Source organism: Syzygium oleosum, unplaced genomic scaffold (genome assembly GCF_021117445.2).
Source record: "Syzygium oleosum isolate NSW1041296 unplaced genomic scaffold, Sole_v2.1 Sole_v2.07, whole genome shotgun sequence".
Classification (NCBI taxonomy): Eukaryota; Viridiplantae; Streptophyta; class Magnoliopsida; order Myrtales; family Myrtaceae; genus Syzygium; species Syzygium oleosum.
In genome coordinates, this window is record NW_026607491.1 from 34,700 (window position 1) to 170,400 (window position 135,701).

The window sequence follows — 135,701 nt, forward strand, 5'->3', positions numbered from 1 at the left end:
AAGGACTACGAGTGGAAAAAGATGATGGGAAATGCAACGAGATTAAAATATGCAAACGAAGTAAAATGGGAGACTTTGGTATACTCAATATAATGAGTAGTTGCACAAGATATACACGGATAACGATTTACAAATGAGGTGATTTATCTGAGGCAACTACAGTCTGTCTATATGGTTCTCTTTGTTTACAAAAATCATTTGCCAGTAAAAGTGAATTTTTCCCAATATGATGTATATAATCTTCCAAATCAAATGACTATCTATCTGCTATCTTAGCGCATAATCAAGGCAAGAAATTATAGTTCTCTGTAAATATTTCGGACACAACGCTTTTTCATATTATTGTTGGATTAATGAAAGATGCAATTGTTTTTTTTTTCTTTTAAAGTAAAGAGAACTTCCTTCTCTTAAGGAAATCGCAATTCCTTTTGCCTCCGCCAAAATACCCTCAATTAGTGATTTTATAAATAAATAAATAAAAAGAAACTCCATTAATATCGCAATTGCCTCAATTACTTATTATATTTTATCACTCACATATTTCAATTTGAATATTTTCTACCTTATAATGAACCTTATTAAAAAATTTCAAATCTTAAATCCACATAGATGGTTCCAATTTGCTCATATTATGCCCATTACTGAAAATCGTAAGAAGGCGATTACAAAAAAATAATTATATGTCAATTCCATTGTATACATGCAATGAGCGCGTGGTTTTGTTAGTTATTGTTATGTGAACTATACGTGTATGCGATTATCGTTTTCTTGAAAAGGGAGGAAATTATAAATAAATAAAAAAGTTGGAATTTTCCGTCACGCGATGATTGATGGTGGCATTGTCCACAATATCATAGTGTGTAACAAAAATCATGGGAGCTAGCTGCAGGAGAAGTCAAATCAATTTAGGTCTTCGATATCTTGAAAATGTTCCATGTAACTGGTCCTGGAGCCATCGGTAGCGCGTTTCGGTATATGGGTTGATGGTTCCTATGAGGGGGGTAGATCAGATGAGGCATTGGAGTTCGAATGGTGTGCATCCCCATCTTGCCGCTTGTACTATTCTCATTGGTGGTCTTCTAAATGCAAAGGAAGTCGGACGAGGGTTATGCAGATCAGGTGTTTTCGCGGGTTATTTGGGTTTTACCGGTTCTGGGGTGATATCCTTGGTTTTTCAGTTCAGGGGCTGTTAAGTTGAGTCTCACTTGAGGGGCCATTACCAAAGCTTCCGACATTTGAATGAGATAATTTAAAACTACGACTCCGGTTCAACAAGCATCCAATTATCTCATGTCCCAATAAGTCCTGCTTGTCAAATCAAAGGTGAGGATTTGGATGTTGATGCTAACTCAATGAAAGTTGGGAGGCCCAATTTCCTAAAAAAACCTCAATTTTAATCTGTCCCAATTATATTTCAAATTTTTTTTGTCTCATAAAAAACCCCAAACTTTTACTTTTGTCTCAAATCTATCCCGTTAACTTTTCATCTAATTTTTTAATATTATTTTTTCGAATTTTTTTATTTTTTATTTTTCCTTTCCTTTTCTTTTTTTGTTTCACCTTCAACCTCTGGCTGGCGAGGTCGACCCCGCCGGCTATTGGCGAGGCTGAGCCTCGCCAGCCACGGCGAGGACAGTCTGACGAGGGCTCGGCCCGGCGGCAACTGGCGAGGTCGGCCTCGCCCAGCAACGGCAAGGTTGGCCGAGGCTAAACCTCGCCGTTGCTGGGCGAGGCCGAGCCTCGCCAGCGACCGGCGTGGCCAAGCCCTCGCCAGAGCATGGCGAGGCTCGGCCCCGCCGGTTATTGGCGAGGTCGGCCTCGCCCAACGTCGGAGAGGCCGAGACTCGCCAGCGGCCGACGTGGCCGAGCCCTCGCTAGATGCGGCGAGGCTCGGCCCCGCCGGCAGCCGGGCGAGGTCGGCCTCGCCCGAAGCTACGGCGAGGTTCAGCCTCGGCCAACCTCGCCAGTTGCCGGCGGGGCCGAGCCCTCGCCAGACTGTCCTCGCCGTGGCTGGTGAGGCTCGGCCCCGCCGGCTATTGGCAAGGTCAGCCTCGCCCAACGCCGGCAAGGCCGAGCCTCACCAGCGGCTGGCAAGGCCAACCTTGCCGGCCAGAGGTTGAAGGTGAAACAAAAAAAAAAAAGGAAAGGAAAAAGAAAAAATAAAAAAATTCAAAAAAATAATATTAAAAAATTGGATGAAAAGTTAACGGGGTAGATTTGGGACAAAAGTAAAAGTTTGGGATTTTTTATGAGACAAAAAAAAGTTTGGGATATAATTGGGACAAAAGCTAAAGTTGAGGGTTTTTTAGGGATTTGGGCCAAAGTTGGGATGGTACATTCACCGCACCATGTGAAGAGCCAGTTTGGCAGCCCATTGCAGGCTCTTCATACCATGGAAGGCAACAATTGCCTATAAAACATCTGAAGCAGAAAATATTGGATACACCATTTCCTCGTTCTCCAGAATGTTGATGCCAAATTCTGGATGTTACAACTAGGCATCTATACATGAAGTTGAGAGAAATCATGTTCAAACGTCTTATTTTACCGCACTGCATAAATAAAGCAAATGGCTAGTTGATGATTCTACAAAACTCTCTAGCCTTTGATCATGCAGAGGAAAAGAGAAATTAGTGGAGAGTGCAACATCATTGCTGAGAGGAGTCGCCTTCATTACTCATAATGATCACGTATCTATGTACAGCAAGACCATAGTGAACACAATTATGTAACATCAAATTTGTGCCTTTGAAAGTGTAGGAGTCAACTTTAATGATATATCACCATAGGCTTCATCTTGTTGCACATCAATGAGTCCATAACTCTTCAAAACCTGTCCACATCATATGAGCAGTCATCGACTGAGAAAACGATCCAGAAAATCAAGAGTGCTTTAGATATGGCTTCAGTTTAGTACATCTAAAGGTGTAAAACTCGTATTATATACTCAAATACCAAAAGCTTGCCAGAAAGGAAATTGCATTAAGCAAACATCCTTACATTCAAGTCCCGCAGATAATGAAAAAATATTAGCTTAGTATGAAGAATGATAAATCAAAGAAAAATGTCAATCATTATTTAGCTATATTTAGAGTAGTGGCATCCACTTTCCTAACGGAAGTAGGACAAGATTCTCGCATTTATACAGAATATTATATCATGTAGGTTTCCAGGAAGCTGGTATCAGATGCAAATTTGCAACATCAATGCGTGTAAAAATGCAAAACGGGCAGTGTCCTAGGTGAACAGCAAAGCATCCGTATGAATTCTTCTCTATGTCCTGATTTTGTTGTAAATGGCTCCCTAAATCACTCACTCAACAGGAAGTTTCTATTGGTCCACAAGATGCTCTGTTCCCTTATATGGCACATAGGACAATTTATGACTCAACAGAAGAATCTGGTATGACAGGAACAAAATATACAATCTTCATTCATTGAACTTTAAATCTTGCCAAACATCTCTGCTACCATTATGGCACGAGAGTCAACACAAGCAAGAACTAGAGCATGGGCAGCACTGATCAAGACCTAGAAGAAAGTGCAAACGTTGATGCTCTTTTATGGGGACTGTAAATGGGTTCTGTGGAGTGGATGAAAGAGATTAAATTCTTATGCAATATATCTACCACAAAATTTCAACTACCATAGAAATTCCAAGGAACGTACTAGTGTCTCAAAAAACATTCTTGCGCATAGTCTTCTGTTCTTTCCTTCTAAAATGTTGGTCAGGCTAAGACCTGACTCTTCTTCTTGTCCTGGGGCAGTGGGAGAACGTCTTTGTAAGAACTGAGCGACTGCCCTGCAATAGTCCCAAGCAGTAAATTACAGTAAGCACAAGTGAATCACTTACAATCCAAGAGTTAAACCTAACTATTAAGCATTTAAAAATAGGGGATTCTATTTAAAATAAGGACACAAGATCAAACCTTGTTCTAATAGACAAAGGGTCAATTTCTTGTGATCTGCAGGATCCTGCTATCAAGCATTCTTGGTCAGCTATAAATGTCTCACCCATTAAGCCTTACAAAACACAGTAAAAGTAGTAGCGCAAATTATGTATTGCATCGTACCCGCCAGTGAAGTATCCTCTGCTTCCAGAAAATAAAGTTCCTGCATATACATTGGCAACAGAATCAAAAACTTTTGTCAAAGCTCTCCACTACCACAAACTTACTAGGGAAAAAGAATCAATACATATATGTGTGTTTCTCTTGATCTTCATTAAACAACAAGGAAGCATTATGCAATAGGCAATGCGTCAAAGACTCCAAGGTAGTAATGCCAAGTAGATAAGGCAAAAGAAAGAAGACCGCAAGGAGAGAAACTCTAAGCCAAGGATAAGGAACTGAGATTGGTGATGCAAAATAAGATGAAGAATGTGCCAAAACGAACTACTTATGCATGAACGCCAGCTACTTTGAGGTATAGAAATTTAGGCATGTCGAAATTCAAAATTAGGGTCAGGAAAATCGCAATACAATATTTAGAAGGTGAAACCATAACTACGAGTGTTGGCCTTTTGTCACACTGAAAACGGTCATATCAGCATTTATATAAGGACCAAGTGAAACAAGATCAATTTGAATTACACATTCACAAGAAATGCCAGGTATCAAATAATTAATGAGATATTCTATCGAAGTAAATCAGCCAGTTGGCAAAGGAATTAAAAAGAATTGAAGAATACACAAAAAATTAAGCGAAGACCTACTTCTGCAGCAGTCATCTCTGGAATATCTGAAAGGCAAGTGTTCTCTTCAACTTGATTTTCCTCTATAAATGTCAGTGGTGTTTCTGTATCAGACCTAAAAGGAACAGTGGACATGGAAGCATCAGGTGTTGGCAGAACTCCAGTTCCAAAAGTACTTCCCTCAGGAAGCTCCGTTGCCAATCCCAAACTAACTGATATAGGGGTAAAGGTATCTCTTCCGAGAGAGGAGTCGATGCCTCTTATCGGAAGTGAAACAAAATCCAGGAAGTTGCCGCCAGTCTGGTCTTTATCATGCCGAAGATGTTCAATTTCCATGTCAAAAGCAGTAGCATTATCAGGAGATTGAGAAATCCCAAGACCAGGCAAAACTTCGGCTGTAGGACCTGGAGTCTCTGAATCCACAGGCTCTGGAATAACATCATCTTGGCCAAAAAGATGTGGGTTTATTGATACGTAATCCTTCCTAAATACATTCTGAAGATCAGTGCACATGCCTGCAGCAACGCATATAGTGTCATCCTCCAGTGAAAATTTCTCCACCTAGAACACGCAAAAAGCAGTAGAAAAGTTTTAGTGGGACAAATACCATTGAAGAGGGGTTCCTGAAAACTGCACTCCTTCCTGAGGCATTTATTTAACTTCCATAAACCAAAAGCAGAGCTAGGAATATTCCTCCTTTTGCGCAGTAAATCATTGGGATTATGAAGAGCCTTCTTCATAAAGCTGCACATAAACATTTTTGAGTTACTAAAAGGCAACAACATATAAGTCTGCCCTTGTGTCTAGACTAATAAGATTACCTATTTTTCAACACTACACATTCATCAAAAAATTGCTTTCTCTTCCTTTTCCTTGCTGGTGGCTGCTGGACAGGTGGGCTTGATCGAATCTCCAATTCAGGTGATGCATGCTCTGAGATATCGAAAAACACATGTAAAGAACACTGGCTATGGCAAATCTGAAAAGGCATAAACTCAGTTCATGAACATAACAAAGCTTGCGTGGAAAGTGGTAGAAGGTCGCACCAAACAAAACGTGCTCATCTGGAAACACGGCAGCATTCTGCAGATCTGCTGAAGCAGCTGTTTCTGGATGCTGTTGATAAGGTAGTGATGACCCTCCAGAAGCCAAGGCATCTGGCACAGGAGGGGTGACAGTTCCCTTCTCCGTCATGATTTGCTCAGATCTTGTCAGAGAGTTTCTATCATCTACATGATCTGTCATGGGAGGAAAGTTCTCAAATCCAACATCATGAACTGTATCACGCATAACTTCTATTTCTGGCAAATCTGGCATAGGAATGTCACGATCAATCTTTCCCCTTGATCCAAGAGGAGAATCCTGGAAGCTCTCCCTATGTACTTCTGGGTGACTACGACTAGGACCTTCAGAACGCCTGTTTAGACACGCATAGAAATCACCTTATCATTGTACGATAAAAAGACTAAGTATTTTTCTGTAAACTGCATAACATAGGGAAAAAAAAAACATCTTGTAAGGACACTTACTCCTCCTCCATTAAACTAACCACAGAAACAGGTACCAGCGCATGTTGTGACGATTCCAGAATATCCTATAACACAAGCCATTCTTGTTAGGTATCAGAAAAATTTCTAGCTGTTAAAGGACAAAGCAATGATAAGTCACCCGAATGAAAAGATGATCAAGTGTGAGATTATAACCTCATCAAAAGATATAACAATATAAGGATCTCTTCCGGTTGGGATTTGCTCTAAGAACCAAAGCAAGAAAAGTACACAAATTCATGTGTTAAGTACGCAAACTTCAAACAAAATGATTCGAAAACACTAGACTTGTTAAATTAAAAACTAGTCACCTATCAAAGTAATCTCCTCGCGGCTCCGTAGATGGTCATCCTGGATCCTGAAATAAGATCCACTATTCATAACATTTCAAAAAGTGGAACCATAGAAAGGCAAGAGACTAGTCACAATCATACCCGTCTTCATATGTGTCATCCAAATCCATGGCATCAAGTTCAAATGTGTTGGGCAAAGTGATAGATTGTACCGGTGCCTGTCTTGTATCCTCTGGCAAATTAAGCTCTACTGGAGCAAAAACTTTGCTCAATCCAGTGAGTATAATATTGCACTCGTGGAAAAGATAATCCACTTTTTTGGAATATATCCGAACAACGCCCAACAGAAGATGGCCAGACATCCTCAAAGCAATTGGCACTTCAGGAAACATAATATAATCTACAGAATACCAAAAAGAATTACTCAAATTTGAGAATCTTGGTGAGTTGCATATCCAAACAATTACAGAATAACACCAGACGCTAAGAGTACGGATAAGCACTTGAAAGCAAACAGATAATTTAGCGTCAAGGAATCAGAGGAAACTTCCAATCAAAGTTCTTATTATTATGCTACAGTGAGAAATACACTCCCCCCTGTGCAAGTTTGGGAAGCATAACTTAATTGGATCGCCCAAGAGGCATCTTCCTTCAATATTCAGATTTATCCCTTCCAAGAAACTTAATGTCAATCGCTCTCCCTTCTCACCACACTACTACCCATTGACTTAACAAACATAAGGGCCTTATCGTGATCGAATAACGTAAGAGCCATATGATTGCTTTGTACAGCAACTGCACAAGCACCTTCAACCACACTGGCATTTATACAAGCGTCTGCACAGAAAATTGGGAGGATTTCGAAGACTAGTGATCAATAAGGGACTATTACAGTTTATTAAGTCAGGGCAATAGGAGGAATGAACCCTCAAAGTTCAGCCGAATCAACATGACATGAGCGATCACTGGATAAAAGTAAACGCGACTGGACTGAAGAGAATATTTCTGCCGCCAAAAGCGGAAATTAAATGGACTCAAGAATGATAATTTCCAAGCTAAAAATTCCTGGGTCTACAGACAAACTGGTTGACAAAACAATGAATCCTTGCAAAGTATTTTGACTTGTAAGATTCTTCCGTTTCTTCGAACCCATTAATTAACTCGCAGTAGCTCGTTCGAATGCAATCGCAAAGGAAAACCATGCAGACAAAACCAGCCCCAGAAGTGAAGATGGAGGGAGAAAAAGAAGAGTCTTGGCGGCGTCAAAGCAAAGAAAGGAAGAAACTTTCGGGCAGAGTGAAGTCTGGCCGCATCAAATCTCCACCTTTGCGACGGGTGAACCGAACAAAGGCAGGGGGGCAAAAGAAATGATAAAATCGGGAAAGAAGGGAAAACTCGAGAATGAAGCACAACAAGAGTGGGAGGGATGAGAATACGAACCGACGGTTTTGAGGATATCGGTGGAGGTGTAATGAGATTTCTTGAGGCGATGTTGCAAATGAGCGGCGCACCAGACGGTGCCGAGGGGACCTTTCCGACCCAGAAATGTCTGGGAGTAAAACATGTCGCCGCCGGAGATGGAGGAGGAGATAACGACAACACCGTTAGCATAAACACAAACTGAAGTCTGAAGAACGAACCCACCCACCCACCCACCCCTGCGATGCGATGCGATGCGATTGTTGATTGTTGATTCGGAAGAGAGAGGAAATGGGAAGAGGGGAAGGGGGTGAATTTTGGGGTGGCCGTGGGGGGGGGGGAGCGCGCGGGAAACCCAGTGAGTGGCGCCAGCTTTGTTTTTGTTTTTGTGTTTCTCCCCCGCGCTTTTTCTTTTCTTTTCTTTTCTTCTCTCTCTCAAAAGGGAGAAATAAGGGCGTCCGATTAATTACAGCCCCGCTCAAAACAATATATTCTTGTAAAAACTCAACACCAAATAATTCGAAACGGTTATGTTATATTTGGTAAAAATGGGTTGGGGGTAAGGAAAATCTCGACATTTCTAACCTTTTTTTTCTTTTGGTAATCGACTTTTCCAAAATATTCGATCTAATATCGACATCATAAAATATTCTCTTAATAAAATTATAATCTTATACATCCGATCGAGGGAACAAATCTCTTATGCCACTACGTTCACACTACCGTTGAGAATGGACCCAAAAAAAAAACACAGTAGAAAATGATGGGGAAATACCAATAAACGTGAAATAAAAAGTTGTAAATGAAAAGCTTGCAATGAACTACCCACTAGTAGCCATCCAAAAAAAAAAAAACCTACCCACTAATAGTAAAAGTTAAAAACTAATCCAATACTTCTATAAGAAAAATGTGGCGCACGTAGCGTTTTGTTTTAGTGACCCTTCGGAACAAATAAAATCTGTTCCCATATCTGGAAAGACGATTTTCTTATTCAAAAATAGGATTGAAGAGATTTGGTTATATATGTGTGTTCGAAATGATCAATCACAAGAAAAGAGGGCGACTGCTCATTTGCTTTAATAATTTGAGTCTCCTGTGTGCAATGCACCGATAGACTCATCTTTCCCGTCAATTAAAATACCATAGAAGATAGATACAAAAGGGTATAATTTAGGACTTTTAATGATGCCGCAGTGGATGTTTGGAATCCACTCCATACGATGCCTTCCACCTAAAGTGAAAAGATCATCAAAATATGTTCACATGCATTCATCTGCCGTTATATATTAAAAGTTGAATAACTTGAAAATTTTCGAGTGCCTTGAGTTATAAACGTTAATTTCGCACATTCAAAAGATAAAAAGAAAAAATACCAATCCTTCCGAGCAAGTCCATTTACCCTCACTCTCAACCCACAGCTCACTACTCCACTTCCCCTCCTCTTCTCTTCCCCGCGATGGCCCTCAATATGGCAAAACTTTTTCATACTCAAAGCCTCATTTTTCATACTCTCGCACGGTCTGTGCATTATACACTCTGCCATTGCAAAAATTAGAACATGTTCTTTCAAGTTTTGAATGTATCAAAGAAATGTCCATTTCCCAAGCAACGAAAATAAGCTTCTCCTGCCAATAAATCTTCCAGAGGTATTAGGTTCCATTTTGTAAGCTTATCTGCTTCTGGAAAGACCTGGCTGGCCGGTTCCTGAGCCCCAAGTAAATGACCCGCATCAGAGCAGACATGAATAGCACTGAAGAGTATCAATACAGTCTTGGGGTCATCACTAAAGCAGCATGATCAATCTCAGGATGAAACTTACGATATGCAACCGAGCTTCAAAACTATCTCCTTCATCCCCTACCCTTTTCAGGTATATAAATAGAACCAAAACACTCCAAAATTGCAAAAAGCTGATATCTCCGGAGGATACATAAATGATGTACATATCTGAAAAGCCAAAGCTCTCTCTTACTGCTACGCCTTGTTCACACGAATTCGTTGTCCTTCCATAAGCTGCAAAGCAAGATGCAGAACAGTCGATGAGCTAGAAAACCACAACTACTGATCCAGACAGAGAAGAGAACATTTCTAAGGGTCATACAACTAAGTTTTATATCAAGAAGACTAGAAAAAAGCGAGCAACAGCAAAACCTAGAAGCAAAGATTGAACAAAGATCATGCAGATATAGCTTAAGCCTCAAGATAAATAACGCATAAGCTAGCAACTCAGGCTGTAGCAGCACACATGGCAACCTGACATGTGTGTGCCAATATGAAGCTTACGCCAACAAGGCCACATAATTGCATAAACTATCGACGGTGATCAATCCACTTACAGCATTGTTAAAAGATGCGATAGCAGCTTCCACATCCTCATCCGAGGAAAAGGTAACAAAACCAAACCCACTGGATTTTGATGTTCCCGGAACCCGTGAGACCTTTGCACTTAGTACCTGTCCCTTCTCAGAGAAAAATTGCTTCAGCGTGTCTGTAGTTACTGACTTAGAAAGATTTCCCACATATACTTTGTGTGGGCTGTCAACAAACTGGGATTCCTCAGCTTGAAAAGGGGACAAATCCACCGACGACAAAGGTTTTTCAGTGATGTTCACTTTGATCTCCCGGCCTCCTATTTGCTGCCATGGAATAGATAGAGCTAATCATTCCCGGTAATCTACTGTCTACAAATGTAACTCCCTCAATTTTCATACATGAGTCACTTACAGAGCCATTCAGTTTCTCTACTACGGCGTTGGCATCCTCGACCGTTTTCATCGTAACAAATGCAAATCGGCGGCTTCTGCCAGAGTACTTGTCGTACATCACCTAACAGCAGACAAAAAAAAAGAAAAAGAAGAGCCTCAAGTTCAGACATTAATTCATTAGTTTTTCTTTTTTAAAGAATCAAACCCGCTCATGTAGCCACTCAATTTGTGATTTGGACATACATTCATAATGGGCTTCGGTAAAAAGCCACGAGTGAGATGCAATCTACAATCTGAACAGCATGATGCGGACCAAGCATAATCATTAACCAGGGGACTGGACCCGACAGACAAAGAGGATGGACAATGAAGAGAATCCCTAATCAGGACTGAAAGACGTGCATTGGATTGGGAGTAGTACCTCAGCTGCTTCAACGGCGCCGTGTTCCTCAACGATTTGGGCGAGCTGGGCGTTGTCGACGTCTCTGGGGATGTTGCCGATGTAGAGCCTCCTGGCGGCGGCGCCCTCCGAAGAAGGAGAAGAAGCGACGGCGGCTTCTTCCGCGACGGCGCACACACGAACTCTCTTCAAGGACAGTCCACGCGGGGTGAAGGGGGAGGAGGGGGAGGCGGCGGTAGGTTTGAGAGGAAAAGGGAAGGCGAGGAGGGGCTTGAAGTCGAGGATCGGGACAGAGAGCTGCTTTGCATTGGACGACGACGACGACGAACGGAAGGAGTGGGAGCGACGGGAGAGCCTGTGAGGCGGCACCGAGGAGAGCAGCAAAGATAATGTTGCTGATAATGATGCCATGGGAGGAGGGAAGAGAGGAAGGAAGCACAGCAAAACCAGCCAAAAAATGAAGGAGGAGGAGGAGGAGGATTGTCGGAGGTGGAGGGAGTGGCGGTGCGTAGGAGGAGTTTCGTTCTATCTTCCCCTGCAAAGATTATCCATTTCCTTTCCCCCCCCATCCCCCCCCAACACAACACATCTACTGAGCAATGTAAATGGGCCGAGCCCACTGAGCAAAACTCAAAGCCCATCGGCCACATTGACCGTCCCTCTAGGGTTTCTTTCCGGGGACCAGAAGAAGAACTGCAGAACTAGATTTATATGCCCCTCCGGTCGCGCCGACCTGAGCGAGCGAGTCGTCTTCTTTCTTTTCAATTTTTCTGAGGGGGCACAGAGAGGGAGGAAGAGCAGAGGAGATCCCAACATTAACAATGGCGCCCAAGAGTGCGAAGAAGGTGAGCAGGAACCCGGAGCTGATCCGAGGGATAGGCAAGTACTCGAGGTCTCGGATGTACCACAAGCGTGGTCTCTGGGCCATCAAGGCCAAGAACGGCGGCGCCTTCCCCCGCCACGCCCCCGCCCCCAAGCCTTCCCTTCCCATCACCAAGTCCCCCAAGTTCTATCCCGCCGACGACGTCAAGAAGCCCCTCCTCAATAAGCGCAACCCCAGGCCCACCAAGCTCCGCTCATCCATCTCCCCCGGCACCGTCCTCATCATCCTCGCCGGCCGCTTCAAGGGTAAGCGGGTTGTCTTCCTCAAGCAGCTCCCCTCCGGTTTGCTCCTCATCACTGGTGAGTTCATCCTTCTCCATCTCTCTCTCTCTCTCTCTCGACATCCACCATTTGCTAATTGGATGTCCTTGCATACGCCGGAGCTGCCTAAGTCTGAATTTTGATGGCGCGATTTCCTCTTAAGTTGCGTCTTTAGTCAATCCAGATTGGGTTACCCTCTGCAGAATTTGTGAGCATGGGGAGCAAACTTTGATGCTTCAGTACAATACATTCTGTTGTAGGTGAAAAATTCATATGCATGTGTCCTGTACTATGTTAAAGTTACGTACTTGGGCATCGATTGACTCGGGAAGTTCCCTCCCTTTGTTAGGTGCTTTTATCTCGGTGCGTATTTACTGTGGCGTTTTGTGTTTGGCTTAGCATGTTCGAACTTGATTTTACTTCACATGAATTCGATGTGGTTATACGGTGCCTATATTAATTGTTGTTGTGGAGTTAGGATGTATTGATAGTTAAGAGTAACTGTATGATACAACATTTAGAACCGAGTGTCGTATAAACAACCCCCGACTTCTTGTTGGGAGCTAAGATTTACTCGCTTGAGCTTCCACGTTTTTACTTTTGAAATCCTGCCAAGCATTCTGCTGGAGCAGTTGTCCCCTTTTAGAAGCAGAAACAACTTTGTGAAAGCATCCAGATTTTACATTTCCCATCTTCCCACGGTTCTACGTCTGTACATTGCAAATATCTGGTTCATGATGAGTTATCTTTTTCAGCGCTGCAACATCAGTCGCCTCTGCAATCTACTTCATGCGTTCGATTCACTAATTTATGTTCTCTAGCATGAAAAATCGACTGACTAAAGTTACATTCCTTAATAAGTAAGGGAGGGCGTAGCTACTTTTTTTCAGCTTAGTCACGTGGCTGTAGTGTATTACTTTATGCCAGGCATGGCTTATACAGAGGTCACAAAGAACATAAGTTTGTAATTGTTTTTCCCTACAACCACTCCTGTATTGTCATTAATCTATTTTTATCCTCTAAATTCAGGTCCGTTCAAGATTTATGGTGTTCCTCTAAGAAGGGTTAATCAATCTTATTTGATTGCAACATCCACTAAGGTTGACATATCTGTTGTTAATTTTGAGAAATTTGATGACAAGTATTTTGCAAAGAAAGTTGAGAAGAAGAAGAAGAAAGGAGAGGGCGAGTTCTTTGAGGCCGAGAAGGAGGTCAGTTCCATGAAATAGTTTTGTCATCTTCTCAACAGGGGAGTAGGATTCCTCTGCCAGCATTGCAACATTTAACTTTTCTTGCTCTTTTTCTTTTCGAAATGTAGGAGAAGAATGTGCTTCCACAGGAGAAAAAAGATGACCAGAAGTCAGTGGATACTCCATTGATAAAATCCATTGAAGGTGTGCCGGATTTGAAGACCTATTTGGCTGCCAGGTTCTCCCTCAAGGCAGGCATGAAACCTCATGAACTCGTCTTCTAGAGGATGAAGTATAGTGCTAGGATTTCTCAGTTTTTGCTACTTTGAGCATTGTTATCTCATCATGTGTACTTTTTATTCTCACATTGCTATAGACATCTAAACGTTGTCATTTTCAGAGGCAATACATACTTTGTGAGGCAATTTTCTTTTCTCTGAATTCAGCAATCCTGACATTCTGTTGACTTTCGGTACTTACAATTATGTTGTGGGATTAGTTCATCATTTTTGTTTTCTGTGAAGGTTGTTAAATGTTGATTTAACATCTGAGCGTAGTAAAGGGCTTTGCCTCTTTGATTGTCAGGCCATGTCCCTCCCTGCATTTTTTGGCATGCGCTTTGATGTCAGTCTCGATAGTAAAAGGCTTTTTCCTTTGAATAATAGTCCATGCCTCTCCCTTATGGTTAAGGTTTATGTGAAATTTGACTGCATTCTCCGTCTTTATTGGGATACTGGACTTGGTCATCTCCCGTCAATTTATTTGGGTTATATGTAAAAGGCGGCGGGGTTATATGTGAAAGGACTTTATACTAATACATCCAGTGGCCTATATCGCATGACTGAACAAATCTTGTTTTGTAGTCCTGTGGAACTTGTTCTCAGCCGTTGCCATCTAAATTACGTTTATATCGAGTAATCTAATCTTAAGGCAGATCGTTGTTATGGATTGTGCCTGGGATTAATCAGAACTTCATCTTTTGGGAGCTGATTCTGCCATGCAATCGATTTTGTTTAGCTATTCTCTCTTGCAGCTCTGAGAATGATTTGCCAGTTAAAGCTGTTAATCTAAGAGTGCTTGTTGTGTTTTTGACATGGTATTAGCGTGCTAAAGATGTCTGGCATTGCTGCTTTGTGATTTAGAAATCGGAAAGATCAAAAGGGCATACATTGTGGGATATCTAATGGATACAGGTACAATTATCTTCAACGTTGGACATAAACATTGCGATACCAGCTTAACTTCATCACCCAAATGGAGTACACAATACCCTTATATTACACAAAGCAGTGTGTCAGAACATAGATTGGATGCATCTAATATGAAACAGCAGGCAAACCAGAAGTACGGCGATTGTTTCGTCACAGTAAACCATCCGTGCGAGCAGGCAATCTCTTGAAAAAATTGCTTGGGACTAAAGGGAGTTTGCTCCGGAAACGGGGATGCCGCAAGTAATACAGTCCTGTCACTAGGGCCACTACTTTGACAGGAGTGACATAAAGCACCACGGCTGCACAAAGACAAAACATGATGAAAAGGCCTGTTGCTCTTGGGTCTCTCCAAATGAGTAGGGATTGCAATCTCTCTCCTTGTGTTGCTATGTCGCCCACGACAGTTTGAATCCTACCTGCAACACTCCTAAGTCTGTCATACCTCATTCGGACAATATCGTGCGGCCTAGAAGTAGGGAAAGTATCAAATTCTTCATCCAACTCATCTGGGTACACAGCCTCTGCCCATGAAAGCTTTGGATCCATGTGAGGTGGGTGCCTTGGACGAAACCTATAGTTCCATAGTCCGATGAGGAACATGTACAGAAATAGAGTTGGTAGTATCAACTCTGGATACCATATTAGTATCAGAAACAAGATGTGAACCAACACTGATGTCATGGGGTTCTTCCAGTTACAGACATCCCCAAACCACCTGCCCATATTAATCATTCCTGAAAGGAGTGACATTATGCGAAAGAAGTTGGCTTTACTCCTCCTCATGCTCCAAAAGTGTGAGTCCACATCTAGCATATACTCCACCACCTCTTTTCTGAGAGGAGGTTCAGCTCTCCCAAGCCTCACCGCCACAATATTCGTTGCTTGGTATCTGAGATTGTCTACTTGATTAACAGTAAAAGGATGCAAGTAATGCATTTTTGGTAGCAAAGGGTGTCCGTAGACATAGATCATGTTGGCGAGAGAAAGGGTAGTGAACCGAAATGCAAGTTGTAACTCACCCATTTTCTTTACACCTTGTGGTTGCAGAACCAGAAGTGGGTAAGAATGTGTGTAGATACGGTGAGCTTCTAGTGTCGAGAGGCGAATTCGTACCTTGCCAATTTGTGAATCTCTTGCTGCACTGCCCGCAGCTGACTTCTCACCTCCACCCAAATGGCAATTGTCGAAGACTCCTAATGTCATCACAGTGCAAGGATCATAGACCTCCCATGTGTATTGTTCATTCCACTTAGGATTCATCGTATCAAGAATCGTCCTTGTCCGAACCCATTTCTGGCCGTACTTTGCTACACAATATCCATCTGTGGTCCCTCGACCGTCCTTCATCTTCATTGGGAGGAGCCCTTGTGCACTTAGAATACCCACCTCCAATATGCCCACTGGCGGCTTCCAAAGCTGCCTTGATGTGGGCCGCTGATCACTTATGTACATGGTTGATTCATCCAAGACATGGTATCCACCTTCGAGGCAGACTCTCAGGTGAATCCTGCTGGAAAACTTCAGCTCCTTTCTCCTGTCCGCTTCCAGGGCTCCAAAGCCATACTTTTCAAGATTGAACCATCGAGAATGAACTGGCCTGTGGTCAAGCCGCTTCTCAAATGTGTCGAGCGGGAGAATTATTTTCCCTAGCATTTCCTCTTTCGAAGGGTGAACTCGATCTTCGACTGTAATGACCAGAAGCTCTTCAAAAGGCTCAGCTGCGACAAAAACTAGATCCTCATTCCAAAGTGGATTGCTTGTGCGAGTTGGACATATCTTCGTCCTTAGTACTTGACTGCCAACTTGAGCTTTGACAAATAAATCTGGCAATCGGCTTCTGTCACTGGGAAGCGCGTCTTGAGCTTCAATGACATTCACTCTGAGATACCAGAGCTTTGGTGACACATAAACCTTTGATCGAACATTAAATACACCTTCCCCATAGACAGAGGAAGCATCAGAATGCCATGCCTCAGGAAAGGCTTCATCAGCTTGAGTACCCATCCAAACTGCCAGCATTATCTCTCCCCTCACTTTCCCCCCTCCCCTCCTGTCCTCCAATCTATACCACTGTGGCGCCAATGGGCTGTCAGGAGGAACCCTAGTAGGAATTTCATTCAGGTCGAAAACCACTCTGCCAACATAATCATCTCTTCCCACCATTTCCTTATCCTTCACAAAAACCTCAAGTGCCGACGATTGGATTCTGTCCTTTGAGAAAGCAAAAACTTGCTTCCACTCTGGGTTCATTTTCTTCTCAAAATGCCTCGTTCTTCCTTTATAGTTCCCCAACTTGACCTCCACATAAGGGTCACAGCTCCCAGTTATGGAGCTTGGAGGAAGATCTTTAGCTTTTACGACTCGAACGTATAAATAGAACATCTGTTCTACAAGGTCGTATGTGCTTGTGAATCTCTCGCTGCTCATCCACCCTCTGCCGCCATATGATCCACTGTTTAGCCACCGTTCACCAAGCTCAGGATTGGCTTCTTTGACCTTATAATCATCTGGATCAGGTGCTTGGGTTTGGGGAGCAGCTGAGTGCATGGTGAATGGACCAGCTTGACTTGCTAGGTGTTTTCCAAAATAATGTGTGCTAGCTTAACAGCACTACTTGGTTCTGCATGATGAGTTACCTCAATTGAGATTCTGATGAACAACCAGAGCAAACATATTCAGCATATTTAGAATTTAATATTACCTGATGCTTTAGCTCTAGAAGAATGTAGGCTTCAAGTTCAACTACCTCTGTCCTGAATCTGCCAAAGCAAGAGGGTGTTTAGAGAAACATGGGAAGTGGCATAACCTTCTCAGCATGTTTGCTTGGCTGGAATCTCGTTCTCCAAGAGTCGCAGTGAAAGAAGAGCAAATTATTGGGGACTATGGCAAGACAAACATTTTTTACCAATCTCACCTTTGACAAGTTGGAAGAACGACGAAGTGTAACTCTTTGATACGCTTCCTTGCCTTCCTTGCAATCTTCTAGCAAGGATTACAGCCCTTCAAGAAGTTTAGGCTGGGAAATCAAACGTCCCAAGTTATTCTTCTGAGAAAACTTGAATGGCTTGAAATGCAGGTTTTGATCTCAACAATATTGGGAAGGAGTTTCTTTTGACAAATGGGATTGAGGTTGTCATTAGTTGTTTTCTCGGGGTAGCTACAGGTGATATATGGATCCTAGCTTCATGGTCCCTTTCGTAATTATTCTTCTGATATAAGAGGATACCAAAAGTGGGGCAGAAGCCCACAAGAAAGCTTAGACTCAATTTGGAAGCAAGGAAGTCCCAACAAAGAAGGCAGCTAACGAGTATGAGAAAGTTCAGATTCTTCCCTTTTGAAGCACAGTGGCTAGAGGGTGAGTTTGTTTACGAGAAGAAAGGAATGCTTTGATGAAGAAGCCTGCTGAGGAAGGAATAGTGAAAGTGCAGAGAAAGCATGAAATTCTTATTGATATGCTTGGAGAAAATGACTAGGACCAGGACAGAAATGGACCTTTTCTCGAACAACTGATTGCAGAGTTGATCTAGCCAATTTTCCTTCTCTTATGAAAATGAGAAACATCACATGAAAATGCAATCAGTAATACATCATAGAACAAACATCATTTTCCATGTTCTCTTTTTCAATACAAAGTAATTTGCTGTTGCTGCTATGATCTTCTCTATTTCGATTTTGGACGCTTCGCGGATTCATCTTCTTCTCATTGTTTTCTGTAATGAAGCTTGGCACCTCACCTTCTAGCATGAATTCTATTCGTTTGAGTTGGCCTCCAGCTTATTCGTTAATCGGAGATTACTTGAAGCTTTGTTAAAGGAATCCTGAAGTGATCAAATCCGGCGCTTTTCTACCAATTTAAATGATGGATTAAGGATCATGTTGTGTTTGAAGTGAATAAACAAGGGACGGCAGTAAGTTAATAGGACACAATCGACGTACTATTTGAACATCATTAACCATGTGCTCAAATTTTTTATTCCTCTTGAGGAAACTTATTTTCATGAATCAATTAGGTTTACAAGAAAATTGAGAATAAACAATAAAATACATGTTTTACAATTTAATTTTTACTGAAATTGGGATGGGTCCAAATAGTTGTTAAAGGATTGGGGATGGAGCGCATATACTGAATTGTGAAAAAAAAAACTTAACTACGTCTGGATCGTGTGCACTCGGCTCACATAAACTAGTGGTTGCGTGGGATCCGTGAGCCGCATCTAATCCAACGGTGCATGTGAATTGGGCTCACATGCATGGGAAGTAGGCAACACCTGCTATTGAATCGAACTTGGAAAAAGTAAAAGAGTGGGTGGAATCTTAGAACCCGATTTGTTTTAGAAATGATTGCCATTTTCAATTATTTAACAAAGAGCTTTGTTCTGAATTAAAGGCGATTAAAATGCTTATATGCCGCCAAAATCATGAAAGAGAGCTTTTCAAATAGTTGTTTTAGCCCCGTGTTTTTGTCATTTGATATGAAAAATAATGTGAACATCACACAAATCCATTTTGATTTTTATGACTAGAATTTTGAAAACAATTACCGTTGTTTTCAATTCGAAAAAGCTATTTGAACTAAAAAAAAAGCGTTAGTTATTCTTTGTGATTGTGGTCTGTGAGTTAATTTACAATATGTTTTTGAGGAAGCACAACATCATTACGAAGTTCACGTGGTTCTATGATGAACAAATGTGAAAGTGAACACCAACCCATATTTGAGTGAGTTACCAACATTTATTTGCTAGTTTCGAAATTACTAGTAGTTTTAATAAAGTCACTTTCGAAGTTCACTGACTTGTCAAATTTACTATTTCTTATAGAAAATTACCAGGTCTTATTTACCAATGCTTGTTGGATTGTTCGAAATTGCCAACCGTTTCAATACTTTACCAAAATTTATTTGTTAAAGTTACCAAGATTTTAATTTATTACATCTTATAGACTTTTCTTTGAGTCACCACTGATATTTGTTTGATTGTTGCGAAATTACCAACTCTTCTAATAATTACCACTTTTTTTTTTGGTAAAAACTTACCTACGTTTACTTAACTTTTCTAAGAAATTACCAACATTTACTACATTTTTTTGGAAATTACCGACCATTCCTCTAATTCACCCAGTTTGTTGAAATTACCAACAAGTTACTACCTCTTCTACTGAATTACAGCTATTTTCAAAAGTACCAACTACTCCAATAATTTGCAAACAATTATTTCCACAGCTTACTTTATCAACTCTTACTTTGAGTTGCCAATTGATGTTTGATTTAGTTACCAGCATTTATTTGATTGTTTCAAAATTACCTATTGTTCCAATAATTTACTAACATTTATGGTAATTTATCAACCCCAAAAAAGGTAATAACTCCTATAAGAAAATATCGGCTCTTATTTGAGTTTGCTACCATCTTTTCTTTGATTGTAATGCACAAAATGTTTCAATAGTTTATTAATGTTAATTTGGAGAGCCTACTGACAAGTTAAATTACTATTATTATATGAAATTGCCAACTTTTTTTCAAAATTATCAACTACATTCACGTAATTTATCAACATTTTTTTGCAGAACTTAAGTTACCAACTCTTCATGAAATTTCCAACTCTTATTTAAGTAACTTACTGGCTTTATATGATTGTTTTAAAAGTATCAACTGTTCCAATAATTTACCACATTTGTTTGGGGAGATTTCCAACTTGTTAAAGATACGATCGAATAAACATTAGAAAAGGGACTCAAAGTAATTTCAAAATAATTAAATAAACGTTGGTAACTAAAGGTAAATGATTGTTAATAAAGCTAATACTAGGTAGTGACTTTGTCCGTGAAGGGTTGGTAAATCACTCAGACTAAATTGGGACTTTATTATAAGACTTAGTAACTTTTACTCAATGACAACTTTAGTAAATAAATATTGGTAAGGCCTAGAGGGGGGTTGCTACCGCTAGTTGCCAAGAGAGTGTAACTTTAGCAAAGGATCGCAAACCTTCGAGTCATAAGTGGTGCGGAATAGTTATGCATCAATCCGAACATTTCACAGTAGGTGGAGACCTTTATGGTAACGACTAGTTGCTCCTCCCTGTGCTTTTATGGTAAGAGTTGGTAATTTTCTACGAAAGCTTGTAACTATATGCATTGGAAAGCTACACAAGTTAATAGTGATATTTTATAGTAATAATAGATAATTCAAAAGTTAATTAAATATCGATACCATAACTATTGGTAACTAAACAACACGTAACTAGTTAAATAACTCTTTGTATTTCTATAATAATTGTTGGTAAACTAACATGTTATCGATTGAAGAAGTTGCCCGTCAGTCTATAGAAATCTTTTCAACTCGTAACATTGGTGAAGCCAATGCACCGCTAACCTTTAGAGCCCAATGCGAGCGGTTGCGCCATCCTAGTGTAAAGACAGACGTCTGGCCAAATTATCACCTTTACTAACAAGACTCAAACTTTTGGGTGGCTTCCCCCGTCAAGTTGTTCCTCTTTGCGGTTGTTTGCTCCGCCGTTGCTTCTTAGCGGAGAAAGAAGAATAAAGTGCGTGTCCAGATTGATTAGTGTACGATGATGTCCACAGGAGGAAAAGTTCTTCCCTCCAGCGGCAAGGCATGTACCAAAAGGTTCTAGCAAGGTAAAAAGATTCATACAGGAAGGACGAGCGTCCAGTCCCAGCAGAACCAAAGGTGCCAGCAACAAGTGAAGCTTAATCAACAAAGGATTCGGATTCTTAACTGAAGAGACACTTCAGTGGCTTCACTCTCTGCGCGGTGGTCCAAAACCATTGAAAATTCAATCCTCTAGAGACTCCAGATGAAACCCATCTGCTACCACGAGAGATCAGCAGGGACTAAGGGCAGCATAGAATGCCATGGTTCACTCAAATTTCTATTACGACTTCTAAAATTCGTTTACAAGTTGTCTCGTACAATACATTGAAATGCAAAAACTCCTTTTAGATGCCTTGACAACATCGGCAATACAATAGCCAACAAAATTTCGTAACGATGATAACAAAAATAATGACAAGATTATTCTGACTATAACTTCCTCAGAACCCGACGGCATGCGAGCTGAATCTTGCATAGCAAAAAAAATTGCCGAATTGAGAAGCATAAGCGTACTGATGGGTACTATCAGTAAATTGCCGCGGTGCTTTGAATTTTTGAAAACATCATAGCACAGCTGTAATCTGACCTTTAGAGAAAACTCCTTTGCCCAAATGGTCTGCCCTCTGAACTTAATCAGCAACTTTCGGCTTTGCCTTCTGCTTTTTTGTTTCAAGAGATCCCAGGCCTCGGCCCAATCCAACTGGCGGCTGAACTTCTACAGACGGTACTTGGTCATTCTTATCTTCAGAGCCATTTTGAGAATGGCCATTGACTTCCTTCTTCGACCCATCAGTTTCCTCACTATTGACAACTTCAGGGGTCATTCCTGAATTGATGATATTGAGAAGCTGCGTAAGGGGTTGCAAAGCTTGGACAGGAACACCATGTGGACGTATCAAGAGACCCCTAGCCGCAGCCTTTTTCCTTACTTCAGCTGCTGCTCGTGCTGCCCTTTCATCAACCCCTCTTCCTCGTGGAAGAGTTTCGCCAATAATGGCAGCATTAATTGACTGATTAACAGACGTACTGGAACTTGCAGATCCCCCAGATGCAGCAGCAGCTTGAAATGCATGCATCAAGTCTGGATGAGCCTGTTGAGCAAAAAGAGAACCATTACACACACACAGATGGTTGATTGAATCACAAAATTCATAAAAGGAGCCAAATATTGCAGGGAGGCAGAACATCATTGTCCAAATGGGACCTCGACAACCTTTTAGCAAGACAGATGGACCTTTGCCTTTCAGCAAACCAGCATGGCTAATGTTTTATCTACAAAGCTCTGGCGGAGAGTATAAGTCGCATGAAATGTAACTTTTGGTGGATATGTTCAAAGATATTGCCTTTTCCAAATTCTTTATCCTTCATATGTTCGAGATTATGCCACTACCATTAACATATCTCATAGCTTGAAACAATCTAGCCAAGCACAAACTGAAAAGTCATCGAAAAGTACCTTCAAAATATTAATAGCCTTTTGAGCAGAAGCTGCATTCACAGCTTGGCCCTTCTGCTTTTGTGCATTCATCTGCCCACATAGCATTGACAGAGAAAAGTGATGAGTTTACTAGAACAGAAAAATAAGAATGAACTGTCCAAAAGTAAATACTATGTCAACCAACTATATCATCTGTTTACCTGAAGTTCACGCATTTTGAATGTCTTCATCCAGTTCTGCGAGTCACGGGTCCGTGAATCGTCCTCACCAAGTTGCTTAACAAGTATGTCATAAGTTTTCTTCTCATGCTGGCATAATAAGGCAACATTAGTCATCTGTTATAGCACATCATTGACGGACTAATTGCTTGAAGCGCATACACACCTGATGAGAGAGCTTAAAGGCACCCATACAATTGAATGCAATTGCAAGTGCATGATAGCACACGGCAGTTTGAATATGCTCCTCCCCCAGAAGCCTCTCATTCTTTTTCAATGCCTCCTGCAGATAACGAAGAGCTGTATCCATCTTTCCCATATCCTGGTACATCATTGCAACATTTATGAATGTTGCAGCAACATCTGGATGATCAGGGCCTGATGACAAACTAAGTAGGAGTAATGCCCGTGCCATATGCTTTAGAGCAAGTTCTGTTTGATTAAGTCCATGGTAGAAAAGAGCCATATTTCCATAGCTGCAACCAGGAATTATTGCAAAGATTTATACCCACAATAACAACAGCGAGAGAACCGGGGGAGGGTGGATTTTGAAAATCAGCATAAATCAAGTAAAAATCAACATGCATAAACTTTCAAACATCCAAGGAAAGAAGGCCTACACCCTACACCAACAATTGACAAGATAGACTTGATAATCATATCCAAGCACCAATTTATTTATGAAACAGAAGGAAGAGGCCGGGGGAGGGGGAAAAGAACAGTGCCTGTGGGCAGTGTCAGGATGATCCAAACCCAGGCATCGTTCGTTTATAATCAATTCCTTGTGCTGCTGCATTATGGCCCCTGCCATGTCTCCTGCATGATACAAAACCATCGCAAGGTACCTGGAAAGTCGAATTAATAAAGTTACACACATTACTTGCTTTATAACCAGAAAATAGAGACAAATACAAAGTCATTGCAGTCAAGAATTAAAGCTCCAGCTTATATCCGACATTACAGCAAAAATTGTTAGTTCCCACGTGGTTCATGGCAATAAAGTAATCAAAATTATAACTGCAACTTCATGAGAGGTTCAAGTTATGATATGTACCTACAGCAATTAGCTACCTCTCGATGCATTGGACCTGTTACCTGCAATACATTAATTGAAAGATGTAACAACGATGATGAACAACATCCACAAGGCAATTTTAATGGACGGAAACAATATGTACCTGCTGAAGCATTGAAAATGCCTCCGAAAACAATGTGTATGCTTCACTAAGCATTCCCTGAAACAGAAGGGCCACAGGACTTAATAGAGTCTTAGACATATGGGAAGGAAAAATTGATCAAGGGATTAAATTTTATTGTTTTCAAAAGTAGGCAAAGTAAATAAAGAAAAGTCGGCAAACCCGGACAATTGGTTACGCATACTTACAGATGGAAAAAGGTATATGTATCTGATCTACCTGATTTATTTCATTTCTAATTAAGCAGAAATTCACTAACCAATACCACAAACTCTCTACAGAATAAAACCTACCACCATATCACTTTTACATGAACTTTTAAAACCCCAAATTCGAAAAAACAGAAAATTGAACAAACACATAAAGAGCTATTACTTCTGCCAGTTGGACTTTCCCGAGTTCCACAAGATCCTTTGCTTCTGTACACACGGGAATTGAATGCTTCACTACAGGTTGGATATCCAAGATATCAGATGTTTGGAATGGTAGTGGAGCACCGAAATCATACTTGCGAGCAGCAATAGATATGCCGACCTATTGTGAAGACATACAAAAAAGTGTCATGATACATTAAACAAATTCACCTTGGCATCCCATAAATATTAAATATCACCACAAGATATATGACAATTTTCCCTGTCCAACAACCTTCACAATCCAGAAAATATCTAATCAAACACAGATTCACGTCATGGAAACTCAAATAAATAAAACAAAATGCAAATTCAACTAAACCTTATGGCAGAAGTTGCGCAAAACTGCAACTTTCTTCACACGTTGTCTTGCATCCTCCGGCAACTCAAACTATAAAACAGAGACACATGGTAGGACAAGTTGGTGGATAAGAGCACAAAAGTCAAGAACATGAAAATTTTCTGGCATAGCACCACTAGGCCAATTCGTTGTTCCTTGGAGAAAATGCAAACTTATAGGGGATGAGAAACAGATCTAAGTTGTAAACTATGTTTAGCTTAGGCTTGTTCAGGTCCTGAGGATTCTATGCACTTTCAACATCATATCATCACACAAATGGTTACTACCAGGCTAAAGCATTTCAGCATTAAAAGTTTTTTTTTATTTATTTTTTTTATGTAGCTTGATTCAGCGAAGATAAGATCAACCAACTGGTGGTTTAGTCTTACACATGCCTGCAGCTTTATGCACCGCATCCAGATTAATTCCTGAAGCTCTACCTTTGGGGGTTCACTCAAGGACGTAGAACTTACCTGATATTTGAGCTTCGCGAATTCTTTAATGTCAGACCATAGGGTGTCTGAACTAATATTCATACATGAAGATTGAATCTTCTTCAGAGAAGCTCTGCTTTTCCATCTAGCTTGCCCTCTTGAAGACTTGCCCGAAGATTGGTGGCCACCTTGGTCCTGATGACAATCGACAGTATATATATAATGACCTGATTTCCCTGGATGCTAAACTAAGCTATTGCTTTAGACGTGACTAGCTTAAACTTCTCAAGCAAAAATATCCAGCAATTTCTCTGTTAAGAAGACGCTTCCCCTTTCCTAACATACTATTACACTAACACAGCTAACTGCCTGCAATATCACCACTAATGAAAGAATGGCAAACTATCGAGAATTATATTGTACCTTCTTTTGGATCCTAGACTGCACATTGTTACCCATCCCTTTCAGATTAACGGCTTGACTCTGTCCAAAGAAGCAATTGAAGAAATGTGATACTGCAGGACCAATATCATGATCTTCCGTATCCCTCAAACTATCCTGCAAAATCAATAAAGAACAATAAGATTGGTCTCCGTAACCATAGCATATCATGTAATACAGGCTCAAGGAACTAAACAACAATTCTCAGCTTCATCGTACGAAATTAAAAAGACAAATTTAAGATTCAACATTCAGAGTCTAAACCAAAGAAACTAAATGCTTCACTACTTGCATGCATGCAAATAACTCAAAGTATGCTTGCAGATATCAAGTATTCACACCAAAGAAAGCCATAAGCCTATTAGCAGCTCTGGCTTGAAGAGTTTCTGCTACGATATATGTCACCTGAACTTGGTAATCCATGCATGGATCTGCCAACATTCTCAACATGCATTTAATTTGGGTGTTTACTCCTAGTACAAGATTTTCCAGGTAAAATGTGATGCATCATTTTCTCAACGTAAATGTAGGTAAAATTAACCAAAAAAAAAACTTTAGCAGCAATAAGCCAACAATCACAATATCCAACAGCACTAAACCAAAGCAGCTTTATTTCTTGGTTATGTTCTTCACCAAGAATTTAGAAATCTACCAAAGATAACTTGACAATCCAGACTGACCTTCAGCAGGTGCTTTGCTGACCTAACCATAATTTCATTAGAACATAGATCCCAAAGATGTGGCAAATGTTTGGTCCCATCCGCCACCTGTCATTAAAATGCAGTTTGCAAAATTCAAGAGTAAATTAATAAAGAATATAACACTCAACTTCTATGAATTCTTCATTAAGTTCAATTTTTTTTGTTCAAGCCTGACTTTAAAGCTTTAGATAAGCTTAAACTTCTATCTTATAAAGTCACCTTTCCAATATAACGAACATTGATTCCATGGGCATGGAGGGCTTCAGTTAATGTCTGGCCATCCATGGGAGAAACTTCAAGGGAGCAAAGATCTTGTATAAACTTTGGCAGCACAACTTCTTTTAGATACAAACTAACTTTCTTCACATTTTCTTCATCTGCTGCTATTTCCTAATAAAGACAGGCCGTGATAAAGGCATAAGAAGTTTTGACTTTTGAGTACATAAGAACAAAGCGCAAGATACCAAACTTGCCTCTTCATTCCCAGCCAACTTAAATTCAGTTAAAACATTAGGGTTGAAAAGTATTTCATCATTAGATTCAGAGATTTCAGCAGATGCAGGAGGACATTGTTGCACAGCATCAGTCCCCTCTTCTCTGATGTCCTGCAAGATGCAGCGATCATTTTAGTAAGAAGGTAAAACGGGGGCAAATTCTTATGTGTACACACAGCGGGAACAATTCAGTTTTCATGCCATGTAGGATGACTTTGGCCCTTTTTCAATCTTCAATAGATGAAATGAAATAAAATAAAATAAAGCGTACTTTTGTTGAAGCAAAATGGCACATCTAATACATTAAGTCAGGGAAATACTGTACCCAAACACAAAGGAAAATAAATAAGAGATTGCGCATGAGGGCGTAGATAGACAAAGATTAAGCTCAGAATAGAGTTATGTATTCATATTTTTAGCTATGAAATGGAAATTCCAGTCCCTCAAAGACTATTTGAGTCTTTCCAGACAGATAATTGATCTCCGCTGATTGCTAGATCATTTCAAGCACCTTAAAGAGTTCCAACACTGAATATGGGAATGGCACAACCTACTTGACTTCGGCCAATAGAAAACACATAAACTTCTGCATCTACTCAGAATGACCGATTTTCTCTCTTTTGACGAAGAACACCAATCACCTAGAACAATGCTGGGTTTTCAGATTATGCCAAGTTCTTGTTCAAACAAGCTGTACAGACAAAGACAGTTATACGTACTAATCAACTCTTTCTTAGAGCCGCAAAAAAACATATGACGCCATGAATCAACCATTGCTGGGACTTGAGATTAAGTCATGCACGAAGTAACCAATACTATTCACCAATTTAAAGATGCTATAGCATATTATCTGAATGATACATACACAATGCCCTGATGTGATATTCAGGGGATATAATGCCAAGTTTACAAATGCCTGGATAGAACTAAACTATAATTGCCCAATACCAATTGAAGGGGAAAGATAAGGTAACTACCTTACTGTCGGAAAATCCTCCAACACCAGCATCAGCATTCCCAAGTCCGTTATCTCTGGCAACTCTTAAAGAATCAGTTGGTGAGTCACGGACAGTATCAGAGCTTGAACTCTGTTTCGATCTCCCTGCAGCCTGGGCCTTCTCAATAGAAAAATTTTAAGTAAGAAATCATGAAGATGGCTGAACCACTTAACTACAGTAATAGCATGAGCTACCTGGCAAAAAGCTGTGACTAATTCCTGTCTCAAAATACAAAATCGAGATCCAGGTCCAGTGTAGTTTGCATCACGAGGAGTTACTCTCATCAAGTCAAGAAGATAGTGCCTAAATCAAAACAAAAGAGTAAATGGAAAGAGGACCTTATGAGACACACACACTATAAATAACGTGCAGATAAAATGAGAAGAAATTTTCAACTGTCTTGTCTCAGTTCCCCCAACTACAGTATTTTATGCCATGTAAAAACATGTTTGACAAATGGGAATTTTAATCAATATAGCAACCGCACTTTAGCAAGATGCTGCAACCAAAATTAAATTTTAAGTTCCAATAGTGGCACAAAAATGGCAAGATGCATGCCCTACATTAGTTTAGATCCAGTCAATACATCACCATAGCCAAGCGCTATGTAACTTTACACTTGTAGTGGAATCATCCCCAAACATAAAAAATGTGCACCTCAACTGTTTAACTCTTTCTCAGTTAGTGAAATCTTCTCTTTTTTCTATCATCACGGAATCAATTCTTCTACCCATTAGAATTGTATCTCTCCAGCAGACAGTGCACACTAAACTGTTAAGCTGTTTAGCGTACCCTGAGAATAATGTGAAAGGCGCCTTAAGAACTAGTGCAAGCCAAAAGGAAAAAAATAAGCAACAATTATTGAGGAGGAAAACAGCAAGATAATGAAAATATCCAGAATGGCATGAACAATAAAAGCACATAGTTCAAACAAATTATGGGTAAAAGGTGATGTTAGACTTAAGATGATCACATATCAACCAGCAAACCAAGAAGAGGTAAGATAAGCTGCCCCAAGAGGATAACCTGTCATCGCTACCCACAATACCCTTGCATTCCACTGGTGCAGCTAATTTGAAAATGTTTCCAGAACCATCACATACAGCATGTTCCTTCAAATGAAGACGTTTTGCTGCCTCCAACACCTAAAGACAAGAATACCAGGTCATACAAGGGAGAACCACAGAAAGCTAGATTGAGAAATTTGAAGTGCAAGCTTGATTAATGAAATGCCTATCAATACATTCCCAGTTTTCCTTAACTGCGCTCGGGCGGAAGGGCTATGCAGAAGGCATCATCACAAGCAACAGATTTTGATGCTTTTGTTCATTTTGGGCTCAAACACTGCATTACAACTTATATAATTTAAGAATTGACACTCGGTCATTCATAACTGTGTCTTTTACTATAGTCAACTTAAAATGAAGTGTTGCTGAATCACTTCCCAAATTTTGTATGAGAATAGGACAATGCTATATTAAGTTGGTTAGCCCCAGACCACCCACTTCCAAAAACAAATGCCATTTCAACTGGTAGTAGAATCATTGGCTGCTTATATTTAATTCATTACGTAATTCTGCTTTAGAATTTTCATGGTCTCAACTCCTTAACAGAGTACCCAAATCCTGATTTGACAACCATCCTCGTAGAAGCGAGAAGATGATGACCAAGTCTTGTGTGTGAGTGTGTGCGAAAAACAAAATTCACATAGCAGAGAGCACTTTATATGGGTAGATGGAATAGTGTTTTAAGCAACTAAATGCTTAGCTGGCATTCCACTTCATAAGAAAAATAACTAAGCTACATTACTTGGAATTATCAGACTTTTGGCACAGAATTTATCACATTTATGCCCCAAGAAAACATTCTACTGCAGCAGTCGAGACAGAATAGCAGAACACTTATTACCAACCAGAAATAATGGTTCTTCACAATATTATTTGCTGATTAAGGAATCATCTGCATCTCTTAATGTCTTGTGTGTATATAAGACCATTCACTTGAAGAGCAGATATGCCTTCTTTCATTTCATTTCTCTCTCTACAAAGGATCCAAAATGGAGTGACACTATGGAGCATTTGACGTATGACCTCCTCTCTTCATATGCTAGAAGAACTTTCCACAAAGGTCAGGTTGATTGGTTGTGTTATTACAAAAGTCATATATGGTTCTTGTAAGAGTATGCACATATCTTGCACATAGGCTATGAATGGAATGTCCGACAAACAAAAACTACCCCTCACCTTGGAATGAAAATCTTCATTCCAGCATATCTTCTTGCCATTATCAACAGAACCATACAGAAGGGATTCGGATTTATCCCCTTGAAGGATGCCAGGCAACACACTCTACAATAAAAAGTGTAGAGAACAACTTCATAAAGCCAGAGAAAAATCGTGGACATATCTAGTAAAGGAACTATTTGAAAATTAAAAGCAGGAGAAAATCAGCATAGAGAAGAAGACAATAGAAAATGTCAATCAGGAGACAGACAAAATCACCAAGTTTTTCAACTTAGTTAACAATTACAGCAATTGGCTATCTGTAAACAAAAAAATCCACCGAGTCTTGAGGCTAACATGATGAGGCAAGCACACTAAAAAGGAAGACCGACTTAAATGTGAAAAGCAAATACAAGTAAATAGAAGCCTAGAGGAAGCATCAGGTTTTGACCGTGTTTTATCCAATGTGCAGCTTGAAATAGAGAAAAAGATCTGACACGTGATCTTTATACGTGTCACAAGTCTGTTAACCTTGTCAGGATTCAAAATTGTAAGATATTACAACAGCAAAGGAAGATACTAATATTTTACCCACCTGAGCTACCACCCTATGACCCCTATAGTCAATTATAGCCATAGCAAGATTATAAAGTCCAGGAACATCAGCTTCCTGATATGCTTTGGTGCCCTTCAAATCATTATTTGCAGATGCATATGTAGCCTGCTCGCTATCACCCATCTGGGTCTCGGCAGATAGATCAGGTTCCGACTGGATAGTAACAGCATTTCCACCAGAATTTGACTTGTTTTTTTCTCCATCGGTAACTCCAATGGATGCACTTGGTAACTCAGATGACACCTTCTCAGATAATTTGTGGCACGAATTTGTGCTCTCGCCCTTCGAAGTAGAATCAGATGCACGTTTCTTTGACAAATGGTCGAGGTCGGCATCCACAGCAAAACTGAAGAATATATTGTTGTGGACATACCTAAACGCAAACACAAATAATTTGTCAAGTAAGATGACAAAAAGGAAATAATTTTGCCAAGTGGTAAGAGCATACCAAGAAGGTATTGAAACAGGCCACAGAATCAAAAGAGGCCAAGCCTGTAGCCCTCAAACTTAAAAAAAGTAAACTAGTTTTCATCGTCGATAAAAATTTATCTCAACCAGGAGAACAATGGAAGAAATCATCAAGAGCATATAATCAGGGAAGGCTGGGAAAACCACATAGAAACTAGATAAAGAATCATAGAGATATTCTTTGAGAACGAACTCTTATATAAATAGAACAAGATCACGACCATTTCAAGAAGCACTAACATATGGAAGCACTCGGGATCTGTTGGATTGATCGGGGGTATGCATCTGCTAATGACTCCGATAGCACCATTTACCGCTGCATCTACAAAGTCAGAAGTCACCTTGTAGAGAGCCCTATCCCGCAGAATCCTGCAAGGAAGTACATTCATTACCAGCAATTCATTAAAAAGGGGAAGAGAGATTGGACATGCTTAAATAAGCATCAAATTGAATTGTTTTTTATTCAGACAAAATCTGTAGCATGTAATTCGGTGTACCTTTCATGAGGAGTTGTATGGGGAAATTCCCTACAAGACTGCAACTCCTCGTTCCAATCTCTCTGCATGCCAATCAGCTCACTACCATAAGAAAGAGTTAGTGCATCCTCAGCTCTGGCTGCATCACGTCTATGATCTGATGACAGAAGTGATCAAATATGAATTAGTAGGAGATGTGGCATCAGCCAGCTTCAAGCACTTTTTTCTTAAGAAAAAAAAAATGAATTGCACCTATAATACCAACTCTTTCCACATAGCCCAAGCCCAAAAGGAGCATTCAAGGTGGTAACCATTTAGAGGTGGTCTTACTTGTGAACCACATCACAAGAAATCATCCACCAATGTGGGATCTGAAGCGTTACAAATTCTCCCACTTAAGACACCGAAATCCTCGTCGGTGCCAGCCCATATAGCCCAACATTATACCCCTCTTTAAATGTGTGATTAGGTCCATTTCTCCTCTTTGCCATCCTAGAAGCATACCAAGAGTCACACCTTATGCAAGTCCTCTCATCCCGAATATCCTTCCCCACTCTCATTTATTGACTGAAGCCTGGTCTATCCGTGACCATACATCTACTAAAAGGAGGTCCTACTCTAATACCATTCATATCACATGGCCAAACCCCCAAAAAGAGTACTCACTGAGATAACCATTTGGGGGTGGGTCTTCCTTATGAATCATTCCACAATGCCTCTCCCAGCCAATATGTAACGTGAACTAGTATAGCATTCTCTAATAGCAATTTCTGGCTATTCTACTGGAACTTCTTTACTAAACGTGGATAAATCAAAGTTCCCCCAAAGAATTTTCAACAAAAAATTCATCATCTATCCATAATCAGGCAATCCAGTTAATACGGCTCTATTTATTGATAGCTGAAAGGTCTTTATTTTTCAACAAAACTATAATTCTCAATTTTGACACCAGAACTTTCACATGATGAATTCAAGAACTCAAACTCACAAACTGTGTGCAGTTTAGTCCACTGTGTCCATTATCTCCAGCAATTGACTCCGCATTAAAATTCCTCAAACAGATGCAGTTTCTCCATAGTCCTAAAACTTTCCCTCTCCTTTAAGTTAAATGATAATACACCACAAGAAGACGTCAAAAATTACAAAAGTTTTGCTCCCCCAAAACAGAATCTTTAACATATTGATCAAACCAAAAAGTCAAAAGCTGGCATATATCATATAAAAATCAGGTGCAATATAAAACTTCAATATGTACAGAACAGATTAAAAAGTTTGAGACGGCAGAGCCAGAAAATGAGCAAGAAGGTCAGGAAGCAGTTAATTCTGCTGGCTTAATCGAAAGTTAAAAAGTTATATCCATTAGGCTAACAAAAAGGCAAAAGGAATGCAAATTATCCTGAGTGCTAACAACTATGCCATGCTTTACTGTACCACAACTGAGAATCCTTGACGATAATGCACTTGTTTTACACATATTGTTGAAAGAATGAACAGTTCAGACAATAAACAACATACTGTTCTTACCCTCAAGACATCTCCATCTATCACCTAGGCATGATATTGTTAAGTTAATCGTCTCAGCATTTATATCACAAGCTTGAAGGATATCGATTGATTCACACTGAAAAATAAGAAATTATCGAACGACACAGCTATGCAACCATGAAGATAAATTCTCCTACTATAGAGTCTGACGCACCAGGAACCGGGTATACCCCAAGCCATGAATTTGGAGGTAATAATGATTGAACGTTCTCGAACGGATGAGCAGAAGCCTTTCGTTCCAAAATCTCACGGAAAGCTTGAACACAATAACACAGAAAGTCTATGTTAAAGCCAATTATTGTACAGCAGCATACTAAGCAAAACCACACATACGGTACCTTTTTTGAATTTAGAGCTAATCTTTTGCAGGAGTCCAATAAGGGTGGTTGACTCAACGGTAGCTTTACTTGGCTTTGGATCAAGAATATTCCCTGAGCTTGAATTGACGTAAAATGTTTTTGTCGTTCCAGTGATACAAAATTTATTACCTTCCAAAGTCACTACATCTAAATAAATCAGATCACCCACAAGCCTGGAAATAAGAAAAAGCCGAAAGTTCAACAAAAAAACTCAAAGAACAAAGAGGAATAGACACAAAAATGCAAAGAAGCTCCTACCTCCTATAACTTGGAGGAGGATTAAAGGATGAAAAGACGATGCTCTCCACACATTTTATCTCCCTTGAAGAAGGTAATATCAAGTTTCTTAGGGCTCCAGGAACATCCTCCATAAGACCCAGACCATCAAGCTCTGGAACTTCAATTTTTGGAGTATCTGAAACAAAATGAATTGGAAATGGAAAGTTTTAGTATAGAATGCACAGGCACAATAATAAAATATCGTTACAAAGGACATCAGTTGTGTACAGCCACACCTTTGGCTCCCAACCCCTTGTTTTGAGTTGTCTCATACTGCAAAGCAAGGGATGTCGACAGTGAGGCATGAAGTGTGGATAGGGACAGCAAATCTCTCGTGCGATGAACATGAGCCCTGATTGATCTGTCTTCGTATAATGCTGCCAAAAAAAAAAATCAGCATTACTTAGCAGAAAAATGATCTGACTGCTGTAATAATTTGTCCTTTAACTTTGAACCCTACCAGCAACCATTTCCAAGGAGCAATTGCTGGTGGTAATATCAGCTACTTCGGAAATTTCATTATAGTCCTCCAGGCAGTGAGTCAACCCATCCTTTGTGTGCAACAGTAGGTCATAGCATGTATAGAAACATGTTTCAGGAGCATCAAGAAGAAATTGCCTAATATCCATCACTGAATCTCCTGGATTCAACTGCAAATGGGAACAGTACATAGTACATTAATCTAGAAGCACAATAAAAAATGTCAGATTGCTGACCCCATTTCCTGTTGTTAACTAGGTGTGGTATTTAAGACATGGAGACTAATACATTCTCAACGCGAAAGCACAATCATCTTGAGCAGTAATATCTCAGCAAATAAGTGGGCACAGAAAAAAAAAATCCCAAATAGCTGACACCTTTTAACATTAACTGACTACAATGATTAAGATGCCAAGACCAATTTTAGACTAATTATGTGAGCAAAATTATCATGACCAAGGTAATATCTCAGCGGCTAAGTGAACAATCAGACAACCATATTTCTATATCAAAAGAGCAAGAGCAATCAAGGGAGTGTACTTGTAGCTCAAGCTTCTCGCCACTTTGTGTCTTGACAGGAACTGGATAGAGATGAAGGTCTCCTGCAACCGCAGAGTTGAAGCAATTACAATACAATACATATTAGTGCATGCAACAATAGAATTCTCAAAACTCGCAAAACCAAATGAAGCTTTGACCCAGCCAATGCATCTATTTTAACTCAACACTGAATGGGAATTGAAATCGAAGCCTCCTCGTCCAAAAACATTTGAAAGAAGTAAGCTGCTGCCATCACTTACTTCCTATTACATGTCTAGGAGATATGATCATAAACAAGATATAGGACGACAGAGGAAGGAGAATAAGAGGACTGTCAGTTGCGAGAATTGACCGACAGCACTTTAGAGCAAAGAGGGATGGGGCAAACATTGCACTTCTGCATAGTAGTTAAAGCAAATATGTTCGCCACTTGGAGGACTAAGAAACCAGACTGGGCGCAGCAAAATGTTTGAATCCCAGTAAATTTATCCGGAAAAGTTCAAAATAGCATCTACAGAAGAGTCGCCGGCGCAAACTTTTCGGAAAAAAGAAAAAAAAAAAAAAAAAAGGGGAAGAAGGATGCAGAAGATGGACGTGTCAAGTGTGGCGGCAAAATGAGAAATCAAAAGAGCAAGATATTATCTAGGATGACAAATTAACAGTCAATTGCTGGGCATAGCCGCATAAGTATGTCCTCTCGACATCCTCATATGAAAGAGCAGGAACGTGGAAAACATTAGCAAAGCAATGTCTACCTTGTTTCGACTGGCTTGCTGCATCCGCAGTTTCAGATTCCTTCAACTCAGGTCCAGCCCCACCCAGTTCTCCAACAGCCGGAACTCCATTAGCATCAGCTACGATGGAGTCGGAGGGGCTCGCAATCTCCTTCGCGGCGGCGGCATCCGAGGAGGGCGGTCCCTCGGCAGAATTCGCGGCAGCGTGAGAGACTCTCCGATGTTTGCCTTTGTTAGACTTCCCCGCCATTTTGCCACCCGAGTGCAGAACCTAAGTCAATCGAAACGGCCCGAAAATCAGCGAGGCATTCTTGCTCGAAAGAATTCAAACAGGAGCAGAGCAGCATAAGTCCATATAAAATTCGAAAGAGGAGGAATACGTGGCGGAGAACAGAAGCAGACGGAGGAGAACGTTGCGAAGAAGAAGAGGAAGAAGAAGGGAGCGCGACGTGTGATTGAAGCGGCGGGGAGACAGACCGGGAATGCAAAATTGGAACGGGAGGGAGGAAAACCAGCGACCACAGCTCAAGAGAATCCAATCGAGAGAAGAAGCGAGAGGCTACAACGAAGAAAAGGGGAAGAGACCCAGGTGGTGGAGGGGGACAGAGAGAAAAGCGAGCTCGACAAGTGATGGAAGGCGGGGGGCGAGGATTACGCAGCGGCGAGCACGTATCAAAGTTGCAGAGAACCCGTTACATTAACATTACAGAACACGCGCGCGCACAAATGATTGACGACAAGGAGGAGGCCGTTCGTGTATTTGTATTGATTGTGAACAGCGTGAGCCAGCGAGGGAGGGAGGGAGGGAGGAAGCGGGCGAGCTAAGAGAGCACTTACCAGAGAGAGAGAGAGAGAGGGAGAGAGAGAGGGGGAGGTCCGTCGGAGAAACTCAAGAGAACATGGGGGGAAGGGGCGCGGAGGAGACGGAGGAGGAGGAGGAGGGTTTATGAGAAATGGCTATGAGAATGAGAGAGAGAGAGAGAGAGAGAGAGAGAGAGGCGGCGACTTCTGACGCCCTTCCTGATGTTGTTGTTGGTGTGGGTGTGTGCGTGTGGCGCTGTAAATAGTTTTTGCAGAAAAAGAAAAGGCAAAGCGCCGCAGCACTCTCCCCACTCCCCCGGTCTCTTCCCTTCTCTTCTCTTCGGTTTTGGAAGGGAGGAGGGGTGGGGCGGAAGAGAAAGCTATGACATTCACGAGAGCGCGCGTGCGCGGGGGCGCGATGGGCCTCTCCGTGGATTTGGGCCTGGGCCTGGGCCAAGCCCATTATATGCAGTCAGGGTCGAACGGCAAAGAGCTGCACGTGCTTTTTGTTCTGTCTTTTGTTTTGTTAGTTTTTTAGGATCAGTCACGTTTCTGTCTCCCCACGTTTCCTCGGCAAATTTTGATGCCGTGCGGGTCATTCCCTGCCCGTTCTTGATTGAGTTACGCAATTCGCATCCATAAGCTAGGATCGCTTGTTGGTACGGTCACACTACGCGTCGAACTCGAGCGGTGCGTGCATCGCTTGATAAAATTGATACAAATCCGAAGATTCACTAATTATATGTTTGCTTATTGATTAGATCACTTGCTTTTGTATATGGGGAAAACGACATAAATAGTCTCCGAACTTTGATCCAATGTACAATCTAGTCCCTAAACTTTTAATTTGTTCAATATAGTCTATTAACTTTAGCTTAATGTTCAATATGGTCCCTGAACTTTTAATTTGTTCAATGTGGTCCCTGGAATTTTGGTACATATTCAATTCAGTCCCTGAACTATATGAAAATGCTCAATGTAGTCCTTGAACTTAAATTAATGGAAGAATTATATTGAGCATTTTCATATAGTTTAGGGATTGAATTGAACATCTTCCAAAAGTTTATGGATCACATTGAATATTAAGCTAAAGTTTAGAGACTCAGACTATGTTGAACATATTAAAAGTTCTGAGACCAGATTGCACATTTTGCCAAAATTCAGGAACTGTTTGTGTCATTATCTCTTATATATGCTAGTTGTAAATATTCTTCTTTTCACTCCTGAGTTGGTCAAGACTCAAGAATCATCAAGATTTTCTCCTTGTTGTATGATCCTCATAGATTTAATGAAAGGCGTTTGATTATGTTGATTGGGAATTTTTGTTCTTGATATTGAAGTTAATATATGTGCCCTGTTAAGTTCGTTATCTGGATTAAAGCCTGTGTGGCTTCTCCCTACTGCTCCTCTCAATCTAAATGGGGACTTGGAAGGCTTCCTTATAGGTGGGAAAGGATTGAAGCAAGGTTATTAATGATGGTCAAACTTATTGGTTTGTGATTGTTATGGAGGTCTTTACTAGGTTTCTTGATATACAGCTAGGCAAGGGAAAATAAAATGTCATCTAACGTGTTTTCAAGCTCAACTTACTCACTTGAGGCATTCGATGGTTCAGATTTCATGTCCAAATTATCCTATTTGACGCTTTGATGATGTCTTCCAAACCGCATAAACCTAAATATACCCTTGTAAAATATTGGATAAGAAATTTGGTACAAAGTAAATTAACTCTGATTAGATAAATAATTTTTTTTAAATAACTATCTATGTTATCTTCCAATGGAGTGATGAAATGACGCATCCGACAAACATTAGGACGAACCCACAATTCTCGACACTCTTTGTAAATGTCTATCTGCTCTCGATTGATTCATTGAGGAATCATCAATTGTTCTCAACTCATTTTGTGTTTGCACGAGACAATTGTGATTCCGAACCTCTGGACTATTCCATTACTCGAAGTGGAAAATCAATTGAAACCAACCTTCTCACGGGCCCCTCCTCCTCCTCCTCCTCCATTCGACACAATTGACCATCATGACCGTTCACATCATCAATTTCCTTCAATTGGTCACTATTAGTTTCTCCTGATTTAATCCGTCATATGCTCCTCCTCCATTGTTGTTTTGCTACCGCCAACGACAGCGCCCACCGTACGCTTGTTGTTGCCATCGAGATGCTAAGGCTGCACATGGCAATCATTCTGTGCCCGGGAATAGATTCTGCTCAGAAATGATTCTTTTTTATTCTATGCCCAGAAACAATTTCGAAATATTTGAAAGCGTTTGGTAACTGCCCAAAATTTCTATTCTTAGAATAGAAAAAGAACATAAATGCGTTTGATAACTATACAAAATTTCATTTTATTAATAATATTTTGAATTTTTTAATATTTCTTTCTTTTTTTTCTCTTTCTTTTCCTTCTCTTCCTTGGCCAAGGCCGGTCGCCGGCGTCGACAATCGGCCACAGGCCAGGGCCGGCGAGGGCGTCGCAGCCCTCGCCGCCGCCCTCGCTGGTTGCGACGGCGAGGTTGGCCTCGCCTTGGCTGGGCGAGGCTTGGCCTCGCCATCGCCACCCAGGTCCGTCGCCTGGGTGGTGACGGCGAGGTCGGCCTTGCCTTGGCTGGGCGAGACCTCACCGTCGTGGCCGCGAGCCGCCCTTGCCGACCCTGGCTTACGGCTGGTCACCGGTGGCCAGCGATCGGCGGCCGGCGGGCGGCAGGCCGAAGAAGAAGAACAAACCAAAAAAAAGAAGAAAATGAAGAAGAATCAGAAATGGAAAAATTGTTCAAGAATCAAGAAACTACTTTTTTTTGCTTCTTGATTCTGTTCCAAAACTGATTCTGGGAACAATTTTTTGCAAAATTATGCCCAGGCACAAAAAATTTAACAAACGGATTTCTGCTCCCAAACTGATTATGAAAAGAAAATAACATAAATTTTTACTATTTGGCAAGTTGCCAAACAGGCCCTAAGAGACATGGCCAGGAGAAGCGAGGGGAAGAGGGATGGGGCCAATGATTGAAGCGCGACAAAGGGGGCTAGTGGTGTGTAGGGAGACGTGGTTAGATCCGAAGCGGTCGGCGAGGATGGTATGAGTGGAAGTTGGTAGGGTGGAGTGGGCGGCAGTGAGGAGTCGCCCATACACGGGGTAGTTCGGTTCGCTGAAGGGGCCACGAGAGAGAGAGAAACTTTCGATGGCGATTGAAATTCGAAGGATTACAAAGATTTCAGGAGTTATTAATTTTATATTAAGTGACATCAAACATAAAATGAGATTTTCTATAATCGGAACGATATTAAGATGAATTTTATTCTACCTTAACGGATCTTTTTCACATGGGCGACGGGGGTTTAACATGGAAGGAATTTTGGATGATCGTCCGTCCGTGATCCACTAACGTAAATGTGGAAAGATCTTTCACGGTGTCGTCCCTCGAAGGTGATGATGGCGTGCCGTAACGAAGGTAACGAAACGCCTCTCCCGCCATCCCCGCCCCCCGAATTTCTCTGACATATTTCATTTTATTTGGGGGGAATTTCACGCTCGCACGATACCGCCGGGCGCCCACCACTTGCCTTTGCCTTTGCCTTTATATACGTTTCTCCTTTTTCGTCTTCTCTTCCAGCTCCATCATCATCCATCATCCATCATCCCATGATCGATCGAGGATCGCGAAAATGGAAGTGCCGGTGATCGATCTGTCGCCGTACCTCGAGATCTCCCCAACCCTGAGCTCCCACCCGGACGAGATGGCGGCGCAGCTGGACCCGTCGCTGATGGGTCTGTGCGGGGAGGTGAGCCGGATCCTGAGGGACACGGGGGCTCTGGTGGTGAAGGACCCCAGGTGCTCCGCCCTCGACAACGACCGCTTCCTCGACATGATGGAGAAGTACTTCGATGCCCCTCCTCACTTCAAGCGCCTCCAAGAGCGTCCCCACCTCCATTACCAGGTCCTCTTCTTCTCTTGAGGGCCTTTCTTTCCGCTGCCGTGTCTCCTCCTCCTCCTTCGGCTTGGGGGATTGCGCCTGAGCGTGTGTCTAGAGATGGGGTTGTCTCTCGCTTAGCTCGTTGACATGGTCTTTGCCTGCATTCGGTGTAATTTAGAGTGTCGTTGCAGGCCCTGCTGTGTGGAGTTTCTTGTTCATTTGGAAGGCTCTCTGGTTTTCGCATTTGTCCCTCCTTAGCCTTCAACCTTTCTTGTTCAGCTTATTGGGTAGTACTAAAGGAAAAAGTTCAATCGAGGCAATAGTCTGGCGATCTCCGCTGCTGAGTATTCTTTGTTTAGCTATGGGTGAATTCGAGGGTGACCGATGAGCTAGTGATTCGAGTGTTTCACAATGGGAGCCCAATCCAACAGGAGACTACTCTTTCGCAGCCCGTATTTTCAAGCTGGGCTCTTTGTTGTGTTTGTTAGAGCTGATGATATGTTTTTTCACGAGAGTGCGAATATGGCAGGTTGGAGTGACCCCTGAAGGGATAGAAGTTCCCAGGAGCTTGGTCGATGAAGAAATTCAAGAGAAGTTAAAGTCAATGCCCAAGGAGGTCCAGCCGGCTACTCCAAAGGGCCCGGATCCTAAGTGGCGATACATGTGGAGAGTAGGCCCCCGGCCATCCAGCACCCGCTTCCAGGTCTTCCATCTCCGCTTTTGCTTCTTTGTATTCTCTTTTATCCCCTCTATCCCCTGATTATACATTGACCCATCTCTCGCGCAGGAACTGAATTCAGAGCCTGTCATACCCGATGGTTTTCCTGAATGGAAGGATACCATGGATGCTTGGGGTTACAAAATGATATCAGCAGTAGAGGTGATTCACCAGTACGATCCTTTATCTGCTCATACTTGTTTTCGTGCCAATCGGTTGAATATTTGTTGTCTGATGTAATCTAATATGGTGCTTAGGCCGTAGCTGAAATGGCAGCAATTGGCTTTGGCTTGCCAAAAGATGCATTCACTTCTCTGATGAAGCAGGTGATGATCATATAGCTTGCAATTTTTCTGCATGTTCTGCTCGACTTCAGCTCTGTTATCAAAATTGGAGATTGGGAATGAAAGACTTGTCTGAGTGATTTTCCTCCATCATGCTCCCTCTAGGATAATCTTGAATGCAACGTTTCCCACATTTATCATTTATTGGCAGCGTAAATTCCACATCCTGTTCTTTTTTTTTTTTTGGTAGAAGTATGAAAAAGATATCATGAAGCCATACATTGTCCCAGTTACTACGTAGTGACTTAATTAATCATTATTCTTCGACCAAAAAAAAAAATTAATCATTATTCACGTTGCTGCTCACACAGAAGACCTTTGAGACCATTGTTGATATCTTCCTGACTTCTTGCCAAACTTGCTCCCCTCTGACCAAACAGTGTCATTTTTTAAGTGCATTACCTTGATAGCTTTGTTAAAGACTTAAGAATGTGCTGTGGAAGAGATAGGCATTGCTGACTGTCTATGAGTGCACTTGTCCTAACTGGCAATCTTGATTTCTGTTGATTCCTTTTTCTATATAATGTTTCATGTGAAGTATGGTTTTCGATTTCCACAGGGACCGCATCTTCTTGCCCCAACAGGAAGTGACCTCCGCCGGTATGGGCAGGAGGGAATCGTGTTTGCTGGGTATCACTACGACCTTAATTTTCTTACTATTCATGGTAGAAGTAGATTCCCTGGCTTGAACATCTGGTTAAGGAATGGGCAAAAGGTTGAAGTGAAGGTTCCTGTAGGATGTCTTCTTATTCAGACAGGAAAGCAGGTAGGGTAATGCAAAGGCAAGCTCTGTTGTCCGCTCTGAGAGGCATTGATGTCAAAAGGAATAGTTTAGAAAAGTCTTCCCACTTATTTTCTAAGCTATCTTCGACTTTCATTTTGCTTTGTCAATATCTCAAATATTATTTCCAGGCATTCCTTGATCTGATTTACCAATTGTAATTTACATATGTTGCCTTCTTCCTGCAATGGCATTATACTGCAGATAGAGTGGCTTACTGCTGGCGATTGCATGGCTGGTATGCATGAAGTTGTTGTAACAAGTCGGACAATGGATGCTGTGGCAGCTGCATCGAAGCAAAATTGCAGCCTATGGAGAGTGTCTTCAACAGTGAGTATCAATATGGGCCACTACTGTCGGTATTTTAATATCCGTGTTAATTTTGTATGGACCTTGCAGTGCTCAATTTAAATTAAAAAACTTCGATCGAAATTATGTATACGTTGTCTGACTTATTTTATCCACCATGTGTAGCTGTTTGCTCACATAGCATCGGATGCAGTGCTGAAGCCTTTAGGCCATTTTGTGGATTCCCCACTTGCCAGCAAATATCCATCCATGTGTGCTGGAGAATTTGTCGAACAAGAACTTGCTGTGATCAACCTGAAAGGAAGTAAAGGAGAATCCTGATACTTTTGTTCCTTGGACGAGTCTAGTCATTGAATTATCGGAACAGCATAGCATGTTGAATTAATTTGAAATGTAATAAACAGTGGTCATTCTTATTATATTCCTTGTTTGCTAACTTCGGGCCAAAAGGCATCAGAACTGTGAAAAGAATCCCACTTTGATGTGGAATGGTGCTGCAAGGACCGCTCTTGCCTGTGTTTTTAGCACATTGGTCTTTCTAATTGTGACTTCAGTCAGAGGTTGACATACATTTACTTGTGATATGAGAATGCTCTCTGAAACTAATTTGATCCGGATTCTGTACAATTCTGAGCCAAAAGGCCGAGAATAGTCAACGACGGTTGATGAATTCTAGAGGGTGCTTTTGTAAAACTAAGAGCATGTGAGGTGCTCTATCATATCCAAAATGTCCATCAGGCATCAGCAAACCGCAAAGCTACTTAACAGGTTTTTTTTTTTTTTAATTGGGTGCGGGGGGTTGTGGTAAGGGGAGCTGGACTGAATTTTCTTTTTTTGTTTTTTTAGCTGTTATTTAATCTGTGCCTTAGGATCAGGACGGCATCAAAGTTAGGTGGCATGCGATTTTTCTGGATCTATCTAGTGCAGAAGAGGATAACCAAACTTGAGCACGAGTTTTCCTTTCGAAACAAAATTAAAACTTAAGATGGAGACCGACGATTGAAAGCTAACAAAGACCAAATGTTTGACAAAATAATGTCGTTTAAGACTAACCGAAACCTAGTAAATTCAAGGGACAAAGCAAACTGGTTGTCCTCTTAGACACAATCTTCCATAATGTGATACTCAGACTGTTTCACCCCATTTAACTGTGAAAGACTGTAGCATACTCATAGGTTCAAAATCATGAAGTATGAACGTCCCAACTAATTCACCAGCACACCCATTGCATGCCTTGCGACTCTGTGTAGGTAAATCAGCTGAGCGTTGCTGGTGGCTAAAACCATATATGACAGGCACGACTTTGTATAAGCCATGGGGGCACTTTTGCGTGAGACACTATATAACGACCCATTCCCATGAAAAAAGGCTTTGGGAGGCGACTATTGGAATCCGCTTCAAAATCAAGAACAAGAAATGAAGGCTTCTCAGTCCATCACACTTGCTATATTCGTGCTCCTGCTTGTAACTGCCAGTGTGGTGCAGAAGGGAGAGGGGCTTACTTGTGGGAGCACATTCTTCTCAGCAATGGTTCAGCTGATACCGTGCAGGGCAGCTCTAGCTCCTTTTAGCACCATCCCACCCAGCGAAGCCTGCTGCAAAGCCATCAAAACTCTTGGGCAGCCATGCTTGTGCGTCCTGGTGAATGGCCCCCCAATCTCTGGCGTCGACAGGAACATGGCCCTGGAGCTCCCTGACAAGTGCACTGCCAACTTCGCACCCTGTATGAAGCGCTCTCTTGTTATTGTAACCATTTGCAGATGTTCTCGATTTCTGCCTGGCAGTAGATTGACACTGCCTCCTGGCAGACATTAGTTAGAGCGTCTGCTTCATGAGGAAGATTACTTCCACTACTGTTCTTTTCTACATTGCTCGTCATTATTGATGATGGCTCCTCTTCATATTTTTCCTGATGCAGGTGATATGATGAAGTAGATGGTGAGCAAGAACACCTCGAGGTGATGGTAATAAATAATACACTGGAATGCTATGACAATCTTAGTACTTCTGACCATAAGAAGATCAAGAAAGATCATGTACTGGGTCCTCTGTGGAATAAAGCTTCAACTTTGTTTTTAGACTTTGTAATTACACCTGTCTAGTAGAACTTCTCCATGGTGCGCACATTGCTTTCTTGCTCGTGACGAGGACACTGACTCTTACTCCGACTCCTTGATCTCTTTACTGCTTCTTCTCACATCTGATCCGAGGCAGTTAGCTCAGGAATTGCCCAGTCAAGCAAACAGGCGATATCTATTGTCCTGCCAACCTTTCGTAAGAGAACAGGTTCACAGAAAGAGGGGAACCTAATATGCGGTCGCTCTCACATTCAGGTATAATAAACTACAGGACCAAAAAGCCTCGTGAGAATTCTCAGCAAATGAACTATCGTCACAGTATTCCATGTATTAAAGTTAAGGTGGCATAACTGCCGCATCCATGTACAAAAATAATCTGAAATTCCAGAGCTATAGAGCATCAAACCCAGTTCCACTGATATAGTGCCTCAGTAGTCTTCAGTTTATGGATGGGATTACGTCATCCATGTAAATTAACCTTTTGCTAGTTGGCCTATGAACCTCCCTTTGATCCTTTTGACATCCTGCAATCAACTCTGACACACTTGACTAGCGTGGCTCTAGTTTAACTTACTAACCTGCAGAAGATGCCGCAGCTTAGTTTAATCAAGCAGGAAAAAACGTATATAATGCAAATTAATTCGACTGCCTTGGCCCAGGCGCTTCCAGGAAACTGTGGAGTCTCCTAGCTAGTTCTTGTTATGCACAATGTTGACTGTTCGAAGTGCTGCATTATGTTTGTTTAGTTTATAAAAGAACTGTTTTAACAATGTCTATATTCCACCATTCAATGTCTTCACTTCTCTTGCTTTGGTTTACTTCTTTCTTTTCCTTCTTTTCGTATGCCCTTTTGGGTCGGCTAAATGGTTAAACCTGAACAGTGGAATCTCTGGAAGGAAGTCACGCTGAGATGTGGCTTATGTTCATGCTCAAAGAAGACAATTTCATGGAATTAAAAAAAACAAGACATGTATATTACTAGACTTGAAGCAGCTGCTCTCTATGAACATTTCCATTTGGAACAAAATAATCCAGCAAAAGAAAAAGAAACAGAAAACTTAGTCTGACGAAATACCAGAGCCGTTGAAAAAGCACATGAGCTTGAGCTATTTTGAATCATTGTAAAAGTTTAGGTTTCAAAAACTCCTGCAGGTTCTTTTTTTTTCTTTTTGAAGTAAATTTCTGCAGGTTCTTCAGATATGGCCTCATCGGTCAAATTTCCATGAAGCAATTTTTTAGGATTCAACAGTGGAAAGCCCTCGATCATCAGGCAGCAAGCATGCCCAAACAGGCCACATGAACGCTGAAATGAGAGAACTCTTGAGGATCTAGAGGAAATACAATGCTACATTGATCCCCCGCCAGTCATTTGGAGGCGAATTCCTCCAATGGCTATAAATGTTTTGCCTGAAACTTACACCCAGTCTCAGTGTATATAAAGAGGACCATGGTTGGTCTAAATTCAGATGATCAATCAGCATCTTACCTACGATAATACAGCAAGAAGCATGAAAAACAAGAAAAGAAATTGTCTGAAATCCGTGCAGATGCTACCAGATGATATGAATTCAGCTCATCTTTATTGTCATTGCTTTCTTTTTCGCTTGTATTTCTTTTGTTCTCTAGTAATTTTCAACCAACGGTGCAACATGAATTAATGCCACCCCCATCTCAAAGTACGAATGATGCCAAGGTAAACCCATTCGCAGCATAGAAATCAGCTCGAGATCCTCCCAATAGTCCAAACAAATTGCAATAATCTTGCTCGTCCATGAATTTAGACCGGGGGATTCATTTCTAATGACATCAATTACTCATTGGAAGATGATGCAACTCCGAAAGGCTGCTCACTTAATATGTCTTGCACTTCAAGCGGCAATGTCACTCTTTTCTCCGGTGACTGGTCTTTTATTGACGCCTTTACTCCTCAGTTGTATACAAAAAGAGGAGCAGACTCTGCTTCCACTCGGCTAAGGTGGTTTAAGGGCCAATTAGAGCACCCGGTAAGTTATGGGGCATGTCAAACTCTGCAATCTGGCCCGCGAAAATTTTCACATATTGATTTGAATGGAATTGACTAGCAAGGCTGCAATTTGTAGAGTCATATATTGGCACTGGGGGTATTTCACGACAGATTCTTTAGATAGAGGTTCCAACCGAGTTGCCACGGAACCGGTAAAGTGATGCCAATAGAACATTCATCTCTGAAACTCCAGTGAAAGTTCGATGTTGCATCGTCGAAACTCTTACAGAATAATGTCAAATTCACCAAACCACCCCACCAACCCTAACAAAGGAAAAAGAAAACGAAACTCTTACTTCTAATGTCAAATTCACTAAACCGCCCCACCAACCCTAACAAAGGAAAAAGAAAATAGCAAGGGTCACCGAATTATGTGCCAAAAGAGAAAAGATTTTCATAAGCAAGAAATCGACTAGAGCAAATCCAGACGAATACAATAGACACAAGGAAACTTTCGTCCTTCTCCTGAAAGCTCTGGACAATTCTAATAATATCCACCGGTCTTCGCAAAGAGGTAAGACTGAACTTGTTCAGTAGTACGCTTTTCGAGGATTATTCTGCAGGAGCAAAACGGCATGCAGCACTGATCAGTTCACAGATATAAGGTTTACAAGGCTCACACAGCAAATAATAAGGTAAAGAGTCTAGTACCAAAGGGTTCGGTCGATAACGATATCCAAGCATCATTCTCTTTTTATACTGCTCATATATATCATCTTCTGGCTTCACCTCTCCAGGATTATGAGCACCAACACCCAAGTTGTTTTTCTTCACTTCACCAGCCATGATTGGATCAGCAATACCACTTCTAGAGCTTCCAAGACCCTCACCTGCTCAATTAGCCAGGTGCACCAATTAGCCTTTTCCCCTCGGGTCATAAGTGATGACAGATGCAATTACGAAGTCAGACACCACAAGAAGAATTCCTCATCAACCACCACCGTTGGCTTATATGTCACAGAACAGGGAGTTCCCTTCATACTCAAGACCCTTAGGAGCTATACACGGTACTTAACAAATCGACACATTCATATGCATGGATACGACAAGAACTTCAGTACATCATGCACACATGATTAAGCTGCTTATGTGAATAATTTATCCCAATAAATCGATCTAGCTATATCAAAGACGCCTTATCTTCTGGATGGAACAATACCAAGAGCTATAGGGAATATAAAATTGAAAAATACCTTCTTTCCACCCCATTTTTGACAGAAGCTTATGGCCAACATTATCAGCCTGAATCCTGGCCCTTTCGGCAGCCTCTCTAGCAGTCCTTTGGGCAGAGGCATCATTACATGAAGCCAAAAACCTTTCAAGTTCTTCTGGAGGAATGAAATCGCCCATGTGATGACCTTTCTTGGAGGGACCTATGAAACAAAACTCAAATGTGTCATCTCAACTGAGATGCAGATAGCAAGACACTGTGACAACAGAAAAAAACACCTGCTCGCAAAGAAATTCAAAATTCAAAAGCTAACCTTGAAGAGAAGGAGGTGGAGGCATTTCGTCTTTCGATTGTCTAGGTTGTCTCCTCCTCTCCTCCTGGGCAGCCTTTTTCATGTAAAATTCCATCATTGCTACAGGATCTGCACTTGCTGTAGAACCTGACTCGCCTGTGTTCAACAAACTTGATCAACCAACATGCTCAATCCTTTATCGTGCTCACTTAATAATGCCAAAAAAGCATGAACCACAAAATGTCTTTGTAGCATGTTGCAATTTAACCAAAAAGAAGTACTCACATTGATATTCAAATAATAACACCACTCATTAGTCAATGAATTTTGAGTAGTTTCTAGTAAAACAACATCATTAGAATAAAAAACAACCTAAAATCAATTTGATTTAAAGACAAATGATTACGTCCGACAAGTTTTAAAAATTTAATACAAGGTACAAAGTTGCATAAATATAATGTATACTGATGCTATCTATGGTTTCAGCACATTCAGCTTTTCAGATGCTGCTCTATTTTACTTTACTCTCTTTAAATACAAACATAAGATGATCATATTTGTCACTTCTTTGGAAGGAAGTATATTAGTAATTTAAGCCAAAATCAGATGACATGGCAATTGAAACAAATGTGTAATCACCATTCCTATCCGAAGCAACTCCAGAATTATCTGTAGCTTCGTACAATGCTGACGCAGGAGTTTGGTAATTTGAGTGGTGGGCCTGGCTGTTGAGTATCCCTTGGGAGCCAGTATTAGACCTTGACTCTGGTGCACCTGCTCCACCCGCGAAAGGTAAAACAGGAGATTAAGCAACTAAATATGAATAGTGAGTGTAGATAATTTACAGCACAGAATTCTAAAGAACGAACATAGACATGAATGAGATAGAAAACTACTCAGATTCTGAATGACTTGGAAGGGAACAGTCGACTATTTATAGAATGGAAGATGCACTGAGTACCAAACAATGTAAGGTGCAAATAGATAATGCAAAGGCACAGACAAAACAAGCAGAATCAGCCTGAACCATTAAATCTAAAATGCAAAGCAACCACCTCATAACTTTCACGAGAAGTCCCTTAGACTGGTTTTCTTGACTGGTCCAATAATGCATTATAATCTTTTTACTCCTACTGGCTCTATTAATGATACTTATCATCTAGAATCAACTCACGTGCACATCCCATTCTTTGTCTATCCAATGCACAAAGACATTCCACTTTTACTTTAGCAAAGATAGTACAAGTACGTTCTACTTTTGCATTAGCAAAGAGAGCACAATTACAACATTCTGAAACTCCAGAACGTACATGATACTCCACGAATCATTGCTATATGAAACATACAGCAAAACAATCAAACAGAAAATGCTGAACACCATGATATAGAATATTTGGGAATAAGTGGGTGCTTGAAAGAGCTTTTGATTTGCATAGGCGCTACAACTGCAATAAAGTGTTCAATGAGCAATTAAAGCAGAAGGTGAAAGTTGAAACACTTCAACTTGAGTCCTGATAGCAATTCTTGCAGCTCTTGCTGTTCCAACTTTATGTTCAGATTTCTCTTTCAGTTAAGTGGTTTGAAATACAAAAAATACTTCAAGAAAATTCATCTTCACATGCATGAAGTTAGTTTTACACTTAATTGCATGCTGGATATTCATGTTATTAACCTCTAAACATGATGAAATATAAAATAACCTAACCTATCAACAATCATTTAACGGCATGCTCACAACAAAAGCAATGGAAGTATGGAAACTAATCATTCGCCAACATCCATGACAACAAACCAGCTAAGACAATGGAATACCATTCAACTCTGAAAAAAAAAAACATTCAAGCAGGATAGCACCAACCATTGCGAGATTTCTGGGGTTCCTTGCTCTGTAAAGAAAGGGCTTTTTCCTCCTGAGCAAGCCGGTATTCATAATACTTGTAATCAGCACAGGTTTTGTCAAATAAAAACCTGTGCACAGTATAAAACATTAGAGGTATGCTGGCAAAGGCAAGGGCAAATCGCCATTCGCTCGTGTGCTTGAAAAAGACTCGATGGAATCAGTATGTATCTAAGCACCACACGGAAGCCAAACAACAGCTATGTTCTAGACAGAAATATATGAAAGTATATACTTGAATGGAGTATCCCCAGGATTTTTCTGGCGAGACATATCTTCAAGATGCCTTCCATTTTTGGCCACAAAGCTGGCTAATTTGTCCGCAACTTTCTTTACTGTAGGATCGCTTGGGGAAGGTGGTGCTGCACGTCACTTACAAAACTGATTAATACCGAGAGCATGAACAAGAGAATGCAAACTACTCTTGTAGCAGGCGTGCCACATATTCCATATCTTTCAGTGAACATCTCTTTCCACCAATGTTGGTAGGTACTTAAGGTTAAAGCTGCATTCACGTGGGAAGAAATATTCAAGAATGTTTTGCTCTCCTTCAAACAGCTTATGAGAAATTGAACCTAAGGGCTAAAATATTGTGTTTAGGGGACTTTATCAACCAACATCAAACACTTAAAGCACAGTTCATTACAGTATATAAGTAATCGTGACTCCCAAATCAGGTGGCATAAACCCCGGGGTGGATTTGCTCCTGTATTGAGCTTACTAGAAGTGCACACCTGAACGGCATTAGGACTACAGAATTTTCAGAATTTAAAAGTAACATTGTATATTGACCATCAGGTTAAAAAAACAAAAGAGATAGCAAAATGGGGGCTTCTTCTTCGCACTTATCCAGCAAAATGCAAAGAAGTAAGCATGTCACTGAAAGATATTTTGTTTGCACGTGTTCTACTCAGATTTCCAACACAAAGAGCACAAATAACTAGACAACAACAAAAAATGTCAGACAAGCACCACAAAAGACATAAGACTCTAAGCAACGTTTCTATTTTGAAGATCAGAATAAAGGACAAGCGGAGTAAAGGCCAAACATTGTTCCCCTAACATTTTGAACTTTTCTCTTTTTAAAAAAAAAGGATGGAAGAAAGCAATCAACCAGAATCTGAACGTAAAACAACAGTTGAAGCATAAATTAAAAGAAGAGACCTAGAATAAAGAACTAGGCATCCATCCAAAACAACGACACAAAATGAGCAACAAACAGCATGTACTATCAACTCACAGTGAGCTCCAACCACGAATCATTACTGTTGTTGAAGAAAAACCAAATTCTACCACAAGATACCAAAATGTATGAGAAAATCTCATCACTTGCTGATTATTTGAATCGATCTCGTCGTTCCATTCCTCGACAAGAATGACGATCCAAACAAAAGCCTCCCATCACAGTCCTGACCACACAAAATTATATTCATGAAGTGGTATTTACCAACATCATCATGTCCTGATGATTTCTCATAGGCTTCTTGTTTGATTAATTTCTGCCGTTTAACTGACGCGTCACGCAAATTACTCCTAGCATCGGCATCATCTTCATCCTCATCTGCAGCTAACTTAACTGGAGGTGCAACAAGCTTTGACTTCTGTTTCAAGCTGAATGCAAGTTTACCACCGGATAAAGACTGACTGGACTTTCCAGAATTATTAGCCTTGCTATCCAAATGTGTTTTGGTAGCACTAGGGTTCGAAGATCTCGATCCAATTGAACTCTGTTTGGAATCTTCTGATGGGGCACATGTATCCTTTGCTTTTTCTTGTTGAAGCTGTTTGAACCTCTCCATGAAAGAACCATCATTTACGAAAAGGCTAGAAGGCACTTCCTTTTCCATGAGCAAACAACCAACTGAGCTAAGTCTGTAAACGGGACGTCACTGTTTCCAAACAAGCTTTCAAGCTACTTAGACATTGTACTGAACGTTTTGAAATTAAAAAGAAACGAAAGAGAAATTCCACAAGAAAACTGTAAAAATCTAACGGATAAGAACCACACCAAAAGAGTAAAAGGGAGGAAAAAGACTTCTATGCGTTTGAACGAGCAAAACCCAAATGAAATCATCACGGAATCAATCACTGGATTCAAAATAATACACCAAAAAAATAGGTTTCTTCATAAGTCCCACTAGAATAGAAAATCACGGGCAAGCGGCCGTGAACACAAAAACCGCAAACGTACAGCACGAAAAGGTGGCGGATTCATCAGCCAGATCGACAAAATCAGCAGCTCATCCTAACAAAGAGCACAAAAAAGAGAGGGGAAAAAAGGCAGCATGAAGTCCAGGAACTTTAAAAGAATGATTACAGGATTCGGCGGCTGCCGTATCTCTCATTCGGACAAAACCGGACCTCCATCACGAGAATGCAACCCCGACGGCGAACAAATGCCAAACCCTAATCATCAGCTAATCGGGGCAGACCGGCGGGATAGCAAGATACGAGAACTAACCAACTGGGCGAGCACAAGCAAAGAGACGGACAATCGGTCCACAAATAGCGAGCAGAAGATTCAAACATCAGACTGGCCGATCGCAATCGAGACAAATTGGTCGGGGATTACTTCAGAGAACAACCGAACTGACCTCGAAGTAGTGATCGAGAGAACTGCAATTCGACAGCCAGTCCTAATCAATTTGAACGGGGCGAGTCGAGCCGAATCAGGCGAGAGCGACGGCAATCTGCGGGTGGCGATGCGCGACCGGAAATCTGAAACGACGAACGCAGACGGAGGAGGAGGAGGAGGAGGAGGAGGTGGAACGTAACGTGAGTCGCTCGCGCGAGCGTCGGTTCCCCTTCATATATTGCCGCGCCAGAAATAAGATATCCTGAGCTACACGCCGTGCTTTTCATATATTTGCGGATTCTTCCCCAGAACTTCTCGAAATGATACTGTTGCCCAATCTCTACTTCGTTGTTAATTTTAGTACTCGAACTTTTCTAATTTATACAATGATGCCCGTGAACCTTTTTTTTTTTTTAATCAATCATATCCCTCGATTATATTCCTTCCGTTAAAGATTTAAACGGATACGAAAACATGACCTTCCATGTCGTCAACCCCTTATCGCCACATGTACATCTCTGCCATATCAGCACCAAAACATTAACCAAACTCTAAGGCTGAAAATTGAATGATTTGGAATATAAAAATGATAATTTGTAATGCTTAAAATAATTAATCGATAATTTCTTTTTTATTATTCACAATAATTTATGACTAAATTTTCGTGGATGAGGATTGCTAATTCATTTTTGTGAACGATACATGTGATCACTTGTGAGAAAATATTTTTTAAATTATTCATTTTTTGAGTATGTTTGTTTCATCGAAAACCTTATGATAAAAGAGACTATTTTTCATGAAAATAATTTTAAGAAAAATGATTAGTTTTTATTTGTTTGGTGGTGTATTTGTTTTCACTCAATTTAAACTTGTTATTTTCAATCCATAAAAAAAATTATCGGCAAATCGATTATTTTCCGTCATCCAAACACCGAAAAGTCAAAAAACAATTTCCTGAAAACAGTTTTCCTGAAAACAAACAGGCTCTAAAAGAAAGAAAGAGAGATTGAAAGACCGGGTTACGTCCGAAAAAGAAAAAAATTCATTTCCTGAGCCGCAATAAAGTTTCATGAATGCTGCTGCATCATCGAAGGAAAAAAGGATCCGTCGTTTAGGTCAATGAAACTGAAATCAACAAATCGATTCTTCCATACATGGCAAGGCCATTAGTACCATCCCAGATCTCCCGAGTTAGTGACCAACAAAGAGCCGGGATTCTGCCTGCATTGACTCTCGATGACTCCGCATAAGCCAACTCTATTCTTAGTTTTGCGGTGGCTTTGATTTTCTGTTTTCGCGCTCGGAGTAACTGAAGGAAGGAAAGCTGGAGAAGAACATTTTCCCCGCAATGTCGATCAGTGGAAAATATGAGGTGATGATGGTCGAAGAGGACAATAACATTCTCGATCATTTAAGACAACCATGGGGAAATGTTTGTCGTGTTCATGGTGGAGTTTTTGTTGCTCTTATGATCACATGCCTTAACAAATTTGATTTTCCATGTTATTTCGATGATGTTAACATGGTATAACGAAGCGGCTTCATATGTGCTCGACTAGCTTCATCGACAAACTATACAAAGTTCAGCATGTTTCTCATCATATAGGAAACCGTTCTATTATAACCGTCACACCCACTACCACAGACACAGAAACGCTAGCAGCAGAAATTGTCATCTACGTCATGTAGCAGTAGCACGATCATAACGTCGGGTGTTTAAACCAATCAACCACCAAATATATGAACCTCACTTGTTTAAGAAGTTATTGACACTTATCAAGGTACTTATAAAGCAAGTTTTACGAGCCTTGATTCTTGGGATCCTACTTGCTGGATATGCAGCCAAATGCGGAGTTTCTACCATCAAACATTGTTGACTCAAAGTTTACTATATTTGGTTGTTTGATTTCCAGATTAGCATTTTGGTCCTAAAGTCTCTCTGAAACTTTTCTCTTGAACCTTGAACTCAATTATGACAACTACACAACCAACACACGAAGGAAATCTGGACAACTCATAAATGCTGGCAAAAATTTTCTTGTGAAGAGAGGTTAGAGACTTTTCAGGCTCTTCCGAGGTCAGAGGCCTAGTAGTTTCCATTGTCATGAACAGGAAGGTGGGAGGCTGATTCCCACCTCTGGATTTGAAGTAGGGACAAAGGTTACATGAAAAATGTGCCAATTTCAAATAAATGAATTTCAGTCTGAAAGGAGCTTACATTTCAGATTCGAAGCCAATGTTCCAGAATCCTTCAGGAGTCATTGGAGGAACATATTTATACCTATGCCGGGACACACCATCATGATGCTCACAGCGGAAATTCCTCTTATTATTGTCGTTATCTTTGCTTTCATCATCAGGGAGAACAGCATCATAAAATTTCTTGCACTGCCTGCACTCGATTCCTTTTAGATTTTCCCGCTCGGCTTTCCTTCTTACAGGTTCCACAAATTTAAAACTTTGTCTGCCAGCAGAAGGTGCTACCACTTGCTGCTTCTTAGGACAAGGATCAACATTCATGTCCTGTGTCTCATCATCTGAGAAGCTTCGATCTATTTCCTTCATATTATGGGCTGGAGAATCTTGATGTTCTTCATTTGCAGCTTCATTTAAGTTCCTTTTAACGTTCTCGAAAGGTGTATTCAGAAAATCATCATGAGGATCAGGCCCTCCTAAAGGTTGATTGGACCTAGTATCTCTCCAATCTGATGCGTTGCGCTTTGTGCCCACTGCGGCCGTGGATTTTTCACCAAGTTGACATTTTGATGCAACGTACTTTGAGCTGGCTGAGAGGGAACGTAAGTTTTTTATCGGTTCAACCCCTTTGTCAGCCTCTAAGCAATCTTCAACGCTGATCTCCTCTGTCACTTTCACCCCAAAACCAAAAGCAGCAGGATTCAGATCACTGTTTTCAAGGCCTGCAATACAAGGTAAAGTGCTCATTAGAAGGGTTGCGGCAAGTAGTTTGATCACTGAGGAGTTTGATTGTCGCCTCCATGGACACGCACTGTTCACAACCCAGGATTCTATTTTATCATCAGGGTTTAAAAGACACCCATTACAGGGGGTGGGACCCCGCAACTAAAGAATGAAAAAAAGGAGGATCTTTTACTGCCAAGTCCATGCAACTTCAACGCCCGTGCAAGAATGCTTCAACAAACATCTCCACTTATATACCTAAATAGTACAAGGAGTCATGATCGAAAAACTTCTTAACTCTAAATCCGGATGTGAAGACGGAATGACTGTTTCAGTAAAGCCCAGTAAAAGCTATTCAAAGTCATTGTTATGCACTACCAGGATAAAAAAAGAACATGAAGCCTTACAGGATGCGGTAGGTTGATTCTGCTGGCACCTCAATATGTCCTCTTCCTCAAATGACTTGCTTTGTGGAAGTTTATCCTCATTCACAAGACCAAGCTTTGTACGAAGGTAATTGTTCTGAGACTTCAACCTTTTATAGGCATCAAACAAATCCTTTTTTTTCTTCCTCTCAGACGATAGCTCTGAAGTTTTACATTTAACCAGTTGAAGTAGATTCTCTTCCGAACCTCCTTCAGTAATATCGCTGCTCTTTTGTCGAAGACATGCCTGCAATTCATTCACCTTCTCCTCTAGATTCTTCACCTTGCACAATAAAATTTGTCTCTCTTCAAATTGCTGTGATTCTTTCTCATTAATCATACCGTCTAAATGACCTGAATTACTCTTTTCAGGCAATTCTTTGTTCAATTTCCCTCCCACCTCTTCTTTGGCCTTTCTCCTAAGCTCTCCCTCAAGCTCGCTTATTTTCTCCTCCAAGCATTTTGATCTGGTCATCATTACATCTTTTTCCCTTTCGCAATTAAGCAACAGCTGCTCTCGATCTAAAACTTCAGACGCTTGAAATTCCATCTTCTTCATTAAATTTGCTTGCAAGTCTTTTCCCCTGATTACTTCCTCAGTTTTCTTTCCGACTTCTTCTTTAAGTGCCTTAACCATATTTTCCAGATTTTCTTGCTTAGTAAGAAGGGCTCTTGTCTTTTCTTCTTGCTCTTTTGTTTCTTTCCCTTTGATAGCTAATGCAGAAGCATTCGATTGAACTAACTGGAGTAACTTTTTCTGGAGATCTATGCCCTCATCAATTTCCTTAGTCTTTTGTTGAAGCTCAGATTCAAGCTCATCAATTTTAAGTTGCCGGTTCTCCTGTTCATCAGCCATCTCCTTCAACCTCTCTTCCTGTTCCTTAGACAGCTTCGCCATTTCCTTTCTGAGAGACTGGTTTTCTTTGCTGACCTGCTGCTTTTCCAGCAAAAGTTTTTCTGTTCGAAGTAACAGATTACTTTCGTTCTCTTTCCATGTATTCTCAGCTGCTTCCATGGCCTCTGAGTAAATTTTCTGCAAGCTTCTGGATTTCGACTGGAAATTTGGGTAAAGTTGACTGCAGAATATATATTCTATCTGAGATATTCTGTCCTTAGCTTCCTGAATGGTGGCGACCAATATAGTGCTAAGGCCTGATACATACTTAACATCATCATGGTCTAAGGAAATCCCTACTTTCGGAGAGTTATTGTCGCATTTGTCCATCTAGAGAGACAGAGAATGTTAAGCATACGAGCAGTCAAGAACATAAAATTGGAGAAAAAAGACATCAATCAACACATGCAGGGTACTGCCACTAGTTGAACTCTTCGTCACACAAAGCTATAGGAAGCATCCTAAGCTGCAAAGCTTGTAACAACATGCTCAAACAAGTCAGAAACAGGCCAAGTCGAGGTTCGAAAATGTAGGAAGTCACTACAACAAATGCTTCGGATGGGACTACCAATCAGCCATATATCCGCATCGTGCAGACCTCGAATAAATTTGAGAGCGAGAGCGATATTTGCTGCCTAAAAAATGATAGTTTCACAGGCCTAGTGTCACTTGGTGGATTCGCACATTTTATAATATTGAATCACAGTCCATGACGTGCCACTTCATTTATAGAGGCAAGAATATCAACCACATTTGGATGCTCTAATGTCCACATTTCACATGCTCGTATAATACTATGGAAGAGCAGCTAACTCCAGCTGATTGCGGGAGAAAAGAGAAGCACCTGAGATGAGAAACAGGGAGGAGGAAGAACAAGGAAAGACAGAAGGGAAAGACAAATTTTGAAAGGAATGAATGCGTGCCAATTTCCCTCACAATCTCATTCATTGGCAAGACAATGCATATGCCAGTGCACCAAATAAGGTACTCGCAACTTAGACAACTACGGTTGAGCTAAGACACTCAGTCGCGAGAAGAAAGAAGCGGACCGTGGGAGTGCGGAGAAAAGCTTCCATCCTTTCTACAGCTGAGCACAGGATTGCTAGAGGAGAACGCTATACATCGCCGCCGATCCCCGAATCAGGAAGAAACAGATCCGAATCAAAACCCTAGCGGAAGGAAGAGGAAGACTGCCTCAGCGTTGGGGCTCGTTGTTGTCAACGCCAAATGCCTATACTTCTATTAGAAGCGGGAAACGTGGAATTTCCCTCTTCCTCCGACTAAAAAGAAATCGAGGAATTGCCTATCTATCATCGGGCGATTAACAAGCGCCGGTCGAAGATCCGCGATCCAGAAATAGGTTAGCGCGCGGAGGAAGCAAGCTAACTACAGCCGATTGCGGGAAAAAAGGAAGAACACGAAGGAGATGGGAAACTCACCGGCGGCAGCGGCGGCGGCAACGATGCGGAGAGGAGGATGGTTTTGATCGGAGAACGGGGCAGGGTAAAAATGGAGCTGGAAGGAGAGGAAGCAGCATACGAGATTCAGTCAGGAGTTGGCGGCATTTTCAAAAGCTTTCCCGGTAAGATACAGTTCAGGGGAGCTTCCGAGAAGATGAAGATGAAACGGTGAATGGGCCGAGCAGAATTAAGAGACGGTGGTACTGGGCCCGTTCACCGGAGCCCAATACCATAGTGGGCTTTGTCCGTCTTCTCTCGAATAGACTTTACGTCTGCTTTTCGGCTTTGCTGCACCCTGCAAGGCAAAGAGGCAAAGAGGCAAAGGCAAAGCACAAACGGCAGAATGCAATAAGCAAAAAGCGTGTGGTGTTTTTGTACATTTCCTTTTCGAGCATTTCGCAATTTCTTCTTGGTTGGGTTCGTCGCAATCTCTCGCGAATACGACCCCCCCGGCGGCACCAAATCTCTCTCTCTCTCCCTCCCCGCGTTACCCAGTGGGCTGGGCGGGACTCCGTAGATGCCGCCACCGCCGCAGCCTCAGCCTCAGCCGCACGCCCCTCGTCTCTTCGCTTCGCTTCCTTCTTCCCCCCTTCCTCCCGTCCCAGGGTTTCCCCTCCACCGCCTGATTCCTGGTACCTAACTGCTCCTCCCTCCCCCTCCGTTTCTCTTCCGCCTCTTTGTTCTAGGGTTCGATCGCCGGATTGCGGCCGCTGGGAAGCATGGATCGACTCGATGATCGCACCTTCAACGTCAACTTCAGTGGCGAGGGTGCTACCCGTCTCTGGGACACCGTCAAGCTCAAGCTCAAGGAGTTCATGCCTGATTACGCCGACGACACTCTTGTGGTCTCTCTCTCTCTCTCTCTCTCTCTCTCGCTCTATTGCCCTTCTCTGCCCGTTCTGTTGTATCTCCTCCGTCGAACCACTTCGTTTTCGTCTCGAATGCTAGTGCTCGATTTAGAATTGTGACTGGGGCGTTACGCATTACTGCTTCGGACATGTCGTGTAGGGAATTCGTTAGCTGATTAACTGCCTCTTCATTTCCATAGATGTTTGGACACCGGGATAGCTTTGCAGATTCATCTTCTGGTTTGTCGTCCTCGTCCTCGTCGTCGTCACAGGCCCTGTGTCATTCTAGAGTTAACGCTTCTCGTACTGTCTTGATGTGATATTGCAATCCAGATTTCGGTCTTTCCTTGTTTCCTCTCGACAGATATTTCGTATCTCTACCTGGTTATCCTATTCCCACTTTGGTGTTCTGGCTGTTGCGCCGCAACTTCATGGCATTCTTGATCTCAGTACATTGATTTTATCAAACTAGGGTTGATGACCCCAAGCTCATCTTCTAGCTATACACATTCCCGTTTTCAATTACAACCATGGTGGCTGAATGTTGTTGTTTAACTTGTCGATCTGCTTTGGCAGGAATACGTTGTTGTCTTATTGAGGAATGGCAGGCGAAAAGAGGAAGCAAGGAATGAGTTGGATGTTTTCTTGGGAGATGATAGCGATTCTTTCATTTCTTGGTAGCCTTTATTTTCTTCCTTTAGATACTGTCAATCCGTGCAACTGACTAGTTTCCCCCACATCTCCCCCTGACAGGCTGACACGATGTTTTCCCTTTTCTTGTGTCAGGTTATGGGATCATTTGGCCAATAATTTGGATCTGTACATAAAGCCTGAGGAACCTGACGTCAATGATATACATGAAAAACCGTTGTCAGAGGAACTACCCGATGGAGCAGTTTCTCAAAACCTAGATCCTGAACCTGAAAAGGGAAAATCGAGTAACTTATTGAGAAGCCGTCGCAATAGGGAATGGAAAGGACTAATGGGGGATGCCGGTGAACCGCCTCCTCTCAGGAGCTCAGAGAGCAGGCATATACATGAGGAGGCAAAATCTCACCACAGGGACGATCGCGCGAGAAGATCCAATTCTCCCCAACAAGCAATGCAGCGGAAAAGGAGTCGACTGGATGAGCGGCAGCATATGAAGGTGTGATTTCTGAGCTTCAGTTTTGCACGTTACTCAACAATCTTATGCAAGTTAAAGCAGCTGTCTTGGCTTTTGCTTGCTTTTCCTGAATAATTATGTTGATCGACTAGCATGTCGGGTGTGCCTATCCATTGTTGTAGCCGAAGGTAGCTTATTTCCATATCTTGCATAGCCTACTCGTGAACAGTAATGTCAAAGTTATGACTGTTGTTGCAAAATTCCATTTTTTTGGCCTTATGTAATCAATTTGCATATTTGCATGGAGCTAATTTGAGGATATGTTGTCAGTTAACACTAAGTTTTTTTTTTTCCTCGAGTAGTTAACACTAAGCTTGAGTAGTGTAAATTTGCATTGTCAGCGGTGTTAATCTCTCGGAGCCATGGTTCCTTTCAAATTCAAACCATGTGTCTTGCCCCTATTTCTGATTTTTTAGGTTTCCTGCCTTTCTTTTTATCATCTCTGCCATCTTTCTTGACTTGAGGGCTGAAGGAACTGAAATGATGTGCTTGATTCTGTGATGCAATTGCAATCATATACATTTCCATGTTGTACTTCATGCTCTGCTTTCCTCTCTTTTGCATTCTTCCAACAGTTTTTCAAAGGACCGTTTTACTGACTGTAAATTGGATCGGCATTGTACTCAGGCTAAAGATCATCCACTGCAGACTGAAGGGGTTATCTTATAAGAATCATCTGCAGTGGCTGAATTTTCTTTTCGTATGCATATTGGCACCCCTTTATGCCTCCTTAATGAGAATTTACACTTCTAAAATATAGAAATAGGAGAGAGACATTTATGAATTGAAACTTTTCATTTAAATAACACTCCTATGGTAATTGTCTCAAACATTCTTTAGTTACGTTTAGATGCAGTTATTTCTGTTCATATAGGTAGTGAGCTTGTCATTTTTCTTTAGTGTGCGGTTCATTTGCTCCATAGGCTAGTTTTTGCAGTACCGGCAATCTACAGTGTTAAGATGTTATTTAATAAATCTATCTTCTCTGCTTATGACATAAATGATCTCTGTTATGCGCTATCGATTGTTCTGCCCTTCAATCGTTCTTCTAGATTGCCAGTGGCCAAAAGTTCATTGTCATTATCCCTCTCATGCAATGTGGAGCCTGCCTATGCACAACCCCCAATTATGTGGGGAGGGTTTATCCTACCACAGTGTCTAATAGGTTCTCAGGTTGTGGTCTTTGCCTTGAATTATGAACTTATAATTTATAAACTGATGATCGAGTCGATGCCATGATTATGGGTTCATTCCATACTGGACCGGCCCCGGTTAGAACCTCTAAGGTGTCCAAATGGATATATACGTACGCAAGGTAGGTAATCAAACAAGAAAGAAGATGAGTTCTTCTTTCCTTTATCACTTAGGAGCCGTGCGAGTTGAAAGTCTCATGCACGGTTTTCGTTCGCTAATGATCTTAGTCGAATGAGCCCATTGAATAGAGGGTAGGGGTTTGGATTGTGTATCGATGTGGATTCCGGACTGGGGCATTAAATGAAGACTTGAAAGTTGCTTTAGAATAAATCCATTTTTTCTATGGGAAAAAATTTCTCAAAATGGAGGAATTACGCATCCAATACAAAAAAGATTTTTTCGATTGGACATTTACTCAGGAAAACAAAGAAGGGATCCGCCTCGAATCAAACGATTTTTCCTTTCTTTTCTACACGGAGATCTTGCATACTATTAGAGCTAAGTAGTTACTTTCTTACCTTGCTTACCTTTTGGACTATAGGAGTTATCGAATTGACTTAGTGAATCTTCCTGGGCCCGCTTTTTAATTATCTCTCCTTATTTGGGACCCTATTCAACTCTTTTAGCTTCTATTGAATCAAGGAATGGGTTTGATTGTCCATCTTTTTTATTAGTTTGCTTGCAATGGTGCTGCTCTTCAAACGCTCTTCCATTTCTGTCATGCCTTTCATTTCCCTATCGAATAGGCTTCCTATTCACAGTGGACAGTATTTTTTCAGTGGATCATGCAAATTTTCTGGGGATATATCTATTAAATAATAAAATTTTAAAGTTTTGCTTCTTACTCTCCTTTCAAGAGTTACTTTGCATGGCCTTTATATTTCTTGAGGAAATTTGATCTGATTTGCTTCTCAGCAGAGGGACTCGAACTCTCAAATCATTGATGCTCCTAGACGGTTGCTGCAATTTGCTGTGCGAGATGCTGTGGCAACTTCCCGACCTTCCGACTCTGCTGGAGAATCTACTTTGAAGCGACTTCGTTCTGTGGTTTCGACAGCCTCAGAAGATGTAGTTGATCGGCCTCCAAGAATCCGATCAGTCGCAAGGGTTCCAAATGCCATGGCGACTGTGATAAAAGCTGTGGCAGAAGCTGCCAGAGATGTGAGAAAAGTAAAACCTTCGGGAAATGTATTTGATAGACTTAGTCGTGCAGTGGAGGTTTCAGAGCCTGAGCTTGTTGGAGAAGTTGCTGCAGAAGAATTTGACGACTTTGACCAAACTGTGGAGCATACCGATTTAACTAAGCCTCAAAGACTGGATTATGATGAAAGCTATGATGGGGATATGAGGATGATGGAGAGGGAAAGCACTCTTGGATATGACTATAGATCAGACAATGAAGTGTATGATGAACTAAAAGTTACCGGGCACTCCAATCTTCCTCAGACTCACATACATGGTGGAAGCAGGCATGAAGATTCAATGATGATGCAGTACAGTATATCAGAGACCACTGAAGATGATATTAGCTTTAAACGGAACAAGAAGATGGAGCAACTGCCTGTGACAGCTAATTCTTCCCATAGGATGGCTAACATTCCTGTGAATGCAAATTCATGGCAGCCTCCTCATCAACAGGCTGGACATGATGCTACTAAGCTGGACAACCAGCACCCTCCACGTGGAAGTCTGGCAGTGGCAAAGAAATTTGATGGACAGGTCATAGGGAACAAGAAACACATCGCTGTTGTTAATGGAAATGTAAGATGCTTCTTCGAGTCTCCAATATTATTTTCTCCGAGTAGCGAGCATCTGTTAGCTGCTTATTCTTTGTGCTGAAATTGTTGGTCTCTGGGGTGTGAATGATCTACAGGCACAATCTACTGCAGATACTCCCAAAGAGTCTCAGAAAATGCTATCATCAACTCCGGGTGTGTTTTCATTTCTTTCCAATATTACCATTCTATCTATTTTATGGAATGCAAACTATTTGAATTGATCGTTCCATCAGGATTTGAGCAATCGAGCTTTCAATACGAGTTAATGCTATATATTTTCAGCTTCTGATTATTTTAAATTGGAAAGTTAGTTCAATTCTTGTTCTACTTTTTGAATTTTTTTATGTTTGCTAATTCGCAGGATTAAATTCAACAACTCGTTCTTTGGAGGACACTGATTCTCGGACTGTTTTTGTGAGCAATGTAATAATCGACTTTCTTTTGGTCCTTGGTAAATGTTTCCTTTTTCTCAGTAAGCTTCTCACTGATGGTCATTCATTCATGTACAGGTTCATACCGCTGCCACCAAGGATAGTCTTTCTCAGCACTTTAATAAATTTGGTGAAGTACTGAAAGTGATAATTAATACTGATGCAGCGACTGGACAACCAATAGGGTAAGCGGTTTGAATGCCTTTGCTGTCTCATTTTGGTGATTTGAACTTAAAGTTCTGCTAACTGTTGAGCAATATTATTTTCCTTTGTGTTTCTTACTTGGTGCACATTACTAAGCAGATCAGCTGTTGTGGAGTTCACGAAGAAAGAGGCAGCAGATGATGCACTTTCTTTGGATGGGTCCTCCTTTATGTCACGGGTTCTCAGGGTACTCATTCAGGATCCTATAGACTTGTCATATGCTATGATCAGTCTTAGTTTCTGTTGCAAACACGTAGTCATGTGAACCATATAGTGTCTGGCCACTGTTGATTGCATTTCTCTGCTAAACATCATTACGATTCCTTGAGCATGTTCTTGGTTCTTCATTTTGGTGGAGTATGAGGAACTATTCACAGTGCTAGCCTTGGCTACAAGCTGGCTATTGGTGAGTGTAGGGGAGTGTTACATGAAAGGCCCCGTCATATTTTGCTGACTGCTGCTGTTAAATGGGTAGAAGTTTCTTTAGTATGGGTGATCTTGTCGAGTGGTAACATTTAGTTATGAAGTGATGGGGCCCTGCTGTGTCTTTGGTGGATGCTCATTGGTCCATGTTTGGGGTCTATTATTGCGTCTCTTTAGCACTTTTATGGGGAAAATTCTTGTATTTAATTCTTCTCTTTCTCAAATACTTGCTTCTAGAAACTACTTTTTTTCTCTTTTGGTTATTCAATATGTTTTTTCGCAGGTTGTGAAGCGGAATACTACTCTTCAGAAGGTTTCTCCAATGACCTGGCCACGGCTTGTAAGGGCCTCTCCTTATGCAAGGTTTTCCAGAGCTCCTTTTTCAAGAGGAATTCCAGGTGCATTCCGGTCTCGTCTGCCTATCAGACCTGGTGCAAGGAGCTTGCAGTGGAAGCGGGATGCGCAGGGCACTCCTGCAGAAGGTGGGAGTAGTGTTGCTGCCAATAGCATCCCCTTTTTGGGTGCCCGGAAATTTACCTACGTGCGTACCGAGTCTAAACCTAGCGAGAACACTGGCGGAACATAGTTTGTCGGTAAAGTTGTGCTCGAGGAAGTTAATGGCGGAAAATGCCTCAACTTGTTTCTCTTCAAGACAATTAAAGCCGCAAAATCCAGTTCCATTTGAATGTGAAACACGTGCATTATACTTGCATGTTTAGTCAAGCTGTGTCATGAAGGGACATCATCTTTCTTGGGTCATACAAAGTTTTGATCTTCCAAGTGAAGGATATAGGGTTTCGGAAAGCGTTGATGCGATTTTGGCGGAAGTAATGTTTTCTTGGTAATTCACTGGCAGCTTGGTTGTATTCTTCCCAATTTATATGAAGAGACGAGATTGTATTATGTGAATAGGGATAGGGATTCGTAGGTCTCTTCGAGTTCTTGTTTTGATGTAAGGACTTGGCCCTGCTTCTTTGTTTTTAGACTTTATTGGACGGTTATAAAGTAGAAAGGTGTGAAAATAGAAAAAGAAAAGCATAGAGGAAGATGATATGCTGAAATGCTCGTTCATACATTGGAACGCCACTTCATGACAGCTCTCTACAAAACTTGGGAACGATTTCTCTCTTAATTTTGCCCTGCTTATTTACTCGATTGTAAGGCTGCTTGTACTCGTAATTACCTACGTGAGGTTTAACGGCTACAAGATGGCAGAAAGAAAATGCAATCTGGTGTGTTGGATGTGTTTGCTGAAATACAGTGCCATTCACACCGTATGTCGCGCATTCTTTAATCAGCTATGTGCATTTGGTAGTAACATTAGCTGCCATGTCACTGAAAACAAACTGTTCGGATCTCGGTCCACATTTATTGGTCCGTCTCAGCCGTGCATCATCCATTAGTACCGTGATATACATTCGGCATCTTGGGATGAGACTTGTTTAGCATGCGAGTTTTCTCGGATCTGCCGTATGTTAGCTGGAGGCAATTTGTTATATATCAGGGATCTAGTTGAGACTGAGAACGAGAACCGTCTCCACATTGTAGTCATTGCTTGTCTGGTGCCTTTTCACGACCATTGAGATACGAAGCTAAACGGATGGAGTTTGGTTCAGATGTGATGATCTCTGTGCGATCAAAGTTCCTACTTGCCACTCCAACCGGGACTTTCAGGGCAGGACGTTCTGTCAAGTGCAATGAGGAAACAGAGACGGTACAGCGAAAAGAAGATTTGCTGTCAAATTGCTAAAACCCTTTTATTGATCGAGGGGATCACAACCATCAGAGTTGGTAGACTTGGAATGGTTCGCCGAATCTAGCGCATAGACACTCAATGATACACCCTCGGAGTTGGTTCACCCACCTAAGCTGTAGTAAATATGCCCTTAAGTATAGAAAGGTCACCACGACCAACACATATATCATGCTTACCATATTTCAGTTCTCTTGATGAAATGGGACGACATGTTAAATATAGCGGATGAAGCATACATACTCATAAGGTCACGACCTTATAATCAGAAAATTCCGCCTTGGGAATATCAGCAAATTCCGCCTCACGTTATGGTGCCATGTCCATTTGATATGTAAGGACCATTTGCAAGATAGAGCGGTGCAAACTACAAAGAAGAAAAGGCTTAAGTCCAGAGTCTTGTCCGGTAGAAGGAGAGCAAACCACCATTAGAGTTGAGGGGCATGCCCATTGCCCAGCTGATGGGTCCAACCACCTTTAACCTCTACTCTTATACAATCATATCCAGTCACTGGAGAGTACTACCAAATGCCACTTCTGGGCAAACTCAAAAACAAAGACTAGGTGCTCCCCATTGAACACGCAATTATGTAAAGACATCATGTTTATGCCGATAGAATATAATCTATCAGCCTAAATGAACACTTAATTTATCTGCTTTTGGGAAGTTGCCACTGCAACTTAACTCATAAAAGAGAGACAGAGGAGACTTGGACATATACTGGCCCTCTACCAGCCTTGCGGAACACAGACAGAGATGACAAGAGTAACCATGAAAGGATGTAGGCAGCCATTGCATAAGGAACATTTTGACGTCTCACTACTGATAACTATAATAAAGAAGACTAGATATCACGCAACAACAGAGACAAGTGAATCGAATACCTAGGCATATCTACATCTACTGGCCAAAGGTTAATCCGGATCTTGCTACTTTACAATGAGGGCAACTAATTGGATGTCTAGGGAGATTGCATAACGGTTGGGCAATGTGTCCAGTCTAATGCTGCCACATCCAGCAAAACTGGACAGAAATATGCTAGGACCATGTATGCAGCCATATATTTGTCATCATCTTCAACTTTCACAACAACACGCTAGAGTAAAGTAAAGTAAAGTATAAGAAGACCATCTATCAGAAAGCACTACAATTTTTGACAGAATGAACCTGCCATTGCAAGTAGGGACTTGATTTTCAGGGCAACTTATTTATGGTTTCCACAACAGTCAGGGGCCACACATCAAAACCTCTGGCTCCTCTTACTCCTCACAAATTACGTAAGAGGGACGGGCCAGCCATTTGGTAAACCCATGAATTGTGTGCCGTGTGTAAATAGATACGAGAAGCCAGGGAAACAAAAAGGATGCCGAAAAACGAGAGAGAGAGAGAGAGAGAGAGAGAGATAGAGAGAGTGGGGTCACTTGGAGAGCAAAGTGAACAAGACACCTAAGGAGAGAGCCCCGGCACAGAAGTAGGAAACCCCACGAGCCCGGACGAAGAAGAGGTTCAAGCTCTTGGCAGCCTGAAGCGAGAGAGTGAGGATCTGGAGGCGACCGAGCTGCTCCATCTTGAAGAAGAAGAAGATGGGCTTCACGGACTGGCGGAGGAGGAAGGCGAGGGAGAAAGGGAAGCCGAAGGCGACGCAGCCGAGGAGGGAGGCCTCGAAGATGGGGGAGGAGCGAGTGAGGTAGGAGATCCAAGCGCCGAGGGCGAGCTGGAGGAGGCCCAGGGCGGCGACCGCCTTGCTGGAGCTGTACAGGGTCTTGATCAAACCCTCGAGCACCTGGCGGGTCTCGTTGGCCAGGGCGGAGGGGTCGCGCTCCACGGTGGGGCCCTCGATCTCCTGGTGCTTGAAGTTGGGGTTTTGGCTGGGGTACTCGGTCGGCTGTGGAGGCTTGTCGGAAGGGGAGGGAGAGGCGGTGGAGTAGGAGCAGGAGGAGCGAAGAGGAGGAGGTGGGAGGACATGGGGATGGTGGTGAGAGGGGAGGCGAGGGAAGGTCGGGGTTTGGGGGAACGGGCGGCTGTGGCGGTGCTGGTGGTGGTGGTGGTGGGGAACAGCAGACCGAGAGGGAGGAGAAGGGACGGGGTTAACGGCGGAGGATGGACGGAGGAGGGCGGCGGCGAGGAGCTTGATCTTCGACTCCCTGCACCTAGGGGCCAACAGAGCTGACATCGCCGCCTGCAGCAGACGAGATCGAAGGAAAGGGAAGGAAGGTAGGAAGGAAGGAGGCGGGGACTATTGGAGTGAAGGGAGTCGTGAGTCGTTTGTATTTGTTATTCGGGGAAGATGGGACAAATAATCTCTAAATTTTTACCTAATATATAACAGGATTTGTTCAATATGGTTCTTGATTTTTAGCTTAATGTCTAATGTGATCACTAAATATTTTGATACATGCTCAAATTAATCTATAAATTATATGAAAAATATTTAATATTGTACATGATATTAAATTAATTGAAGGATTACGTAATATAATTTATAGACTACGTTAAACAAGTACAAAAGTCCAGGGATAGAGGTGTCAATGGTTCGGTTCGATTTGGGTGTCTAGAAAAACCGAACTGAACCGAACCGTTTAGACGTGTGCTTGATCCGAACTGAAACATCACGCGAACCGAATATGATCCGAACTGAAAATGCGGTTCGGTTCGGATCAGTTTGGTTCGGTTTTCGGTTTTTCTTTTTTATCTTTTTTTGCACTTCTTCCCTTCCTCCTCCTCCTCTTCTTCTTCCGCTCTCTCTCTTCCCTTCTCTGTGAGACTGCTGCTTCTTTCTTCTTCCCGTCAAGAAGCAGGTCAATTGATGACCCGCCACCGAAAGGCCCCACCAGATCACCGGAGTCGGCCATGGACACTCGCCGGAGACCGAACTTCCGGCGACTGAACCCGCTCTAACAACAAACACCTCGGAGCCGCCGTCGCCGGCCCAGGTGGACTCGGTCTCGATGTCGGCATCGGCCGACGAGCTGACGGCCGACGCCGTGAACAAGCGCTACGAGCGGCTTGTCATGCTACGGCCAAAGGCCGTCAAGGGGAAGGGCGCGTGGTACTGGGCGCACCTCGAGCCCATGCTCGTCCACAACGCCGACACCGGCCTCACCAAGGCCGTGAAGCTCCGGCACTCCCTCTACGAGGCTGTCTTCTTCGCCTCCAACCCGTCGCGGACCGCCTCCGAGCACCTCAAGCGCGGCACCTGGCCCAACTTCAAGAAGCCAGAGAGAAAAATGTGTTTCGTCACTTTTTGGGAGATGATAATAATGTGAGGGAAGAGGAAGAGAGAGAATAAAGCAGGAAAGAGAGAGAGAGAGAGAGAGGAGAGCAGTTAGGAGAGAGTGCGAAGACAGAGGAAGAGAGAGAATAAAGTAAAAAAGTGAAAGAGAGAGAGAGAGAGAAAAGTGAGTGAGAGGTGAGCTGTAGTGAACAGCGAGATTGAGGAGAGAGAGCGCACGAAGCGAAGAAAAACACGTTAAAAAACAGAAATCCGAATCGATTTGAACCGAACCGAACCGAATCGTTATGTTAACTAAATTCATTTACTTATTATCCGAATCGAAATCGAACTGAACCGAAAATATATGAATTTTCAATTTGGTTCGTATCTCGATTCGATTTTTCGATTTGGTTCTGACACCCCTAATATTGAATACTAAGCTAAACTTTCAGATACCATATTGAATAAATTAAAAATTTAGAAATCATATTGGTTATTATACTAAAGATTAATGATCAATTTATGTCATTATCCTCCCTTGTTTTGAAGACATTGTGGACTGCATGGCTTTTAACTGGGCTTGGGCATGGGCTTGGATGGACACCCACAACAACATGAATTGCTTAATTGCTAACCCAACTTAATACAAGAAGAAAAACAAAGATCCAACAACCAATAAAAAAATTTGAAACCATGACGTTCACTTCGCTATCCCAGCATATATGCATATTGCACCGAAGCAATTATTCTCTTCTCCCGAATACCATCTCTCTCGATTTTCTGTTTCTTTTCCTGTTTTCTCAACGGTATCTAATGCAAGTGGTATGCGAGGAATGGCACGAGGGAGGCACCGACCAAAGAGCCGACCACGGGCAAGATAGCGGCAGCTGTGCCGGTGGGTGCGGGAGCAGGAGCCACCAAAGGCTCGGTGGCCACCGTGACGGCGCTCATGGAGGCTGCGGCGGCAGCGAAGAGAACTGCACATGCGATCTTCTTCATCTCCATGGTAAAGAGTTGATTAAGCAAGATCGACGACAACCGACAAAGGATACAACTCTTGGGAGATTGGTATCGCGCGTTTGAAAAAGAAAGAAGAGAGAAAAGAATGGCTAAAGGCTTCCGGCTATCCCGATTGGCAAGGACGCTTGTTGGAAATCGATGGGAATACCCATTTGAGAAACGTTGCGCATGCTCATGGATGTCGCCAAAAGCAAACCTTCATGAGATTTTAAATAGCAAAAGTGGGCTGGTTGTGTTCTTTCTTTTTTGTTTTTTTCTGGAGCAAGGTTTGGGATAAGCACTCTTCCAAGTGTTGCATACATAACAGAGACTATACATACACGTGCATCGTCCCTCTGGTTTTTGGGGCAGTAAGTATGGTGTTGAAAGCCATCTTGGCCCTAATGAAACAACAGAAGGGACTCCTGCATGTCGAATGAAGCCTGGCCGAAGAAGAGTCGAAGAGTCGAGTGTCACAAGGCCCATTGTCGCAGAATTACGTGAAGCCTGGTCGGTCGGCCTCGTTTAGAGAGGTCCATATTCTGCGAAGCCACGTAGGGTTTGATCAGACATGCATCGATCTTTGATTAATTATCTTTACGTCATATTCCTAAAAGCAGTAAGGTCGGACCAATATTCTTTCGGCGTGGCGTGGACTGGAGACACGTTTTTTTTTTACGGTAGTACTTTGGGAGCGCAAGTGGTCCTGAACTAAACTAAGAGTCAACGCAAACATCAATTAAAGAGAGGTCCACGACCAGATCTGATGCTTCGTCTCTTTACTTTACTAGTAGCCAAAGCAACTTCTCAACTCTCTCACCTCAACAACACAGAGAGACTCAGAGAGAGAGAGAGAGAGAGAGGCGAAATGGGGATTGATGTTGAGGTGGTGGAGCGTTGCGAGATCAGTCCACCACCGCCCTCCACCCAAGAGTTGGAAGAGAGAGAGGTGGGGCTGAGCATGATGGACGTCCCCTGGCTCTTCTTCTCTCCCACGCAGCCCCTCTTCTTCTACGCCTACCCACACTCTCTCTCCCACTTCACCTCCACCGCCCTCCCTCTCCTCAAGCTCTCCCTCTCCCGCTCCCTCCTCCACTCCTTCCCTCTCTCCGCCCGCCTCCGTCTCCACCCTCGCCCTCCCCTCCTCCTCCTCTGCTCCTCCCACACCGTCTCTCTCACTGTTGCTGCTGCTGCTGATGATGAGGATGTCTTTCGCCGTCTCTCCACCCACCACCCCAGAGACGCCGCCCTTTTCCACCCTCTGGTCCCTTCCTTGCCCCCCATTTCCAACTCCTCCTCCAGCCCCCCCGTCCCTCTGTTCGCCGCCCAAGTCACCGTCTTTCCCAACTCCGGCCTGTGCCTCGGGCTCGCCTGTCACCACGTCGTCGCCGATGCCCGAACCTTGAACCTCTTCCTCAAGGCCTGGGCCTCTCTCTCCCGCCAGCTTTCCTCTCCTGCTCCTCACCCGTCGCTCCGCGGGTTCTTCAGCGCTCCCCCCTGCTACGACCGGACGGTCCTCAGGGATCCACGGGGCCTGCTCCCCAGATTCCTCTTCGAGTGGTGGAGCTGCGAATGTCAGGCACCTTCATCACCAGTCAACGGTGCTGGTTTCCCCCACATGGTCCGATCCACTTTTGTTGTGGGCACCACTGAGATGGACAGCATCCGAAAATGGATCTTTTCTCGGTGCAGCTCCGGAAATCTGTCCCACCCACCCCATTTGTCTCCTTATGTTCTCACCTGTGCATTCCTTTGGGTCGTTTGCGTGAAAGCCCATCTCTCCCTTCAGGCCCACAACAATCCAAAACCCACCACCCATCGCGGCCCGGTTTACTTCGGATTCATTGCCGGCGGCCTCACCCGCTTGGGCTATCCGGTACCCGCTTCTTACTTCGGGAACTGTGTCGGGTTCGGTCGGGCGGAGGCCACAGTCCACGAACTGGTTGGAGAGAATGGCATTGTCGTCGCGGCGAACGCTCTAGGGAGCACGGTCAAGAGGTTGGACAAGGACCTCTTCGCAGATGCGGAGCGGTGGATCTCGGATTGGAGGGCCTTCTCTGAGTCGGAGCTCCACGTGACCGTCGCTGGGTCGCCCAAAGTGGACCTCTACGACATGGATTTCGGGTGGGGACGGCCCATGCAAATAGAGGATATATCGATTGATAAGAGCAAAGCCATTTCGTTGCACGAGAGCAGGGATGTGAAAGGTGGGATAGAAGTCGGGATAGTTCTGCCCAAGGCCACAATGGATGCCTTTGCCTCTCTCTTCAAGGCTGGTCTCAAGGTCATGAAGCAAACGACACTCCCAAATCCCAACTCATAGCTTCTGCCGTTTGGGCTCAACAAACGATTAATCTGGTCTAATTTCGACTTGGCCAGGTGTATCAACCTTTCCTCAAGGTCTCAAATGTGTTTGTGTTGGCATTCCATGGCTCCCTTGTGCTCGTGTGCTATTCTACGAATAAAGTGACCCTCGATCGTTTGGCATTTCACTTCCTTCTTGGTCATCCATTTACTTCCCTAGCAACGTTACATTCATTCTGTTATTCACGTTCCACCCTTTATAATTGTCAATAGAATTGAACCGAGATACACTAAGATAACTTCGAAAGCTTATTTGCTAAAGTGCAAATTAAAGCTGGTATTTTCACGAACAACAACATATGATTAACAATTAGGCATTTGCCAAAAGCAACCATTAGCAAATTATTGAATAAAATTCGGGTGTGATAGTCAAGTAAAGTCACATTAGACATAGTATTCATCCGAGTTAAACGAAACGTATTTAAATGAATCGGCCTCTCCTCAGTTTTATTTTTGTAGGAATTACGAAAATGCTCGGCTCAGACACCAAAAGGGGTCTTAGAATGGCCTTTACACTACTTGTTTCCCTTTGGAAATAGACCCCATTGGGATGCGATAGCTGCGTAGAGATTGCTAAAAACTTTGAACGAGCTATTATCTTAGCTCAATTGGACGGTACAGTTTTCCCTTCCATCTTTATGATGACTATCTGTTATTTATACATTGCAGCTCGATTTTCGCCATCCAATGTTTCTTGGCCGACCCATGCAAATCCAACCAGGTATGTGAGCCGTGATTCCTTGCCATTCCTTAGTCAAGATACTTACTATTAACCTAATCATTAGAGCGGTTCGCCATCGGATTAAAAGAGAATAATACCACGGCCACCGCCACTTGCAAGATGCGGAGGATTCCCCGCATTTTCAAAGGTCAACTTCTGCTCCTCCCAGATGCCATAACGGTTTTATCTTTTTCAAGCTGTTGGGATTGGGATTTTGCTAATGATCCATCATTTTCAGCGCACTCAGAAATGTTTTAATGACTTCACTTTGAAGCCAAATCAATATCACCACTAGACTTTTTTCACAAGTATCCCATTGCTCCGGACCGCGAGTGTCAGCAACAAATACCACACGCACAGATCAGAGCCAAATGGAGAAAACCATTCCCAACAAAAAACGTGTATATGCGTTCCCCATGTTTCTTCACCCCCTTATTCTTTTCCAGATACAATTTTACTTTATTGTAAAGATCTGCATATCCAAAGCATCCAAATTTTGAATCTGTTTCAACCTCCGAGGGCAGACAACTCCGCATCTGATGCAAACAAAAAGGAAGAGGTGTAAGAAAGAAATTTATACATCATACCTTGCTGCCCAGTAGGACCGCCTCAAATTACCCAGAATAAGAAATCGAGGACTAGAAGTTCTGCAAGGCCCACTTTATTCAACAAAGTCCAGGATACTTCAGAAACAAAGCTTGCCTCTTATTAAAGCCAAGCAGATTAGCAAAAACAATCCCCCCATAGTCTACACAATGGGACAGATAAGCACATATAATGCGAAAGTATCTCACGAATGTTGCTAAGAGCAACAACCACTGACAGAAGAAGCTTCTACAAACAACAAAGGACCTTCGCTATTTCTGTCTAACGACGAGAAAGCGACAAGCCTCATAGCAAGGGTGTATAGAGAACAAAGACTTAACTCTCCAGCAAGCCTTCACTTAAGTCCTCGCCCAAGCTTTAGAAAAGATCATCTTCACATTCAACATAAGCACCAGGCTAGTGTAGAAAAACGAGACATGCACACATGGACTTTGTATCACTTCAGACAGTAAAAGACATTTAACTCCTTGTGCCTCAAAAGCACAACAACAACGCAAACAACAGCTTTTATCTCCAGATAGAAAATAATCATCAAGCAGTCCATAGAGGCAGTTATGATTGGGGAAGCATAATGTTTTCTTATCAGTATCTCACAGAAATATATGGAGAACTGGAAAACCTAAAATTCAAACTCACCTCAACAACCAACGAAGAGATGCCATGCCAACAGTTAGGAAAATTCACAAATACTTCAAATAGGCATTCATGCTGCAAAAATGACGAAAACATTATCATTAACCTGTACAGACTTCTTGTTTTACACAAAAGCCAGTCTAACATCTGGCCAAAAAAAAATAAAGGCTAGTCTGATGTTGGAATCAAAATTCAGTAGTTAATGAAAACTCATTGGAACTTGTTACAACAAAAGGGATTATCGTACCATATGCCGGAAATAACGAATTAACTCACCCTTAGAATGTACTAATGGCACTGCTTAACTAATCCGTAGGTCACCAAGAAAGTCCGACAGCCTGGAGATATATTAAACTTGGTTAGCAGAAGCTAATACAAAATAAACAATTGAAGGCCAAAACTGAGCATTTAGAATTAGCAACTGGATGATAGTCAACAAAACATTGAAGAAAGACATAAAGAGCACTAATGAAAAACCTAATATCCTTGGCTATCACTGTTTGTCCATCTTCAGCTCCCAGATGCCTCAAAACAACTTCCTCCAGCCGTCCATCTCTGTATGCGTGCTGCAATCACATAACATCTATTACGTAGGTATTATGACAATCTGATTAAAGTCCATCACATGATAGCTGCAGATCTACTCAAATTGAAAAGGGACATCAACCAGTAAACGGCCATCAACCAACTGTCACATAGAAACTTTACACACACTACAATATAATAAAGACAAACCACCAAATTTCCATGTCTACAAGAATGCCAAATCACATAACAGTGCTAATCCAGTCAAAGCATCCTTCACTAATTAGCATAAATCCAGTAGAGGCACCAGTAAGTAGAATGCCCATTCCATAATTCATAGCTTCGTCAGCTCTCTCCCAATATATTCAGATAATATTAGCGAGATGCATGAATGTAAAGCAAAGGTTTCAAGATGCCTGCCGGCGGGGACACTAGGATTAAAATACAACCAAACAAACACTTGCAGAATCTCACATAGCTTGATTAATTTCCAATCATCTCCACAGAAATGTTAAGGAAATGTTTTTCCATGCCAATCAAACATCGGTGCATCACACCACTGACTTTAATCAAATCAAAAGCCCACACAAGTTAAAACCTAGTTCATGGTTCATAATTACAGAATTTGATAGGAACAGAAACAAACTACAAGCTTCATCTTCTTTTCTTATGCAAAAATGCCAGTTTGCCAAATATCAAATCCAACTTAATGACAACCGGCTAAAATCTGGAACTCAAGGACCTCTACTCCCTATCACTTGATGAATCACCCGAGTTAATCCCCAGTTGTGCCAATAAAAAAGCCATCTCCACAGGTGTTAAATCATCGTCATCGGTGTCTTCAACATTATAGAAATCCAAGTCTTCATCTCCCATAAGGCTCTCAAGAAAAAGTAAATGCTCAAAAACACCAAACATTGCATCCATATTTGCAGGATTGCGCCTGCGCCTGCGTCTGCGAGGAGGTGGCCTGTGATGTATCCATGTGTATGACCCTGGCTTGACCGTATGCTGGAAACAACAAACACGATACCCATTAGGGTATTATCCATTGCCTAAAGATCTTTGGGATGAGCGTACATTAAATGACAAGTACGTTCATAATTCTAACGACAGAAGTCAGACGAGGACAAGATTTCATCTTGACCACAACAATGCAACTAACTACTTAAGAGACAAGCTTGTTCTCTCTATAGGACCCAAAAGAATTATACATAGACACCACCACCTCTTCTTCCTCTTCTTTTCAAATATCAGCATTCAAATACACCAAAGTCAATGGGAGAAAATTGCATAATAATCAACAATAACTTGATCATCATACAACTCTTCCAGAGGAAAGGCCATTTTGACTGAAGTCTATCGAAATTGTTCAAATTCCAGAAAGAGGCTGTTATTAAACAAAGTCAGTGCAACAGAAACAAGAGAACTCCAACTTCAAGTTCTAAATAAATGGAAAACCGCTCTTCATCGGCAATATGAGGAGCAAACCAAGCCGGCAAGGGAGGATTGGAGGTTGCATATCCTAGTCAATCGGAAGAAGACTTAATTTTCAGCAATCAAACTCTACATAAGGATAATATAAAATATTACTTTCTAAATAACATTAGTCTCACACAATTAACAGTGTGGGTGTCTTGTCCTCTTTGACACCTTTCTGAAGCCTACTGAGTCATTTAGATGCACAGGGGAACGAGTTCAGGTATAAAGCTTAGAGCTGCATGGTGCTCCTAATGGCAAACATGGAAGAAAGAATATTTATTTTAATATTCACAAATCAAAAGTGCTACAAGTCAGATCATTAGTCTGCACCAAATGGCAAAAAGAAGCAGATATAGCACAGAAAAGCACGTCAGCCCAGTATCATTTTCAACTTTTCTAAGCAAAAAAGTTACTTATCCACTTTTGCTCCAATACTTGAATATTGTATAAGTAAAAAATATGAAAAAGTTAAACAGCCAACACGCATGTTAATATTGGTAATTTTTGAAGATTTTCGGGTACTATGCGTTAGATAAAAGTCACATTACAAGAGCTGCAATATTGGAAAGTAACAAGTTGACAGTCAGAATCATTCCAAACAGACACTTGGCTCGAACAAGATGGTTTCCCCCATAGTAAGACGCAACAACACCCATGCATAGACTATAAAATGGGGAAAAATGGACTAAAACAAACGAAGAACAACCACATATTTTCTCCACGTATGGTGTTGAGCACCAGGCATATCAATTGAATATCACAACATACAGATTACAAGAAATTCCTTGGCAAAGAACTCACTTAACAAATAGCCTATAAATTGGATGGTGCAAAATGCAGCTAACAGGAGATGCCTCTGCAAACAATATACAGCTGAAATAAAGACGCAGAGCTACATTAAAAACAGATGTGCTCATCTCCATGTTCACTTTACCAGCGAGCTATCTTCTTTTGAGAGAAACAACCAATACAGGCACCAAAAAGTGGAGAAAATGCATATCCTTTCACAATCGTCCGCAGGAGAAAGCAAGTAGGCCAAAAGATGAATTCCATCAAACAAGCCTCACTTAAAGTATACATAGGGCAAGGCAAGCACTGCAATAAAATCAGAATACTCTCAAGCTTGGAACTGCATTACCTTGTAAAAACAACTAGTCCCAAATGGGCAGTTTCCATCGCCAAAATTGAAGTGCTTACAATCAATTGACCTGCAAATTAGTAACAGGCTAGAGAAATCAATTCGAGAATAGAAGAAGAAAGGAAAGGAACGTGCGCAAGTTATGCAGAGCCACATGATTATGTTTTACAGAAAGTATTTTTATGCCTTGCAGTCAAGAAGCAGATCGTAAGCTTGTAGCATATTATGCAAATGACCAAAGTTTTCACCTATTACTGCTTGTAAATCTCAACAAATTCCAGACGAGATTTACTGGAACCAATCCAAAGATGACTAACAGACGGTCCACAGAAACCATAAAGCCATAAATATTCTTAGTTCACCTCATAACATACCAACGATAGGCCAACAAGAAACTGAAAATTTCTAAGCGAATATGTGTGTGTGTGGGTGGGTGGGATACTTTGATGTCCTTACTTGAGTTTGGCCTTGTAGTTGTCGATAATTTCCTGTTTTTCTTCTTTTGAGTTGTACCAAATGACACTGGGGATGACGAAGTAAGAAAGCTTGCGACAAATTGGGCAGGCCCTCAATGAACTATTCACGTCCATTCCAGTAGTTGGTGAGCTACTACGCCAGTTCCTGATGCACGTTATGCAAAACGCATGATCACATTCTGACAATATACCAAACTTCCTTTCAGCTGCAGTGGGTTTCGAAAGAACACGATCTAAGCATACACTGCATTCTATTTCTTGACTAAGTTTCAATGCCTCAAGCTGCTTTTGCTTTTTCTCACAAGTCTTCATATGCTCCTCTCTTTCTTCCGGTCTAAAAGGATGCAAGCAGTGTTTCCCACATGTTGGGCATAAATCTCCATGAATATGAGGGCAAGCTTCTCCACGAGGACAATCGCCGGCGGCAGCAAATGAGCATATAGACTGATCAGCTGGTCTGACAGTTCTAGACTCTATGAAGTCACTGCCATCAACATAATCATGCTGCTCAAAGCCTCGATTCCATGCAGGTTGGTTACGGGGGCCTAAAGGTCTACTTCGTGAAGTAACCTCTACAGAATTGGAGCTGGAATGGACCCCACTCCTAGAAGATAAGACTTGAGGAACAGACCCCGAAATGGGGGGCTGTGAGGAAGTTCTGGACGACGATGACGATGACGATGACGATAACGATGACAATGACGACGACGCACCGGACCATGGACGAGAAGCCTTAACGTGCTCATATCTGCATCGATTTCCATAAGTACATATTCCTTTCTGATAGAAGGTACATATCTGCGCAAAAATCAAGGGGATCAATAGCAAATACAGAGAATTGATTCAGGGCTAATTGTAAAAGCCTGTGGAAGCAGACGAGTACATTGTTCGTTGGAGCTGTCCAGTCATGTGAATACTCACAGTGCTCCCCTTTCAAACAAGCACCATGTGCAAAGAACTTGCAAAGAACTCTGCAAGCACAACTAGAGTCATAAGGCCATTTTCTCAGCCAAAGAAGGCTAAATGACAGAGTGGCTTCCGAAGAGCATCGCACAGTAATTAAGTCAAAGAAGAAACCACTTGCAGAACAGAATACAAAGAAGCAGATAGATTTTTTTTTTCATAACCAGATACACTGCAGCTTCATGATCTACGAGGTTGTCGATAAAACCGGCACCACCCTAGCTGGTCTTTTTTTTTTCTTTTTCTCAGGTACACACGTCTAATCCACCGGTGAACAAGAACCTCGCATCAATATCCAGAAGCCATTTCATGGCCATCCGACAAAATTCACAATCACAGGGCAGCCGAAATGCCCGAATTCAAGAGAACCCTGTCGCGCCTCGAACAAACCTAGCGTCAAGGCAAGAGATTTCCCACGCCTCGACCGAACCGACACTAAACACCTATAGCATTTCACACGCATCGATGCACCCATTTGGGAGAGAAAAAGGGCAAGAACGGATAAAGACAGCCTTTTTTTCTTTTTTCATTTATAAAACAATTAAGGGCACGTAATCACGAAGAAGGCTTATCGCCGGAGGAACAGAAGACTCAGTCATCAAAGACCACCGTTTGCAATCGGGAAAACAAGGAAGGGTGGCGAGCAAGCTGCCAATTACCATTCACCCACAGAGAGAAGCCGCAACAACAACAACAACAACAAGAACAACTACTAGTCTGGAAAGCCCGGGATGATCAGAGACAAAATGAATCCGCAAAAGAAGAGAAAGGAGCAGATTCACACCTCTTGGACATGACGGCGAGGATTTATATAAAATACACCAGCTTCTGGTATCTGCAGTATCTCTCTCTCTCTCTCCCTCCGTGTGCGATTTCGATCGGAAGATAGGAGAAGGACGATTGGATTGGATCCTTTGCTGAGGACTGAGGAGAGGAGGAAGAAGCGAAAATCGAGAATGAAAGGGAGACGCCCCTGCTTTTTTAGGGCTTTCCTCCTCCTCTTCCTCTTCCTCCTTCATTTTGGGCGGTGTCCCCCCTCCGCCCGTTGAACAACACCCTCACGCGTCGCTCCGCACGTGCGCGTGTCGTGTGGGTAACTCCCCCGTCAAGCACCCAAAAGAAAGCGGCATTTGCAATTTGCACTCTTTTTGCTAATTACCATTTGCAATTTTCTCTCTTCAAGTGATTCAAGTTAAGCCACCTCCCTGTATTTTTTCCTGTGGATTAAATTTCAGTTATATTAAGTGCCTGCTTGGACATGGACATCAATTTCGAAATGACGTGTTTCCCGATGCATGCGTTTCTTGATACGAAGCCTACAAAAACGATTGCCTTGTATCGCTTAAAATAATTAGTCAATTAAAATTGTTTTCATTACTGTCATTAATTAATGTCTAATCATTTTCGCGAACGGTAAAAATATTTTTCGTTCTTTCATTTATATAAGTTATACAAACGATCACTTTTAGGAAAATACTTTCGGAATCATTTACTTCCTGCAAAACAAATGAAAATCAAAGATAAATATGTGAACGTGTAACATCACGAGAAGAAATTTGAAAGTTGCCCTTGGTAGTTTTCTTTAGTTTCTTTCTTTCCTATGTTAATGATCGTACTCCAATAAGCGACCGATGGCGGATCTTGTTCTTTTTCTCGGTGGTATCTTTGCATTATGATTCATATTGATTTTAAATAATTAGGAATGTTTGAACTTTTCGACTCGACTAATACTCACCGACGAATTCGGTGAGTAACGTGGGCAATAATTTGACCGAGATTTTATGTATTACTAAGCATTGATAGGGTTTGATTATTCCACATAGAGTGCACATAGCACGTGTTGGCCCAAGTGAGTATTATTTTAAGTACCCCAAGAGTTCGCTAGAAGGTTCATCTTAATCAAATGTGAAGTAATTCTTGGGGAAAGATTGCAAGTGGTAATATCTAATACTCCATGATTGTTTCCATGATAGGTTGCATAATAATTCATAAAGAAGAATGTTAAGAGAAAACTATGGGCGTAATTGCTTTGATATAATCATGAAGTACACAGTAAATCTTGAATTATTATTAGGATATAACTCTTTCTTTCTTCGGGAACCCCATCTTTAAATGACGCAATCTAGTGATTTTTAAGCCTAACAGTTTCGGACATGGCCTTGGATCATAAGACTATTCAATTTCATTCGTGTCAATGGAAGGACAACATGAAAGTAGAATAACGTTGAGATGGTTTTCAACAAGTTCTTCAGATAAATTTCGTGAGAAGTTTCATTAAACCTACACTGTCTCTAACAGTTCTGAAGCCCTGTGTCATTGAGCAAGAAGAACCAAAGCATTTGAGGGTAGTAACTTATTGTCGACTACAAAGGGCTGGGGAGAGAAGCTGGAAGGTGGTTGGGAAGGTGTTCTGCATTCCATCTCCAGGGAAGTCGTGTTAAGTCAGAAAGGACAATCACTAGTCTTCCTTTTCCTGTACCAATGATGTCTTCTTGTTCCGTTGTCAAGCTTATGTCAAATGAAGACAGAAAAAGTATAAAGGTCCATTGGGATCGTAAAACAAACATATCAAGAGAACAGATTCATAGATTGATAGCCATCCCGGAGTCACAGTGATCGACTAATTACAGGTGCAGATATAAGGTGAATGTGCTGGGATCACCTAGGGGAACTGATGTATTGAACCTTTCGTTTTAAGGCAATAAACTGTCTTCTTGGCGAGGCAAATGTGATCCTGGCAAAAACCATCCTTACTAGCCTCAGTTTTGCAGCTTGTCTGCTTTGTAATGCACTCACTCTGAGTTCATGCATAGTTTCTCATGATATGTAGAGAAGGTCAGAAACCCATCGCATAAAATGCCTGTGCGGATGCATACAGAGGCACATTAGCCGTGCCATGAACTGTGAAATCAGGGGACAGGTCTGAAAATTGATAAGTACATCAATCAACTGGTGCGCAGCATTTGCCTTTTCATCTGAAAAGGGCTCCATCCAGGAGAAGCAATGATGCAACACACTCGGGTCTGTCAAAACCATAGCTCCAAAACCTCTATATTAGGAACCGGCTGCCAAACATTCTGGTACTGGATGACTGCTGTTGCTTCTATGTACAATGTCGCAAAGCAGCAGCAGGATTGGATAGGTGTTTGGCTAGTACAGAGTGAAGCCATCATCATAGGAAACATGCCATCCTCGTCGACAAGGGGGAGCGTTCTCGTCATACTCCGCACAGCAGCTCCATCTTCTCTTCCAATTGGCCCTCCCCGTGTTTGGTCTATTGCTCTTCTCATTCCAGCGGTGCACGATTACTCCAGATAGGTCACTCCACTCACCATCAATCCCTTGGTGCGGTGGAGCCAATGCAAACAATCCCTTCTCCCCTAATAACATCTACCAAACTTCAGTCCCACACATTTAATTGCCAATGCTATATTCCCTAGCTTCAGACCCCTAATAACATCTACCAAACTTTGGTCCCGCACATTTAATTGCCAATGCTATATTCCCTAGCTTCAGATGACGGCGCGCGGAGAAAAAAGAGTGCGAAAATGGATTGTTAAGGACAAGGACACAAATCCTCAAGACACATAGGACATTTCTTGGGGGTAATAACATACTTCTGCGGCTCTGCTACTAAATCCATATTGAACATAATTGGGGAGTGGCCTTCTCACTGTTTAAAGACAGCATTAAACTTGGACATGCTGTATAACAAGCAGCACAATCTCACACAATCATGTGGGTCTTTGATCAACAGATTGGTTCGAGGCCTTAAACTCCTCAATTTTTTTTTTAATGAAAAAGAAGAGGTTACACTGACGAGCATTAGGGGCTTTCTTTAACGCCTGGAAAAAGTAGAACACAGCTCCTGAAAAGGGTCATAATCTTGACAATCGAATGAGCAAAGAACCTCGAGAGCACCTAAATTTGAAATTTTCCTTTGCGGATGACATCTATCGACCATAAATTTGAATGGGTATGACAGAACATCGATGTGTGTATGCTTCTAAAAGCAACAAAAAAGAAAAAAAAATAGCTGCACTTGTGTTGTGGAGAAGGGAAGTACCGGTGGTGTGGCCGTGAAAAGAGCAAGCAGCGGGAGAATTATGGGCATCCACGTAGAAAGTGTCGCACCTCAGGCATCTCTTCTCGGGCTGATTCCTCCTCTCTTTTTCTATATCTGAAGACGAGCACCTAACCTTATTCTTCACGTGATTCGAGTATGGCGTGACCATCATAGCCCTGCAACTGATGCTGACAAGCCCATGACTGTAAGCGATGCCGTACGCCATAGCCATCCTCTTTCCTCCTAACTCTGAATCGCATTCAATACAATTCGAACGTGTGATGGCGTGCGAGTGCAGAGAGAGAGGGAGAGAGAGAGAGAGAGAGAGGAGACGCTCAGAGTGGGCCAACATGAAGAGGAGGATAGTTACAGGAAGCCCATTTTCAGTGACAGTGAGACTTTCTATCAGCCACAAGGCCCATAGCTATCTCCCATTTCACATATTAAAAAGATCCCACCAGTCCCATGATTCGGTTCCCGCAAATGCCATGCTATGGCCACTGTCAATCGAGTCCTTGGAATGTGGACTTGAGTGGACTTCGGCTATATCAAGTTTGTGCCAGTCAAGTTCGACTAAACTCGGTTTGATTACCCTTGTATCATGACCTGGATAGCCAAATATATTTTGCTTTTATATCCATCACATGTATTACGTAGCTATAAACATATGCTATGATGTTAGAATCATTCACTGGAATCAGAGTTTCGTGTCTTAAGATCTATAAGCCCAGTTAACGTAGTAAGACGTAACGATTCAACTTCATTTTGATTTTGGAAACTCGTGTTGAATCTGAACGTCGGCTGCATCATTAAAATTCTGATGTTCATTTACATTGTGATTGCCAAAAGGAATTAAGGCCCGACAAAAAGTCTATATGAAACATCAGCGCCACTTCTTGAAATTGATTACTGTTCAACCTAAAGTTTCTAGAGAAAAAATTAAGAGGGCATAAGGCAGGTCAAGTAAATGAAGGTGCGTGGCCAAGGCCAAAGGCCCTAACATGGTCATTCAAGGATCTCTTGTGCTTGAAGTCCGAGCCACAGACGCAGTACCAAATCTTGCCACAGTTTTTCTCGTGGGTTCTCCAATCACCTTTGACCGCGAACGACTTGTTGCTGCATTTTCGACAGGTGAACGGCTTGCTTCCATAGCCGTGCCTTCTCTTGAAGTGGGTCTGAAGGGTCCTGAAGTCTTTGAGTGGCCTTGCTCTCGGGTGTCGGATGTTGTGTTTGCACCCAGGTGCGCAGCAGTAGCATGGGATCCTTTGCAGCATCACGCCATCATTTCTTTCTTGTGCTCGTGCTTTTGTGCTTATTGTTCCTTTCAACGACTCGGGCCCTTTCCTGTACTCCGATCCATGTCCCCACATATGCATCTGCGACACAAACCGCATCAGCTTAAGTCAATAATTCAAGCTTTTTAAGAATTTCACACTGGTGAAAAAGCAGCAATTAATACCTGAAGGTTGTTATATCTGTTGAAGGTCTTGTGGCAAACAGGACATGAGAATTGTTGAGGACCAGCCAGAATCTGCTTAGGAGTAGGGATCCAGTGGTGACCCTGGCTTAGCTTGTCCAAGTGACACTTGATGGCATCGGCCACATCCACGGTGGTTTCCTCTTTTCTTAGCTCTGGAGCCAGACTAGGTGTTATGGGGGGTCCTATCTGTAGAGCCACGGTTACGCCATTATCATTATCACGGTCAGCATCAGCTTTCCGCAAAAACAGGCTCTCATCTTGTTTCGATATGCCATGAGAGGGCAAAGGCTCATCGGGCATATGAAGGCCTAAGCGGTTGATAAGAGGAAGAGCTTCGAATGGAGGGGAGGAAGCAGATGTTTGGCAGTGAGTACCCGTAACCAAGTTGCTTGATGAGAAGGTGGAAAAGGGCTGAGAATAGTGGGGGTGAAGAGGCAAAAACATGGAGTTGGACCATTGAATCACACTGTTGGAATAAGGGTCTTTCATTCTGACAGCAGGAGGAGCAATATCAGGAAAAATACAGCAAGGTGCTTAACTCGTATGGGCACTCGGGTGCGTGGTGTAACTACCAATAACATATTCTATATCATGTCTCTCATATAAGAAGGCTGAGTCCAACAGGAATATTTAATGCAGCTCTTGGCTTGACGTGCTCGACCATATTTACCGGTGTATGCATAGATTTTCCTGTCTAAAGCCACATGACTGTGTGAAACGTGCATGACTTCTTTCTCGAGAGAAAATAAGGGTTCAATTATCCTCGAAAACTGCAGAACCTAGCTACTTGTTCTTGATGAAGAGCTTTATGGGAGTTCTCAAGGAGGAATATGTTTGACTTCAAATCCTTGGAAGAATCACCCAAACCCCCCCACTCGTGCAATCTCGAATGCCACACTCCGTGGTCGTGGAGGTAGAGTTTTATATGCCCTCGTTTGCTGCAAACTGAAAAAAATAAAATAAAGAAACAGTAACAAATTCTACTCCTCCCAAGAATCTTTCATTTCCATCTTCCTCCTACAAGCTACAGATCCAGGCACTAGTGGACAATCGAGTGCATCCCAAGTTGATTCAGATCTAGATAGACGATGAAGATTCTACATTTACAAGCTCAAACGGATGTCTCATCAATTGAGTGCACTTGAGACGATGAGAGTGGTTTTCTACACAGTTAAAGTCTTTGACAGTATGACCGTTAATCCGATCAGAAGTTCCTGACCAACTACAGGCATGTGCAGTTAGATTGTTTGGGAAAAGAGAGAAAATGGAGGAGTATATTTGGTTAAAAACTCAGAAGAAATTAAAATTTTTGGGCGGTGGAAGTGAAGGAAAAATCTAAATATTAGGGTATATTCCTATTCACTTTTCTTCACCGTTGCTTCCAAAAATGGCCTTTAGATGTTCATTTGATTTAAAGCTTATATGTGATCTAAGAAATTTATCATTCCCAAAGACCACACGAGTGTCTCTGTCTTTTTACAAGAACGGTTTTCTAACCCCATGATGAGAAACCTGCCTTAGAAAACCATCAAGAGCCTAGACTCGACATAAAAGACAACATCCCCTAAGGTAACCCTGCTTTTTTCCTTTAGAACTGCTAATGTTACAGGTGAGCATCAGTCTTGATTTAACTTGAGAACTAAACCAAGCTGGCCAGTCATCAGATGAACCAAGTAGGTTCATGGACATAAAATCCGAGACTGACTTTGGCTGGTTCAGTTCCCAATTTGATCCTATGATCCGCCAGTTCTACCCAAAAACCAACCAAGCAAGCAAGCTGCAACCATGGAGATTCAATCCCGAGTCAAGTATGAGGTGTACAACCTCCCTGACTCGCCCATTAACCATAGAAGATAAGGTAGGTTCACTGAAAGGAACAATCAGTTGGAACCCTGTCTGTACTGGATGTAGCCTTTCCCCAGCTTTTTTAGCCCCTAAATTATCATTTTTACCCTGACCAATTGCCCCGCATGAAGCCACTCAGACTACCAACAAACTACATGTCATGAGCTGTGGAAATATGTAGAGAATATTTATAAGCTACTTTTCACAAAACAAACTCAATTCTTAAGTAGAACCGAGAACTGGCCACGGAACCGAGACTTACAGGTTGCTTTCCAGGTTTAGGCTTTGGAACCAACACATCCCTGAATTGTTCACTCCAAATTAATTTCTATCTATATTGTTACAATACTATCTACAACAATCAATGCACAAAAAGAAACTTGCTATTTTAGAATTGGCATTTTCATGAAAGGGGGGAAAACTTAGTGTAATGATTGATTTGCAAAACCAAAAGGACATCATAATTCTTCTATGGCTGAAACGAGATCAAATTACTTTGCAGAAGAGCTCTCTGCCTTACACTAGCTAGGTCTAAGAAAGGAAGCAAGAATCACTTCCTCGACAATGACATTCTACTAAGCAAATAGGAACCTATAGCGCAACAGCTTCCATTACTCATAGCCAAGGCAAATCTGCATGTCTTTTTCACTTTTTCCGGCCAGAACAAGACATACTTCCATTTATAATGGAAATACAATTCAAGGTGGCCGCTTAGCAGTTGGCAACACCAGACGATGACAGAAATTTCAAAGTCGAGGGGGCTAAAAATCCTCAACTATAAAGCTTTTGGCACACAAGACAGAAGGCAAAAGCTAATGCAAACCAAAAGGCTAACGCCTTAGTTAAAATTGATAGCCAACCCAACCACACAGTAGTTCTGCTGAACATCCTCTACAACATTCAGTTGCACAATGATACATTGTTCACTTAGTTTGCTTAGAAAGGGAAAATGAGACTCTCTGATGGGTATGCTGCACCGACTCCGTGCTATGCTCTAGAGATGGATTGAGCTTGGCTACTTCATCCTGCTCTAGTTCTTCCAAAGATTGCTTCTCTGGAATTGCAAGCTGGTAATTTGGGAAAATCAGCGTGTCTAGTTCAGGTGGGAGGAGGGTTCCAGGTCCTGCCACTGTTCTGGGTAATGGAATCTTGTTTCTGTTTTTTGCCAACTCTAGTAGGACCTGATAAGCAATTGGTAGTTGCATCATGCGATTTTCAACAAAAGCACAAAGAAAATCTAGCACACATTAATCTTGCTTTTGTTTCTTTTCTTTTTTCACTTTTGGTTAAGTGGGCAGCCAGGGAGATCTATAGAGGAAATTCTTAGGAGGATGGAAATTAAACGGTGTAAAGAACCACTCAATTTTCACTGATAGATATTGAGTGATAGCACCAAGCTGAAAATCATCATATTTTGTTGTGACTAACCCCAACAAAAGCTAGGGGAAAGACCGTAAAAGAGTACTCCAGGCATCATAAGATGGAAAAAATAAAAGAAGCATTATCAAACTCAGTAAAAGTCAAACACCAGCTTCCAGCCAGCTTACCCCTCGTGGAGGCGGTTGCGAGAAGGTGAAGTTGACCCTTGACTGAATTGCAAGCTTAATGTCATCAGAGTCGATTAAACCCTTGCCAGCATGCTCTGAGTAGAGCTGTGCGTCCGTCAATACATCGCCGGCATATTTGTACCATAGCTCTAACATATGGTGTACAACACGAGGTTCATACTCCTCAATGCCTATTGACTGCAGTAGGGATTTGATGATTTTGGCATCCCTCGGGATCTGCAAGTCCTCATCCTTTTCTGCCATTTCTCTTTTGTAGTCGGCTGCATCAAATAGGGAATGCATAAGTGCCGTCCAAATGTGAATTTGGGACCGCAAACTGACCCTTTGCCAAGGAAGAAGCTTTCACGCTGTTGTTTCACGGAATGAGCTAAATGTCACAGTGTACATATTTGCCAGGGAGTGAGCGATGGAAAAAAAAATACAATGGTGGACTCTGAACAGCAGGAACAGGTCCAATGCCATAAGAACCAAACGCGAGAGAGATATGTGCATATCCTAAGAACCAGATATCTTATTCGCGAGAAGACAGAAAAGAGTTCAAGGGAAGCATCACTTGCAGGTACAAATTCAGCAAATGCAGCATCTACCGAGAACTTGCCGAAGCACACGCCATAAATATGAATGAACAAGCGATCTTCAACGTATTGCATCCTCTCGCACTCACTCTACAACCCTCAAAGCTTTTTTTCTATTTCATCCGGAGGGCACTCCTATTCCTATCTCGAGGTTTTCAAAGAGACCCATGTTCAAATTTCCCATCTTCCGATTTGCGCGATGCAACAGAGCATCAAGAAGTAGCTGACGGTACGTCCCCACGAGACAGTAACCGACCAACCGACTGCCACCATCGCTAGCACTACACGAAGTGCGTGGCATGTCAAAAAGAGCAACAATTGTGCGTCTATTTCGAATGAAAAACAGAAGGAGAGAAACTAACCACAGATGGGGAAGAAAATGCAGAAGAAGATGATGTGTTTGCACGGGATCAGCACTTGCTTTTGCGAACCGATGTCAAGCACGGAAGCAACCCATTCTCCAAGCATGAAGGTCGCTTCATTCCTGACGAACAAGCAGTTCCCGAGCGTGGGGAGTTCAGGGAGCAGCTATCAGAGGAGGAAGAAAGGGGAGGAGACAGACGGATCGGTTGGATGGGCCGGAGTCCGAACCGCTATATAATCCAGATGGGCCGTAAGAAAACATTCTCCTAAAAAAATATAAAAATGCACTTAGAAATACTAACACTTATCACAAAAGTGCAATTGAGTTCTAAAACTTTTAAAATATACAATTAAGTCCTAAAATTTATTAGATTGGTGCAATCGAGTCATTCAATGAACTTCGTCTAATTTGACTAACGAAAAATGCCGACATAACTGCCGACATAACTTTTTTATTTATTTATTATTTTCTCCTATCTTATGTGCCGCTAATGTAGTTAAAACAAAGTCATTTCGGTTAAAGGGGGAAGAAGCAAGTGAGGGCTCGCAGCTGCCCTACCATCGCCGGGAAGGCCCGGCGAAGGTGGGGGAATGGTTGGCAGGGGTGGGGTCACTCCACCCTAGCCAATTATTGGCGAGGGTCGCAACCCTCCCCAAATTAGTTTATAATTGAACATTAGTTAAATGTTCTGGTGACCCTTGCCTGTTGTCGGCGAGGATTGCCATGCCTCGGCCAGCTTCGCCGACCATTCCCTCGCCTTTGTTGGCCCTTCTTGGCAATGATGTGGGGGCGGGCAGGGGGGGGGGGGGGACTGTAGGCTTGCTTCTTCCTTCCTTTTTTGAGTTTTTCTATATTTTCTTATTTTTTAATTTAATTTAAATAAATTTGTATTAAAAAAAAGATTTTGACGGAGGATATATTTGTCACAAGTGTATCGATTTGAGGTTTTTAGTTGTTAAAAAATTAGTTTGAAGTAAATTTGTTACATATGTACCGGTTTAGGATTTTGGATGGTCAAAAAATTAGTTTGGGATAAATTTGTTACAGGTGTATCAGTTTGGGGGTTTTTAGTAGTATTAATCTACAGAAAATTGAAAGTATTGGATTTAATTAGAAAGACAGAGCACACAAATGAAAATCAGAATTTCTTTTGAAGAAAGGAAAAGCGAAATATACAGCCAAAGAAAAAAAAAGAAAGGCAATAATGACTCAAGATTGTAAGAAGGAGAAACATATCGTTACCTTCACTAGCAAGTTATGCAGAAAAGATGGAGCTTAAGATATATGGAATTTCGCAATAGCACCACATGGACTGCCGACAATTACGACGTAGAGTTTACATCAGGATATGTTTCATTACCATTTGCCCATTCAAATTGAAAAGCTTGAGCAAGTATTGTTGCAATGGTACCAAAAATCACCCTTTTCAGATTTGATTTGATTTTAATTAGTTCAAGAAGGTGGGAAAGGATGAGTACCACAACCACTCCCTCTAACTGCTACCGTTAGGTTCCCACACCCATCACAGATGCCATCTTTGAGCTGTAACTACTTATTTCACTCGTAGGTGTATGAGTCTTGTTACCGCAACTCTATTAAAGTTTCAGAAGCCAGAATTCAAATGTCTAATCCATAAGCTAGTCTAAGATTCACTTATGTCACAGTTTGAACTCATAACCTTGTGAAAGGACTGTGTAATCATCTAAGTGAAATCAGATGTGACTCGAATTGGTAAAGTGGAGGCATTGGCATGATAAAGAATCAAGATTCAAGATAATCATTAAAGGCGAGGGAAGGGGTGGGGGTCATTTAGCTTTTGAGAATGAATGGGACAAGAGGTAGAGGCTAATTGGCTAAAGTCTCATTTGTTTCTGGAGACAAAAATTGGGGGCAGGGGTAGGTTAGGCAGGTAGGGGCCGCAACATAATCCTCAGGACAAAAGACAAATATTGTGTTTGTCAGCAGATCACACTTCTCAGCTCAGCTTCCTTCTCCCTTCTTTTGCTGGCTCTGCTTGGCTTCGCACTGTGACTGCAGCGGCAGCAGCAGTACTGTGTGGGATGAAATGAGATGGACACTGTACCCTCACAGGCCAGGGGAAGAGATAACACCACCACTCCACAGGTCCACAGTGACTTGGTTTTGTGTTCTTTTTGGTTCCTTCTCGACACTGTCGTGTATTTATTAATTGCACAAAATGTTTTTAACCTTATCTTTTTTTTATTACTTTAAGGCTGCTGCAGTTTAGGGGACCAAGGAGCAAGTCTTGTGGGAACAAATTGTAGGGATCAGGAAAAAAAAGAAAAAACTGAAGAAGAAGAAGAAGACTATTTTGCTTTTTCCTTTTCTTTTTCAAGATTTGTCACAACTGTACGGCAATGATCTCTCTCTCTCTCATCCTCCTCTGCCAAATGCGGCTTCCCCCGGCTGTGGACTTGGCTTTTTCCTCTCGTCTTTGCTTGGTCAATCTCAATCCCCATCCCCGCTCTCTTCCCACCCGTTGCACAGTCATCCACACCGTTCTCTTTCTTCATTATCTACCTTTTTGAACTTTTACTCCACCATGCTAGGCATTTGTGTAGTGGTTATGCTATTAAAAAATGGTAGCTTTTGGCCTCTGGGGGGGTGACGAGGTTCATGACAATACTTTGAACAAGTTGTACTTAACAAGGGCTTCTGTGGACTGTGGTGTCGTTGCAGATTCATTGACTAATCAATCAACAACAGTTGTCTGTCTTCCAACACCCCACGAGCTAAAAGGTTGAATCTTTATATGCACTTGTGCCAAAATGAAGGCTTTCGATCAGCATGCCCCAGAAAAAGATTGGTTATGACATGATCGGAGCTTCTCTTTGACAGGACTAGCCCAGAGACACATGCATGTAGCAGCAGAACATAACAATAAAAGGAGAAAACAAGACACTGCTTTTATTTATTTATAAATTACTGTTTATATTCGGTGCGCGTTAAGCCAATTGTCCTAATTAGAAAACGGCGTAGATGAACAGGCCATGAAATATGGAAAGATAAACATATACTTAATATATTGGAAGTGTGTGAAACTATAGTACTTTGTCCGATTTTTAAATGCCTGAAAATTACAGGATCTTCATGCATTGTACAATCGGATAAGAGCTGTGAAGGCTGATCACTGCCATTTCTTTCTGCGAGCAATATAAGACTAATTGGATGATGGTACAACGGATTCAACCAAAGTAACTAACAACCTATTATTCCTATACAGATAGAGAGAGAGAGAGAGGAAGGCACAGAGTCATTTAATGGGTTACAGATGGTTCCCATCTTCTCAACAAACATTCTCTGCTGGGATTGGTACAGTAATGTGTGATATTACCCACCCTCCTCCCCCCATGGTGGTAATCCAGCTCCGCGGGTCTTGACCCGGAAAAACGTTGTCGTATGGACGGTGGACAGAGACAGGCGGCTGAAATCTGTTTGTGAGCTTCTTCTGTAAAAAACACCCCCACCATAAATATGTTTCTTTTTTTTCTCTTGAGCTTATTAACTGCAGAGGGAATAACAAAAACAGAGAAGAAACAAAAGAAAGGGAGGCGGTCTTCTCTCCTTTTTTTGGCACCTACAAACAAGCAAAAGATAGCAAGCAGAAGCAGGCTACAATCTCTCTCTCTCTCCCTCTCTCTCTGTGAATGTATAATTTTGGAGGAAACGTGTCCCTGAAACTCAGCATAAAGTGCCACAGCCCTCACTCGTAGGCTTGTAGAGAGAGGGGGGGGGGAGAGAGAGAGAGAGAGAGAGAGAGAGTGAGAGCGGTTCAGTCGCCTCTTCTTATGCACCACCCATCTCAACAATGTGTGTCTCCTGTCTCCTCTTTACGAGTCTCATAATCTCTCTTTGTTTGAGTTTTAGGTGTCTGCTCTTTGCTCTCTCTCTCTCTCTCTCTCTGTGTATTTTTGTCGTTGTTGGTTATTAAATCTGGTTCTGCTGCGAAAGTTGCTATCTTTCATCTCTGGTGGAATGAAATTGCTGCAATGCGGGGTGATTTGCTTTATGGGTTTTCAATCTGTTGAGAAAATTATCATGAAATACTGCTTAGGAAGCGAAATGACCGAATGGACGAGAGAATGCAACGACGTTTGGTCATCTTGTTTTATTATAATTTATGTTAATACACAATGCTGCTGATGTATTTGTGAAATGCTCAATAGACTAATGGAAGGGGTTGTTTTAGACTCATAATCTCTTGTTCTTTCATAATTTTTTGGTCAAATTTTGTTCTTTTATAGTTCAAAAGCACATTTTTCTCACGATCTTTTTTTTTGCCATCCATATAGGAGGGCGGGCCAACAGATGTTCCTGTAGGAACTGATGTCAAATATGCGGCTTGAACTCTTGCGAGCAAAGCAACTTCATTTGCAGTGTTAGTTCTTCGAGTTTTTTTCTGTAGTTTCTCTTAACTCATGCCGAGATGGTTTGTCTGCGACGATGTATTCTTTTGAGCAGTTAAGATGTGGAGTCTGAAGCTTACTTCTTGCAGGTTAAATGAATAACACTTGAATCCGAGGGAACAATTTCACCATGTAAGAACTTTATGTAGACATTGAATAAATAGTTGATAAAAAGGTTTTCCTAGCTAATTTTCGGTTGCATCAGATTTTAATGCCTTTCCTTGTGCCTACAGTAGCTGTGTCCTTCTGATTTGCAATTTCGAGTTGCTAAAGTTCTTCTCGTGATGGAATCGAACGGTTGGATGGAACCACATTATGTAAATCCTGGGTACCCTTACCCCAACAATGACAGCTTCATGAACTTCTTTGAAGGCCTTAATCATGCCCCAGTGAGCTACACTCCCCCTGCTGTACCATTGCTTGATCAGGTGGGATGGGAGTTTATGTCTATCTCTCTGTTGTGTGTATGTAACAAAGAACTCTGACAAAAACCAATTGTCTCTGCATGCTTTCATCACCGACTGATGTGAACCTTCCACATCCATTGATCCTCCTTGATGAGCACTGGGCTGGTGGCTGCATTAATCTGTGGTAGAATATAACGTTGCTTGTTCATATGCAATATGTTTCATTTATTAGTGCTGGATACCTCGGTACTGTTTTTCGTTCAATGGAACTGTATGGTTAAAAGGTGAACAATGAAATCCGTGTTAGCCAAATTGTCATCAACTGTTGGCTAGATTTACCTTTTCCGATAAAGAAAAAGGCATTGGGTTCACATGTTCTCCTTTTAAAGCAATCGGTTGACTCCAAGGATGATTTGTATTACATTCTGTGAATCTTGCTTTAGGTTATGCAGGAGTCCTTAAATAAATGAGATGTTGAAGGGATCTTGAGGGGCTAGGAAGTATGCCGTACCATTAAGTAGTCAGATGCTATAGAAGCTTCTCATTGTACTCTTGCTAATGCTTTAATATGTTCTTCTCTTTCAGGAAAGCATGTATTGGTCGATGAGTATGAATGCATACAAATTTGGCTCAGCTAGCGAGGGGAGTAATTCCTATTACAGTTCTTATGAGATGAATGGTCAAATGCCAACAATAGAGGTCACTGGGAGTGACTGGGAACAGTCTTCGAGATATAGTGTTGAAGAGCCTGCCAGAATAGATTCTCAATCTGAGGAACATGCATCAACAAGTGTGGATGGGAATCCGGAAGAATGTAAGTGCAAATAATTATTTTATCATCTGGTTGACCATAAAATATTGCAAATAATGACTTCAAAGAATGGTGTCCCACTGATTAATCAGTAATGCGCGCAAGCTGAGGTCAATTGATCAGCTTGGGGGATTTCCTGTAAGACACAAGCTTGAATTGAGGGAGAAGAAACTTTCCTAAGCCTTGCTAAGATTCAGACTTCTCTAATTCAACCACCATATTTGACCAAGAATTTGCTCTATTATTTCAGGTAGCCCGAATCATCAATCTCCTGATGAATCTCAGGTATTCATGTTGCTTGTTAAGTGGCTTTATGCACTTGACTACTCAGAGTGGTTTTAGTTGGTCAACTCTACCTTTTGGCTAGGTCTGAATGTAGAGTGAAATTGGTGTGAATGCAACTGTCAATGTTTGGCTTACTCTGTTGTTTGGCTTATTTTTATTAGGACCAATTCCTTCTGCCATCCCACTTAAAAGTACCTAATTACGTCCATAGTCACTACTCGGTAGATTGATCAAAATTTCTCGTTTGTAAAGCTAATGATGTTTGACATACTTCTTTTAATGACCTTTCACTGGTTAAGACATTCTTTTACATATCCCATCAACCTGAAAAAATTCTCTTCTGAAGAAGATATAGAAAATGTAAAATTAAAAGAAAAGTCTGCTGATGCCTCTGTGAATTACTGCAGGCTGTTTGGCAAGACGACATCGATCCAGACAACATGACATATGAGGTTTGTTTTGATTAGTATATGTAATCAACTTACAAGACCTTTTCTTTTGTTCTGAATAATGAGCATGCACTGTTCCTTGATGGATGTAGTGGCATTTGTGTGAATGCCAACTGGTCTGTGGGCAATTATAATTAAGATGGCATGATTCATCAATGCTGAGGCAATTATCACAAAGTAGCTTTTTTTTTTGGCCTGTATCACGAAGTAGCTTGAAAGCACGTAAACCCCATCTTGATGTGCATATAGATGTCCAATCATAGCAACCTTCTATATTCCTCATTCAAAGAATCGGATATATTTTATTTTTTTACTTCCAAGGTTCAATTACATTTGCATGTTTTCTTTATGATAGCCAATTAGCCTTTTCAGATATGTTAAAATTCAAATAAAGAGAATGTACATTGACACCGGTGATAATTTTACTAGATTCTTCTAAGTAGACTTATATGTGGATTCTCTGTGTTCCTTACGTTAGACCTTTTTTACACCAGCCCCTATATATCTGGTTAAACAATTTGTGGTGATCCTTGGTTTCAATACCAGTTTGGCTGAGGATCTGTCCCTTGTTTGTCTCGTTATGTGTGATTAATTTCCATGGTTTTGGCTAATGTTAAATCCCAATCTGCACATCATGGGATACAAAAAGTGTCAGGGTGCTAGAATAATAATGATGCCGTCATTTACAAGGTTAGGCTTTTAGATAAATAGATGGAGATCTCACATGACTTCACATCCAATGTATGTATCTATGTCTATTTTTACTCATTTTCCTTTTTTGTGTCTTCTTCACGACTAGAAACATATATGAAGTGAAGTTGACGTATAATACAACTGATATAAATTGAGTGTGGAAAGGAAATCATGTCTTCCCAAGTAATAAGGAGCTCTCAATGAATTCCGCTCTCTTTATACAAGTAATCTGAGCATATTGACTATACACTATGACCTTTAAAACTATCCTTGTAGATGCCCTATTTTTCAACATCATCACCCAGCAGGAATATGGGAAATAAAATGTCCAGAAACGTGCGAGGAACTGGTTTCATTTCCTTTGCTTTGTGTATGTATTTTCCATGGAGATGTTGATTTGCACCATGAAGGGATAATAGGCATAACCACCATGTTTTTGTTCGAAAGCTGATAGTTCGACAATTATCAAGAAAAGTAGAATCATTTGACACTTGTACTTTATAAAGCCAATGTGCTATATGTTTTTACGTAGTGGAACCACTATTAACCCCTTCATGTCAACTCCAAATTCTTACCTATAAAGTCTGCCATAAAGCTTTTCATTGATGGGGACTAGTGCATGATGCCTTGTAATTGTTTAGATAATAGAAGATGCGGGAGAATGATCTTGGAGGCTTTTGGATTTTTTGATTTAAGAAGAATTGGTCCTCAGCCTTAATATTCAGAAAAACCAAAGTTAAATTATGTATTTGGGAATACAGCAGTCTTTAAACCTTGAAAGTCATCTTTAGATAATGCAAATGATTATTTTCATTGTTGTTCCTATTTCCAGGAACTGCTCGATTTAGGCGAGGCAATTGGAACTCAGAGCAGAGGTCTTCCCCAAGAGCTCATTAGTCTGCTTCCAACCTCAAAATACAAGCTCGGTGGTTTCTTTACCAGAAAAAAATCTGGGGAGAGGTATCATTCTGTTTTTTTGGTGCTTTAGACTACTAGAGATAAAATGGATGCATTGTTTTAATCTTTAATGGAAATCGTCTTTGAACTCTTTTGCTCCTTTGGACACCCTGCTAAAATTACTGGATAATATCCTTTTCATGAAAAAGTTGATGTGTAATATCATTAGCAGTTCAGGCATTATCAGCATGACCTAAATCACGCTACTTTCATTGCCGCATGTGTGACGTGCTTGTCGTTTTACCGACAAATGGTAACAAATGAGTCTGCAAAAGATTTCTGATTTACCTCTGGGGAATGACCAGAACAAGTGCCATGAGCAAATTGGCTAATTTTTAAGGTTAATATTTCAGGATTCTCTTTGCAGTCTTATCTCAACTCCTTTCAGGAATTGTCTCTTCTACTTTTATTTTGGGTATTATCTCATTAATCTTATAATTTTCTAACAACTAGAACCAGATAACATTTCTCTTTTTGATGACACGCATTGGTTTTTGTGGACAATGGACCTTTGCCTCTTCCTTCATATATATTATTCCTTTGCTAACAAGTGTAGCCTATCTGCAACATAGATGTGTGATATGCCAAATGAGGTACAAGATTGGCGATCAGCGAATAAAGCTGCCATGCAAACATGCATACCATGGTGAATGCATCACCAAATGGTTGGGCATCAACAAGGTCAATGGCATCCCAATTAGGATGACCCTGCTCCCTACTCTTCTGAGTATGGACTGTACATGTCAAAGCTGATATCAGTCTGTTTATCTGACAGATTTGCCCGGTCTGCAATGTCGAGGTATTTGGCAAGGAATGAAAGGATCAGGGGATCAATCTACTGCTGAGAATGCTGGTGGGATTAGGCTGTTTTGCAGTTGGAGGCTTCTTTCTTTTTTAGGAGGAAAACTTTTGGTTTGATTTTTGTACACGAGTTATGATATAGGTATAGGGACTATACTATGGTCCGGGTCTCATTCAGGTCCTATTGAGTTGGATCGTAATTGCCCAGGTATGTTCCAGGCTAAATTCGCAAGTGTATATCGAATTCTCAGATCTGATTGCGTGACGGAGGATTTTGTCTAGTTTTCTTCTTTTTCTGTATGACCTATACATTTACCTATCAGATCCAACGTCTTGGACCATATCCACTATGAAGTAGCTTTAGTTTTGAGTCCTCCGGCATATTCAGCTTTGCTACATTTTTTTTTTCCATTTCCAAGCATTAAACCCCACGAAGAGCTATGAATGTCTCAAAAGAAAATGTAAATCGACATCTGATTCGCAGATGGTTGATCGGTTTATCCTTGAGGGATGGTGTGCGGCGTGACTGTCCACCTGAGCTGAAAGAGAGGTCAAGAAATGAAGAATGGGAAGGGGGGCGTTGTGTCTCTACGAAAGAGAGACGGAATCGAATGGCGGCGGGTTCATTGGTTGCTGCCATATTCCCACACAAACAAGTCAAGAATGTTGAGTCTGTCTGTGCAAATTATAACTCTCTCATGTCATTGTTTGGCCTAATTCCTTAACGAAGCACAAATTTATGACTATGGCCCAATCTTTTGTCTTAAAAAAAAAGTACCAATTTTCATTAGGGACCGAAACCTGTTAAGTTGCGTAAAAAAGTCGACGTGGCAATAGACTTGGACCGTGCACCGCTTGCTGGTATTAACCTGGCGTCCGAACCCTATGGAATGACGTCATTTAAAATTGTGGGAAAAATGAGGGTCATTCAACTTCAATTGTGGGGGAAAGGGGGGGGGGGGGTTGTTTCATTTGGGGGCAAAATTAGGATTTAGAGGGATATAAATTTAGGGTATTTGCCCCAATTTCAGTGAGAGAGAGAGAGAGAGAGGAAATCAAATGCTAATGAAGGTACGAAGAGACAACATTTCATCGGATTGGGACGTCAAGTGAGCAACGTGTGAGATGCATGGTGGTTCAATATCTGTCGCCACATTGTATTGGGGGATGGTGGGCTTAACAGGTGTTGGGTCTCGAGCAAAAGTCGATGTTTTTCTCTTCAGGACAAGCAAAGAGTCAGTCACTGTAAGTTTCGTAGTTTTATAAGGAGACGAGATGTCTGTCAATTCCTTCCTCTGCTTTTGTATGTTTTTTAACCCAGTCCAAAGTTAGGAGGAGGAGACCACCGCTTGTGTCGTAGAGAAATGAAACGAATATAATATAAAAACTAATAATAAAAAAGGGCGATTCTCCCCTCCAACGGTCACCCCCATTAACAAACCCAGCCTCGCTTCCCCCCCTCCCTAACGTAACGTTCACTCCCTCTCTCCTCTCTCTCCAACGTCTCTCTCCCTCTCTCTCTCTCTCTCTCTCTCTCTCTCACTCTGTGTCTGACCGTCTGTGTCTGTGTCTGTATCCTCCCTTCCCTTCCCTTCCCTTCCCGAGCGAAGTCCTACTGATACTAAACACGGTGAGCGAGAGCTGAGCAGAGCAGAGGGGAAGATCTTTTTGGGTTCTTCCCGCATTCCTCTCCGACGCCGCCCTTCTGTGTTGTTTTGTTTTGTTTTCTTTCTTCGGGTGGGTTGGGTGGGAAAGAGAAGAAATGGAGCCGGCCAAGATCGACTGGAAGAAGATCGAGTCGGTGTTCGTGGAGGACGACCTGTACGAGCACTTCGACGCCCCCAAATGGGTCGACTTCTCCTCCTCCTCCTCCCTCGACCCCGACCCCGACCCCAACCACGACGACGACGACGACGCCGCCCGCTTCTTCTGCAGACCCGGTAACTCACATCCCCTCTCTCCCCTCCCCTCTTTTGCTTTACGCGCCTCACCTCGCATGAAAAAAGGAACTTTTTCCATTCGCAGAGTGCAAGCATCCGAGGACGACCGAGGATTTGTTGAAATCCACCCCCGCCTCCTCCAGCTCCAAGGTTTTTCCCCCATCTCCATCTCCTTTTCTGATTCTTACTATATATTAGCGTAGAAGCAGTTCCATCCAAGATCTCAGCTATTGAAAAGCTGCTCCTCCTTACCTAAATTGACCTACTAATCGGCCTATTTCTGGGGAAACTCGGTGTTCTTTGCTTAAATCTGTCGCTTACTAAACACAGACTCAACTGGGTATTTTCCTATTCGATTCTTTTGAAGAGTTGTCGGTCTTGAACTTTGGGTTCACCTCAGTTGCCTCAAATGGGTGTCCATCTCGGTAGAGCACGAGCTTCCGTTTAGCTCCACTGTTCTGTCATCTATTCTGATTTCTGTACAACCAAAGCAATAACATAGATATTTCATATTGGTTGGTTTTTCTGTCCTAATCTATGCTTGCCTCTTTCTTGTTTTGTGTTTGTTTGTTTTTTTTTTTTTGGGCGGTGAAGCTCCGGAGACAAGCTAATATGTATGAAATCCTTCCGCTTGGTGACCGGAATCAAAGGTACTATTGATGACCTTCTCTCCGAACAGGTTATTGGGATAGTTACTCTGTACATTTAGCTGAATCCAATGCGTTTTGGTTTCCCATCTAGAGATGTTGTCTTCAAGAGAAGAGGGGCAACTCAGTCTAGAGTTCCACCGAGCAAAAGTCCCAACAGACCCAATCAAGATAGTGAAAATCAGAACCCTAATTTGTCTACTCCTCTCAATCTCTATTCCATCACAAAAGATACGATCAAATCGAGCACTGAAAAGAAGAAAGCAGCAGACGATGGGACGGGGGCTACTGCTTTACCGAGACTCAGAAGCACGCTCTCAGCAAGGAATTTGTTCGCTGGTCGTGACATTTTGAATCAGATTTCAGAATTCTGCAGTGAACTAAAGAAACTGGCGACCAGGACCAAGGAGAAAGAAATTGCGGAGAAGCAGAATGTGGTGAAGGATGTCGCTCCTACAGAAAAGGAAAAACCTAGTGATGTTTTGGAGGAGTTAGGTGGGGAAGGGAAAGAGAGAAAGCCGCTACTTGAAGTCAGTATCGAGAAATCTGATGGCATGAAGAAGAGCAACACCAAGGAAAAGGGCCAACGGATTAAGTAATCTCTCTCTCTCTCATGCTTGCGCGAGTGTAGGGGTGGATGTTTGTGTGCATGTATGAACATGTTGGGGTGGGCATGGAGGAAGGATCAGCTGGCTTGTTTTTGGTTTCATGTGCACCATTAGTAGGAAATAGCAGTGTTGTACAAAAATGCTAGTTTTGTGAACTAGATTGATCGTTTGCTAGGTTATGGTTGCCCAAGTTGATTCATTGTACTCAGTGAAAGCTAATTTTCATCATATGAAGAAATCTCAAGGCCCTTTATGCAAATTAGCCCCAGAGTGGTACCACATTTAGTGAGCTCCTGGTGGTTTTAAGAAGATTAGACTGCATATGATCTCTCTGTTATATCATGTGCCTGCATTGTCACTGAGTAATTGACTTTGATGACTGTACCATACAGAAGAGTCGAAGAGGCGGAAAATGTTCCAATCAAGCTAGACTTGGAGAATGTAAGGCACAATGAGAAGGAGATCTTGTCGCATATCCGCACTAACCCTCCCACTCCCCAGTGTTTTTCAGCCACTCGCGAGCCTGGCAAACCAACTCCTTCGAAAGCTACCAAATCTAGGTTTATGGTACGTCACTATCTCATCTTCTTTTTCTTCATTTGCTTAGAAGGGATCCGAAAAGAACATGCCTGAGGATACGAAGATGAAAAATGATATCACAGTTGTTGTGTCTGCCTTAGATAGCATTCTTTCGCTTTTCGCCTTGTGTGGGTTGTTCCATGGATTACTTGCTAACCACCCACAAGCCTAAAAACATGTATGCATCCTAGAATGTCCCCTGGAGAAAATGACATGAAACACCAATTAGTCTGTCCTTCTGTTGACTTAAAATAATATGCTGTGGTCCTTAAGACTTAAAATAAGTAACATGCATTTGGAAACATATCATTAATAATCCAGAGTTATTTTGCTTTACCATGGTTGTGTTCATTTATATTGGAACATAAAAATTTAGTAGGGGTGACCTGATTAGGCCAATCTCAAACTTTACCTATCCGAGATAGCAGATGTTCATCAAGCACCCACATATTTTTCCTGGCTTTCACCACCAGAATGTATTGGACTGGCTCCTAACCATTTCAATCTAAGAGAGAATGTAGAAATTTCTGGACAGGATGCTAAACAACAATGTAATGTAGGAACATGCCTCTGTTAGTCTTATGTACAGACAGAGAATGCCAGTCTGTAGCTCTGTGGGTGATTATCCGTGTTGTTTTTCCCATTTTGTGTGGACTGATGTTTTTCAAAGACGCATTGGGGTGCGATTCAAGGGCTTGCTAAACAGAACAAAAGTTAAGTTGAAGTTGGTTGTGGAAATTGGGACTAGAAATTTCAGCCACGTAATTGGCCTATTATGAATCTCTCAGGCGTATGCGTTAAACCTGTAATTTTATAAGTAGTTATCAAACAAAACTGACCTATATCTCATATATCTGGTTTTAACCATATTATTAATTGCAGCCCCGTGTGTGTGCACATTATGATGGTATTAATTAACACTTGTGATATTCTGGTTACTAGGAGAGACAAATCCTTCAAGAGGTGAAGTTGAACAGGGGGGCGGTGGCAAAGGAGGAAACTCCCGACAAAGGGAAAACCGTGTCTATGGTGGATGGAAGAGACGCAAAGCCACTCGCCGTGTTTTGGTTTCTAAAGCCCTGCACTCTGTCAAGCTGAACTAGAAATTTCGAGGGATGAGTTTCTTATAGAGATCAAAGTGGGAAGAGTCTTCAAACGGTTGCTCAAGTCGGGACATCAAAGTATAGTAGCAAAATATTCGTTCATTCTTTCATTCATTACTTTCTCATCGAACTCTTTCCCCTGCTCTGCACAATGTTGCTTTCCTATATGTTACCTTATTGATGGGATACAATAACCAAACGTGTATTCATTGTACCGATGGACACAATAAAAACTAAGGCAGCTCATGTTTCTACTGTATTTTAGATAAGAATTCAGGATGAGACCACCACACGGCCCATTTCCCAATCCTATTTGGATAACTATCTTATTACTGGATAAGTACTGATAATTCAGAGCATTGTCCTGTCCCGGCCTCATCCTATGATTTCTTGGCAATTTTGTCTCTCATATGTTTTCGTTCACGGGTCCCAGTAGATTGCTGGGGATGACGAATCTACAGAACCGCCATTCCCCTGTCCTTCTATCAAGTGTCTTTACCAAAAAGGTGAAGAAACTGTTCAAAGTGACTAGTGAATTTCGGTTCTTCTGGTGTGAATATCGTCAGGATTCAGAACCAAACCAAGAACAATTGCCCTTTTTGCCATGATTTTCCGAATCCCCCTCTGGCTTTGATCAACAAAAGTAAAAGATCAAGCCATACATGCAGTCGCAAGTCTTGCAGAAGACAAGACTCTCAGATCGTTGCCCATTTATCTGCATCAATCTGGACAGCTCCTCTTGATGATAAAAGATTTGATACTCGAACGAAATTGATCGGAACTAATCTATGGAGACGAATGATCCAATCTGATCTCCCAGATATAGATTGAAAAAGAAAGAAAAGCAGCAATAAAAAAGGTTTCTTTATGAAGATTAAGAGCGGAAAACGGCCCAGATATATAATATGCCTTCAAAAGCTCCCTGTTCGTGATTTCTCGAATCGTATGAACACGAGGATATTCATCCCCCAAATCAAACAAGAAAGAGAGAAAGCACCGCCATCGATCAAGAACAACAGCCTCTCGGTCCCCTCCACCAACTAAATGACATCCTACCAAAAAACCCAAAGGCCAGAAAAAGCAGCTAGGCAATATAATAATAATAAAAAAAAAAGGAAGAAACTTTACAAGAGAATCGGGCATGGAGTACGATCAGGCTTTAGGCCGTACTACAGAGAAGACAGTCGACCATCCGGACCCAGACATGGCGAACGCGAGGATAGACACGGTGGGTGTAGGTCCTGGACTCCCGCATCAGATCCTCCATCGTCTCCACGAACAGATTCAAGCTCCTTATGGGTGGCACATACAGGGTGAGGGGCACCGCCGAGAAGGCCACCGTGAAGAACAGCTGCAACACCATCTGATCCTCAGGATCCAAAGAAAGCCAAGAAACGGGTCTCTTGAGGACGAGAGCGATGCTGGGAATTACAGAAACCCTCGTGAGATCAGGACAGAGGAAGGAGGGAAACAGAGAGAGGGAGAGACGGGGGACGTCTGGAAATCTGAGGAACCCTGCGAAACACGTGACGCCTGCGAGCTTATGCTGCAAGGACTGACTGGTTGTTGGCTTTTTTGGGTTGGGCGTGGGGTTGACTTGTAAAGTGTATGGACAGTAAATGCCATTCATTGCTCCTTCCCATAGAGATCGTGATCTCCCCCCTTCCCCATTTACAGAAACTTTGTTAAAAGAGAATTATGTCGACGAATCGGGAATGGTCCAGATGTAACGCCATGTTTGGCAAGAAAAGGCGAATCAGAGCTTCATAAGGCATCCCCAGGCATTTTGAGATTCTCTCGTATTTCAACCCCCAACCCCCCCACCTTTTTCCTTTTCTTTCATCGCCCAAATGCAGCATTCACGTGCTTTCGTCGTGATTGGATCGTTGCTATTGGGTTGGGGATCAATTCATAATCCATGTTTCTTGCCGAATTTACCATCAACTCATCCAACTTTTGCGTTTTGCAAACTCGATTCGGCCTTCTCTGCGTCTTCCATACATACTTGTTTTGTGCAATCGAGTCTTTTCTCCACTCATCTTGGCAATTTCGTATAATTCGGCGATATCACGCGATTGATACGAAATATCCCCGTTGCAACAACTGGCCTATATTGAAAATGAGTTTCTTCACGGACCTAATTTGGAAATGCATTCCCACGTTAAATCTGTTACGGACAATCATTGTGAGTAGCGAATTATCAAACAACTAAGCACATGCAAAATCGGATTCGCTCTTATGGCTGCTTAACAAGGTTTTTAAGAGCATCTCTAAGGAAGGTCTTATTGGGCAGGTCAAAACTAACAAGTGAAGATGGTGAGGATTGGCCCATGGTAACAAAAGTCTGAAAAACTAAGGGTAAAATCCATTAAAAACTCTAAATTATGCCGACTGTGATTGATTTATCCTTAATTTTTTTCTTGTGATGCCAAAACTTTCAAACTTGTATCTATGCGACACATTTATCCTCCGACAAAATTTTGTCGTTGATAATGGTTAAAAAATCTGTTTACATGGACGCCGGAAAGCAAACATTATTGACATTAACTGAAATAAAAACGAGTTGTTTTGGGTGATAAATCATTTGACAAAATCTTGACGGAGGGTAAATGTGTCACATAGGTATAAGTTTGTGGTTTTTTTATATCATAAGAAAGAGTTTAGGGTAAATGTGTTCTAGTGGATATAATTCGAAATTTTTTATATTATAAAAAAAATTCAGAATAAATATGTTACCGTATGCTATAATTTAAAGTTTTTCGTGGTTTTTTCGCTGGGATGGCCTTCCAAGTTCTTTTCCCCTTCTGGGCCTTCTCTTTGTGGTAGGTTCAGCAATCTGGGTCGGTCCAACCTTTGATGTGGCAGTCTTTTTCCCTTCTGGATTGTTCATTAGAGACATAATGGACGAGATACCCAGGATTGATAAAAAAAGGATAAGTGAGGAAACATCCCTCTCACGCTCTTCGCTTTTTCGATAAGACAAACTGGTCGTGCTTTTACTTCACCTTTATTGGCATTAATCATGACCACAGATGTTTAAGGATTCGTATATGATATGTACAAACTCCATAGAATTGTATTTACTTCTGTCGACTTTGATTGTGCTGAATCATTAATCACTTGAACTGTAACAACATACTCGTACAACACAATATTCACGGATATTTGATTGGAGTTTCAGACGAGTGGATACAAATGGATTTCGATATCCCATTCCATGGTTTGGTGGGGCTTGAAAAAAATCATTGATTAGGTAGGTGAGTTTAGCTCGAGTCAAGTTTAAGATCAGATAGATAATTCATACATAAAATAAAGGTAGGATGTCCAAACTGATGCGGTTATATCCCTACCTCCTAACTAATAGTTAATTAGCAAAATTATTAGTTTCCTTGACATATATATTTCGAAGAGATTACTAGATATATATGATCTCTTAATAGAATGATTAATTGAATTATTCCTGGCACCAAAGGTATTCATGTGTCTTTTTAGGGTTAATACCACGAAAAACTCCAAACTGATACACATGTGATAAATTTACCAAAAATTAATTTTTTGACCACTAAAAACCCAAAACTGGTACATTTGTGACAAATTTATTTTCCGTTAAATTGGATTAATACCACGAAAAATCACAAATTGATAAATTGTGACAAACTGAGGGTCAAAACCCTAAACTAGTACACCCGTCAACTGTCACGTGTTATCTAACTCAGCAATTTAACGGTAACATTGAACGGAAACTAACAGAGAGTAAATTTATTACATGTGTATCAATTTGAGATTTTTCGTGGTATTAACCCTTTTTGTAAATCTTTTTTCATTCCTTTCTACATGGGTTTTCTTGGAATAGAACAACACATAAGTGTTGACACCTAAATTTTGGTATCCCATCCAATAATTAATTGCATAGAAAATTAGGGATCGACCTTGGCCCATAAAATATATATATAATTGCACAACATATAATTTTAGGAGCATTTATCATATAGTTAGTTAATTAATTGAATGTGCATTGGACCGGCGGTGATGAATGGACTTGAATCCGTCACGTGGACCGGACTTGCACTACGTTGAAATTCAGCCAAGCCTGTTGGGGGAATTGGTGGCCGAAATTCATAAAGAAAAGAGGCCATGATGGACCTAATTGAGCTTAATTTAGCCCATTTGATTTTAATTAAGAGAGAGGCCTTGAAATTAGAATCCATTACTCTTGACAGGCCAAAGTTTAAGCCTGTGAGAATAAGGTTAAACCTAGGCTAACATTATAAACAGGCCATCATGCCTCATAACTCTAAAGCTTCGTTTGGTCGTCCGTATTCTAATTGGAATAGGATAGGATAAAAAGGGATTTAAAATCCTCCACATATCCCCATATTGCAAAAATATCCTATCATATGTTTGATGCAACCTAAAATAGGATTTGGAATATTTGAAAACAATCTTTGAAAATCTTTAAAAATCCTTGAAAATCCGATCTCTGACTTTGCTCCTCCTCTTGTATGTGAGACTTAAACCCTCTCGACCACGTCTCTAGGAAGGCAACCTTGGGAGCATGACGTCTCTCAACCGACACGAGTTCACATAATTTTGGGACGGCCTCGTGAAGAGCGAGAGGCACTCCACTACCGAAGAAAGCTACTAAGAGAGGCGACATTGGAGAAGGTGTGCGTCGTGGGATGGGCTTGCAGGAGGAGATTCTACACCACGGTGCAGGTGGAACTCAACGCTTGAGAGCATGGTCACCAAGAAGCTGATGATGTGCTGGCCATTTGTCGTCGACCAGTAGGTGAATAGCCGGCTCGTGAGTCATGTGTGAAAGTTTGACCGGACGTGAAGGACATATGCGACTGGGGTGGAAAGGATGATTTATGCAAATCCGTCACAACGATAGTCTTTTCACCCTTACTTGTCAGAACACATCGCCGCCCGGCGGAGATGACTAGCATGGTCGGAGGTGACGGCGATCGTGCGGTGGTTGGAAGTGATGATGATCGGTAATTTTGGTGATGGTTCTCGAGCGAGCGGTGCCGATGAAGCAATATGCGAAGCGTCATTTTATCACTCTTTTAAAAGATAAAATATGAATTTTTAGTTTTTTTAAAAATTTTATATCGTATCCGGTCTTATCCCATCCCCCGATTTCATATCCGGCATTTTATTCGAATGTATTCGGTCCGGAGAACATCACTAAACACCGGATAAGATAATTTGTTATCATATTCGGACTACCAAACGCAACCTAAGAGGGCAAATTAAAAATCTCAGAGCACATTGAGAGAGAGAGAGAGAGAGAGAGAGAGAGAGAGAGAGAGAGAGAGAGAGAGAGAGAGAGAGAGAGAGAGAGAGAGAGAGAGAGAGAGAGCCAAGCTGTCCAAGGACTTGGACATGACCTTGCTGAGCTTGTGGGCGAGCCCTTTAATCGGGAAGAACGGAATCAGATTTTGAAACAAGAATACACTATTGTTAATAGTTACTGGCAAAAATCCTTCGGAATACAACAAAGTCTAAAAAATGAGAATATCAAAACACAAGTTTGGTATTTCTCCAAGAATTCTCAAAAGGAAATAGTCGGAGAATAAACTCTTGTATTTTTTTAAGAAAGAAACGAAAAATTTAAAAAGTACAAAAATATTAAACCAGTTAAATATATAATAACTAAACCCTTTTATGAACAACCATACTGTTTTCAAAAGGGCACAGCTTTTCACATTTCAAGAAACTTTAAATTCGGTTTTTTTAATAAATGATTTTTTTTTTAAAATAATCGCAAAATAATCGCCGTTAATAAGCAAACTCATATATTTTCGACGTTTTGTCTATTTTACAAACAAACTATTAGCATGTCTAGAATTGCATGAACCCCATGAGGGCACAAAGGACTTGAAACCATCGGAAACGATGCAAGAAACTAGAGGAACACTAGCAATGCTAGAAGTTGAATGTAGAAGATTGGATACGAGGTCGGAGAAAGGAGTGGCCACGTACTTCCTCCTCCATTCACAGAGTGCAGCCAGGTCTTACGTAGCATCGGCATCCAAAGGCGCCATCCCGTCCGGTATCGTTAGAAAGTGAAAGCGATCGCCGCCCCTCGAATTCGGCCCCTTCCCGGCTCCTGTTTTTGAGTAACCTTGTGTGGTTGAACTCAGTGTTGACAAAGCTGATGTAAAAGCCCTTGTGATGGAGAAGTTTGGCCAATTTGAGCATTGCACCCATGTGGCCCTGCAACGGGTTTGGGACACAAAGGGCATGGAGTTTTGATGATTCATACTTCATCCACGGAACCCACCTGTTGGATCCTTACAATGATTCCTCCTCACTCTACAAGCTAGAATTAGATCTTTCACACACATACCCAACGTGTACATAAGGCATAAATTCGATATGACAAAGTCATGCCGATACAGTCTGCTTGCCCTCAGTCTTTGGAGTGAGGTCCTTTGTGTGGCTCATTTTCAGTTGTGGGTCCTGCTTTGCACATCAATACTCTCCACTCAAGGTGAGCGTGTCTTTTGCCCATCAATAATACTCTCCATTTAAGTCGGGACCGATCTGACCCAAAAAAAAAAAAAAGGGTCAGGGTGTATTTTTGGAGAAATTACTTTGCATTTTTCCATAGACTTTTGGCTCAGGGTGTATTTTTGTAAAGTAGCTTTGAAATAAAAAAAAAGAAAAACAGATATTTGCTTTTCTCTTCATAAAAAAATTCACTAAACGCCCTAACTTTTTCTTAAAGGACTTTAGATCTCCAAAATCCCTTGAGAAAACTGAACCAATCACACTTTATATTTAGGCTCCGTTTCTTTTGCGAAAAAATGAATGATTTGGAAAGTAATTTTTTTTAAATGATCGTTTCTGTCATTTAAAATAATTAGCAAATACAAAATATTTTTATTATCGGCAATAATTAATTAGGATAAATGATTGGTCCAACTTCCTTTTTTAGGGTAAATGAATTCTTTATATATAAAGAAACACAATCTATTTAAGCTCAAAATTCGAAGCCGAATGCCATAAGAGGAACTTAAAAGAATCTTGACATCCCATTTCCTTAGTCCAATTGGGTTTGATAAAACAATTAATTAGGTACATAAGCTAGACTAATTAAGCTGGGTTGAAGATATTTATGTGTAGGTCTTCAAGTTCGTGCTAGGAATGAGATGAATAATTCCAAACCACTGCTGATATAACCCTATTAGAGTTGCCTCCTAGTCCTGCATCATGGTACCAAATCACAAGCAAAATTGTTTTTCTTTTTGAGTATGCCTTAACGACACATATTACCGAAATCATTGGTAGATGTACTGCTTCATAATAGAGTAATTAATCGAAATATTCATGCTACAAAGGAGACTTCACACTGCTTTTTCATCAAACTCCAAAATCATCTTCAACTTAATCACGACCGTGGAACACAGACGGAGACGACATGCAAATATTAGGTGTAGGACCTTATACAACCAACTAATTATTTAGACAAGACATCCTCGACCAACACTTCCAAATTAATGGAGGAGTACCCGTGTGGACCAACCGACTGCGCTGCAAGTTCCTTCCACTCCATGGCCCTCTTCTTCATCTTCTTCCCCTTCTCTCCTTCCATCATCAACTCCCTCACAAGCCTCTCCACTTCTTCTCTCTTCACTTCACTCCCGATCGCCAACCCAACCTCCCACTCATCACAAATATACTTACAAATTTTATGTTTGTCGGCCAGACATGGCCAGCAGAGCATCAGCACTCCGGCGGACAAGCTCTCAAGGGTCGAGTTCCACCCGCAGTGGGTCAAGAACCCTCCGATGGAAGGGTGGTTCAGAACCTTCTCTTGCGGGCACCAACCCGAGAGAAGACCCCACTCTCTCGTAATTTCTTCAAGAAACTCATCAGGGAGGTCCATTCCACTTGCATTCATCACAAGATCTGGCCTTATGACCCACAAGAAGCATTGCTCGCTATTGGCCAGTCCCATCGCAAACTCTACCAACTGCTGGTGCGTCACATATGCTACACTCCCAAAGTTGACGTAAATCACCGATCTGGGTTTCTTCGAGTCCAGCCATTGGATGCATTCGCTGTGCTCTGTCGACAGATTACATTCGATGTTCTTCAGGACGTACCACTGGTCGTTTTCTGGAATATGGTTGAGCAGCAGCTGAATTGGGCCCACCGCGTAAAGTTGGGGGACCAACGAGGACAAAGCACTCAACACGTGTGGCCCGAGCGCTTCGAAAGTGTGAATGACGGTGGCCGTGGCTTTATGAGCTCTCTCGGTCACTTCCATGGCGAAGTTGAATATGGTGTCGTCAGGGTCGGCGATGCGGCAGAAACTGGGCATGTCACGCAGCCTCATGTTCTTCATGGCCGGGATCCAATCGATGGAGGTGTCCAAATAGCCATTGCTTAGATAAGATTCATCTGCATGTGCAAGAAAGACATACTAAATCTTTGAACACGTCATTCGTGTTTTGGTACGTTGGGATTAGCGTTAAATTTAGTGGATTAATACAAACAAGAAACTCTTTGCACATTCAACTCTAAGAAGTCTATTGATAGCTATCCATATTTTACCTGGGAGAGGTATACGACCTTTGTCCTTGAGGGTACGAAATTGCATGAGCCCTCTGAGGGCACAGGCCGGGATAGTCCACCAATTTAAGAGGGGGATCTCAAACTTTTCAGCGGCAGGACATGTAGTGAATGACATTAAACCATCAGCTACGATGCAAGAAATCGGAGGAAAACTAGCAGCATTAGTTGCCGTGGAAGTATCGGAAGCGTGACAAAGAAGATTGGATACAAGGTCAGAGAAAGGAGCGACCATGTACTTCCACGCCGACTCACAGAGTGCTGCCAGGTCTTGCGTGGCGTCGGCATCCGAAGGGGGAAGCCCGTCAGGGATCATCAAGAACCGAAAACGATTGCAACTCAAAATGTCCCCCCTCCATGACACTACCAGGACCTCCGGCTCTCGCTTTGAGTAACCTTGCGGGGTTGAACTCGGTCTTGACGAAGGTGATGTAAAAGCCCTTGTGATGGAGAAATTTTGCAAATTTCAGCATTGCCCCTATGTGGCTTTGCGCAGGGAGCGGAACGCAGATGGCATGCAGTTTTTTTGAGCCTGATGACTCGAACCGATGATCATCCATCGAACCCATTTCTATCCTATTTTACTCTCTCTCAGGAATTAGATCTCCCCCGTACGGCATATGTAGAGGGATACTGCCTCTCAATTTAACACTATGTACCCGGTATTTGCTGGGGTTGGTTTGCTAGATCATGGATCTTCATAAATGTCAGTAGTTACACCAAACAATCATGGGCTATTTACTCCATGCATCATTTTCCCTGGCGATGAATCTTTCTTTTCTTTTCTCTTTTTATATATGAGCTAATCAGACTATAGCAACACTGATCTCAGGGAACGCTGCAATTGTCGAGTCGTAGTGAAATGTAATTGTCATTCATAACCACACATTTCAAATGTAGTTCAAGCATATTGCTTCCAAGTTTGAAAATCTTTCTCCAAGCATACGTTCTATCCACTTTAGATTCAACCTGCCACAAGTGAAAACCCTTCAAAAGTAAGCAAATGTCGATGAATCTTCAGATTAAGACGAGGGTGCGTTTATTATATCGAAAAGAATTTCCGCTATTCCATTTTCTAAATTTTCCGATATTTGGAACGTTCAAAATATAAGTCAAAAAGTTGCACTCAAAATCATCAAAATCAAGAAAATGCTTTCTCCTCTCTAATAAGAGCAAAACGTTTTTATTAGCTAAATTTCACATTGTTACATGTCACGAAGCGTAAAGCTTTTATAAAGTGCTCTCTCTCTCTCTCTCACTCTCTCTCTCTCTCTCTCTCTCTCTCTCATGGAGAGCACAGAAGGTATATATTAAAATTTCAAATTAGATTGTACTTACCACTTCACTTCTTTCCAACACCGACCAAGGAACCAGAGAAAAAAAACTAAAAAATTCCATACTTTCGTGTATGTTTATGTTTTACTTACTAAATTATATAGCTTCCCTCTCATTTTCATGCTCACAACCAAACAAGGGAAGACGAATCACTTTCCTTCAAATGTCCAATTTTACTACACTCAACATTTTACTTTCTGAAGAGTGATGTTTCTCCCCTAAAAGCTGTCTCGTTAAATTATCGAAACCTAGATTTTCTTCAATATGTCACTCAATGTATTAACTCGGCAGCATAATACAGGATTCGCAAAAATATCTCAGCCACACATATAAATTAAAGATGTATGTCTTGATCTCCCAATCCGTCTAAATATTTGATTTCTCCATTATCTTTAATGTTGGAAATATTGTTTAAAAAGTCCTAAACTTATTGTATATTGGCCAATTTAGTCCCAAACCTTTCAATTGTGCCAATTTAGTGATAAATCTTTTGACAACTTGTCAATTTAGTCCTAAACATTTCAATTGTACCAATTTAGTCCTAAACCTTTTGATAATTTGTCAATTTAAACATAAGCTCTTAAAAGATTTGCCAATTTAGCCCTTCTGGCCAATTTTGATTGGAATTCACTGACTTGGTAGTTTAGTTAGCACCATCCGTCTTATGTGATATGACTGGTGCAGGAGTGGATAATTTTTTTAATTGTATAATTTTTTTTTGTTTTTTTTCCTTTCCTTTTCTTATTTTTCTTTTACCTTTATTTTCTTTTTTCTTTTTTCTCTCCACCAGCCATCACTAGGCCTCGTCAATGGTCAATGGAGTTTGTCGGCTTTGAGCAAGGGACGCCCATGCTTAGGTTGGCGAGGGCATCCCTTGCCAGAGGCTGGTGAGGGCGGTCCTCGCTTGAGGCCGAATACCTCTGCTAGCGATTGACGAGGACCGGTGATGGCCGGTGGAGGGAAAAAAGAAATAAGCAAAAAGAAAAGAAAAGAAAAATAAAATAATATTAAAAAAATTGCAAAAATTGTCCATGTCAACAATTTTCCGGCCAAAATTAATTGGAATGACTAAATTGGAAAATTGTTAAAAGGTTTAGGTTTAAATTGGCAAATTATCAAAATGTTTAGTACTAAATTGGTATAATTGAAAGGTTTAGGATTGAATTGGCTGCCATACAATAGGTTTGGAATTTTTTGGACAATTTTTACATTTAATTTCCTCATCATCTTCCTTGACTTTGCTTTTTGGAAGAATTGATTTCGTTTTTATGTTTCCTTTTATGTTAACTACACAATCAGTTAATTTCCTGCATCAACCGTAAGATTACCAGCGAGCTCATAATGATATTTTTTTGTCTTAAACGTTTCATCATTTATGTTCCCACGGAAGTATGCTAAGGCTCTATTTATTTCACGGAAAATATTAGTTTTTTAGAAAATATTTTCTAGGAAGTCATTTTCCAAGAAAATGACAATATTTTCCCATGTTTGGTTGAAATATGAAAAATAACCGGAAAATATTTTCAATCGTTTGGAAAGAAAAACCTGATTTGGTTTTCCTAAATACACATACATGATTCGAGCGCTAGTGACTTGCTCATGGGCAGCCGGGGAACTAGGCACGGGCACCAGGATCCCAAGTCTAGCTTTGATGGACCTTGACCAAAGTGCCGGGGATCCAGGCACAAGCACAGGGGTTTTAGGGCCCGGTCAGTGTGGACTCGGTCCTGACCACCATGGTCTCAAGCTCGACCTTGATAGACTAGGGCACGGGCACCAGGGTCCCGAGCCTAGCCATAATGGACTTGGGCTTGGGTGCAAGGGTTTGGGCATCGGCATTGGGACCCGAGCCCGAGTATTGGGGCCACGAGCCTGAGCGCCGGGGAATCGAGTACCGCCTTTGTGGACTTGGGCTGAGGTGTTGGGGAGTCGAGCCCGAGCGTCGGGGACCTAGGCCCAAGTGTTAGGGATTGGGCCATGGGTAGCAGGGTCTCATGCTTAGCCTTTGTGGAGCGGGGCTCGGGTGTCAGGGCATTAGGCATGGGTAATAGGGCCTCAGTACTAGGCATCGGGGACCAGTGGGCATTGGCACCGGCATCGGGGTCCTAAGCTCAGCCTTGATGGACCCGAGCGTAGGCATTGAAGACCTGGGCATGGGCACCGTGGTCCGGCCCAGTCCTTGATGGACTTGGCCGTGGCACCGGGGACCCGGTCCTGGACGCTGGCGATCCGGAAATGAGCGTTAGGGTTTCTGTGTCCAAGCGTAGGGTTTCTGGTCCAAGCACTAATATCTAATCATATTTTGGAAAATGATTTTTTGTTTGTTGAATTTAAGCATAGGTTTTCCATTGACTCATTTTTCTAAGCAATCCAAACACCGGAAAGTGAGGAAAATATTTTGCGAAACAAATGAAGCCTAAATAAATTTTCAAAATAGATTCGGAGAGAACAAAATAAGGGAACGAAGAAGGTGGAGGACAGGTGTTACGCGAGTAGTTAGTCTAGAAAGAAACTCAGCCCAAATTTTGGTCTTGGCTTCATGACGAACGGAGGCCTTCCTTTTCTCCAATTTCGGGAGCTGTATTACTTTTAAGCTTAGTGAAGGTAGAAGTTGTGTCACACCGTGATAAGGCCTCAATTGACTTCCACTATGTGTGCCAAAGCACTTATATAGTCATTAGGATTGTGTACGAAAGTGGGAAAAATCATCGAAGAATAACCTTGCAATACTCTCAAACATTTTCTTGTAATATATGGTCATACTTTAATTAAATGAGATTAGCAATCAAATGTGCATTTGTATTAAGGATTTAGCTTCCATTTTTGATGCAGTTCCAAACCAAGAAAGCAAATAGAAGAAGACATTTGATTGATGATTATTGGAAGTATAGGTAAATAAATCATTATTTAGTAGGAAAATTAATGGTCTAATCACATATTGGCTGATGCCAAGTATTGACTTTTTAAAATATGGAATGATTGATGTAGTTATTGCTATATTAAAGGGTAAACTTCTCTTAACTTTAAACTACCTTATTCATGGGGAAATATCAAAGGCTATTTCAATCTTTGAATGGGATATCTTAGTTCTCCAGTAAATCACTTTAGTGACTTAGGAGAATATGGTTCTTTATATCGTTATTAATTCTTAAAGGAAAATGCTTGGCTAACCGTGCCATTAGCTTGGAAAACGGACGGTCAAACCTCAGCCAAGCATTTTCCAACGTAAAAATGGGAGACTTAGTTAACAGGTTTCCTATTTTATTATATAAACTTCATTTTTCATATAAAAAAGCCATAAGAAGAGAACGATTTCCTTGTCTTATTTATAGAAACAAATCAAAGTGATAATATTTAAACAATAAGAAGTATATGGAGAACTCAGTTGCAACTTTTAAAATAGTGGATATTATTGTCCGGGCAAAGAAAAAGATTATGTCGATATTGTTCCCATATAAAAGAAAAAACTATAAAAGCCCTTTGACGTCGTGCGAACGCTGCCTCTTGTGATAAACCACACCCAACGCATGGAAAAAAATTTCATAGATCAATTAATTTTTTGTTATCAAAACAACGGAAAGTCGAAAAAGAATTTCCCGAAAACAACTGCCCTTCAAACAAACAGACCCTAAAATTTGTATCACTGGTCTTACAGCTATATTAGATGGGCTTTTAGTTTTTCTAGTGTTATTCAAACAAGTGCATTTTCACAAGTAATGATATGAGTGTGTAAATTGGTGTGAGCACCCGACAAGATTTTTGTTGTAGTATACCACAAATCCATTTCACAAATGTAGGGCGTAATTTGTACCACTTCATATTCGAGAGCGTCACTCCCCTTTGGGGGGTGCGAGACGACGCAGCTGGTCCTTGATGGCGGCCAAGAATAAGGAAGCAGAGACAGGCCAAAAGAAGAGGAGAGGGGTGCCAAACTGCCGAGCCGCAGTAGTGGCGGTGAACGACATGAAACCATCAGAGAGGATGCAAGAAACGCCTCTGGAATCATCTGATGATGTTTGTTGGAGAGCGGCGATGAGCCGAGAGAAGGGAAGAGGAATGAAGCTCCGAGCATTCGAGCATGTCCGGGGTCGTATCTGGATAGGAGGGAGGTGGCAGGCCATCAGGGATGGTCATGGATTGAAAATCGTCAAGCCTCCTGGACAAGAAAGAAGGGTGAGAACTGAGCAAAGCGTGCATAGTTGAACTCGGCGTTGACAAAGCTGATGCCAAAGCCTGTTCAAAGCCAACCCATTGGCATTAGACTTCATGGGACTCTCGGCCCGCGCTCGAAGGACAAATTGTTTTATGTCCGGTAAAAATGCGAACAAATTATTACTTTGGTTTAATTTTTTTCATCATGTTAAAGTGTAAACCGAGCAATTTTCATATGTTTGATTCGGTCTTTAAACCGAAACAAATCAAAATCATAAGTATATTAATCTAACACGTTTGAAGACTTTTGCACTAATACAAAGCATGTCCATCTGCTTAAGAAAATCACATGAATCGTTGCTAAATACATGGAGACATGTGAACAATAAAACACTAGGGCAACTGTAACTCTAGGCAAAGAGCAAAGACAGTACATCTTGAATTAGTTCCCTCCCATGGCAATCGGGACATTCTGATTTCTTGATCACATTCTCCTTCTAAATACAACATCATCCGTGTACCAGTGCACACAATGCGCAATTAGCGCAAACGGATGAAGTTGAGGAGCTTGGTTTAACTTTGAAACCTAAGAATGATGAAATCAGGTCTTTATTGTGTTTTGGAACTGATTCGAGTACAAACTCGGGCCTCTTTATAGACTTTTCCTTGTCTGCAATAGTAGCCCTTGTTGGGTGCACAGTGTGCATCTTGTGAACAAATGCACAGTCCGTCAAGTGCACATCCGTCCCTAACTATGCTCGCACCCTCCTTGAGCCCGAGAACTTGGTCTGTCCATTCGCTAGAAAACAGCCCCAGCGGATCATACATCTCCTTCACATTCAAGAATTCTTGGGCTTTTTTGTATCTTTTGATCACTCCATCGAACGCCAAGTTCCTGTTCTTCCCCCAATGAGGCAGCGCGCTGTACTTGAAAAGCGCCATCTGTTCTATTTCGTCGAGCACGTCTTCGTATAGCCTCGGGCTCAGCGGATCCTTGCTCTTGTAGTAAGTGATGTCGAAGTCCATGGCGTCCTCCTGCTTGCCCAGGTAAGCACTAGAGGCCGTAACATATCGCATGAGGATGCCATTGTAGAGCTCCACTCCGCACAGTGCCTTAGGCTCTAGTGCAATGAGTCGTTGAATGTCTTCGATGAAGCTCTTTACCATAGAGAGCCCAACGCTAAATGTGGTTTGGTAAAAGAACTCCCCCTTGACCCGTGGATCCCATGGACAAGCAGTAATCAGACCATCTTGGGGACTGTTTAGGCAGGTGCCTGATGATTGCATCCTATTGTGATACCCAATCACTGGATATCCAGTGAAGATGACACCTAATCATAACATTCATATAAATCAATGTGAGCGAAATCTCTAGAATAATGAACGCCATGACGTGCAACTATATTAATCAACTTAGGACACGATACCGTTGTTTGTCAACCCATAAGCACTGGTCTCGAGGGTAGAAGAAATTAGCTTTGCACTGTTGCATTTCCCGTCGGCTTCGTTCAGGGACTCTTGCAATTCCTCTGTTAGAGCAGCATCAGAGCAGTAATCAGAAAAATGTAGGGCTGGACTACTTCAAATTCTAAATCTAGCCTTAAACTATTTTACTTATTTACCGGTAGATCTGAGTAGTGCCAAAATGAGAGAAGGTGTGGAGCGGAACGGGGTGAAATCATAGAGCCCATTGCCGGATGCATTGAGATTGACTCGGTTGTCGATGCGATAGACTGCCTTCTGTTGGCTTGGATACCACATAATATCCGCAAACTCATGTTGGTTACCAAAGATAGCTGCTTGTTCTCCCAAGTCCGAATCACCCTTGATCGAGTACGTTAAGGATCGTTTGAATAGTGGTTGCAACTTTAATGTTACCTACAATTATACGTACAAATATCGAAATCACTATGATCTTTTTTTTTTCTAAATGAAAAAATCTTATGAAGACCCAAATCACTTCAGCTGTCCTTCATGTTAGTGATCATTTAATTGTCAATTGGAATGGACCTAGATGTTTGTGGTGGGGGATCCATTCATTAGTCTTCACATCACAATTAATATCATACGTCAAAAATATACACAATTTTCAAAGATGATAAAAGTGAACGAGATTTGTTGAATTTCGTCTTATAATACAGGAAGAAATAATCTTAAAACTTATCGATAATGGATCGTCACACCCACAACGGTCTTAGCCAAATCAAGTGGCAAAGGTGATTCTTTGTCTACGATTTGACAAAAAAATTATTTTCTATTTTGTGATGTACATAACTTTTCTGATTATAGTGCAGATAAATACATGCAGTTAAAGTACATAGTATAACGAATAAGCTGCAAGTTCGCTTAAATTATTTTCACGTGATAGTCCCAACATCAAGGTTCACCACATCCACGAGGTTGGTGAAGTATTTGTAAATTCCTATCATGATTGAAGCCGGAAAGACAAGAAAAGGTAACACAAATCTCTTTCGGTGATTGCAGAAGAAAAGTAAACAAGACGTAATGTGATAAAAGTGAGGAATAGTAGAGAAAAAGCACTCACACGGGCGCACAAACGAGAAAAGACTAGAGAGCAGGTGTACCTGAGAGATGACTCCTAGAACCCCAAGCGACACTTTGACTGCGTTCATCTCTGCACGAGTGCTCTTCGTATTCACATCCAGCGTCCTGATCTTGGCGTAACCATCTGCAGGCCCTCCTGGGCTCACTATTCGCATCGCCTCCACGTAGTCGTGCAACGCGCTCCCTTTCCCCCACAAGGAGCTGCCATGCGCTCCCGTCCCCAGCATCCCTCCGACTGTCAGACCCCACCAGTATGGCGCGTATGGCAGCGCCAACCCCGCCTTGGCCGCCTCCTCGATCAACTGCCTCAGCGTCACCCCTCCCTCCACGCTCATCCTCATCCCTTGTTGGTCCACCCTCACTATCCTCGTCATGTACTTGGTGCTCACCAGCAGCCCCTCCTCCCCGTCCGGACACACCAGTTTCGGGATGCTGTGAGAGAAGCGTGTCGCTGCTTTCATCTTCCTCCTGGACTTTGTCGCGTTTCCCACTACCCACACGAGCTCTTCTTCCGATGTTGGAAATGCCGCAGCCCCTGCTTTGCACGTGCTTCGGTCCGAGAAGGTTCCGTAGGAGTTTGTTATGGTGCATCCGCTTGAGGTGCATCTGATGGGATCTTCCGGTGGGGTGGCACTCACGGACATCATCATGGCCATTGCGGCCATTATAATGATATGTAATGTAGCCCATACTGTTCCATAACCCGGCCTCCCCAACCTGAACACCTTGCCCAAGCAAGGAGATGTATGCGTCATTGTGAATGAATTGGTAGTCGATCCTTCCACCTTCTAACTAGCTAGGTTAGCCTCTGATTGTAGTTCAAGGACGTGTGCTGGATTCACTAGTTTGGCGTACAAGAAAAGGTGGGGAGGGACTTAGGAGGGTGGTTGTAAGTAAGCTTTTAAGTTAAGAATGAATGTACATGGCTGAACTGGAGAGGGAAATTGTTGATTTCAATTGGCTCTGTGGGACAGCAGTTTGGATGTTATTCGGAGATGTGTATGATAGGATGGTTGGAAGCAAATACATGTCCTGGCAAAATGAAGATGGCCAAAGTATATATAATGGGGTCCTGGTGCTACATTAACTCCTACATGTGATGAAAGGGTGCAATGCGCAGAGAGTGCACACATGTCTTCACGCTCCATGATTGGAAGAAAGGGTGCTTGCCGACCACTTCGGAAGAGTTTTTTAACGTGAAGCATTTCTCGGCAAGGAACAGCATTGATAGATGCTTTGGATTATCAGAGTTATTCTGGTCAATCCTAGCATGTCCTACGTCAAAGCAAAAGATCTGATCCGACCCGCCTAATGTTGCCTTCTTCCAATTTGGTGAGAAGGAATTGTTAATTGACCACCGGAACTTATTTAAGAGGCGATAGAAACACCTGCAGAATGGATTGAATGGAGAACAAGTCTAGCCAATCAAATGTTTTATTCACAAAGAAGAAGAAACCCATTTCGAGATTCAACCCACATGATGAAAATGCATCGATATTTCTTTGCGATTTCATAGCCAAATATATATTTATATTATGCTATGTGATTTGGCCCACTGAAATTAGCACCTCTTATAAAGCAAGCTGGCCTTGCTTCACGGTTAGAGATTACATAGAGTGGTATCTAATTTGAAGGCATCGTTAGTTTTGGATGACTATTCTTATACTCCACTTTCTGCCAATAATGTCTGACAGAGCCATGAAAGTTTTCTTAATACAAGGTTAAGTTGGTATCTTAAATGATATTACACAGAAACTAACAAGCTCAAATGTTGAGGAAACAGAGATGCAATCATTGTGAAGAAGATGTAGATCCTCTAGTTTGAAGTTGTCAAAATCTAAGCATGTCCGAAAACTTGATATTGCTCACCAAGAAACTTGTGACCAATAGAAAGCTTAACTCGAAGGAAAAAAGGACTTGAAAAATAGCATCGCCTTAGAATTCTTGATGTGACCATCGCTGTGCTTTAACTGCGTCGCGGTGCGAGGTGTCGCACGTGCAAACTTGCTTTGCAGCCCCAATTATTGAAGTGTTAGACGGGTTTTATTTGATTCCTAAACTATGAAATGTGGTTCTACACGAAAATCAGGTAAGGTGCAAGAATATGGATAACGGGGCTAGATGCTCCATTTGCATTGCGTACTCCCACATGTGATTAAAAGGGTGCAATGCGCAGAATGAGGGACAGCCAAAAGTGAATACATGTCTTCACCCTCCATTTTTGGGACTACTCCAACTCAAGATTCAACCCTCCTTTTGGATATTTACACATTTTCAGTGCATCAGGTGGAGCTTTCCAGCTTTAATTGGATTCGCCTCGCCTCTCGATGATTCTTCTCATAATTGCCCCATTCATTTCAGGAACCAACTTAGACTTATCAAATCAAAAGCCTCGTGCAGAAATTATTCAAGAAGCAGTTGGGGCTATTCCCTCCGAACCTTGAATGAATTTGTTGGCTTTGCATCCGTCATGTTTATGACGGAAAATTACCAAAATAATTATAAACTTATTGTACTTTTGCCAATTCAGTCTCAAACCTTTTAATTATACCAATTCAGTCCTAAATCTTTTTATATTTTGCCAATTGAGAAAAATCGCTAATGTGGGTATTGACGTGGATAATTTTAAAATTTTTTGAATTTTTTAATTAATTTTGTTTTCTTTTTCCATTTTTTTCTTTTCTTCTCTTTCCTTCGTTTTTTTAACTGTGGCCGATAAGGGTTGCCGGGCCCTCACCGGCCACAATAAAAAAAGAAAAGAAAAGAAGGAAAAGATATAAGAAAATAAAAAATAAAAAATTCGAAAAAAATTAGAAATTGTCCACGTTAATGCCGGCCACGCCACGTAAGACGGCCGGCATCCACGTCAGCGATTTTCGGCCAAAATTGGCATTGAAACATCCAATACAGACATATTATTAGGATGAATGCATAAGTAACTTGAGTGAGTACTCTTGTTTAAACGATGGCATAAGAGAGCGTCGGTTTGGTAAGCAAATAATTTCTTGGTTTATATGAAATACATTGGACCTCATGAAAGAAAAATATTCGGCATCATTGTGTCAAAAGGCTCGCACACAAAAGCTTAAAATTTTAAGGTGGTGGGCACATGTATATAATGCAAGAGGAAGTCCATAAAAATAAAGAGGCGTGGGTTATACGCAGTTTAAAACCTAACTCGCACGCAAATAAAAAAAAAATGCCAAATGGTGAATAGGAAATTGGAGAATGAAGCCCGGACGTGAAACGGTTGATTAGTTGAGGCATGAGGAGTACAAAACTTATTTCACTAATCTCATGGATCGCGTAGAACGCGAGACAAAATACAAGTTGACAGTCAAACACAGTTGTTAGTGATTATGGTCCGGGGACACCGACATACATTGCGTCACGGATGTAAGTTCGATTCACGAGACCATAGAGTATTATGCACGCGATATAAGTTGAATTCTCGAGACCATAAAGTATTGGCCTTGCAATGTCAATACAGTTGTCGCCACATTTAAAAATCTAGTATAATTAACCATCAATGCCATTTGGAGAGAAAAAGAAAATCACAAGTGCCACAAATTTCGTACGATACTCATTTGAGTGCAATTTTAAAAAATGTTTATCACAAGTATCGGAAAATTGATATGACATGGCACTTGTGGTGCACGTTTTATTTAAAATTTATGACATTCAAGTTATCAATTGAAAGTTATGGCCCTCGAGTGAACGTTTTCTTTGGTAGTCTTTATCGTTTCTCTTATATAGTCTTCAATATCAAAACTAATCATTGGAGGATCTCCAAAAGGATCAATTAGCTGTTGAAATTAGGGGTGTGCAAAAGAACCGGGAACCGCCTAGACCGCCTGGAATCGGAGGTTCCTAAGGGAACCGGTCCAGTTCCTGGTTCCAATTTTTGGGAACCGATGGGTACCGCTCTAGTTCCCGGTTCCAGGTGTAGAACCGCTCACCCGCCCACTCAGACGGGACTGGTAATATAATCATAAATATAATATAATATATAATATTTTTATTTTTTTAAAAAAGAAAAATCATAAATCCCTAAACTAAACGTAACTCTCTTAATGCTCACAGCCTCACATTGAGTCGAGAAACACTTTTTTTCTCTTTCGCCTCACGCTCACTCTCACTCTCTCACTTTTCTTGGTCGATGCCCACCTTACCGTCTCCGACTCTCCATCTCTGTCTCCATCTTTCCGTCTCCATCCTTGGCTAGTGGGACCGGTTCCATGGACCCACTCGGGAACCGGACCGGACCGGCGGTCCGGTTCCCGGGTGGATCCATGTAACCAACTGGCGGTTTCCGGTTCCAATTTTTCGGAATCGGTCGTGGTTCGGTTCCCGGGTGGATCCATGAAACCAACTTGCGGTTTCCGGTTCCAATTTTTCGGAACCGGTCCTTACTGTGCAGTTCTCGGTTCTAGGGTAGGAACTATCCACCCGGACTATGCTCACCCCTAGTTGGAATTGATGGACATAATCATCATGAGATCTAGTCGCATAAACAATCAAATCTTTTTGGTAATGGTGAGGTCCCAAATAGAGTCAGCTATACATGGTAATTGTCCATTCCTCCGATTGAATAAATAAAAGGGAAAATACCACCAAAAATCCTAAATTATGTCACTTGTGAAAAATTTACCCTGAACTTTTTTTTGTGACACGAAAAACCTTAAACTATGCTACTTGTGAAAAATTTATCTCGAACTTTTTTTTGTGATACAAAAAACCCCAAACTATGCCACTTGTGACACATTTACCCCACAATACTTTGGCCCATGGGTATTTTCATCTTTTTCTTTTTTTTTTCTTATCTTCTCCGGCGAGGGTAGCCCTCGCCCGACGCCGGCAAGGGTTGCCCTCACCAGATCCGATGAGGGCAGCCCTCGCCCGATGCCGGCGAGGGTCGCCCTCGCCTGAGTCGGGCAAAGTCGCCCGATGCCGGATCTGGCGAGGGCGACCCTTGCCGACATCGAGTGAGGGCTGCCCTCACCCGCCCAGGGGAGTGCGACCCTTGCCCTCGCTCGATGCCGGCAAGGATCGCCCTCGCCAGATCTGGCGAGGGCAGCCTCGTTGGAGAAGAAAAGAAAAAAAATGAAAAAAAAATAGAAAAAGGAAAAAGACGAAAATGCCCATGGGCCAAAGTATTGTGGGGTAAATGTGTGACAAGTAGCATACTTTGAGATTTTTTGTATCATAAAAAAAAGTTCAGGGTAAATTTGTCACAAGTGACATAGTTTGGGGTTTTTCGTGTCATAAAAAAAAGTTAAGGGTAAATTTGTCACAAGTGACATAGTTTGAGATTTTTGGTGGTATTTTCCCTAAATAAAATAGACAAGATCTGATTTGACCTATTTCTAAATGTCCTTTCGAAATTTCCGGCCTTGAAGCTAGCTGTTAAACCTTTTTTACTACAAACTCACTCAAAGGAATATCTGGGTCTTCTAATCTAGATCACGTAATCACATGATAAATACTTTCATCAAAGTTGATATGGAGAGTTGCTTATATCAACAATCCAATGATTCTATCCAAGCTGCTTGTTGGAAATCACCTTACGAACCGCTATCCATTGGTCTTCCCAAGTACATCAATGATAAAGACTTCACTTTGGCTGTTCACCTTGTACCTCCAAGTTCTCATATACTTCATGTTCTTCTTAACTTGTTCTCCCTCTACCAAGGTCCGTCCAGCTTCTATTAGTCTCACTTTGTACTTCGGATTCCATTAATGGCAATAGAGCGTCCCTTGTATCAATATTTCTCGAGCTTTTATCTTCAATGAATATAATTAGGAGATAGCAATAGAAACAATATAAGCAAAGAATAGGAATTAACAACAGCTCTTACTTCTACACAAGTTAGTTACACGAGTTCTAAATAGAAGTGAATTTTCATCATGTGGACTAAGTAAGTTGAGCATAATTAATATATGGAATATACTCGGAGCTCAATATTTTACACCAAATAATCACAGCAATATAACCGACCAACTAGAACACATATGTATATTTGTATTCTCTCCCCTTTTCTCACAATAAAAAATGGATAATAATATAAGTTGTATCATGTAGAGAATATGCAATTCAACTCATGTTCACACAATTTCTTAGAAAATATTCGGCATAAAACACAATATTTAGAAGCAAAATATTCTACATGCTTAGGAGAACTAAGAAGATATGCAATATAACTCATTTTTGTAGAACCAAACTTCATCAGCATAGATGAATATATATCAAAGAACATAGATGCATGTAATCATTCTAACTAACATTTCTCCTTGTGTCTACACGGATGCATATTGATTCTTTTCACCCTTTTCGTCATGTTAAAAAATAATATAAGAAAGATATCTCGTTAATCACAAAAAGTAAGGATATGGAAGGTGGATTAACTAGACTATGCGGAACTTAGCAAGTTCTATACACATTTACCTTTTCTTCCATCCTCAAAACAATAATCAATATTAGGGTCGAAATTAGCTCAAGTTTTTCAAGATTTGTCCATGCTTGATCTATGCTTCCCCTTAAATTCGTTGCCTATTTGAGATGATCATGATTCTACCCTTTCTTTTGCATTTTTCCTCTTTTTGCATTGATGATGTAACATACAGCACTAACGTTGTTTGCAAAAGGCAGATGTTCCCATCATATATAATCATTACATATGCCAAGTCTTGCAATAAATCCATATAATGTCTTATTTTTATGGCAACAAATATTACCAATTCGAATCCTATGTAATCCAACAATTCAATAATTATCAAATATTCTGATCATCGAGAATCATGATAAATTCATGTAAAAATTTGCATAGCACATTAGAGAATAAATATGAAGTTTTGGTTCACTTATCCAAAATATATCCAAAATATTTTAACCTTCACACTCGGATTCCCCATTTTATGAATTAATCAAATCACACAAGATATATCACTCCAATTATTTCCCCATGCTTTGCGCATGCTTCAGTCCGGGAAGGCCCCGTGGGAATTGGCTATGGTGCAGCCGCTTGAGGTGCTTCTAATCGGATTTGCCGGTGGGCTTGCGCTCACCAACATGCTCATGGCCGGCGTGGCCATCATTGTGATATGCAGTGAAGCTCATACCATTCCGGAACCCGGCCTCCCAAACTGGAGTTTCTGCTAGTGAATTACACATGAGTGTTTAAAGCCAATTAAATCTTGTGGTAAGAATTTGTGTATAATTCCTTTGTGAGATTGATGGATTATTTCATGAGGAATTATGGGGCTAAACACCGTCTGAGTTATTGGGTGTAATTGGGGTTTAGGAAACACCGACAGTGTTTGAGTGACTCGAGTGTGGTTGTAATTTCCGTTGTATCGCTTGATCTATAATGGAATTTGGTGTTGTTCTCCACGTGGACGTAGGTCACTACAACTGAACCACGTAAATCTGGTGTCCGATTTATTTTTTTGTTCTGTATATTTTATTGTTTGATTGCTTACTTTCGCAACAGTGTGAAATTCATTAATTCTCTCGAGAGGGCTCAAAACCTAAGGCTATGTTTGGTGGTCATAATAAAAGATAGAATATGATAAATTTTATCCCATGATTCTAGTAGACATGTTAACAACATCATGACTTGCTTTTCTGTAGCTAGGATCATAGTGGCATCCTTTAAAGAAAACGAGTGTTTATATGGTTTGGTCTGAGTGTTGGCATCTACTCTACGGGGAGAGTCATTCGCAAATGATCCACTAATCAATCGGAGAACTGTAGAGTTATAATCGCTCACACATTCGAGTGTTCTCAAATCTAGATTACACCCAAACCCACATTATTTACAAATAAAACAACTCTAAGTCGGATGTAGAACTCACAACACAAATCTACCGCGTGTCAAGACTTTTATGTGTCACTAGGAAAGTCCACTATACTGCTTGCAGACTTCCCTGTACCTTGAAGACTTCTCTGTGTGAGTGTTGAAGGAATCTCTACTTGGGGCTGAAGGCTTCCTTATCTATTATCCTTGTGTGGTTTAATAGATAATGCCAATACTTATTCATCCAATATCTCAAAGATGTCCAGTGCGCGGCGCCTTTTCAAGAAAGCCACTTGAGATGGTAAAAAAGCTTCGATACGTGGTCTTCCCTTGATGGAAATAGGAATTTAGAGGATCCAAAACGTTTATAGTGGTGAAAAAGCTCAAAGCACCGAAAGAGCAACTCAAGCGCATAAATAAATCTCAATTTGGTGATCTATATTTGAAGGTCAAGGAAGCTTGGAATAGTCTATAGCAAATTCAGCAGGAGCTTGCGCATGACCTTTACAATCCCGTTACTATGGCCGAAGAAAAGACATAATTGGAAGAGCTTCTTGCTCTTGGTAAACATGAAGAAGTCCTGCTCAAACAAAAATGTAAAAATCTTTAGTTCAAGAAGGGTGACAACAATAATAAGATTTTCTTCACCTCCATGATGCGGAGAAGTGCAAAGAACACGATTAATCATCTCTTACTTGATGATGGCACTATCATTATTTATAAGGAGTTCTTAGGGATACAACTATATCTTATTTTTAACACATTCTTGGCAACTCCAGACACATTTGTATCCATATGAGAGGTATGCATCTTTATTTCATGAAAATGTTCATGATCTAATCACATTACCGGCCTTTCTAAGAGCAGATATCCGAGTCCTCAAGGGTGTCTTTAACTTCAAAGCTTCGGGTCCAAATGAGTAATACAGTTTATTCTACAAAAGGGCTTGGCCCATCATAAGCCAAGAAATTGAGGATGCTATCATGAAATTTTTCTCGTGAAAAAGAATGTTGAAATCTATAATCTCTACACATATCTCTCTTGTACTGAAGGTTCTTAATCCATGCTGCATCAAGGGTTTCAGACCCATTTCTTGTGGTGATTTTTTGTATAAAATTATATCAAAGTCACTTGCAGAAAGAATAAGTTGCAATCTCACCTTCGATCGCCAGCCTCAACCAAACTACTTTAATGAAGGCACGACTAATTGCGGAGAATATTCTACTATGCCAATGACTTTTATACAACTGCCATTAAGGTGGCAAAGGTAAATGTATGGCAACATAAATTTACCTCATGAAAGCTTTTGACATGACAAAATGTGATGCATTACTTCAGGTTTCTTAAGCTATAAATACATCTTCGTAGTTGCTTGATCTGATTACTCAGTGCACCATTACACTGAGGTTTTCAATTAACTCCAATGGTGAACCCGTTGGCTACGTTGATAGCACTAATGGGCTACGGCAAGGCAATCCACTCTCTCTATATCTTTTTGATTTGGTTATGGAAATTCTTAACAGAATTATGAGTACGAAAGTTTCTGAATCTTCCATTGGCATTGTAAAACGCAAAAAATTACTCATTTATGCTTTGTAGATGATGTGTTCTTATTTGCTCATGGGGATGCAGATTGCACCCTTTATATTGTTGATGCACTTGATGAATTTGCAGCTTTCATAGGACTGCAGTTTAACTTAGACAAATGCCAAATCTTTTTCTCTAGGTTGACTGATAATGAAAAGCTCCTCATATTCGATCACACACCTTTCTCCATAGGTATCCTCCTTATCATATACCTTGGAGTTCCCATTTTTACTAGAAGGCTCACACAAGCTAATTGTAAGAATTTGACTGACATGATCTTTAAGAAAATAGAAGAATGGGGCATGAAACATATAAGCTATTTAGGACGACTACAATTGGCCAAATCGGTCCTTACATACATCTACACTTACTGGATGCAAATGTTTTTACTTCCAAAGCAAACTATCTATGAGGCTAAGAAGAAGATTAAGCAACCTATCTAGATGCTAGTTTGCTCACTCAAAAGGGAGGGGGGGGACTAGGATTGCTCTATCTGAAATTTTGGAACAAAGTATTTTTAGGCAACATGCTTTGGGACCTCATCAATTATCTGTCCTCTTCTCTATAGAGTAATTGGGTGCATAGCACCAAATGTAGAGATACTCCAATTTTGCGACTCAACATTAAGGGCAGTATGGCATGGAGTTGACGAGGTCTTCTTATGTTGAGTCATGTTCTAACTTTGGCTATCTCTAGTTTAAGGTACTATTGCAAGAGATGTATGATGAAGTCAGAAATGTGGGACCGGTTGTGGAGTAGTAACACCTAATTTGGACTAGCGATATTAGCAAATACAATTTTATCAGTTGGCTTGTTTGCAGGGATAGATTACTGACAGTAAAAACCGTATTACAATGGATACCTTCAATTGATGTCTAGTGTACTTTCTGTATGACCGATATTAAAGATAGATACCGTTTGTTCTTCTAGTGCAACTGGATTGGAAGTATATGGCGATCCTTGCATAACATGGGATCTAGCATCCTTTAGGAGGTTGGACTGATGAACTTCGATGGATGATCATGGTTACTAAGGGCAAAGACTTGGCGGTGAGGCTTCTCAAGGTATCTTTCCCGGCGACTATATATTGCATTTGAATAGAGCGTAACCACAAATATTTTCAAAACAAGTCAACTGATATTCACATTATTTTGGCTAAGGTGCATAAAATCATAATAGGTAGAGCTCCACTCTACCAAAACTGTAGACCTTCCTAGGCAAATATTATATTGGCTATTATGTAGAGGCTTCCTATCTCCATTTTCTCGCATTATTAGTTCTATTTGTAATGCTAGGATGCCCAAATGCTTATGTACTTCATATGATTAATGATACTTACATCTATGCAAAAAAAAAAAACAGCTTCTTTGTTTTAAATCCAACTCGCACGGTCAAACGTTGGATTAGAAGAAGACCACACCGAATTGATTAGAAATCAAAATCCAACCAGTATTTTCCTTGAATGCATAGATGAACCTGCAATATGGACAGATCTACATTTTTCAATCAAGCCGGGTTTCATACACTAGTTCAAACTCGGAATATATTTTTAACAATCAACACCTATGAATGCTAATGTGACACTTCAAGCGGAACAAGGGAAATATCTCAAAGACATGACCGCGTATTGCCAATTGGTCGACAGTTTGATTAAGTCGGCACCATAACATAGGATCACAAAAGATCTCAGCCACTCATATAAATTCAAGATGTGCGTCATGATCTTATTAGAGTATAAGAGGATCTCAATCCCTATTACTAAATATTTGATTTCGTCGTTTGCTTTTATTTCCTCATCATCTTCCTTGACAATGCTTTTTGCAAGAATCGACTTCATTTTTATAATTCCTTTTCACATTAACTACACAATTAGTTAAGTTTCAGCATCAATTGTCAGATGACAGACGAGATTATAACAAAACTTTTGTCTTAAATGGTTCAACTTGTACATCCGCACTACACGTTTTCTGGCCAAAGTTTAAGCTTCAATCAGAAGTTATTCTATAGGCTTAACCTAATTAATAGATTATGTCAATTTCGTATAAAAGAACAACCTCCATACCGAGTCTCATGCAAAGATACAACTTTCCAGATGTTTTTGCATTGTGATTGATTTTACCCATCACAATATTCCTAGAATTGACAAGGTTATTGAGGTTATCCAATAACCTTTTTTTTTTGGGTGCAATAGACTAAGTAATAGGTCTACAAAAGAGTAGGGGTGAGCATGGTCCGGGTGGGCGGTTCGCACCCTAGAACCGGGAATCGCCCACTAGGGACCGGTTTCCAAAGATTGGAACCGAACCGCCAGTCCGGTCCGGTTCCCAGGTGGGTCTATGAAACCGGTCCCGCCAGCCAATGACTGAAACGGAGGGACGGAGACAAAGACAAAGAGTAAGAGACGATGAGGTGAGCATCGACTGAGAAGAGTGAGAGAGTGAGAGTGAGCGTGGGACAAAAGCGAAAAAAAGGTGTTTTTTGGCTCAGTGTGAGGCTGTGAGCATTGAGTGAATTAGGTTTAGTTTAGGGATTTGTGATTTTTCTTTTTCTTTTTTAATTAAAAATTAAATAAATTATATTATATTATGTTATATATTATTATTATATTACCGGTCCAGTTCGGGTGGGCGGTTCCACATCTAGAACCGGGAACCAAACTTGTATCCAACGGTTCCCGAAAATTGGAATCGAGAACATGACTGGTTCCCTTAAGAACCACCAGTTCCGGTCCAGTTCCGGGCGATCCCAGGTGGTTCGGGCAATTCCCAGTTCTTTTGCACACTTCTACAAAAGAGGGTGCCAAACATAATTATTATAATCAATTATTTTTTGACACGTATAGTACAATTTGATTCGATTAGGAACCTATGCCATATCTAGCTGTTAGGTGAATCAATAGTCCCTTGAATAGTAAACAAATATACTGTTTCACTAGTGAATCTACGATTCGATATGTATTTACAGATTCAAGCGATTTAGCTTTTTGTATGTAAACTTGTCCAATGATGTAAATTCTGTTTTATTTTATGATGCATGCTATAATTTGATGGTTATAGAATAATTGAAAGTAAAAATTTAAACTTTACAAAGTAATAATAAAAGAATGGGTGTATAAATAATTGCAACTTATATTTCGAGTCTAATTCTCATGTTTTTAAGACAACACGAAATTACAACTTCTTATTCACATGCGCTCATAGTTGAGTTTAAATTATCATGGTTCACTGATCTTACTCAAATATCATGTTTTGCAATATTGTTCACGTAACTTATAAATGCTAAAGGCACAAATGAACTAATTTTGGATACTTCATCGAACCTTACTATTCGATTCATAATTCCGAAATTTAAGATTTCGAATCAAATATATATCTTGGTTCAATAACTACGATGTCAAAGCCATGCATATTGTCCTCAAGGTCAAGGATTATCATTTAGAAGGAAATTAAATTAATACACCCTTAAATTGAGGCCTTAGCCCATCTAAATTCTCCACATACTACAGTATTGATAATTAATTTTGGATAGAAGTAAGGTAATTCAGCAGCTTGTTGAAATCCAAAGCGGCAGAGCCAAGAGCAGCCTCATGTGCCGTCTTCTTCCACTCCATGGCCCTCTTCTTCAACTTCTTCCCCGTCTCATCATCATCTCCATCGTCAGTCATCAGCTTTCTGACCAACCTCTCCACATCATCTCTCTTCACATCACTTCCAATCTCCAGACCCGTCTCCCACTCACTGCATACATACCTGCAGTTGCCCTTCTGGTCCCCAAAGCATGGCCAACACAGCATGGGCACTCCGACTGACAGGCTCTCCATTATCGAGTTCCATCCGCAGTGAGTCAAGAACCCTCCGATCGAAGGGTGGTTGAGCACTTCCTCTTGTGGGCACCATCCTGAGATCAAACCTCTCCCTTTGGTTTCTTCAAGAAACTCACGAGGAAGAATAGCATTCGCACTAGTACTGTCTCCTTGGTTCACAAGGTCCGGCCTAATTATCCACAGAAACGGTTGCTTACTACTGGCAAGTCCCATTGCGAACTCCCCCAGCTGTTCTTGGGTCAAGAATGCTATGCTCCCGAAATTCAGGTACATTACTGATTTGGGTTCCTTGGAATTGAGCCACTCAAGGCACTCTGCGTTCTCCTTCCACAAGTTGCCCTTGATTTGCTTCAGCCTATGACTCCGATCATCGACATGTACTACTTGATTGAGGAGGAGATGGAGTGGGCCGATAGCGTAGATGTGAGTGGAAATGGACGAGAGAGCGTCGAGAGCATCTCTCTCCAGGGCTTCGAAGGAATGGAAGATCATGGGAGGAGTGGGATTTAGATCGGTAGTATTCTGAACCACGTCCAGGACAAAGTTAAGCAGGAAATCATCGTCACCATCCTTGGTGCCGAAGGAGTTTGGGAGATCACGCACCCTCATGCACTCCATGCCCGGAATCCAGTCAATGACCGTATCCAAGAAAGTATTTGCTTCAGAAGACCTGGCATCTGCGTGCATAAACGACATATTTCTTTTATGCGGTACACAAAGCTTTACGTATGACTGCCTCACATAAATTTTTCATATTTTAATAAAAACATAGATACCATCGTTTGAAAAAGATAGGATACAAAGCGTGATTTGACGCACTAAATTGTTCGAGGAAACATTGAAATGTGATATATTCAGTATGGCCTTATTTAGTTTGACATAATATACATAAATTCATTTAATTTGACAAGATATCTGACATCGAATACTTTACTTTCCTTTTTCATTTTGTAAACTGTATAGACCTTCTTCAGATGGTGTTGCGATTGCAATTGTAATTGAGGATTAAGTAATAGAGCTCTAAGTTTGAAATCTCGATACTCCTCTCTAGATCAAGTAATATATATTTCCCTGCACTGCCATTTGTCACATCAAAATATAACTTTGTCTAACCTTGTCTGCTCATATAATATAAGATATATGGTACCATATGTCCGAATGCTTCCATAGAGAATCCATGAAAGAACAAGTCAGGGTGTAATTTTTCCATGAGCACATTCCACGAGAATAATTAAATACATTTCATGTCTCGATTAAGGGCGTTGGCATTCGATCATAGTGTTTGATTTTAAGGTACGTCCAATCAAATTGAATATAGTGATTTGGAAAATATTGACTCAAATCAAAAAACGACTTAATAAAAGAATGCAGTCACCATCAAAATAAAAAAAAGAAAAAGAAAAAGAAGAAGAAAAAGAAAAAGAAAAAGAAAAAGAAAAAGAAAAAGAAAGAGAAAAAGAAATAAAACAATTGAAAAAAAATTATTTAAAATTGCCACGTTAGTGTAGGCCGCTCGATGTCCACGTCAACACCGACCTGCCAACATTGATTGGATGAACTGAATTGACACAAATGCAATATGTTTAGAATTGAATTGGCAAAAAATAAAATTGTTTAAGATTAAATTGGCACAATTTCAATAGATTTAGGACATTTTTGGTAATTTTCAGGTGTTATGGGAATATTTGTCTTGCAAGAAACTCTCCCAATTTTTTGTCTTGACTTCATGATGAACTAAGGTATATTATTTCTAATTTTGGGATTGCTGTTCCTTCTAAGCTTTATGAAAGGTAGAAGACGTGTCACACGATGAGAGGGCCATTTGTCAACTTCTCAATGGACTTCTACTATATGCACCAAAATACTTATATAGTTCTTAGGATTATACATAGAAGTTGTAAAAATCATCCAAAAATAATCTTGCTATACTCTCAAGCATTTTCTAATAATATGGCCATACTTTGAGTAAATGTGATAAGCAATCAAACCTATATCTGTATTAACGGGATTAGCTTCCACTTTTGATGCAGGTCCAAACAAAGAAAACAAATTGAAGAAGAGACACGATTGATGATTATTAAAAGCATAAGTAAACTAATCATTACTGATCTAATCAAACATCTGGGATGATGTAAACTGTAACCTTTTAAAATATGGAATGATAGATGTAACTATTGCTATACAAAAAGGGCAAGTCTTCTCTTAACTTTAAAATACCTAATTCATGGGGATATATCAAAGGCTATTCCAATCTTAATTAAATGGGATATACCAGTTCTCTAGTAAACCACTTAGTGACTCAGGAGAATATGGTTTTTTATCTCATAATTAATTTTTTTATTATAATGAGGAGATATAACTTATATTTTATTAACTTATGTATTTTAAAATGTTTTAAAAAAAATGGAACCTTGGGATTCGCGTGTTCTTGATTCTGTCGGTTTTGCCTATTTTGAAAAGAAGCAACCTTCTACAGCGACAAAAAAGGAACTAAATATGGAGTCTCATGTTCCACTTTATGATTTCTTTTTGACCAAATAGTTTTACTTTTATTAATTTTGCAACTTTAAAAGGAGGAAGTGATACATCCAATGACATGGTCTAAGAATAAAGGAAAGAAGAAAAAATCAATTTGGGGTAGGTGTCGACTATGGAAGTGATACATCAAATGATTGGTGATTATTAAAAGTTTTTAAGTATATTAATCATTATTGAGTAGGCCAATTAATTATTAAATTAAATATTGGATGATGTAAACTTTTAACTTTCAAAATATCGCGATGTAATTATTGCTATACTAGACAGTAAGACTTCTCTAGACTTTAAACTACCTAATTCATGGGAAAATGTCAATGGCTATTTCAATTTTTGAACGGGACATCTTAGTTCTCTAGTAAACCACTTACAGTTAACTAAAAAATAACTATTTGTGAGGATCAATGATGATGAAGACGGTTTGATAAAAAAAAATAAAAATTAACCGGCCTACAGACCGGTAATTAATCCATAGAAAATCATATAAAGCATGCTCCCAACAATACCTTTGGGCATGCCTAACAATATGCTCTTAGGAATCCTTGAAAACACCTCCTAGCTGCATCAGCAGATTGTAGC

The 135,701-nt window shown here is 41.3% G+C and overlaps 21 protein-coding genes and 1 pseudogene across 30 annotated transcripts in view; 7 read left to right on the forward strand and 15 right to left on the reverse strand.

Annotated features, from left to right (window-relative positions):
- Window positions 1-2,651: 2,651 nt before the first annotated feature.
- On the reverse strand, window positions 2,652-8,240 carry LOC115693454 (sister chromatid cohesion 1 protein 3). The gene is made up of 13 exons (XM_030620449.2): window positions 7,973-8,240; window positions 6,674-6,932; window positions 6,551-6,597; window positions 6,396-6,445; window positions 6,222-6,286; window positions 5,739-6,109; window positions 5,514-5,625; window positions 5,300-5,436; window positions 4,714-5,207; window positions 4,073-4,112; window positions 3,929-3,974; window positions 3,669-3,801; window positions 2,652-2,833 (listed from the first exon to the last, which is right to left on the reverse strand). The coding sequence occupies exons 1-13, from the start codon at window positions 8,094-8,096 to the stop codon at window positions 2,735-2,737; spliced, it is 1,977 nt and encodes a 658-aa protein (XP_030476309.1). The 5' UTR covers window positions 8,097-8,240; the 3' UTR covers window positions 2,652-2,734.
- An 807-nt stretch (window positions 8,241-9,047) lies between these two features.
- Window positions 9,048-11,624, reverse strand: LOC115693455 (30S ribosomal protein 2, chloroplastic). 3 transcript variants are annotated; one of them, XM_056313200.1, is made up of 5 exons: window positions 11,078-11,624; window positions 10,676-10,777; window positions 10,288-10,587; window positions 9,924-9,964; window positions 9,048-9,182 (listed from the first exon to the last, which is right to left on the reverse strand). In XM_056313200.1, the coding sequence occupies exons 1-4, from the start codon at window positions 11,465-11,467 to the stop codon at window positions 9,926-9,928; spliced, it is 831 nt and encodes a 276-aa protein (XP_056169175.1). In that variant the 5' UTR covers window positions 11,468-11,624; the 3' UTR covers window positions 9,048-9,182; window positions 9,924-9,925. The 3 variants fall into 3 exon arrangements, 2 of the variants coding, with proteins under 2 accessions (XP_056169175.1, XP_056169174.1); XR_008816963.1 differs by lacking the exon at window positions 9,048-9,182 and adding an exon at window positions 9,250-9,655 and having other exon boundaries at window positions 9,771-9,964; window positions 11,078-11,623; XM_056313199.1 differs by lacking the exon at window positions 9,048-9,182 and adding an exon at window positions 9,250-9,655.
- A 143-nt stretch (window positions 11,625-11,767) lies between these two features.
- LOC115693456 (60S ribosomal protein L6-like) lies at window positions 11,768-13,895 on the forward strand. Its single transcript, XM_030620453.2, has 3 exons — window positions 11,768-12,238; window positions 13,229-13,410; window positions 13,518-13,895. Exons 1-3 carry the CDS (start codon window positions 11,878-11,880, stop codon window positions 13,671-13,673), a joined length of 699 nt encoding a protein of 232 aa, XP_030476313.1. The 5' UTR covers window positions 11,768-11,877; the 3' UTR covers window positions 13,674-13,895.
- A 643-nt stretch (window positions 13,896-14,538) lies between these two features.
- LOC115693453 (FT-interacting protein 1-like) lies at window positions 14,539-17,917 on the reverse strand. Its single transcript, XM_030620448.2, has 3 exons — window positions 17,515-17,917; window positions 17,302-17,359; window positions 14,539-17,220 (listed from the first exon to the last, which is right to left on the reverse strand). The coding sequence occupies exon 3, from the start codon at window positions 17,145-17,147 to the stop codon at window positions 14,751-14,753; it is 2,397 nt and encodes a 798-aa protein (XP_030476308.1). The 5' UTR covers window positions 17,148-17,220; window positions 17,302-17,359; window positions 17,515-17,917; the 3' UTR covers window positions 14,539-14,750.
- A 3,544-nt stretch (window positions 17,918-21,461) lies between these two features.
- On the reverse strand, window positions 21,462-36,574 carry LOC115693457 (clustered mitochondria protein). 2 transcript variants are annotated; one of them, XM_030620455.2, is made up of 29 exons: window positions 36,436-36,574; window positions 35,624-35,873; window positions 34,869-34,930; window positions 34,309-34,498; window positions 34,085-34,225; window positions 33,828-33,984; window positions 33,549-33,742; window positions 33,365-33,466; window positions 31,687-31,822; window positions 31,430-31,558; window positions 30,701-31,094; window positions 30,127-30,231; window positions 28,910-29,028; window positions 28,078-28,186; window positions 27,863-28,000; window positions 26,865-26,996; window positions 26,611-26,781; window positions 26,371-26,457; window positions 25,673-25,807; window positions 25,289-25,444; window positions 24,798-24,866; window positions 24,438-24,596; window positions 24,045-24,101; window positions 23,921-23,961; window positions 23,592-23,711; window positions 23,033-23,342; window positions 22,849-22,956; window positions 22,667-22,738; window positions 21,462-22,301 (listed from the first exon to the last, which is right to left on the reverse strand). In XM_030620455.2, the coding sequence occupies exons 2-29, from the start codon at window positions 35,850-35,852 to the stop codon at window positions 21,840-21,842; spliced, it is 4,284 nt and encodes a 1,427-aa protein (XP_030476315.2). In that variant the 5' UTR covers window positions 35,853-35,873; window positions 36,436-36,574; the 3' UTR covers window positions 21,462-21,839. The 2 variants fall into 2 exon arrangements, with proteins under 2 accessions (XP_030476315.2, XP_056169171.1); XM_056313196.1 differs by lacking the exon at window positions 24,798-24,866.
- Window positions 36,575-40,001: 3,427 nt separating this feature from the next.
- Window positions 40,002-42,921, forward strand: LOC115693468 (uncharacterized). The gene is made up of 7 exons (XM_030620469.2): window positions 40,002-40,357; window positions 40,863-41,036; window positions 41,121-41,213; window positions 41,309-41,377; window positions 41,955-42,161; window positions 42,381-42,506; window positions 42,651-42,921. Exons 1-7 carry the CDS (start codon window positions 40,085-40,087, stop codon window positions 42,804-42,806), a joined length of 1,098 nt encoding a protein of 365 aa, XP_030476329.1. The 5' UTR covers window positions 40,002-40,084; the 3' UTR covers window positions 42,807-42,921.
- Window positions 42,922-43,786: 865 nt separating this feature from the next.
- LOC115693479 (protein LIM1) lies at window positions 43,787-44,565 on the forward strand. Its single transcript, XM_030620490.2, has 2 exons — window positions 43,787-44,208; window positions 44,404-44,565. Exons 1-2 carry the CDS (start codon window positions 43,902-43,904, stop codon window positions 44,418-44,420), a joined length of 324 nt encoding a protein of 107 aa, XP_030476350.1. The 5' UTR covers window positions 43,787-43,901; the 3' UTR covers window positions 44,421-44,565.
- A 2,167-nt stretch (window positions 44,566-46,732) lies between these two features.
- Window positions 46,733-52,729, reverse strand: LOC115693463 (SURP and G-patch domain-containing protein 1-like protein). Of its 2 annotated transcripts, none has more exons than XM_056312908.1 (9): window positions 52,541-52,729; window positions 51,394-51,835; window positions 50,182-50,308; window positions 49,917-50,017; window positions 48,689-48,841; window positions 48,071-48,205; window positions 47,780-47,959; window positions 47,238-47,416; window positions 46,733-47,143 (listed from the first exon to the last, which is right to left on the reverse strand). In XM_056312908.1, exons 2-9 carry the CDS (start codon window positions 51,791-51,793, stop codon window positions 47,117-47,119), a joined length of 1,302 nt encoding a protein of 433 aa, XP_056168883.1. In that variant the 5' UTR covers window positions 51,794-51,835; window positions 52,541-52,729; the 3' UTR covers window positions 46,733-47,116. The 2 variants fall into 2 exon arrangements, with proteins under 2 accessions (XP_056168883.1, XP_056168884.1); XM_056312909.1 differs by having other exon boundaries at window positions 51,394-51,874.
- A 1,891-nt stretch (window positions 52,730-54,620) lies between these two features.
- On the reverse strand, window positions 54,621-57,474 carry LOC115693462 (protein gamma response 1). Its single transcript, XM_030620461.2, has 2 exons — window positions 55,848-57,474; window positions 54,621-55,439 (listed from the first exon to the last, which is right to left on the reverse strand). Exons 1-2 carry the CDS (start codon window positions 57,088-57,090, stop codon window positions 54,736-54,738), a joined length of 1,947 nt encoding a protein of 648 aa, XP_030476321.1. The 5' UTR covers window positions 57,091-57,474; the 3' UTR covers window positions 54,621-54,735.
- Window positions 57,475-58,547: 1,073 nt separating this feature from the next.
- LOC115693461 (uncharacterized) lies at window positions 58,548-65,336 on the forward strand. Of its 2 annotated transcripts, none has more exons than XM_030620458.2 (9): window positions 58,548-59,065; window positions 59,645-59,745; window positions 59,855-60,215; window positions 62,343-63,188; window positions 63,301-63,358; window positions 63,567-63,628; window positions 63,715-63,821; window positions 63,940-64,027; window positions 64,547-65,336. In XM_030620458.2, the coding sequence occupies exons 1-9, from the start codon at window positions 58,940-58,942 to the stop codon at window positions 64,847-64,849; spliced, it is 2,052 nt and encodes a 683-aa protein (XP_030476318.1). In that variant the 5' UTR covers window positions 58,548-58,939; the 3' UTR covers window positions 64,850-65,336. The 2 variants fall into 2 exon arrangements, with proteins under 2 accessions (XP_030476318.1, XP_030476320.1); XM_030620460.2 differs by having other exon boundaries at window positions 58,549-59,065; window positions 62,346-63,188.
- Window positions 65,337-66,482: 1,146 nt separating this feature from the next.
- On the reverse strand, window positions 66,483-68,274 carry LOC115693464 (uncharacterized). Its single transcript, XM_030620465.2, has one exon. The coding sequence runs from the start codon at window positions 68,188-68,190 to the stop codon at window positions 67,435-67,437; it is 756 nt and encodes a 251-aa protein (XP_030476325.1). The 5' UTR covers window positions 68,191-68,274; the 3' UTR covers window positions 66,483-67,434.
- A 2,770-nt stretch (window positions 68,275-71,044) lies between these two features.
- Window positions 71,045-72,717, forward strand: LOC115693466 (anthocyanidin 3-O-glucoside 6''-O-acyltransferase-like). Its single transcript, XM_030620467.2, has one exon. It carries the CDS (start codon window positions 71,099-71,101, stop codon window positions 72,551-72,553), a length of 1,455 nt encoding a protein of 484 aa, XP_030476327.1. The 5' UTR covers window positions 71,045-71,098; the 3' UTR covers window positions 72,554-72,717.
- Window positions 72,718-73,565: 848 nt separating this feature from the next.
- Window positions 73,566-80,069, reverse strand: LOC115693469 (putative RING-type E3 ubiquitin transferase C3H69). 2 transcript variants are annotated; one of them, XM_030620475.2, is made up of 8 exons: window positions 79,923-80,069; window positions 79,059-79,146; window positions 78,156-78,973; window positions 77,700-77,769; window positions 75,032-75,120; window positions 74,831-74,892; window positions 74,558-74,629; window positions 73,566-73,851 (listed from the first exon to the last, which is right to left on the reverse strand). In XM_030620475.2, exons 1-6 carry the CDS (start codon window positions 79,931-79,933, stop codon window positions 74,856-74,858), a joined length of 1,113 nt encoding a protein of 370 aa, XP_030476335.1. In that variant the 5' UTR covers window positions 79,934-80,069; the 3' UTR covers window positions 73,566-73,851; window positions 74,558-74,629; window positions 74,831-74,855. The 2 variants fall into 2 exon arrangements, with proteins under 2 accessions (XP_030476335.1, XP_030476330.1); XM_030620470.2 differs by lacking the exons at window positions 73,566-73,851; window positions 74,558-74,629; window positions 74,831-74,892; window positions 75,032-75,120 and adding an exon at window positions 75,544-76,090.
- Window positions 80,070-81,963: 1,894 nt separating this feature from the next.
- Window positions 81,964-83,526, reverse strand: LOC115693474 (uncharacterized). Its single transcript, XM_030620486.2, has 2 exons — window positions 83,205-83,526; window positions 81,964-82,518 (listed from the first exon to the last, which is right to left on the reverse strand). Exons 1-2 carry the CDS (start codon window positions 83,434-83,436, stop codon window positions 82,289-82,291), a joined length of 462 nt encoding a protein of 153 aa, XP_030476346.2. The 5' UTR covers window positions 83,437-83,526; the 3' UTR covers window positions 81,964-82,288.
- Window positions 83,527-83,993: 467 nt separating this feature from the next.
- Window positions 83,994-87,210, reverse strand: LOC115693471 (zinc finger protein WIP5-like). The gene is made up of 2 exons (XM_030620479.2): window positions 84,664-87,210; window positions 83,994-84,580 (listed from the first exon to the last, which is right to left on the reverse strand). The coding sequence occupies exons 1-2, from the start codon at window positions 85,171-85,173 to the stop codon at window positions 84,164-84,166; spliced, it is 927 nt and encodes a 308-aa protein (XP_030476339.1). The 5' UTR covers window positions 85,174-87,210; the 3' UTR covers window positions 83,994-84,163.
- Window positions 87,211-87,345: 135 nt separating this feature from the next.
- On the reverse strand, window positions 87,346-89,239 carry LOC115693473 (transcription initiation factor TFIID subunit 9-like). Of its 2 annotated transcripts, none has more exons than XM_030620484.2 (3): window positions 89,035-89,239; window positions 88,077-88,357; window positions 87,346-87,710 (listed from the first exon to the last, which is right to left on the reverse strand). In XM_030620484.2, the coding sequence occupies exons 1-3, from the start codon at window positions 89,138-89,140 to the stop codon at window positions 87,453-87,455; spliced, it is 645 nt and encodes a 214-aa protein (XP_030476344.1). In that variant the 5' UTR covers window positions 89,141-89,239; the 3' UTR covers window positions 87,346-87,452. The 2 variants fall into 2 exon arrangements, with proteins under 2 accessions (XP_030476344.1, XP_056168849.1); XM_056312874.1 differs by having other exon boundaries at window positions 88,077-88,444; window positions 89,035-89,169.
- A 3,311-nt stretch (window positions 89,240-92,550) lies between these two features.
- LOC115693472 (E3 ubiquitin-protein ligase BIG BROTHER-like) lies at window positions 92,551-98,147 on the forward strand. Of its 2 annotated transcripts, none has more exons than XM_056312972.1 (10): window positions 92,551-92,924; window positions 93,350-93,435; window positions 93,553-93,595; window positions 93,697-93,891; window positions 94,456-94,684; window positions 94,932-94,966; window positions 95,374-95,418; window positions 96,941-97,068; window positions 97,638-97,746; window positions 97,841-98,147. In XM_056312972.1, the coding sequence occupies exons 4-10, from the start codon at window positions 93,748-93,750 to the stop codon at window positions 97,880-97,882; spliced, it is 732 nt and encodes a 243-aa protein (XP_056168947.1). In that variant the 5' UTR covers window positions 92,551-92,924; window positions 93,350-93,435; window positions 93,553-93,595; window positions 93,697-93,747; the 3' UTR covers window positions 97,883-98,147. The 2 variants fall into 2 exon arrangements, with proteins under 2 accessions (XP_056168947.1, XP_030476343.1); XM_030620483.2 differs by having other exon boundaries at window positions 92,551-92,867.
- Window positions 98,148-99,357: 1,210 nt separating this feature from the next.
- LOC115693470 (uncharacterized) lies at window positions 99,358-103,002 on the forward strand. Of its 2 annotated transcripts, none has more exons than XM_030620478.2 (6): window positions 99,358-99,806; window positions 99,892-99,956; window positions 100,401-100,456; window positions 100,548-101,048; window positions 101,457-101,628; window positions 102,583-103,002. In XM_030620478.2, the coding sequence occupies exons 1-6, from the start codon at window positions 99,629-99,631 to the stop codon at window positions 102,736-102,738; spliced, it is 1,128 nt and encodes a 375-aa protein (XP_030476338.1). In that variant the 5' UTR covers window positions 99,358-99,628; the 3' UTR covers window positions 102,739-103,002. The 2 variants fall into 2 exon arrangements, with proteins under 2 accessions (XP_030476338.1, XP_030476337.1); XM_030620477.2 differs by having other exon boundaries at window positions 99,359-99,806; window positions 101,454-101,628.
- Window positions 103,003-103,617: 615 nt separating this feature from the next.
- On the reverse strand, window positions 103,618-104,452 carry LOC115693475 (uncharacterized). The gene has a single exon (XM_030620487.2). It carries the CDS (start codon window positions 104,371-104,373, stop codon window positions 103,903-103,905), a length of 471 nt encoding a protein of 156 aa, XP_030476347.1. The 5' UTR covers window positions 104,374-104,452; the 3' UTR covers window positions 103,618-103,902.
- A 5,659-nt stretch (window positions 104,453-110,111) lies between these two features.
- Window positions 110,112-111,933, reverse strand: LOC115693476 (7-deoxyloganetin glucosyltransferase-like; annotated as a pseudogene).
- Window positions 111,934-117,197: 5,264 nt separating this feature from the next.
- On the reverse strand, window positions 117,198-120,387 carry LOC115693465 (probable L-gulonolactone oxidase 6). Its single transcript, XM_030620466.2, has 4 exons — window positions 119,402-120,387; window positions 118,439-118,694; window positions 118,244-118,345; window positions 117,198-118,147 (listed from the first exon to the last, which is right to left on the reverse strand). Exons 1-4 carry the CDS (start codon window positions 120,134-120,136, stop codon window positions 117,426-117,428), a joined length of 1,815 nt encoding a protein of 604 aa, XP_030476326.1. The 5' UTR covers window positions 120,137-120,387; the 3' UTR covers window positions 117,198-117,425.
- An 11,891-nt stretch (window positions 120,388-132,278) lies between these two features.
- LOC115693449 (7-deoxyloganetin glucosyltransferase-like) overlaps window positions 132,279-135,701 on the reverse strand; it is a 4,720-nt gene continuing 1,297 nt past the window's right edge. The window contains exon 2 of the mRNA XM_030620442.2: window positions 132,279-133,264. Coding sequence (XP_030476302.1) covers window positions 132,279-133,264 — 986 coding nt within the window. The remainder of the gene's footprint in view (window positions 133,265-135,701) is intronic.

Bases quoted from the DNA above. Each gene is read 5' to 3' on its own strand.
- LOC115693461 (XM_030620458.2), top strand. From the start codon at position 58,940: ATGGATCGACTCGATGATCGCACCTTCAACGTCAACTTCAGTGGCGAG. The intron at 59,066-59,644 runs GTCTCTCTCTCT...CTGCTTTGGCAG, and splicing joins ACGCCGACGACACTCTTGTG to GAATACGTTGTTGTCTTATT. The intron at 63,822-63,939 runs GTAAGCGGTTTG...ATTACTAAGCAG, and splicing joins GCGACTGGACAACCAATAGG to ATCAGCTGTTGTGGAGTTCA.
- LOC115693457 (XM_030620455.2), bottom strand. From the start codon at position 35,852: ATGGCGGGGAAGTCTAACAAAGGCAAACATCGGAGAGTCTCTCACGCT. The intron at 34,226-34,308 runs GTAGGGTTCAAA...TTTTTTTGGCAG, and splicing joins CTCCTTGGAAATGGTTGCTG to CATTATACGAAGACAGATCA. The intron at 33,467-33,548 runs GTACCGTATGTG...ATTGTGTTCAAG, and splicing joins TAGCTCTAAATTCAAAAAAG to CTTTCCGTGAGATTTTGGAA.
- LOC115693470 (XM_030620477.2), top strand. From the start codon at position 99,629: ATGGAGCCGGCCAAGATCGACTGGAAGAAGATCGAGTCGGTGTTCGTG. The intron at 100,457-100,547 runs GTACTATTGATG...TTTCCCATCTAG, and splicing joins CTTGGTGACCGGAATCAAAG to AGATGTTGTCTTCAAGAGAA. The intron at 101,049-101,453 runs GTAATCTCTCTC...TGTACCATACAG, and splicing joins GAAAAGGGCCAACGGATTAA to AAGAGTCGAAGAGGCGGAAA.
- LOC115693475 (XM_030620487.2), bottom strand. From the start codon at position 104,373: ATGAATGGCATTTACTGTCCATACACTTTACAAGTCAACCCCACGCCC.
- LOC115693454 (XM_030620449.2), bottom strand. From the start codon at position 8,096: ATGTTTTACTCCCAGACATTTCTGGGTCGGAAAGGTCCCCTCGGCACC. The intron at 6,446-6,550 runs GTGACTAGTTTT...TTTGGTTCTTAG, and splicing joins CGAGGAGATTACTTTGATAG to AGCAAATCCCAACCGGAAGA. The intron at 4,113-4,713 runs GTAGGTCTTCGC...ATGTATATGCAG, and splicing joins CAGAGATGACTGCTGCAGAA to GAACTTTATTTTCTGGAAGC.
- LOC115693463 (XM_056312908.1), bottom strand. From the start codon at position 51,793: ATGGAAAAGGAAGTGCCTTCTAGCCTTTTCGTAAATGATGGTTCTTTC. The intron at 50,018-50,181 runs GTATATACTTTC...TACTGTGCACAG, and splicing joins CCTGGGGATACTCCATTCAA to GTTTTTATTTGACAAAACCT. The intron at 47,960-48,070 runs GTTAGCTTTTGA...TTTGTTTCATAG, and splicing joins TCCACCTCCTTCTCTTCAAG to GTCCCTCCAAGAAAGGTCAT.
- LOC115693468 (XM_030620469.2), top strand. From the start codon at position 40,085: ATGGAAGTGCCGGTGATCGATCTGTCGCCGTACCTCGAGATCTCCCCA. The intron at 41,214-41,308 runs GTGATTCACCAG...TATGGTGCTTAG, and splicing joins AAATGATATCAGCAGTAGAG to GCCGTAGCTGAAATGGCAGC. The intron at 41,378-41,954 runs GTGATGATCATA...CGATTTCCACAG, and splicing joins TCACTTCTCTGATGAAGCAG to GGACCGCATCTTCTTGCCCC.
- LOC115693473 (XM_030620484.2), bottom strand. From the start codon at position 89,140: ATGCTTGGAGAATGGGTTGCTTCCGTGCTTGACATCGGTTCGCAAAAG. The intron at 88,358-89,034 runs GTTAGTTTCTCT...TATTTGATGCAG, and splicing joins CATTTTCTTCCCCATCTGTG to CCGACTACAAAAGAGAAATG. The intron at 87,711-88,076 runs GTAAGCTGGCTG...ATTGCTTATCAG, and splicing joins CGCAACCGCCTCCACGAGGG to GTCCTACTAGAGTTGGCAAA.
- LOC115693456 (XM_030620453.2), top strand. From the start codon at position 11,878: ATGGCGCCCAAGAGTGCGAAGAAGGTGAGCAGGAACCCGGAGCTGATC. The intron at 12,239-13,228 runs GTGAGTTCATCC...CTCTAAATTCAG, and splicing joins CGGTTTGCTCCTCATCACTG to GTCCGTTCAAGATTTATGGT. The intron at 13,411-13,517 runs GTCAGTTCCATG...TTCGAAATGTAG, and splicing joins TCTTTGAGGCCGAGAAGGAG to GAGAAGAATGTGCTTCCACA.
- LOC115693453 (XM_030620448.2), bottom strand. From the start codon at position 17,147: ATGCACTCAGCTGCTCCCCAAACCCAAGCACCTGATCCAGATGATTAT.
- LOC115693472 (XM_056312972.1), top strand. From the start codon at position 93,748: ATGGAATCGAACGGTTGGATGGAACCACATTATGTAAATCCTGGGTAC. The intron at 93,892-94,455 runs GTGGGATGGGAG...CTTCTCTTTCAG, and splicing joins CTGTACCATTGCTTGATCAG to GAAAGCATGTATTGGTCGAT. The intron at 97,069-97,637 runs GTATCATTCTGT...TCTGCAACATAG, and splicing joins AGAAAAAAATCTGGGGAGAG to ATGTGTGATATGCCAAATGA.
- LOC115693465 (XM_030620466.2), bottom strand. From the start codon at position 120,136: ATGACGCATACATCTCCTTGCTTGGGCAAGGTGTTCAGGTTGGGGAGG. The intron at 118,346-118,438 runs GTAAATAAGTAA...CTGCTCTAACAG, and splicing joins GGCACTACTCAGATCTACCG to AGGAATTGCAAGAGTCCCTG. The intron at 118,148-118,243 runs GTATCGTGTCCT...TGTTATGATTAG, and splicing joins TTATGGGTTGACAAACAACG to GTGTCATCTTCACTGGATAT.
- LOC115693462 (XM_030620461.2), bottom strand. From the start codon at position 57,090: ATGGACAAATGCGACAATAACTCTCCGAAAGTAGGGATTTCCTTAGAC. The intron at 55,440-55,847 runs GTAAGGCTTCAT...CTTGTATTGCAG, and splicing joins GAATCAACCTACCGCATCCT to GCCTTGAAAACAGTGATCTG.
- LOC115693469 (XM_030620470.2), bottom strand. The intron at 77,770-78,155 runs GTAAGGACATCA...ACTAATTTGCAG, and splicing joins AACTACAAGGCCAAACTCAA to GTCAATTGATTGTAAGCACT. The intron at 76,091-77,699 runs GTAATGCAGTTC...TGTTGTTTCCAG, and splicing joins GGACTAGTTGTTTTTACAAG to CATACGGTCAAGCCAGGGTC.
- LOC115693474 (XM_030620486.2), bottom strand. From the start codon at position 83,436: ATGGCTATGGCGTACGGCATCGCTTACAGTCATGGGCTTGTCAGCATC. The intron at 82,519-83,204 runs GTACTTCCCTTC...AGATGTTATTAG, and splicing joins TTTTCACGGCCACACCACCG to GGGAGAAGGGATTGTTTGCA.
- LOC115693479 (XM_030620490.2), top strand. From the start codon at position 43,902: ATGAAGGCTTCTCAGTCCATCACACTTGCTATATTCGTGCTCCTGCTT.
- LOC115693455 (XM_056313200.1), bottom strand. From the start codon at position 11,467: ATGGCATCATTATCAGCAACATTATCTTTGCTGCTCTCCTCGGTGCCG. The intron at 10,778-11,077 runs GTACTACTCCCA...GTCTGCTGTTAG, and splicing joins GCGCCGTTGAAGCAGCTGAG to GTGATGTACGACAAGTACTC. The intron at 9,965-10,287 runs GTAAGTGGATTG...CTTGCTTTGCAG, and splicing joins TCGCATCTTTTAACAATGCT to CTTATGGAAGGACAACGAAT.
- LOC115693466 (XM_030620467.2), top strand. From the start codon at position 71,099: ATGGGGATTGATGTTGAGGTGGTGGAGCGTTGCGAGATCAGTCCACCA.
- LOC115693464 (XM_030620465.2), bottom strand. From the start codon at position 68,190: ATGTCAGCTCTGTTGGCCCCTAGGTGCAGGGAGTCGAAGATCAAGCTC.
- LOC115693471 (XM_030620479.2), bottom strand. From the start codon at position 85,173: ATGAAAGACCCTTATTCCAACAGTGTGATTCAATGGTCCAACTCCATG. The intron at 84,581-84,663 runs GTATTAATTGCT...TTTGTGTCGCAG, and splicing joins ACAGATATAACAACCTTCAG to ATGCATATGTGGGGACATGG.